We start from the raw sequence: 103,430 nt of genomic DNA, 5'->3' as shown, positions 1-103,430 counted from the left end.
AGTTACAGCGTAACTACTCTCTCTCTCTCTCTCTCTCTCTCTCTCTCTCTCTCTCTCTCTGATGTCCACCCTCAAAGATAACACACGGTTCTCACCCACTCAATGATAACCACTAGTTACAGAGTGGTGAAAAGTATCGAGAATCTCTCTCTTTTGTTGACCTCCATAGGCAACAGACGTACGATAAATTTCTCTGCTGCCTTGTGTCGAAGTGAACGGACTCAAGTCTCTTTGCATTATTTTCTTGAAGGTAACAAATGCTCTCTCTCTCAATTCCTTTCAACCACACCTACAATATAATGTCCACAACTATGAAATTACTTTAATAAATTTCGCATATGTACATGTAATTGTACAAATCTCTGTCAGGATTAATTATAAATCAATAATAAATAACAATATTTCTTTAAGAAGATATGTCATTGCTTTAAATAATATTTTTAGTTCCTCGTCGCATGATTTTATTATTTTATTGGATCAATGGAATGTGTACGTGTAGTCTGTGATAAGTACCTTAAATTTATACAGACTGAAAATGCAAAACAAACTAAGATCCCTAAAACAGTTGCTAAGTAATTTTGATCCTCAATTTATAAGAATATAAAACTATATTTACAAAACTACTGAACAAAAAATCGGCAATATAACAATCAATTACTTGATTTTATTGAATTAAAATCAAAAAACTCATTTTTTGTCTATAAAATGTGTTCTATCTAGTACGTAAGTAAATTGCCGACGTCCGAACATAGTGTAATCACGAAGTAGTTTAAGCCTATGAACCTTTCCGAACAAAGTCATAATAATAACAAGTAACAACCATAAAACGGTCTCTTAACATTCTCTTAACGTGTTTCAAGGTGTACCTATCATTAGAGAGACTTGTGAGAAGACCTAACTACATGTAAACTCAACACCTATCGGCTAGTTGCCAATTATAGTAAAATAATATACCAAACTATGCATTTAGCAACCTCTAATGAAGAAAAATGGAACGAGTGCCAAAAGAGATTAAAGTAAACTATAAACACAATGTTGATCCAGCCATCATCAAGCCTAGCAATGCTAGGAATATTTGTATTCCTACAGTTTATTCACATAAGCTATGCACTAAATGTAAACATTTAGTTGACAACGATGTCGTCATTAGGAACATAGAACTCTTTCGTTCAGTTTTTGAATATTTTTGGATAACAGTTAGTTGTATAATTGCGTATATTATTCATTAATTTAATTTATATGATTATTTTTTCACTACCTGTGTATTCAGTGATTGCAATAATTTATATAATATACAATAAAAACTAATAATCAGAAAAAGAGAAAAAGTAATAAAGTGATTTTAATAATCAACTGTTACTATGGAACGAGCAGATAAATTTTGAACACCTGTAACAACTGAAATCGTTGTTTAAATGCGCTGCATGTCTTATTGAAATTTAGTTTAGATGTTATTACAACTTTGTTTGGAAAGGTTCGTAAGTTGAAAACTTACGTAGTTAAGCCTATTCTTAAGTACTATCTAAACTTGCGGTGGTTCCATCTTGTAGTTCAACCCATATGCCGCAAAAGGCAGCTGCGCAGCAAAACATACCTTAATGTGATTCTCGAGTTCAACCTTCGACCGAAACACCAACCCACAGAGAGTGCAAGCGCTGCCCGGCCTATCGACGTTATGCGTTCTCTCGTGCGTCTTCAAAGGCGTCCTCTGCGCGAAGCCTTTGCCGCACAGCTTACACACGTACGGCTTTTCGCCCGTATGCGTTCGAATGTGCTCGATCAGCTGATCCTTTTTGGAAAAGCTTTTCGGACAGACGTGGCAGGCGTGGGGTTTGTATCCCGTGTGTGTGCGTAAGTGGAACTTGAGTTTTTCTTTGCTAGACAGTCGCTTTCCGCATATTTCGCAGATGACAGAAAGGTCGATTTCTTCTGATTTGTGTTTCTTGATGTTATGCCTTCTTAAGCCGCTTGCTGATTCGTAGTGTTTATTGCACTCAAGACAGTCGAATTTTACTAATGGTTTGCCTAAAACACAATACTATAGTACAAAAGGAAAATGGACAAAAGTACATAATAAAAAAGTAATATAGCTTAATTGAGAAAAGAATTTAAACCAAGAACAATGATGTGCAGAGACAAAGAAGGAGATATAGTAACTCAACAGAGTGAAATACTACAAAGATGGACTGAATTCTTCAAAGAAAAGTTTGAACAAAACGAAAATCCCCTATACGATGGAATTAGACTGGATCAAACGGATACCAGAGAAACAACCCCCCCTTCAGTAGCTGAAATACAAGAAGCATTATCAGACTAAAAAAACAACAAGTCACCTGGATTAGACAATATTAGCGCAGAATTAATAAAAGAAGACGGAGACTCCCTATTGAATGCGATACACGAATTAATAGTGAACATATGGAATAATAAACAACTGCCACAAGACTGGAATACCGGAGTAATTATTCCACTACATAAAAAGGGAGATCAGCTTGAATGTAAAAACTACCCAGCAATAACGCTTCTGACTGTGGAATATAAAATACTGTCAAATATTGTGTATGAGCGATTGAGACCATATGCGGAACAAATAGTTGGGGGATATCAATGTGGTTTCTGCAGGCAGAAGTCCACAATAGATCAGATCTTCGTCTTGAGGCAAATCTTGGAAAAGACTAGTGAGTTTAATATAGACACACATCATCTCTTCATTGATTTTGAGAGTGCCTATGATAGTATCCATCGAGAATTTCTGATCCACGCCCTAAAAGACTTTAATATTCCAACTCAACTCATTGATATAGTAAAAGAAACACTTAAAGTACAAAGCAAAATTCGAATTCAAAACGCACTAACAGATACAATTCATATTAGAACGGGCCTACGACAGGAATATGCACTAACCTGTATTCTATTCAACATCACATTAGAAAAAATAATTAGAGAGTCAAAAGTCAATACCAGAGGAACAATAATAACAAAAAGTGTACAAATATTGGCATTTGCAGATGATGTTGATATCATAGCTAGAAGCAAAAGAGAAATGATAGAAGCATTTAATGCGATAGAAAGAGCGGCACAAAATAGTGGCCTAAATATTAATAAAAACCAAATACATGAAGGCCATCAAATCGACAGGCCAAAGAAACCTACAGAATCTGACAATGGGAGACTATAACATCGAAAGCGTAAAATTTTTTACATATCTAGGTTCACTAGTTACCGCAGATAACAATGTCAGCGAAGAAGTTAAGAGAAGAATACATATTGCTAATAAAACATATAATGGACTAATTAAACATCTAAGATCTAACAACATCACGAGAAAAACCAAATGCAAAATATACAAAACCCTGATAAAACCGGTCCTTATATATGGATCAGAGACATGGACACTGTCGAAAAGCGATGAGAACTTATTAGGTACGTTTGAACAAAAAATCCTTAGACACATATATAAGGGGGTGAAAGAAAATGACGTATGGCGCAGAAGATATAATTTTGAACTATACGCAGCTTACAACGAACCCGACGTCATAACATCCATAAAGATCAGACGTCTACGCTGGATGGGCCATGTTGAACGAATGTTGGAGACCGAAACACCAAAACACATAATGAAGCAAACACCAGTAGGGAGAAGGTCAAAGGGAAGACCCAAACTTAGATACATGGAACAAGTGGAACAAGATCTGAAAACACTTGAGATTACCCACTGGAAGAACAAAGCAAGGAACAGAACAGAATGGCGGAAAATCCTAGAACAAGACAGGACTAAAAAAGGGTTGTCGAGCTACTGATGATGATGATGATGAATATAGCTTAATTTCTACAAAATAATGCAAGCCTAAGGTGCTACTATTTCCAACTTATTTGCAAGATATCTATCTTTCTTTTCCAAAAAAAACTAGTTCGATGAAAACTGTAGGAATGCTTTGGCAAGAAGAAACAGCAAAACTACAAAAAGAAAGAGAAAATACCCAAAATACGATCGAAAACTATGTGGCTAGAAAAAGGGATATTAAAAGGATTTGCAGAAAGAAGAAAAAGAACATCTAGAAAAATCAATTGAAAAACATAGAAGTCTAGGTACATAAACCAAGAGGTAAAATTCTCTGACAAGAATTTAAGACATCTAGATAAACTAAAATGAATAATCTTGGAGAAACAACGAAGGTGTGCACCTAGGAGAAACAGAAAAATGAAAGAAATGGGCAGAATAATTCGAAGATCTCTGGTGGGTCATAACAGAACAAGTGATGTAGTTTAAATATACAGTGAGCACGTAAAGGTTGGAATAAATTCATTTTCTCGAGAATGGACGATTTTGGAAAAAATCCCAAAACAGGTCAATTTTTATTTTAAAATTACGACTTACTGGCATATACATCATACTAGTGACGTCACCCATTTGGGCGTGATGGCGTCATCGATGACTTTTTTAAATAAGAATAGGGGTCGTGTGATAGCTCATTTGAAAGGTAATTCAATTCTTTATTCAATAATAGAAACATTAAAATAATTATTTATACAGGGTGTCCAAAAAATTTTTTTTTAAATTAAATTTATTTACATAAGAAGAAGAATGTGCGTAATTTATTTAAATCAAAATACATTTTATTGCTATCAGAAAACAGGAAAAAATGTTTATTTGGCAAATAAATATTGTTTTTTGCTTAAATTCAATATTAAAGCAGCCACCCACCAGTCTCGTGACAGTTTGAACATTTAATTTAAGCGAAAAGCAATGATTATTTTTCAAATAAACATTTTTTTAGTTTTTTGAGAGTAGTAAAATGTATTTTGAACTAAATAAATTACATACATTCTTCTTTTTATGTCAATAAATTTAATCCAAAAAAATTTCTTTGGGCACCCTGTATAAATAATTATGCTAATGTTAATATTACTGAATAGAGAATTGAATTACCTTTCAAATGAGCTATTACACGACCCCTATTCTCATTTAAAAAAATCATCGATGACGTCATCACGTCCAGATGGGTGACGTCACTAGTATGATATATATGCCAAAAAGTCGTAATTTAAAAATAAAAATTGACCTGTTTCGGGATTTTTTTCCAAAATCATCCATTCTCGAGAAAATGAATTTATTCCAACCTTTACGTGCTCACTGTATAGGCATCACACTACGGAAAGCTCGAGATAGAAGTGGAAGATGATGTAAATAGAGCAAACAGATCGGCAGGTTGCCTGAATGAAACAATATGGAGAAAGAAAATATCTGTAAAGAAATGAAAGACAGAATTTACAAAACAGTCATCAGACTAATAATGACATACGCGGCAGAAACACGACCTGGCACAGAGAGAAGGAAAAGAAAGCTAGAAACAGCAGAGATAATAGAGACAGACATCATTGGAAGTCTCTTCTTCCTGCCCAAAAACATGGAACAAATTCTTTTAATGATGTAGATTGTAAATAAACATAATTACATAAAAAAATATCTATATCAAGTGGACAAGCAAAGATAACTGTGTAAAAATGAAGCTAGAAGTGTATGGAAAAAGTAAAGTAGCCAAGCATTACCTGTTAATATTTCATAATGTGAAGTCCTCCTATGCGAAGCCAGATGCCACGAAAACATAAAATGCTTGCCACATATCTCACACTGGAACGGTTTTTCACCAGTATGAAAGTTTTTATGTTCTAGCGCATGCGTACTGATGGTAAAAGCCTTATCGCAGATCTCGCATTTGTACTTGGTGGTACCCTCATGCGCCCTCACGTGCATCTCCATGTGGTACCTCGAACTATTCCGGTAGTTGCACATGTGGCACGTATATTTACCATCTTCGCTGTGGCATAACGAATGAAATGCATAGTCAACGTTGTTATTATATGAAGAGTTGCAGATATCACACTGGATCGGTTCGGTTAATTCCATTGGAGGCGGATGATGCATTACGATTTTTTTAGGATTCGTGCATTTCCGTCTGGATTTCTCTGGCTTATCTTTGTCTTTGTCGGTTTTAGGAAGGTTCTTGCTACCTTTTTTCCTACCTCTTTTGGCCTTCGTAACGACTGGTTTAACTACTTCAGATTCTGTACAGTCTTCTGAGTTTTCTGCTTTAATGTCTAGCACTTCTTCCTTGATATTTACTGGACTGGAGTCTGTACGTTTTTCCTTTTTAACCCTTGGTTTTCTTTTAGTTTTGATTTTTCTAAAACATACTTTGGTTAGTAAAACGAACATATAGGGCAAGGTCACATGACAAGCATTTAACGTGCGTTTTGATAACGCGTGATTACTACATACATTGTATCCACATGCTAACGCGCGTATTGAATTACTTTTCTCTGATGCAAGGTCATTTAGTCTTACCAACCCTAGGCTAAGTGGGTTTACAATTATGGGGGGGGGGGGGTCATGACCCCGTGACACCTCCCCTGGATCCGCCAGTGATGTGTACAGTCTGAATAAAATATATGTAGTTGCAAACGTGCGTTAAGCGCCTGCCATGTGAACTTGCCCTTAGAATGATATGCGAACCTCTTTCTTTAATTCTTATAAAACCAGTTTACCTTTATCACTGGGCGAAATATGAACATTGGTGTCACATTCTACAACTACCACTATTTTATTCACTTGGGAACACACGAATGTCTAGGACACGAAAAAATATTTTGTAACGCAAACGGAATTGTGCAGCCTGACAGACTGAATTATCTAATATACAAAATATCTGTACCTAACGTAAAGCAATCTTAAACTACTGTTAAATAAATAAACAAACAATATTCAAAATGAAAATATTTTAATTGCACAATGTAATCCAGTTGAAACTATAGCTAATTTATATAAAATAAAACTTTATTTATTTGGATGGACTTTAAAATGATGTAATCGTCAATATGTAATTTATTGGTAAACTTAAGCCAATTTAAAAAAGTCACTGGGGATTAATTTCTCCGATTGATTTGTCGAAATAAAACAAAATACAGAAAGATAATGTTCTGAGAACAAAAATTAATTATTTAGAAATGCCAAAACAAAAAATGTAATAAATAATATGGAAAAACATTTTTTAGTTCAGTCGTCAGGGACCAAAATTCCACCAAACCTCTAAAAATCGTACAGACAAGCTGAATTTTGCTGAAAATGTTAATCTTAGAACCCCAAAGAAGATGCAAAAAAGTTTGCTAGTCTTACCTCCGGGCCTGCCCCTAAAACCACCCCTCAGAGGACTGGTTTAATACGAGAAATGTAGCTGAAATAATTTTGAACAAAAATGTTTATTAATATTTTTTGTGTAGAATGAATCGTTTTCCCAGAAATAACGTTTGAAGCGACTGGCGAATTTGAATGTCAGTTACGCACGAGAAATAATTTTTTTAAATACAACTCGAAGGTAAAAATTCGATATCTTTTGATCAGAGCGACCTATCCACATAAATCAATATGTGATTTAAAGATGATAAGTGCAGTTTCCGTATGCAATTCTTGTTGCGCGATTTTTGTCATTTTTTACGATTCTCATGAGATCAATAAAATGTATCAATTCCATTAACCCTCAGCTGAAATTTCATTGCTAGAGCCTAATCTACAAAACCTATAACATACAACTTCGATTTTGAATTTTGACAAAAATTATGAGGCATTTGAAATATGCCTAAAACTATGAATTTAAAGTTTCATATTACAAACTGCGACTGGTCAGTGAAAATGATACATTTTATTGATTTTATAAGAATGGTAAAGAATTGCAAAATTTAATCAGATTAGATGTATCCGAGATGAAAATAATAAAATACTAATTCACGAAAAGGATGTCAAAAAGAGATGGAGAAAGTATTTTGACAGTTTATTAAATGAAGAACTTGACAGACAGCCTGTGGAGTTAACGGAGACAGTAACAGCAATGGTTACCAGAATAACAAACGAGGAAGTGGCTCAAGCGCTTAAAAAAAAATAAAGAGAGGAAAATCAGGCGGACCAGATGATATTCCTGGGGAAGTATGGAGAGCATTGGGAGATACAGGAATAAGTTGGCTAGCAGGACTATTTCATAGAATTATGGAAGTTGGACAAATCCCAGACGAATGGAGAAGCAGTATATTAGTACCTGTCTACAAAAAAAAAGTTAGACATACAACAATGTACAAACTACAGGGCTATAAAACTACTTAGCCACACCACGAAAATTTGGGATATAGTAATTGATAGACAGATATGTGAAGAAACCGAAATATCCGATAATCAATTTGGCTTTATGCAGGGCAGATCAACGACAGATGCAATTTTCATTGTAAGGCAACTAATGGAAAAATACAGGAATAAAGAGACCAATGCACATATGGTATTCATTAATCTTGAGAAAGCATACGATAGAGTTCCTCGAGAGATTCTGTGGTGGGCACTCAATAAGAAAGGAGTCCCTGGCGAATATGTAAAGATTGTGAGAGATATGTATGAGGGAGTAACGACTAGTGTTAGAACAGGTGTGGGAGAGACTGATACATTTCAGGTGAAAGTAGGATTGCACCAAGGCTCGGTGCTTAGTCCTTATTTGATTCTCATTAGTTTTGGACCAGATAACAGAAACTACATGGTAGCATTGCATGGTGCTTAATGTATGCTGATGATGTAGTGTTAATAGGAAATAGTGAAAGAGACTTAGAACAAAAACTGGAACAGTGGAAACAAGCTCTGGAGAAAAAAGGTTTAAAACTTAGTATTAGAATGTTCATTTAAAGATGGAGTTACTACAAATAAAATGGTATCTTTGGACGGTGAAATGATTGTGAAAAGCAATAGTTTTAAGTACCTAGGATCGGTATTACAGAGTAATGGAGAAATAGATGGAGATGCATGCAGTAGAATTAGGGCTGGATGGATGAAGTGGAAAGAAGCGAGTGGTGTGTTGGGTGACAGAAAAATTCCAATGAAGCTAAAGGGAAAATTCTATAAAACAGCCATAAGACCCGCTATGATGTACGGAACTGAATGTTGGGCAGTGAAAAAGAAAGAGGAACAACGAATGCATGTGGCGGAAATGAGAATGCTTAGATGGATGAGTGGAGTGACAAAGAAGGATAAAATTAGAAATGAGTATATTAGGGGAAGTCTAGGTGTGGCACCAATTGATGCCAAAATGAGAGAGCATAGGATAAGATGGTTTGGCCATGTTCAACATCGAGACGTTAATCACCCAATACGAAGAATAGCTGAAATGAAGATCCCCGGAAGGAATAGGAGAGGAAGACCAAAGAAGACCTGGGGGGAGACGATAAGGTAGGACATGTTGGTAAATGGGATTAACATTGATATGACCCAAGATAGAATTGTGTGGAGAAATGCAATTAAGGAAGCCGACCCCGCATAGGGATAAGGCAAAGAGAATGATGAGTAAAGAATTGCAAAAGTCGCACTACGTTTATTTATTTAACAGCTTTATATAATCTAACTTTATATGCGGCAAATTAAAAAAATTGCATACGAAAGCTGTATTCCTCACTTTTAAAGGCATTTTTATTTTTGAAGATATGATGTTCTGATCAAAAGATATCGAATTTTTACCCTCGAGTTGATACAACTTTTATTTAAAAAATTTATTTCGCGCGAGTAACTTACATTGAAAGTCGCCAGTCGCTTTAAACATTGTGTCTCAGCGAACTGTTCATTCTACACAAAAAGTGCTAATGAACATTTTTATTCAAAATTATCTCACTTACATTTCTTCTTGCAAATGTTTTTTTCTACAGCGTACAGATTCTTGATAAATGGATGTTTCCTTTTTTCCCCCCTACGAGTGGAACTTTTAGGGGGAAGCCATGGGGTAGGAGTGGTAAACTTTTTGAAGTTATACTTCTTTACCGGCGATAGAGGGTGAATTTTTATATGTTAAAACCTAACAGCCCGGCGCATGCGCATTATAACTTTGTTCTGATTGGATGTTCAAATGACATGTCAAAAATTATCCGATATGGCAGCTGTGGTTTGGAGGTAAAGGTAAAGGTAAACAAATGTATAATATATTAGTTTTATTGTTGTGAGGACAGAAACAAAAAAGTTTATAATATTGTAGTGACTTTTAAATAGTTTTTAAAAGCAACAGGTACGTAATAATTGTTAATGTATCATGGGTATAAACCTACCTATTTGATCTGCCAAAATACATAGTATGTAATACTTTTATTTATATAATTTGATTACCATCAAAATTTCTATCAATATTCACCTAATATATTGTTTTGTTACTCTATGTTTTGTTGTATTTTTTCAATTCTAAATCATTTCAATTCAAAATTAAAATAATTTGATCAATTTTCAAAATATCAAAATATCACAAGTTTAATCCGTTTAGCTAGTCGATCTTCGTAAATAATGACACATAGTGTCCGTGGCTACGCGTTGAAGGCGAATGAATTCCAATACCAACCGCGCTTATCAGCGCTGGTTCGAGTCCCAATAGAAACTTTCTTTTTTGTTTTTCTTTTTAATACATTTTATGATTGTAAGTATATTTATTATATAATTGTATTTTCAGAAAATACGTATTTAGTTAAAAAAAATTTCGACAATTAATGTTCAGACATCATTTGTGGCTTGTTTAATGTGTTTGTGTGTGTTTTATTCTTTTATTATTTTAATTTTTGGCACTTTTCTAATAAAAATGTTTGAGAAGTAGTAAGTATAAATTAGTTTAATATTTAAACAAAATATAAATAAAAAGTATATTAATTTCGTTTAAATAATATAATAGAAGTATAACTTCTTACGTGCGTACAAAGTACACACACATTATTTTTTTGCATCTTTTTGGGATCTGAAAATTGATATTCTCAGCAAAATTTAGCTCGTTCGTCCTGTTTTTAGAGTCCCCTGACTACTGTATAGTCCAGGAACTATAGCTTTTCGCCTCGCAATTTTTACAGAATCGATCGATTGGCTTGAAAATTTGAGAATAAGTAGTGGATAGTCCAAGGATCAAAATCTGTATGATGCCGACAGGCGCTTTTAGCATGGGGGTGGTTGCCACCCCATCTCGGGGCTGGAAATTTTTTATTATATTGTGACCGCAAAAGTTGATAAAAACATTCATTCTAAGCAAAAAATGTTCTATACATTTTTTTGGTAAAATTGATAGTTTTCGATTTATTCGCTATCGAAAGTGTTAGTTTTATATCGAAAAAATCAATGTTTTTCGATATACTCATTTACGATTCACACAATTTTTGCCGTAGAAAAATTTTTTTCAAACCAAGTTCTTGGGAATTAGATAACCTACAATTTCATATTTAAACATTTTTTTGTATCTCTAATGCTAATCTTTCTATTTTGATGAAAATGGCATTTTTTTACCTAACTACAAAAATTGGTTATTCGCTTTTAACTCTATTTTTTAAAAAACTAATCATTCTAAGCCAGTCAAACTTCTAGAATCTATTAATAATACATAAAGAATGAATAAGCCAATGACTAAAAGCACCGCTAACTTACATTATTATGCTTCCAATTGGATTTCTCCTTTTTTTTTTTTCAAAAAAATATTTTGATTTCTTAACCGTAACTTTTTATTTTTTTATATTAGAAAGTTTGGTAAAAAAGAATTTTGTAGGTTTTTACAAGATCTATAAGCCTATTAATACTAAATCTTTTTAAAATCCTCAGTCGCAAAAAGAGGTGACTTTGAAAAATTTGGTAAAGGTGGTTTTTGCATGTTATTCCAAGTTTTAATTGTCAATAGCTCACTCAACTGTTGCCGCAGAAAAAATTTTTGCAAACTACGTTCTTGGGAATTAAATAAGCTACAATATCATATTTAAACATTTTTTTCGTATCTCTGATGCTAATCTTTTTATTCTGAAGAAAAGTCTATTATTTTCCAAACTACAAAAATTCGTTATTCGTTTAACTCCATTAAAAAAAAAACTAATTATTCTAAGCCAGCCAAACTTCTAGAACCTATTAATAATACACAAATAAAGAAGACCAAATAAGGTAAATGACTAATTTTAATTAGGGTGATGATTAGAGGGTCGCTTACGAACACTTTTTCGCTGAAAAAATAGGGACTGACATTATTTTCATTATAAATCACTCAATTTTTGAGCTAGAGACTTTCTTATTTCTGGAGATAGATATATTTAAGTACTTTAAATTAGTTTTAACAAGTTATCCTCGAAAAATGAATAGTTTTCCCTTCTTTTGACTTTGAAACTACAATATTTAGCATTTGACGAAGAAGAGCTAACGTATAAAAAAGTATAGCTCGATTATTATTGGTCTCAAAGAAAATTAAAAAAAAACGGTTTTGTTTATTTTTCCAAAAGTTGCATTTTTGTTAAGCAAAGTTGTTTTGATAAAACGAAAACTTTTTGAGTTATGCGCAGAAAACTGATTAAAAACATTGATTTTTTCGATATAAAACTAACACTGTTAATTTTATCATAAAAATGTATAGAATATTTTTTGCGTAGAATGAATGTTTTTACCAACTTTTATGTTCAAAATATAATAAAAAATTTCTACCCACGAGATGGAGTGGCAACCACCCCCATAGTAAAAGCGCCTTTCGGCATAATATATATTTTGATCCTTGGACTATCCACTACTTATTCTCAAATGTTCAAGCAAATCGATCCATTCTGTAAAAATTGCGAGGTTTTGTCCTATTTTAAGCTTCATTACTTGGACTAGTAGTACTTCCAAACGGTTCAGTAACGATTTTATGAAAAAACTGAACATACCAGTATTGAAATATGAGTTAGATTACAATATTTATCACAGACTTTCTTTTTAAGATCTAAGTAACTACCAAAATTTCTTTATTAAGATTTATAGCTATAGCAAAAGTTTACCGAAAATTACAAAAGGTGACAAAACCATAAATAAGATGTATAAATAAAATACCCTACAAATAAAACTATGTATCTACATCTAGTTTAAAATTTCCCTTTCCATGATTTAGAATATACTGAGCGGTAAGATATGAAGATCACACTCTAATTATTCAATTCAAAATTAAAATAGCAAAGATTTCAAATATCACAGGCATCAGTTGCAGTCCCCTAATCAATTTATTGTTCTTGTGTTCTGTTCTGTTGTGTCTGCATCTAAAAATCTCTAGTACCTTTTTCTTCTTCTTCTTATAGACCCATTCTAACGTTATAGACGTCACATGTGTTTGTTATACATATTTCTACAAGTTATTATACATATTTCTCCAATTTCTTTTGATTTTATTTATTTGTTAACTTTCTGTTTTGTTCTATATTTCCAAAAATGGAGATTTCTGTAAATTTCCATTTCTATATTTTATCTAGTAAATATTATTTCTAATCATTATTCTCCAATTTCAATTTTCATTTATTTCGATCCGCAATAGACTCCGTAACTACTTCATAGACATATACAGTGCGTCCATAAAGTAACGCATAAATTCAGTATTTCGTAAACCGTCGACTAAAGAAAAATGCCGAAACAGTTCGATTTTTATTTTTAATTTCCGATTTTTTGGCATATATACCATACTAGTGACGTCATCCATCTGGGAGTGATGACGTAATCGATGATTTTTTTTTTAAATAAGAATAGGGGTCATGTGATAGCTTATTTGAAAGGGTATTCAATTCTCTATTCCATTATATGAACATTAACATAATTATTTATACAAGGTGTTCATAAAACATTTTTTTAATTAAAATAATTGAGACAAAAAGAAGAATGTATGTAATTTATCTAATTTAAAATACGTTTTAATGTTGTCAGAAAACAGGAAAAAATCGTTTATTTGACAAATTCAATGTTAAAGCTGCAACCCACCTGCCTCTTGCCAGTTTGAACATTTCGTTTAAGCGAAAATCAATGTTTATTTGTCAAATAAATTTTTTTTCTGTTTTCTGACAGTAGTAAAACGCATTTTGAATAAAATAAATTACATACATTCTTCTTTTTGTTTCAATTATTTTAATTAAAAAAATGTTTTTTTGAACACCCTGTATAAATAATTATGTTAATGTTTATATTAGTGAATAGAGAATTGAATACCCTTTCAATTGAGCTATCACATGACCCCATTTCCCATTTAAAGAAATCATCGATTACGTCATCACGCCCAGATGGATGACGTCACTAGTATGATATATATGCCAACAAATCGGAAATTAAAAATAAAAATCGACTTGTTTCGGGATTTTTCCTTAAAGTCGCCGGTTTACGAAATAATGAATTTATCCGTTACTTTATGGACGCACTGTATGTAGGTCTAAAATTTCTATGATCTGCTCTAAGTGAATCCAAACTTTGTTTGTCGGTTAATAATTGTGACTTCCATTCTGTCATATCAGTTTCACATATAATGAAAAGGCAATGTTTTTATACAGTGTGTCAATTTTAAAACTTACAATGGCTATATCTCACGAACAAAAGCTGATATCGAAAAATGCTTGAAACCGTTTCTAGGATAGTAAGGGGGAACTAAAATGACATGAAAGAGAACTCACCCCCATCAACCCCCTAGGCCCCACCTATCACAACCAAAAAAGTTTAAATTGCAAACCCCTACTTGTAATACATCATTGAAAAGGTTATAAAAAATGCTATTCAATGGTATAAATAATAATTATACAGGGTGAAGCAATAATTGTGAAACTTTGGCTTAAATGAAAAATTTAATAAGGTTGTGTTGAATTACAAATTTATTAAAAATGTCAATTAAGTAAATATTTATTGTGAATTCCGTTGTTTGGTAAACAATAATACAGCCTATTTTCAAATTCTGCACGAAATTTAGCAAATGCTCTAGTAATAGGTAATCTATTTTCAAATTCTGCACGAAATTTAGCAAATGCTCTAGTAATAGGGCGACATGCTAGAGTAATTCTTTCTCGCAATTCCCCAAGTGAAGCAAGTTGAGTTTTATAAACAACTGATTTAGGGTAACCCCATAGAAAAAGTAATATACTATCCTACTATAAAAAGTACTATCCAATGGTATAAATAATAATTATACAGGGTGTTAATATCAGCTGGCCTACTATGACTTTTTTATTTGGAATACTATCTCCCGGACTATTATTTTAAATGGTAAGTGTCCGCTCGTACTTTTTTTTGTTAATTAAAACTTAATTTGCCATTTTTGCCTTAAATCAGTTGTTTATAAAACCTAACTTGCGTCACTTGGGAAATTGCGAGAAATAATTACTCAAGCATGTCGCCGTATTACTAGAAAAACATTTGTCAAATTTCGTGCAGATTTTGAAAATAGACTGTATTATTGTTTACAAAACAACAGAACCCACTTTTGAACATTTACTTAATTGACATTTTTATCAAATTTGTAGTTCAACAAAACCTCATTAAATTTTTCATTTAAGCCAAAGTTTCGCAGTTATTGCTTCACCCTGTATAATTATTATTTATACCATTGGATAGCATTTTTTATAGCCTTTTTTCAATGATGTATCACAAGTAGGAGTTTGCAATTTAAACTTTTTTCGTTGTGGTGGGTGGGGCCTAGGGGGTTGATGGGGGTGAGTTCTCTTTCATGTCATTTTAGTTCCCCCTTACTGTCCTAGAAACGGTTTCAAGCATTTTTCGTTTTCAGCTTTTGTTAGTGAGATATAGCCATTGTAAGTTTTAAAATTGACACACTGTATATCTCTTTTGTCTATTTAAAGTGGTGTTTTGGTTCGTAATCCCATTTTGTATTCTTCAATATAATCTTAGGTTTTTTATTTGTATTTTTCTGAAGCTATTTTCTTGTGGCACCTTAGGCAATTTACTATTTTAGTTTATTTTATATTTTATTTTTTGATTAGATCTGATAGAGGACTTAAAAGATCAAAAAAATGTTTAGCAATGTGATCTTCATTCATGACAGATGAGTATGTATGTATTATTCCCTTATAATAAAAAATACTGAAAGAGTGCTTGAATGTTGCTGTGCTGTGTTTGTATAATGACAATAATTAATTTTCCCGAAAATAAATAACATCGTAACATTTGAAAATAGCTACAAAGTTTAACAGTATAAGTACAAAATCTCAAACAATAATAAACTAATACAAAGATTACAACACGGGATAAGAGATTACAACACTGACGAGGAAAAATATAGGTCAATTTGGTGTTTTGTTAGTATTCTCTTTTATAGGTTTGTCTTTAAAATATGTAGTTGATTTATTGTATTTTGTAATGTAAAGCCATTAGGGTAAGTACTTGTCTTAAGACAGTGCCCTGCTTCAGTTTTCATTAATATATACAAAGTGCTAATGGATAATAAAAGTTTTCAGCAGAATCTCTATGGTTCATTCTATAATATTGATATTTCTAATTTCTTGGAGTTTATTTTGTATTAAAATCGTAGAAGTGGTCATATTCTGAAAACTTGTTGAGTACTCCAAAAGACGAAATTATAAAAAAAAAAGCTGGAAATAGATTAAGCAAAAGTTAAGAAAATCTGCAGCTACGATCGAGAAGGATGACTTAGATTGAAATCATCCGGGACGAAGAAAAAATAGTCGACTAAGGAAAAAGTGGCACAGAGATCTGTGGATGAGGCTCAGAGATAGAAAAATGCAGCTAAAGGAACTGGCAGAGGAACTCTACACTAATACAGCGCGAGTATCAACGGAAGAATTACGCTCCAGTGAGAGTTAAGAAAGTCAAAGTAAAAAGGTAAATATAACAAAAATATGATTTACATAACAACATTTGTACAACATTTACATAATAACAACAAAAATGATTTCCAACTGACCGAAAATTTTTCCTGTCAGTGTATTTTTTGTGGAGAAAAATTCAAATTGCTTTAAAAATTAAAATCAAGAATTGAACTATATATAATTAATTTTCAGTAGGTAGCTTTGATACCCCCTCATATGTTGAGGGTTTGTGGATTAATTTAAAGCATTTGACTGAGATAATTTGAACTTTACGAAACATATGCTACCTTGGTTAACAAAATAAAATATAAAAGAAGAGAAGGATAGCTGTAAAACTGGACAAAAATAAAAATCAGACCATACAAACCATTTCTTAACAAGACGACATAACAGAAACATGGCAACATGACGAAACTACAACTAAAAAAATTGTAAAAAGACATGGGAAAGAACAAAGCAAATTAACATATCTACTACTACAGTCAAAGAATAATGGAAATGGATTGCCATACTTTGAGGAAAGGCCAAAGCAATATAGCGGAGTAAACACTTGAATATCAACCGGAAGAAAAAGAAAGACAGGACGATCTGACAACAGCTGGGAAAGAACTCCAAGGAGAGAACACAAAACCACTGGAGCAAGATGGGGTGCAGGAATGCAGGACAATTATTCCATATTGCAGAAGATCGAGAAGCCTTCGCAATGGTGATCGCCAACGTCGGATAATTCTGACATTGCACGTGAAGAAGAACATGGGGTGGCGTCAAAAACACAGCCAGAAATAAAAGAGAACGGAAGGAACTACTACACAGTTTATCCAGAGAATAAACAAGAAAGAAGATGCACTGACCCGGCCGCATCTAATCATTCCGTATATATATTTGACACCTAGGAGTTTTCTATTGGTTCTTTACAGCACGCGGTCATATTTAAACCAATACGCGGCGATGTCCCAATCGCATATACGGAATGTTATTCGGTGCGAAATTCATATACGGAATATAATAATATATTATATTCGTAGACGGAAAAAGATAACTTTTTATAAGCCAGTTAAAAGGAGATTGATTTAAGAATACTTGTTAATGTATTATTAAATAAAAATAAAACAATTATAGATTTGGAATGTTATTTGGTGCAAAATTCATATGGGGAATATTAAATATTCGTTGACTAAAAAAGACGAATTTTTATTAAGTCAGTTAAAGAAGACTGATTTTAAACTATTTTGTTAATGTATATTACAGAAAATAAAACAATTATTACTTATACTAGTCTAGCCGTCAAATAGATGTCACCGTGTCCTTTTCAATTCTGATAGACAGACTCAATGGTTTCTTATGGATTGTTATAAATAATTGAATTGTTTATAAATTGTTTGTAAGGCTCTGGCTCATAAACTAAAAGAGATAAAAAAATGTTTTAAAATAAAATTCGTTCCTTAATAAAAAACGAAGAAAAAACGTTTACTAAACTTAAATCCAACAGTTAGAACTCAAGATATTGCAAAATTAATGCACAATAAAAATTGAAAATTGCAAAATAAGTATTTTTCGAAGCTTTATCGATCGTAACTCGACTTTTGCGCATGCAAATGAGCCTTAGAAGGTCTCATATTAAAGGTCTATTAATGGGCTTCCAAACAAAGTTTATTAAATTATTTGATCTTCATTTCTTTTAAAGTTATACCCGTTTGAAGTTATAATTTTCTTAAAAAAATTGTACATTAATTTGTTTATAAGGGTTTCAAGCAAATTTGAGCTATAAACATTTATACTTTAATTAACAATAATGATAGAAGAACTCAAAAGGAACATTTTGTGCTTATGAAAATGTTCGTAACTTTATTTTTAGCCAAGATATCGATACTTTAATAGCGCAAGTTTTGAGGCACAAGATCGACTCACAGCGTAAAGTTGTTCTGAAGCTATTTAGTTGTGGCATTAATTATTCTAAATGGAAAATAAGCCACATTTTAACTAAAAAATTATTTTTTTATTTTATTAACGTTTTGACGTCCAAATCGGACGTCGTTGTCAAAATAAAAAATATTAATAAATTAAACAAAAATGTTGTTGCTTATTAAAAAATTCTTCTAATAATTTAATTTAATCTGACTGAATTCAGCCATATACATTTTAAAGTAGTTTAAAATGATATTGCCAACATTTATAAGTGGTGTTTCCGGGACGACTTTACTGAAAGATAGTTCATTCGATTACTTACATGAAACCAACCCTACCACAAATTTTTCATTAAAGATTTAATGAACTATCTTTCAGTAAAGTCGTCCAAGGAATGCAACACATAAATATTGGCAATATCATTTTAAAGTCTTTTGAGTCAGATTAAATTAAATTATTAGAATAATGTTTTTCTAAGCAACAACATTTTTGTTTAATTTATTAATATTTTGTATTTTGACAACGACGTCTGATTTGGACGTGGAAACGTTAATAAAGTCATTCTTTAGTTAAATTGTGACTTATTTCCCATTTAGAATAATTAATGCCACAAGGAAATAGCTTCAGAACAACTTTACGCTGTGAGCCGATCTTGCGCCTCAGAGCTTGCGCTATTAAAATATCGATATCTTGGCCAAAAATAAAGTTACGAACATTTTCGTAAGCTCAAAATGTTCCTTTTGATTTTTTCTATCATTATTGTTAATTAAAGTATAAATGTTTATGGCTCAAATTTGCTTAAAACCCTTATAAACAAATTAATGTACAATTTTTTTAAGAAAATTATAACTTCAAACGGGTATAACTTTAAAACAAATGAAGATAAAGTAATTTAACAAACTTTGTTTGGAAGCCTATTAATTAAGCTTTAAAATGTGACCTTCTTTGGCTCATTTTTGTGCGTAGAATCCGAGTTACGATTGATAGAGCTTCAAAAAATACTTATTTTGCAAATTTCAATTTGCTACGTGCACTAATTTTACAATATCTTGAGTTATAATTGTTGGATTTAAGATTAATAAACGTTTTTTTCTTCGTTTTTTATTAAGGAACAAATTTTATTTGAAATATTTTTTGTCTGTTTTAGTTTATGAGCCAGAGCCTTATAAACAATTAATAAACAATTAAATTGTTTATAACAATTTTTTGACCACTAGGATCGAAATCCACCCTTGAAATTCGTAATCAGCAGCAAAAAATCCATAAGAAACCGTTGAGTTTTTCCATCAGAATTGAAAAGGACACGGTGACCCCTCTGGCGCCTAGACTATATGGAATGTTATTTGATGCGAAATTTATAAATGGAATGGTATAGATTTGAGAGACATTATTATTTCTTTATTTGACTATTTCGCTATCGCAAAATTTTTAATGACTTGTACACTTGCACGTGTTGTATAATATGTTTAGATTTATGTTTCAGCTATTCAATTCTGTTATTTCTGTTGAAGTTTAGGGCTGTGTGCTACCAGACGAAAATAGTCGTCTTTTTTTATCTACGGACATTTAACATTCCGTATATGAATTTCGCACCAAATAACATTACATATGCTATACTTGTTTTATATTTATTTAATAATACATTAACCAAATATTTTAAAATCAGTCTTGTTTAACTGACTTAATAAATAGTCGTCTTTTTAGTCTACGAATATTTAACATTTCGCATATGAATTTCGCACCAAATAACATTCCAAATACAATAATTGTTTTATTTTTATTTAATAATACATTAACAAGTATTTTAAAATCAATCTCCTTTTAACTGACTAATAAAAAGTTATGTTTTTCCGTCTACGAATATTTAACATTCCGTATATGAATTTCGCACGGAATAAAATTCCGTATATGCGTTTGACACCTCGCCGCGTATTGGTTGAAATATAACCGCGTGCCGCAAGGAACCAATAGACAACTCCTAGGTGCCAAATACATATACGGAATGTTTAGACGCGACCCGGCCAGTCAGCAATATTACACTTAGAGATGACACTATTATATGTATAAGGAGAGATAAAACTAGTGAGAGATAATAATAATAATAATAATAGATTACGTGTAAAGATTAGCTTCTTGTCTGTTTTCTTCCTCTAAGAACTTATATAACTTTATCGATTATAGACAAATTTCCAAACCATTATTCCCTAATATTCGACGATGATATAGTTCTATTCTTGATCTTTACTAAAAATATATATAATATAGATTTAATTTCTTTAAAAAACCTAGTATGTAGAAAACGGTATCAAACAGTTTTTCATATGTGCTTCTAACGACGTCTTAGATATGAACCCACTTCCGCATATCCTACAAATATTTGGCCGTTCCCCTGTATGCGTGCGCACGTGCAAAACCAGTGGCGTACGCTGCGAGAATCCCCTTCCACAATGCGGACAAATATACGGTTTCTCCCCAGTATGTACGCGCATGTGCTCTATCATCTGATGCTTCTTCGAGAAGCATTTGCCGCATACTTCACACGGGTAAGGCTTATCGCCCGTATGCGTGCGCATGTGAAATTTGAGCTTTTCTTTAGTGGATATTGTTTTGCCGCATATCTCGCATATGACTGTAAGGTCCACGTTGTTGTGGATGGTCATTTTGTGCCTGCGCAGACCAAATGCTGATTCATAGTGCTTGTTGCAGATGGTACAGTCATATTTTACTAAAGGACTACCTGTTAGAATCTCGTAATGTGAGGTTCTACGATGTGATGCTAGTTGTCTGGAAAACATAAAATGCTTCCCACATATTTCGCATTGGAAGGGCTTTTCACCAGTGTGGAAGTACTTGTGTTCACTAGCATAGGTACTTATCGTAAACGCTTTCGCACATATTTCACATTTGAACTTTGTTGAACCTTCATGTGCCCTTACGTGCATCTCTATACTATACCTCTTCGCATTTCTGTAATTACTACAAATATGACAACTAAACTTTCCATCTTCACTATGTTTGATAGAATGAAACGCAAAATCAACGTGATTATAATAAGAATCGGAACAATTATCGCAATGGATGGGTTCTTCTAGTTTTATTGGAGGAGGATGGGATACGTTGAGCCTTTTGCTTATTTTGGAAACTAGCTTTTTCGGTGAGGTGTTCTTTCGCCGTGATTTTTTTTCTTCGCCGTCGATTTTTTCCTTTTTTATTCGTACTTTCCGTTTTCTGGGTGGTTTTTCTTCGGTTTTGATTGGAATTGAGTCAAATCTAGAAAAAAGTGTGTTATTATGGTTGAATAATAAGTGAGTACTTCACTGAAACTGTTAATATATCGGAAACAGTACGTCAAATAAGGACTTATGTGAAAAATATAAAAATTGTTACACTAAAATAAAAAACTATTGCATTAGTGCCTCAAATGCTCTTAACCACAGCGCAAAACTATAAAATACCTTCTACTAAAACACTGATAAGAAATTAGCAGAAATATAGATATACCTAAAAATTTGCATATTTCCATGATAATGACTATTTTTTTTTCTATTTGATTTTTTCTGATTTTTTTTTATAATCATCAGTTCGATGATGATTACTACAATTACCATCTGGTCATACATGACCAATGAGTAAAATTAAAAGCTTACCCTATATCCTCTCTTATCTAAACTAACAAGATACAGCACTATTCTAACATTAACACGTGCACAAGTACTACGCTCTGCTTTTCACTATCACTGAAACTAATTCAAAAAGGTTTTGTCCTCTTCAATCTTCTAGTTTGCCCAGTAGATCGAGGAGCTGGATTGGCTTAATATTCTCGTGCCTAAGAAGTCGCTGCTGCTCGTGACTTCCTGTCATCTTCTCTATGATTATATTCACAGTTTCCATTCCAAGGTCTTTATGAAGGTCACTGTTTATCATGTACCAAGGAGCATCTACAACGTTTCTGAGTATTTTATTCTGGAATCATAATATTATTGTTATAATGCTTGGTCTAGGACACACCCATAGTGGGCATCCATAAGTCCAGACCGGTCTCAATATTTGTTTGTAAAGTAATAACTTATTCTCGTCTCTCATAAGTCTCTCATCTTAATTTTCTCGGCCCCTGTATGACTTATAAATTGTAAAAGTCTCAGGAGGTGTAACCAAAGAAAGTATTCCACCTGTTGTCAATCTGGTGGTACGGAGGCGACATTTATTGTCGTTTTCTGCGCTGCTTCGATTGATAACTTAGTTTGTTTTCCGGTAGATGGCCCTAGTTCATCCGTGACATTTCTTTCTTTGCAATTCGGGAAGGCCCTAAGCTATGGTAAATGGTTAAAGCGGAGAGAAGAGGATATGGGTTTACTGATGAGGGGAAAAAGATCTCCGAAACCGGTATAGACTCTTCCTGCACTCTCCGCTTTAACCAGAGTATTATGCAGCTGCTGCATTTTCGTTTTGCAAAGAAATTGAGAATGTTTATACATTTTTAATTCATTTACTCTTTTGAGTATTAAGGAATTTTTCTTGTTGGAGCTTTACCATGCTGAGTAGATGAGTTGTGAATTATTTAAAATTCTCTCATCTTAATTTTCTCGGCCCCTGTATGACTTATAAATTGTAAAAGTCTCAGGAGGTGTAACCAAAGAAAGTATTCCACCTGTTGTCAATCTGGTGGTACGGAGGCGACATTTATTGTCGTTTTCTGCGCTGCTTCGATTGATAACTTAGTTTGTTTTCCGGTAGATGGCCCTAGTTCATCCGTGACATTTCTTTCTTTGCAATTCGGGAAGGCCCTAAGCTATGGTAAATGGTTAAAGCGGAGAGAAGAGGATATGGGTTTACTGATGAGGGGAAAAAGATCTCCGAAACCGGTATAGACTCTTCCTGCACTCTCCGCTTTAACCAGAGTATTATGCAGCTGCTGCATTTTCGTTTTGCAAAGAAATTGAGAATGTTTATACATTTTTAATTCATTTACTCTTTTGAGTATTAAGGAATTTTTCTTGTTGGAGCTTTACCATGCTGAGTAGATGAGTTGTGAATTATTTAAAATTCTCTCATCTTAATTTTCTCGGCCCCTGTATGACTTATAAATTGTAAAAGTCTCAGGAGGTGTAACCAAAGAAAGTATTCCACCTGTTGTCAATCTGGTGGTACGGAGGCGATATTTATTGTCGTTTTCTGCGCTGCTTCGATTGATAACTTAGTTTGTTTTCCGGTAGATGGCCCTAGTTCATCCGTGACATTTCTTTCTTTGCAATTCGGGAAGGCCCTAAGCTATGGTAAATGGTTAAAGCGGAGAGAAGAGGATATGGGTTTACTGATGAGGGGAAAAAGATCTCCGAAACCGGTATAGACTCTTCCTGCACTCTCCGCTTTAACCAGAGTATTATGCAGCTGCTGCATTTTCGTTTTGCAAAGAAATTGAGAATGTTTATACATTTTTAATAACTTATTATGCATCGACGTGGTGAAGTTTTTTCCAACTAGCCAATATATTTTTTGATACCTTATATTTACTTCTTCCCATTTTTCTTGACGTAAGCCTTCAAGCATATTTTTTTTATCTAATGCTATATCTAAATACTTAGTAGTATCTGCATATGGTACTTGGATATTGTTGATTATATCTGGTATATGGTGTATTTTTTTCTTCGTAAAGTAAACAGATATAGCTTCAGTCAACCCGATTCTCTATTTTTGTGTCCATTTATGGATTTGGTTAACTGCTATTTTGACTTTGTTGGTCGCATCTTCACTAGTCGTCCCTACTGCTTGGATATCCGTATCAACAGCAAAGATGACTGTCTTCCAGTACAGCTATATCACACATGTATAGTAGGTATAGGACCGAACCCAACACTCTGCCTTGTGGAACACCTGCTCTAATTTCTGTTAAGTCTGAAAAGCAGTCTTCTTGTTTAATTCTAAAATGCCGTTCATTTATGTAAGACTGTAAAAACTTGTCTGGCTAATTGGCTCTGCCAAAGCCATTTTTCAGAAAAAAAACTTGCGAGTACTGTTTGGACAAAAAGCTTTTAATTTATGTATTAAACCTCCATGCCAGACTTTATCGAAAGTCGGTGAGCATCAACGAAGATTGAGCATCAACAGACTTTCTTTTCTTCTAATGAAGAAAAGTATATTTAAATGAAAAACTATTATTTTATTCATAAATACAGTTTATTATATAAAACAGTTAAAACTGAATAAGCTTGTTAAAGCTCGAACAGTATTACATTTATTGTACTCATTCGTATTAACATACCAAACAGGGTTATTCATGTTTTATACATTTGTCAATGTACCTGCAAAAGCCGATAAAAACAGTTTGAAAATTGCCAGTATCAATAGAACAGTTTTCGTTCTTCTTCTTCTTCTTCTTCAAGTGCCGTCTCCTAATCGGAGGTTGGATATCATCATCACTATCTTTACTCTATCCACCGCTGCTCTAAAGAGTTCTATAGAACTGCATCTAAACCAGTCCCTTAAATTCTTTAACCATGACACTCTCCTTCTTCCTATACTCCTTCCGCCTCTTGTCTTTCCCTGTATTATCAGTCTTAGCATTTCATATCGCGGTCCCCTCATTACGTGTCCCAGATATTGTAACTTTCTTATTTTTATTGTGTTTATTATTTCGCATTCTTTACCCATTTCTCGCAGTACTTCCGTGTTCGTTTTCCTCTGTGTCCATGCTATGCTAAGCATTCTTCTGTAACACCACATTTCAAATGACTGTAGCTTATTTATGTGTTCTTGCTTTAATGTCCAGCTTTCAAGTCCATATTGTAGTATCGAGAACACGTAGCATCTCAAAGCTCTTGCTCTCAGTTCTAAGCTAAGGTCTTTGTTGCAGAGAACTGTTTTCATTTTTACAAACGCATTTCTTGCTATTTCTATCCTGGTCCTTATTTCTGTTGTTTGATCATTTTTCTCTGAAATCCAGGTTCCTAAGTATTTGTATTTATCAACCCTTTCTATCGGTACATTTCCCAAATGTATGCTTGTTTGTATGTTTGTTTTCTTAGTTATTATCATGTATTTGGTCTTTTTTATATTCATTTTTAGTCCATATTCTTTACAGAAATTGTTTGTTTTGTTTAGTAGTAGTTGGAGTTGTTCAGCAGAGCTTGCTATAATCACGGTGTCATCTGCATGTCTTATGTTGTTAATAGATCTTCCGTTCTTACCATTGTATTTAAAAAGGAACTAAGCATGTACAGAATCTTTTACACAAATCTTAGAAGATATTCCTGCGTGAAATACCTCGAGGAAATAAGATTTCTCTAGGAAGTATAGTCGCGGTAACTTATATTGCAGCGTTTTAGTTGGTAAGCAGGGCGTTAATAGAGTGTAGACCGTTGTTTTGCATTCACATTAGAACATTTTGTTCGACCTGATGTACCGGGTGTCCCAATAAGAATGGCTCTCGGCCATATCTCAGGAACCGTTTATGGTAGAGCTTTCAAATAAAAAATTTTATAACAAAAGTTGCCTCAGGAAAAGCCTGGAAATTATTTTCATAATTGTGGGACCACCGCTAGAGGGCGTAATTGAATATCAAAAATTAAAAAATCTAAATTTTACAAAATTTTCCTAATGAAGGAGCACTGGAAATCCAATCGTCGTATTCTTCATAAAATTCTACGTATATTTGATTTCACAAGTTTAGGTCTACCTTTGGTAATAAGAGCTGGGGGTGAGTGGGAACCTTGTTATGAAAAACTGGCTGTGAGTCCGGTTCTGCTTAATCAAATTTTGCAAACTTGGTCTTGTTGAAGACAGATCTTTTTCTTCAATGTAAAAGTTATGATTTCGAACCAACTTACTGAGTAATATGCCAGCTAGAACGCGTTATTTAATTTTTTTAAGAAATCTAGTGTTCCTTGGAAAATATTAAATGCAAACCTGCATTTTTAATACCATATTACAAAATTAAACAAAATTAGCAACAGAATAGCGAAAACCGCATGTTAATACCTTTTTTCTATCTCGAGATATCTTACAAAACGTGTAAATTTAAAAACATAACTGTTACTGTCACCGGTAAACGAAATTCATTAAAAGTAGTGTGCTATGGAAACATTTTCCAGCTGTCAACGTATAATAGGTCTTTTCAACGCTTCTCATTTGTTTCGAGCCTCGTTCATATCTCGTATATTAATATTATACACGGATTATACGGCATATGACAGAGGCTCGAAACAAATGAGAAGCGTTGAAAAGCCCTATTACAAAGAAATAAAAACAACTATTTAGTGATGATATAAACGTTCAAATTTTTGCCCATCATTTTCGTTGCAAACATTTACTCTTTCAAGAGTAGATTGAACAGCAGTCGCAATTTCTGCTCTCGATATGCTTTGAATGGCGTTTAGTATTCTCTGGATAATGTATTCTAGAGTAGTGTATGATGGGCAACAATTTGAATATTTAGGTCGTCACTAAGTAGTTCTTTTTGTTCTGTGTTATATTTAATTTTAATAGTATTGTTTCTCTTTATATTGTTGTTTTAATTAATTATATTTTTATACGTTGACATCTGGAAAATGTTATTTGGTTTTTTCCACAGCACACTACTTTTCATTAACTTAGTTTACCGGTGATAGTAACAGTTATGTATTAAATTTACACGTTTCTCGAGATATCTTGAGATAGAAAAAAGATATCGACATGCGGTTTTCGCTATTCTATTGCTAATTTAATCTAATTTTATAAAGTATGATTAAAAATACATACTTGTATTTAATATTTTCCAAAAAAAACTAGATTTCTGAAAAAAATTAAATAACGCCTCCCATCTGGCTTATTACTTATTAGGATGGTTCAAAATTATCACGCTTACATTGAAGAAAAAGATCTGTCTTCAACAAGACCCAGTTTTCAAAATTTTATTTAGTAGAACCGGACTTACAGCCATTTTTTCATAACAAGGTTCCCACTCACCCCCACCATTTATTTGCAAAGGTAGAGTTAAACTTGTTAAATCAAATATGCGCAGAATTTGATGAAGAATACAATAATCGAATTTCCAGTGCCCCTTCATTAGGAAAATTTTGTAAAATTTAGATTTTTTTATTTTTGATATTCAATTACGCCCTCTAGCGGTGGACCCACAATTATGAAAATAATTTCCAGGCTTTTCCTGAGGCAACTTTTGTTATAAAATTTTTTATTTCAAAGCTCTACTATAAACGGTTCCTGAGATATGGCCGAGAGCCATTCTTATTGGGACACCCGGTACAACATGTTATGTAAACGACCTCACAATTCTGTCCCACATTATATTAATATCAGGCGACTTTAATTCTGTTATTTCCTAAAAAACCACCCAAGTTATTATCAACATCTGTGAATTTTCTTTTCCACTTAATGACCCATATAAGAAACTGTCATTTCCCAAAAATTTCAATAAATAACACATATCTCTAAAATATACCTATACAATAAATAAAAGTAAGTCAATAAAACAACATCACCTTAAGTCAGACAAACAGTTCACATCAATTATTTTCTTAAATTTTGAAAACAATAGTTTTCTTCCCAATCAACTACTCAAGACACATCACCACTTCGTCTATTTCTAATGAAGTTGAAAACCACTAGACAACATCATAGCACAAACGAGCGCTTAGTACGAGTCTATTCTACTATATTCCTTAGGGCCGGTTGTTCGAACGCTAATCAAGAAGTTGATTATAATCAATCAGTTTATTGTAATCAATTTTCTTGATGGGAACCAAATCGAGACATCAAAAATACATGTAAAACACTAATCATTCATTGATTGTAGGTAAAGCAGTAATTAAAATATAGCCGCAGCTGTTAAATGATTAAAAATTGTTTATTATTATTATCGATTTGTAAGTAAAACAAGATATTAACATCAGAAAGAGTTTAATTGTGGTTTATTTTAGATTAAAACCAAAATAATAAAATAAATCAGCCAAAAATATCAACATAACCTCAAAATGTGATATCTGTCAGAAGTACGCTTAATAAAATATAATTGTAATTAAATATTTGATAATGATCATTTTTGATTAGCGTTCGAACAACTGGCCCTTAAACTAGCATCACCTTTAGGAATAATTAATTCGATCGAAAACATCTACCAGAACAACACAATAAAAGTAAAAGTGGACGATGAATTAACTGACCCAATTGAAGCCGGCAATGGGATAAGACAGGGGGATTCCTTGAGTCCTTTATTGTTCAACCTGATCATGGACGAAATAATATAAAAGTAAGAACTAAAAAAGGATACCAAATGGGAGAAAAACAACTTAAAATAATCTGCTATGCGGACGATGCAATACTAATCTCTCAAAGTGAAGATGATTTACAACATTACAAATTCAACATAATCGCCAGAAAATTTAACATGTTAATTTCCTCACAAAAGACAAAATGCATGGTTATAACAGCAGATCCAATAAGATGTAAATTGGAGCTGGAAGGTCAGATAATAGAACAAGTGATGGAGTTTAAATACGTAGGCATCACACTATCTGGCTACGGAAGGCTCGAAACAGAAGTGGAAGATCAAGTGAATAGAGCAAACAGAGCCGCAGGTTTCCTGAATGACACAATATGGAGAAATAAAAATATCGGAAAAGAAATGAAATGCAGAATTTACAAAACAGTCATCAGACCAATAATGACATACGCGGCAGAAACACGACCCGACACAGAGAGGACAAAATTATTGCTCGAAACAACGGAGATGAAAACCCTTCGAAAAATCGATGGTAAGACTCTATGGGACAGAGCTAGAAGTACAGATATACGACGGAGATGCAAGGTGTCTAACATTAATAACTGGGTAAGAAACAGAAGAATAGAATGGAATGACCACATAAGCCGAATGACAACAAATAGGGTAGTCAGGACAGCGAGAGACGGTTCCCAAATAGGAAAACGATCAGTGGGAAGACCACGAAAATGATGGAACGACAACATACTAGAGGCACATTGTGCAACTAGAAGAAGAAGAAGAAGCATCACTTTAAGTGGACCTTTACCGAAGATCTGAAAATGGACAGTAAATTGTAAGTTCCGAAACTGGTCCGGTCGTCCTTTTAACTCAATAAAACAGATTGTGAGTAGCTCTGAATTTTATTTCCATAACCCTTTAATTTTGTTAATGTTTTTTTCACTGAAGAGGAATTGAATAAACTTTCAAGTGAGCTAGCACACTACCTCTATTCTCATTTAAAAAATCATGGTGTTTTGTCATTGACAAATCAAAAAATGTTTGGCGGGTTTTGCAGGCGCAATGACTGTATATTTTTCAACACATCAACATCAAAATAAAGTATTAACACATATACATTCAATATATACAATTGCAAAGCTTGTAGTGAACAAATTTTTATAGGATTAGTTTTTTCGTTGTACATATAAAAAATAAACGAATTTTTCAACGACATATTTTGTATTTAAAATACGCAAAAATAGATTTGTTATTTCAACAATAAACATTTATGAATCACCAAAAATTTTGATTATTGTTATTGCACCAAAATATAGTATCTGTGTTAACTTGGTTAGTACATTGTGTGGGATTTCTAAAATTTAAATGAACCTATGAGAAAATAAAAAGAGACCACAGGTTTCTGACAATACACTTATACAAAAAACTGAAACTTATACAAGAAACTAATATTGCACTGCAAGATACCAGACACATGGAGAAACAGCATAAGGATACCAATGTTCAAGAAAGGAGACAAAGAAGACCCCAACAATAATTATAGAGGTATAAATCTACTGAACACCGCACTTAAGCCAACCACAAAAGTCCTAATCAACAAAATCAATAAACTAACAACTTTATCAGATGAACAACAAGGATTCAGATACGGAAGATTCTGCGTAGACGCCGTATTTGTACTGAGACAAATCACAGAAAAGGCCATTGAGTACAATAAACCAGCATATCTATGTGTTATAGACCTGACAAAGGCTTTCGATCGCATCCAAGTCGAAGACGTCTTACATTTATTGTATAGAAGAAACATACCAATCAATATTATACAAACCATCGAAAACATCTACTTTCATAATCGAATACAGGCAAAGATAAATGGAAAACTAACGCAGTTTATACCAGTACAAAGCGGAGTCAGACAAGGTGACTCATTAAGCCCACTGCTCTTTAATATAATAATGGACGAAATAATACAAGCAGTACGTAAAGGTCATGGTTACAGAATGGGGAACAAAGAAATCCAAATATTATGTTATGCAGACGACGCCGCAATAATCGCCGAGACAAAAGACGATCTCCAAAGATTAACACACATCTTCAATACAACAGCCAAGAAATATAATATGATAATATCAGCAGAAAAAACCAAATATATGACAACATCTAAATACCCACTACCACTACGATGTAAAATCGAAATTGATGGGAAAATAATAAAGCAGGAAGCAAGGTTTAGATATCTGGGAATAGATATAACCAGTTACGGAGATGTTGAAGAGGAAGTACGACAACAAAGCTTAAAAGCAAGTAAAGCGGCGGGATCCCTTAATGACACAATCTGGAAGAACAAACACCTAAGACAAGACACAAAAGCAAGAATCTATAAAGCAGCAATTAGACCTATATTGACATACACGGTGGAGACAAGACCTGACACATCTAAAACGAGACGACTACTAGAAACAACAGAGATGAAAATACTCCGACGAATATCAGGGAAAAGTCTGTTGGATAGGAAGAGAAGCGAAAACATAAGAAGATCATGCAATGTAGAAGACATAAATGGATGGGTGACAAAACGGAAACAGGAGTGAAAAGAACGCATTAGTAGAATGGCAGAGGATATGATAGTACGAATAGCACGAGATAAGTCACCAAATGGACGAAGAAGTATTGGCAGACCAAGAAAAAGATGGTGCGATAACTTATATAATTTAGGAGGCTAATATTGAAGAAGAAACAGGCTTTAAAGCCTACATACAAGACGGAAGAAGAAGAAGGTTTCTGACAATGAAAAACTAGGAATACTGCGAAATAGGATACCAAGCTCATTATATGAGTAAGAATAGAAGTTGCACTGTGAAGTGCAGTGAACAGTGTAGTGTCTGGGAGCTCAGAAGACTGAGACCCCCGAAGCCACGAAGATGACTTCAGAGAGGACGTCGAAAGCTCGGCCCAGTCAATATCGACGTGGAAGCCGAGTGAGCATAATTTTAACATTAAAGAAAGAAGAAACCTGTAAGATAGAGATTGTCAGGATATAAAGCGCTGGGAAGAACAATTGTTTTTAAGCTTTTCCATGACATCCTGGGGATATCACTGAAAGACACACATGCTTATCTGGGTGTCGTAAAGTATCAACATTTTCTGAAAAAATCTGACCCATGATCAGTTTACCGTGAGTATACGTTGCTATAAAATATTACTTTAGCAAATTAAAATAATATGCTACGACACTTTTCGATAGAACTCTTTATTGATTGCTATACGTGTTTACAGATCTAATTTTCGCTCGCTACTGAATACTACTAAAATTACAAAACGGCTCTCGACCAGAAATCCCCTGGTGGTGGAGAAAACAAAAAATGTCTATATCTGTCCTACAAAATTTCACTTTGGAAAACACGTAATTAACTAATCGTCATCACTGTCCTTCTCAGAAGCTGACAATATCGCTTCACTCGCATAACTTTCCAAATACCTACTTTCTAAATGATAAATGTTACCCAGAAATATGGGTAAGAATTAATGTATTTTAATGTTTTAAGAGATTTCTGGAAAATAATTTACCTAAATTTTATTTAAGAATGGCCTGATATGAATTTACATCGTAAAATAAAATCGAGAAAACTAAAATTAACTAAACTATAAGAAGACGGAACAATATCGATAACAAAATGTTTTCTTAAATTTCTTTATTAGGAGTCACACCATAATAATTGAAAAGTTGCCAACCAAGTTAATGCAGAGTATGTAGGTATGTATATGCCTAATTTTACATAAAAAACAAGCTTTAAAATATGTAACAAATGTCAAAATGTAGAATGATCAAAAACTGTCTAAATACGTTATAAAAATACTCCTAAATATTTTACCATTTGGTAGATAAAATCTTGGACATTTTTCTCAAAGTTATTTACAATAGATATACATATGATCTTACATATTTAGGGATTTTTGGTTCTAGATATATCTAACATGTATTAATTTATTCACACAAGTGAATTTTTTTAGACAAAACGTTGAATTAGTCCGTCCTGCGGACAAGATTTGGCACCGACTTACTTTTCTTTTTGCTTCTCAATGCGCAAAGAAACAGAAATATACAAAATGTTTTAAATGTAATTTTGGTCAGAATCTTTTGAATTTTGTTTTAGAATAAGAGACTACAGGGTGTTCCATTTAAGTTAAAATAATAATAACAATAATAAATATTGTAACAATCTCAAAACAAGGTAAAGAAAATTATGAAGTAATATAGAAATATGAGATTCCATATTATCACCAAAAGTAAACTAAATTAACAATGAGAATGAATGGATTCTGTAGAAGAAAGAGCAGGAATATAATAAAAAACTGCATAAAATGAAGAAAAAATTATTATGCATTACGACTACATGTGGAGCATGCTTAATAAAAGATATTCTTCTACAATTTCAAAAATTTGTTATGCCAAGAATCCTGTATATCACTCGTACCCCTGTATCTCCAACCCGACGAAATTTTATTATAATTGATAGATTTTCCTAGAGAGCTTTAATTTGTTGTACAAAATTTGTTTGTATTAAAAAAGTTTTACAGTTTTATTTAAAAAAAGTTATGGATTTTCTGAATAAAATTCTTTAAGATTCTAACATTAATTAAATTATCAGTAGTAATTGCACAAGAGCTCTAAAATTCTATATTAATTTTAGAGATCGAGTGCAATTTGTTGCGATTATTTCATGAATAAAACTGTTCAAAACCAAAATTTTATTGTAATTTATTTATGTAAGTACAAATTAGTACAACTAAACACACAGTTGTTATAAATATTTTACGGTTAAAAGTCATCACTTTTATAATTTTTAAAACATTAATTGCCATTAATGTCACTGAATGTATTTTTTCGTAGCAACGAAGGGCATCTGACGTAATATACTTGACAACGGGCAATTATCAAAAATTATCAATTTAATTTAGATTTCTGTAGCTTCCTATTGGTCAAAATCTCCTATGAATGAAATAATCAGTGTAATATACAGTTGAGGGTAAGGTATTTTCTATAATACTGATTTTTTCTGGTAAATATAAACATATGGTATATCTAGAGAGTATGTGGAACTTTCTTCTTTTTAGCAACAGTTGCTACCCGTGTGCGACCTTTAAAAACCCAAAACAGATTTTTTAGGTCAAATCAAGATTTTTTTGATAGGTTACATGTAATTTGAAGTAACTGATTCCTTTAGGACATAGTTGTACAAAACCCCTTAAAAAATTGTGTTTTTAGGGGTTTTGCGGGTTTAATAATATTTTTTGAGATCGATACAACATGAATCAATGGTTCCATTCAGAAGACGACAAAGTTAGGGAGCAGTTTCCGATGGAGCGGCAGTTATGTTTCATCTTGTGAATGTTCCGCTCCCTAAATTCGTGACAGCCTATCACTTTCTGTTGTATGTGAGGTTATACTTGCCTCTGCATAATAAATTGTTTTTTACTTCATAATCATGGTCAAAGACCATGGATTGTTTACAGTCTGCGCCATTTTCCAATTAATAATCAGTACTTGACGCCATTTTTCAACAAGTCTGTTGACAAATTCACAAAAGTAGCATACGTTGGACGGAGGTAGCAGAATTAAAATAAACTCACAGTTATGGCTACCGGTCCGTAACACGTTCCGCAAGTAGCTTCACATTCAGAGAACGAATTCCCAACAGTTCTGGAACCGCTCCGTCACTTTTTCGTCTCTTGGATGCGACAAATGCATTTCCAATGTGTATTAAAAAAAATATGAAAAAGAATAGTTTCAGGCCTCAAAGGAGCAAACACAATCAATCGCTTATGCAAAAAACAGGTTTTCCTGTTTTTTACCTTTCTACAGCATTAAACAGAATGTTGTCCTTAAAAACCTGGTTTTTCATTTAAACGATGGTCGTATTTGCTTCATTGAGGGCTGAAATTATTATTTTTCATATTTTATGAATACGAATTGGAGGCGCATTGATTCAGCTTGTATCGGTCTCGAAAAATATGAATAACCCCGCAAAAACCCTTAAAACCTTAAAAAACATGGTTTTTGGGTGATTAAAGGCCCTATGTTTGGATGTCATAAAGGAATCAGTTACTTCATATAATATAATTTACAGTTTACTACATATAATCAGTTTACTACATATAATAACCTAAAGAAAACCTTGCTTTGATCTATTTTGATGTCTATAAAAGGGGGAAAGTCCCAAAAAAATCTAAAAACCAATGTTTTGGGTTTCTGTCGGTGCTTCACCTGATGGAAAAATATGTAAAAATTAGAAATACATATTTTGATATTCATACACAAAAAAAAATAGATGCAGCCATCCCCAAAAAGAACCATATATCTAGTCTGCATGCTGCAATCTTAAACTGTTCCCCCAGTGCGATAAAGAAATGTGTTTGTAAACAGGGTATGCGTCTCTTTCTTATCGACGTCATTGGGTTTATCGATCACGTGGCTTTCCCACTGCCGCCGATTAGATAAACCCCGTCGATTAGAAAGAGATGCATATCCTGTTTACAAACACTTTTCTCTGCCGTACTGGAGGAACAGGTTTAGATTACAGCAAGCAGACTAGGTGTTACCTATATGTCTTTAAAAAAAGATATAAGTACGCATTTTTCGACAAGAAATCATTTTTAGGTTATCTACACTCGATCTACGGGTGCTCATAACAATTGAAATAGAACAAGCTAAGCAACAATTTACGTTCCCTTAACTCTTTTGGACATAAACTGACAGTTTTCTCATACTTTCCCGATATACTATCATCAACTTACTTCCTACTAAACATTTCTTTACAAAAATAAAAATCAAAACCTATGATACAGTCTTTCAATTCGATGGCATCTAAAACACTTTACGACGGGAAAGAAAACGTCATCATGTTCTGAAGATGAACACATGTTCCGGATTGTCCGCAAATATTACACATTATCTCCTCAGTTTTAGGAGTTTTAAAAGGAAACCTGGGAATATGAGGACAAAACCCTAGCTCCCCACAAATATGACAAGCTACATCCTCTCGTGGTGGAGTGATCATGCTCATCTTCAAGATGTGATCGCAAATAGACTGAGATCCACAAACAGGACAAGACAAGTTCTCGTCTTTGGTCGTTTTAAGATGCATTCCAGGTAAATGTGGGCAAGGTCCCAACTCACCACAAATTGCGCAAGGCATGATACTTTGTGAAGAAGTAAATGGCTTAGGTAAGTGAGGACATTCTGTTATAGAACCACATATTATACAGGGCAGGGGTTCTTCTTTAATATGAGTTTTCTCGTGCGTTTTTAATGGCGTTCTTTGAGTGAATCCCCGTCCACAATATTTACAAATGTAAGGTTTCTCGCCTGTATGTACCCTAACGTGTTCCACAAGTTGATCTTTCTTGGAAAAACTCTTTGGACATAGATGGCAAGAATGTGGTTTATACCCCGTATGTGTTCTAAGATGAAACTTAAGTTTCTCTCTACTGGAAAGCCTCTTTCCGCAGATGTCACAAAGTACTGATCCATCAATCTTCTTGTGCTTACTCAACTTATGTCTGCTTAAACTAGAAGCGGTAGCATAGTGTTTATTACAGATGGAACAGTCGTACTTCACCAAAGGGTTTCCAGTGAGTATCTCGTAATGTGACGATTTTCTATGCCTCGAAAGAAACCAGGAGTACATAAAATGTTTACCACATATTTCGCATTGGAACGGCTTCTCACCAGTGTGGAAGTACTTGTGTTCAGCAGCATGAGTACTAATAGTAAAGCCTTGATTACAAACCTCGCACTTGTACTTGGTGGTACCTTCGTGGGCTCTAACGTGCATTTCTATTTGGTATTTGGACGCGTTTCGGAAGTTGATACATAAATGACAACTGTATTTTCCGTCTTTGTCGTGAGACTTTGAATGCAATGCAAAATCGATGTTGCTTTCGAACAGTTTTTCGCACTCGTCGCATTTGATTGGTTGGTCCAGCTTTAACGGAGGTGGGTGGTCTTCTGAGGTTCTTTTGTGGCGTGCTTTTAGTTTTCGTTTAAGTTGCTCTTTGATCCTAAAATACAAATATATTAGTGACATTAATTAAAAAAAAAGAATAAATGTAGAAGATTGAGCCGTTAGACGTTAATTCAAAGTTTATATTATTTAAGGAAGCGCAATGTACTTACCAGGAAAGTAGAGCACAAATATTTTGTAGCAGACTCAAGTTGTCAATATTACTCTTCTCACTTCGTGAAGAAGTGGTTCAATAAATAAAAATACTTGTATAAATGAAAATTTGCTGGTTTCCATTATAGTCCTGTCGCCAGTGGGGGTACAACGGCCTCCTTAATTCAGATGGACTTACCCAAGTTTTTTCTATGTATTTTGACCCGTAGAACACGAATTTTTTGGGTAACAGTCGATCCGGATGTCGATAAGATTGTTATAAACAAACAACTTGAGGAATCATATAACAGCGATTTTTCGCAAAACAAAACATTGTTTTGTATTTTTTGGGTCATTCTAAGCAAAAAATGTTTTTACAAGTTTTTTCGTAGGATGCATAGTTTTCGACATAAACGTGGTTAAACTTTCAAAAAATCGAAAAATTGCAATTTTTGAACCCGAATAACTTTTGATTGAAAAATAAAATAGCAATTTTGCTTACCGCATTTGAAAGTTCAAGTCAAATTCTATCGGTTTTAATTACTTTCATTGCTAAAAATTAATTTTTTTATTGTTAAACAAAGCTATAAACACATAGTGATTGAATGATGTTTTCAATGCATTTCCCATTTGAAATCGAACGAGTAGACGCGCATAGAGACAATTTCTACGTATATTACGTACATTAAAATGCATGCATTGGGCCCGGGAAAGAGTATGTCTTTATGGCTTTGTTCAACAAATAAAAACTTAATTTTTAGCAATGCAAATAATCAAAACCGATAGAATTTGAATTGAACTTTCAAATGCAGTAAGCAGAATTGCTATTTTATTTGTTAATCAAAAGTTATTCGGGTTCAAAAATTTCACTTTTTCGATGTTTTGAAAGTTTAACCGCGTTTATCTCTAAAACTATGCATCCTACGAAAAAACTTGTAGGACCATTTTTTGCTGAGAATCACCCAAAAAATACAAAAAAATGTTTTGTTTTGCGAAAAATCGCTGTTATATAATTCCTCAAGTTCTTTGTTTATAACAATCTTATCGACATCCGGATCAACTGTTACCCAAAAAATTCGTATTCTACGGGTCAAAATATATAAAAAAAAACTTGGGTAAGTCCAACTGAATTAAGGAGGCCGTTATACCCCCCCTGGCGACAGGACTAGTAATTATAAGCGACATTCAATATCAGGACGACATTCAGGCATAACTAAGATTTATAATAATATTAAAAGAAAATTGCCTGAAAGACTTTAGTCGATGGCCTTTTGGTACATAGTATCAATAAAGTATAATTATCTCTCTCTTAAAAGAAAACTGCATTGTCTCTATAGAATCGTAATTTCATTGGTAAAACGTTGTGACCACTGATACCTATTTCGAACTTGTTTATTGATGCTTCCTTAGGTTACCATCACACATTTGGGACAATTTTTTGATCAATAGTCGTTTGAATTTAAATATAGACTATAAGCGAAAAAGAACACAAAAGAAAAAGGCCGAATTAAAAGGTAATAACGTTATATATTATCCTTCTGAATAAGCCACAATTTTACTTTAAAATTAAGTTTATTAATTTGACGTTTTTATTTCCACTTCCGAAATCGTTATTGTTCTTCGAGAGGCTCTTCACTGAGTCTCTACGTGTTTAATTGTTATGGTTTACATATTGACAGAGTAGGGTAAGGGAGGGGGCTCATTGGTCAATACTTTTTGCGAATGATGTGTTAGTGGAGAAGAGCAAAGAAATGGTGGAGAAGTTGGATGGTTCGAGAAGGGCTATTGAATAGGGCGAAAATAAAGTTAGCAGGCCGAAAACAGAGTAAATGGGGTTAACAGGAACAGCAATGGTTGTAGACATCGAATTGCTTGGGAAAAACTAAGACGAGTGGCAGAATTTAAATACCTTAGCTACTAGACAACGGATATTGGGACACTAGATCATGAAATTGCCTACAGGATAAGACTGAAAAGAAAGATATACAAGAGTGTGGCGCGGCCTGCGTTAGTGTACGTGGGATGAAGAATGGTTTGTCAAGAAGATTCAGGAAAAGAAGATGGAGGTAGCTGAAAGGGAAATGTTACGGTGGATTGGGTAAGACTGGAATGAACAAAATCCGAAACTACGTGATAAGGGAAGAGTCTTTGTCACTGTAGTTTCAAAAAAGGTTCAATAACAAAGACTGCAATGGTTTGGTCAGATGTAGAAATGAGAATTGTATGGTACAGGTTTCGGAAGAAGTAGCCATATCTAGTAAAGTAAGAGGGACATATCAAGTGATATCAAAGAAATTATTATCAAAGTGAATATACCCTTTCAAGCAACTAAAAGAATCCTACAGTCCAAATTACTATCATAAAGAACAAAAATAAAAATACTGGTTAGACCAATACTGATGTAAGGTTGCTGAAACTACAACAATAGCAAAAAGGGATGGAGAAAGGCTGATAATAGTAGGGCAACTAATGAGAAAAATAATGGTAGCTGTTAGAATAGGACAAAATTAATTTAGAAGTACATCAAATCCAAAAATAATGGATTCCCTTGAAAATATTGATATAAAAATCGAGATAAAGCAGCAAGAATAGCTCTGAATTTAATATCGGCCAGGGAAAAAAGGAGAGTCAGGTCCAAATCCAGATGGATACAGGAAGTTAACAACGACTTATATAGAACACGAACGAATCTTGACGAAAAGATAATAGCACTAGCTGCCTAATAAAAAAAACTTATTTTCAGTATAAAAATTATTTTTATTGAGAATGCGCCACAATGTTACTTTAAAATAAGTTTTTCTACAACCGTGTCAAAAATGCAATTTTTAGCACTCCATACGAGCGTTAAAAATGCTACTTTAAGACATAGTCCATTCTTTCACGGTTTTTGCTTTAAATTTTAAAGAACCGCTTGGATTGACATGAAAATTGGCATACGCATAGCTTACATGTCAAAAAAAAGTGATATTGTGCCGATGTGTGCTTTTGCCCTGGGGGTGATTTTCACCCCCTCGTGGAGGTGAAAAAATATATGTCCAAAATAAGTCCGGAAATGGGTAAACTGACTAATTTTAAGTAACTTTTGTTCTATAGAGCTTTTTCGCCAAGTCAACACTTTTCGAGTTATTTGCGAGTGAATATGTTCATTTTTCAACAAAGTAACCACATTTTTAGACGGTTTTTCGCAAATAACTCAAAAAGTAAGTATTTTGTCGAAAAAAACGTTCTTAGCAAAAATATAGCACATAAAAAAGTAAAAAAAAATGGTGTACGCGTTCATATTCACCAAATTTCAAATAGAATATTTCGACGTGAAATATACAAAAAATGAAGCACTTTTTGGGGAAAACTCAATATAACTTTTTTAAAGTGTTTAAAAAATTTTTATTTTTGTTTTTACAAAAAGTTTCTAGCATTAAATTTAAGCAAGTTACGCTCAAAATAAAGTTAGTCCCTTTTGTTTTTGCAAAAAAAAATCGGGAAGACCACCCCCTAATTAGCAACTTAAATGAAATTAATCGTTACCGCTCCACAAATTATTTTACTTATTTCTGTTTATATTATCTGTAAGTTTCATCGATTCAAAGTGCTTATTTTTGAAAAAATTTGGTTTCAAAATAAAATTTTTAAAAATTTAAATTTTGAAAAATATGTTTTTTTTTTCAAAATAACTTAAAAATGGTTAGAGATGCCAAAAATCTCGAAAAACAAAAAAAAGGCACATTTGCTTTTCTGAATATCATGTATTTTTTTGTTTTTCTGTTAGACAAAAATTGATTAAGATTTGGTGTTTCTAAATTTGCATACATTCGTGATCAGTGACTCGTTCAACCCCTTTTAACTACAGCCCTTTCAATAATAAGGACTTTGAACCGATGAAACTTACAGATCATATAAACAATATATGCTCAAGAAACTTGTGAAGTCGTAACGATTAAGTTCATTTAAGATACTAATTAGGGGGTGATTTTCTCGATTTTTTTACCAAAACCAAAAGGGACTAACTTTATTTTGAGCGTAACTTGTTTAATTTTGATGTTAGAAAATTTTTTTTATAAAACAAAAATGAAGCTTTTTTTAAACACTTTAAATAAGTTCTAATGAATTTTCCCCGAAATGTGCTTAATATTTGGTTATTTCAGTTAAAGTTTGGAAGTCATTTGGAATTTGACGAATATGAACCTATATTTCATTAGCTATAACTCTGCTTCTACTAGGTCTAGAGATGTGATATATACAGCATTTTTTAAAATTTTTTACAGGCTATATTTTTACTACGAATGTTTTTTCGACAAAATACATACTATTTGAGTTATTTACGAAAAACCGTCTAAAAGCGTGGTTATTTTGTTGAAAATATGAACATTTCACTGCCAAATAACTCAAAAAGTATTGACTTAGTGAAAAAACTCTATAGAAGAAAAGTTACTTAAAATTAGCCAGTTTATCCATTTCCTGACTTTCTTTGGACGAATATTTTAAAACCACCCCCAGGGCAAAAGCACATATCGGCACAATATCACTTTTTTTCTTTGACTTGTTAGCTATGTGTATGCCAAATTTCATGTCAATCCAAGCGGTTCTTTAAAATTTAGAGGTTTTGCAATATTTTACCGTTAAAGAACGGACTAACACTATATATAGTTTAGCTCTCCAGGCCTAGAAGGCCCATGGCTTGGTTTACTATTCCTTTCCAATCTCTCCTATTTGCTGCTTTATTTTTCCAATTTGTGATTTTCAGTTCTTCTATGTCTTTTTCAACATCTTTCTTCCATCTGGTTTTCGGTCTACCTTTCTTCTTCTTTCCTCCTATTCCTCCCGTTAGTATTTTTTTGGGAAGTCTCGTGTTTGGCATCCTTTGGATATGTCCCAACCATCTCAGTCTTTGTGATTTTACGATCCCTACTATGTTTGGTTCACCATACATCCTCTCCAATTCCACATTTGGTCTTCTTATCCACATTCCATTCCAACGGACTAACACTAGTGCTTTAAAATATTTTTAAGGCACTGCAGTTCGTATTGACCGTATAGACAATTTTGTTGTAATGTCAAAAAAATATAAAAATAAGGTGGAGGCCAATAAACTGAAGAAGAAGAATATAAAATTCGTTCCGGCTACTCTTTTAATATCATCAACCCATCTCATCTGTGGTCTTCCTCTCGGTCGTTTACTTTGGTAAGGTCTCCAATGTTGTATCGTTGCATTCCAACGTTGGTCTTTTTGTCTAACAGTGTGGCCTGCGAAGCTCCATTTAAGTTTGGCAACTTTTGTTGTTATGTCCTCGACTTTTGTTTTTGATCTTACCCAGTCGTTCCTCTTTTTATCTGACAGTCGTATACCTAACATTGCTCTTTCCATAGCTCTTTCTGTTGTGGCTAGTTTATTCATATTTGCCTTGGTTAGGGTCCAGGTTTGACACCCATATGTCATGATAGGAAGGATGCACTGGTTGAACACTTTGGTTCTCAAATATTGAGGTATTTTGCGGTTCTTAAGTATCCAACCAAGTTTTCCAAATCCTGCCCATGCTAGTCTTGCTCTTCTATTAATTTCCGCACTTTGGTTTTCTTTGTCTAGTTTCAGGATTTGGCCTAGGTAGATATATTCCTGGATTTTTTCTATCTCACTGCCATTTATAGTTATGCGTCTGGGGTCATCTGTGTTTGTCATTATTTTTGTTTTCTTCATGTTCATTTTCAGGCCGACGTATTGGGAGCTGCCTGCGAGTTCCTCCATCATAATTTGCAGTTCCTCGAATGAGCTCGCTATAATCACAATGTCGTCAGCGAATCTGAGGTGGTTTAGCTTCTTGCCATTAACGTTAATGCCATAGGTTGACCAATTTGTCGTTTTGAAGACGTCTTCTAGTGCTAGGTTGAAAAGCTTTGGCGATATTACGTCTCCTTGTCTCACGCCTCTCTTAATACGGATGGGATTTGTATTTTCGTCTAGTTGTACTATCATAGTTGCATTTTCATATATATTATGTATTAGTTGTCTATATCTCGAATCTATTCTACAATTATTAATAGCTTGTTCTATGGCCCACATCTCGATACTATCAAACGCCTTTTCATAGTCTACGAAGGCAAGAAATACGGGTAGTTTGTATTCATTTGCCTTCTCTATCAATGTTCTCATTGTCAGCAGATGGTCTGATGTACTATATCCTTTGCGGAAGCCAGCCTGTTCCACTGGTTGGTAATTGTCCATTTTGTAGGTCAACCGGTTGTTAATAATTCTCATGAATAGTTTGTATACTTGACTGAGCAACGATATCGGTCTATAATTCTGTAGGTCACATTTGTCCCCTTTTTTGTGTAAAAGTATTACTAGACTTTCGTTCCAGTCTTTAGGGATCTTGCTATTATGAAGACATTTATTAAATAGCTCTGTTAGTATAGGGATTGTTACTGTTTTGCTTGTTTTCAAGAGCTCAGCAATTATACCGTCCTGTCCTGGAGCTTTATTATTTTTTAGTTCTTTTAAAGCTCTTTCTATTTCGAATCCCTTTATATTTGGTAGTACTTCTGATCCCACGTTTTTTATTTTTCTTTTGATGTTCACCTTTGTTAATTCATTAGGCTGGCTTTGGGAGCTGTACAAGCTTTTGTAGAAGTCTTCGACTATTTTTGTAATTTTATATTTGTCCTTCTCTTCCTTACTATTGGCGTCTTTAATTTTGATGATTTTTTGAACACCCAGTGCCGGTCTTAGACATTTTAAGCCTCTGTTGTTTTCAATGACTCGCTCTATTAAGTTCTCGTTCCATTTTTGTAAGTCGCGTTTTAGTTCTTTTCTAATTGTTTTATTAAGTTCTATGTATTCTTGAGTATGGCGTTTGTTTTGCGTTAGTAGTTGTCGTCTTTCCGTCATTAGTTGTTTAGTTTCGTTGCTTATTTTGTCTTCTTTAGTACTTGTTTTCTTTGCGACCTTTAGTCCGGCTTCGAGAAGGTTCTTATTGATGTTTTTGTTAATTTCGTCAATTTCATCTTGATTATGTGAAGGATCATATTTGAACTTATCCGCTAAGACCTCTCGGAATTGCTCTTCATTTGTTTTTAATTTAAAGGCATCTATTCGCGTTGTTTTTTTAAATATTCTTTTTCTCTCTTCTTTCATGTTAATATTTATTTTTGCTCTAACTATACGATGGTCACTACCCGTTGTTACGTTGTTGATTGTTGTTACGTCTTCAAATATTCTTTTGTTGTTTGAGAGAAAATAGTCTATTTCATTTTTGGTGGTTCCGTTAGGTGCAACCCATGTCCACTTTCTGTTTGGTTTCTTTTTGTAGAAGGTATTCATAACATACATGTTTTCTTGTTCCAGGAATTCCATAAGTTTTTCTCCCCTGGTGTTTCTTGTGCCGAATCCAAAATTTCCAATCTTGCTTTCAGAGTCTTCAATCTTACTTATTACAACTACCAACATATTATTTCCAAAACAATGTCCAATAAATAGTGGTCTCTTGGACCGATGTAACTGTACATGTTGTCAAAATCCACGCGACTACTAAAAGGTTAAAATTAAATTAGGTCTGGTTTAAAATCAAAACAATCGTTTTTCGTCGTTATTTCCCGTTTTTCCTACGATTTCAACAATGAGAATAAAGAAAGATGAGTGATGACAAGTATTATTTGGTAAATATTCGATATAATTTATTCGTTTGTTTAAAACTACATAACAAATAACAAAATAATATTAAACAGACACTGCAAGTTTACTGTAGCTTAAAATATGGTGACGAGTCAAAAATTTATAGTTGGAAGAATCTATATTTTTCTCTCAGTCGCGTATTTACACCAAATTAGAAAAACACCTAATTGAAGTTCAATTTGAATTCAGGAAGTACTCGGAACAAGCCAAGCAAGAAACGGTAAAGTCAACTGCGATGTGTATGCATGTTTCATTGATTTTCAGAAGGGATTTGACAAAGTCCCATATGGAAAATTAATCTATATCCTAAAACTATCAGAACTCGATGGTAAGGATATAAGACAGTATTGCCGAAAGATAGTCTGCAGGGGCATCAAAGGATGAGGGATAATGTTATAGAAACACATAACAAATATGGCCCAAAACTAAATTGTAAGAAGACTAAAATAATGATTATATTAGTAAGAACACCAAGCGATACATCGTTAGAAAGAGTGCTTAGCTACGAAATAAAAACTCGTATTGAAAAAGTTAGCTGGCATTTTAACGGCCTTTGTAACATTCTTTGTAACTAATCTTTAAGTATCAATATACCCATAAGAATTCTTAGATGTTACGTCTTTATTATCCTCTACGGAGAAGGAAGCTGGAGTCTCACAGATGATGCCATAAACCGATTAGAGGCGTGAAATGTGGTGCGACTGACGTATGTTAAGGGTCTCATATACAGCGAGCACGTAAAGGTTGGAATAAATTCATTTTCTCGAGAACGGACGATTTTGGAAAAAAATCCTGAAACAGGTCAATTTTTATTTTTAAATTACGACTTTTTGACATATATATTATACTAGTGACGTCATCCATCTGGGCATGATGACGTCATCGATGATTTTTTTAAATGAAAATAGGGATCGTGTGATAGCTCATTTGAAAGGTAATTCAATTCTCTATTCAGCAATACAAACATTAACATAATTATTTATACAGGCCGCCCAAAAAAAATTTTTCAATTAAATTTATTAAAATAAAAAGAAGAATGTGTGTAATTTATTTAATTCAAAATTCATTTTACTGCTATCAGAAAACAGGAAAAAATGTTTATTTTTCAGATAAATATTGTTTTTTGCTTAAATTCAATATTAAAGCAGCCACCCACCAGCCTCGTGACAGTTTAAACATTTAATTTAAGCGAAAAGCGAAAAATTTTTCAAATAAACATTTTTTTCTGTTTTCTGAGAACAGTAAAATGTATTTTTCATTAAATAAATTACATACATTCTTCTTTTTATGTCGATAAATTTAATCAAAAAAAATTTTTTTGGACACCCTGTATAAATAATTATGTTATTGTTTATATTACTGAATAGAGAATTGAATTACCTTTCAAATGAGCTATCACACGACCCCTATTCTCGTTTAAAAAAATCATCGATGACGTCATCAAGCGCAGATGGGTGACGTCACTAGTATGATATATATACCAAAAAGTCGTAATTTAAAAATAAAAATTGACCGGTTTTGGGATTTTTTCCAAAATCGTCCATTCTCGAGAAAATGAATTTATTCCAACCTTTACGTGCTCACTGTATACACCATACAACTAACATAACTATTCTCAAAGACTAATAGGTCTGTATCCCACGTATGAAAAAAAAGTTGATTAATAGCAAGCTGAAAATTTGTTAAGAGCTTAAGGGTGTCTAGTCGGAAAAACTTTGATATATGGGAACACTGGAACAGGGGAAGTTTTAATTGTGGAACAGGTTAAAAATTTGGAACGGTCTGACCACGAAAACGGCACATGTATTTTGTCCGACAGAACAGACTTAAACTCTCCGAACAGAGATTAAACTCTCATGCAAAAATCAGACTGCTATTTATCACCAAATGGGCGTTTTAATGAGTGGAACATGTAGAATATGTCAAATGATAGGAATTATGACAGGTGATAAATAGCAGTCTGATTTTTGCATGAGAGTTTAATCTCTGTTCGGAGAGTTTAAGTCTGTTCTGTCGGACAAAATAAATGTGTCGTTTTCGTGGTCTGACCGTTCCAAATTTTTAACCTGTTCCACAAATAAAACTGCCCCTGTTCCAGTGCTCCCATATATCAAAGTTTATCCGACTAGACACCCTTAAGCTATTAACAAATTTTCAGCTTGCTATTAATCAACTTTTTTTTTATACGCGGGATCCAGACCTATAATAAAGAACAGAAAATTGGCTTACTTCGGCCGCATTCCTATGCGTAATAGTAAATACCGACTTCTACAGTTGATTCCAAAAGGCAAGATTGAGGGCAAGAGAGGCCCTGGATATAGACGTATATCCTGGCTGGTCAATCTTAAGAAGTGGACTGGTCTAACATTAACTGATCTATTGCGAGCTGCAGTGAATAGAATACGATGGATCAATGTGATCGTCTACATCGCTAGAAGATAGACACCTTTAGAAGAAGAAGATAAAAAGATACCACTATCAATAAACTTGCACTGTGTTTAATAATAACGTACACTAAGACTAGTAAATTTACAAATATACAAAAATAAGGCAATTTCACATTTAGTTTTATTGGAATTATCACCGAAATGAGAAGATATATATAATAATATTAAATAAATGGAATATGTATCTTGCAGTTCTTCATATGGCTATCCATGGCACTCTTCGATATAAAACCTCTGGTACAAAACGTGCATATATAGGGTGCTTCTCCTGTATGAGACCTCTCATGGATTTTCAAAGGCGACCTTTGGGTGAAACCTTTACCACAGTATTTACAAATATAAGGTTTCTCCCCAGTATGAACCCTGAGATGCTCCTTCTTTTGCTCTTTGGTAGAAAAACACTTCCCGCAGACTTCACAAGCGTGGGGGCGGTACCCTGTGTGAACCCTTCTATGGAACTTGAGTTTTTCATTACTGGAAATCTTCTTTCCACAGATATCACAAAGGACGGAAGTATCTATACCTTCGTAGTTGTGGTTTCTTAAATTGTGTCTCTTCAAACCACTAGACGAAGTATAATGTTTATTGCATAGGGTACAGTCGTACTTGATCAAGGGAGTACCGGTTATGATCTCCCAATGTTGGGTACGTCTGTGCGAGGCCAGAAACCTTGAAAACATAAAATGCTTGCCACATATCTCACATTGGAAAGGTTTTTCCCCTGAATGAAAGTACTTATGCTCGAGCGCGTGGGTACTAACTGTGAAAGCCTTATTGCAAATTTCGCATTTATAACTGGTAGTACCTTCGTGGGCTCTAATGTGCATTTCGATGTGGTACTTGGAAGCGTTTCTGTAGTTACAAATATGACATGCATATTTCCCATCATCGCTGTGCCTGATTGAGTGCAAGCAAAAGGCAACATTATTTTTGTAAGTTTCACTACATACATCACATTGTATCGGTTCATCTAATTCTACAGGTGGAGGATGAGCTACCTCTCCTTTTTTCCTGCGAGTTTTCCTCACTACTCTGTCAGTTTTATTCTTTTTTGGTTTCACTAGATTGCCCTCACTATCGTAGTTTTCTTCTTCTGCTTGATATTCTCCTTCCACTACGTTTTCTTGTTTTAACTTTTTTCTTGGTCCTTTTTTAGTTTTGACGGTGCGTTTGTTAGGTTTTTCAACTTCTAGTTCTTCTTTGAGCTCTTCTTCAATTTTAATTTTGCGTACTATTTCGTCTGTTTCGCTAAGTGATAACCTAGAACAAACATTGTTTAGAATCAGTTAATTATTGAAAGTTCTAGATAAATTTTGGTAAAATTAACGACTGTTCAGTCGTACGTCATCCGCCAAATCATTAAGTTCCGAAAAATATGCATTTTTTAAAATAAATTAGCAAATATGCTTAAGAAATCATAAAAATTCACTGAAGTATGGTTTTATAGAAAATTTATGATATACTCTATTGTAAAAACTGAAAAAAAGCAAATACATTCTGTGTATAAAAAAATATTGCATCGAACAAGTCCACCGAGTTATAAAAAATATATAAATCATTGGAATATCAAGAATACTGCTCTGCTGCCTTTTTAGACATCGCACAAGCTTTCGACAAAGTTTGGGACGATGGACTGTTATACAAAATTAGAAAAAGCTTACCAAACAACATTTTCCTTATCTTCAAATCGTACCTTCAAAATAGACACGCCCAAGTAAGGTATAATACAAAACAACAACTCCCAATACCCAATAAGGTCTGACGTGCCTCAGGGGAGTGTGCTTGGTCCGATCTTCTATATCACTTACACAGCTGATCCTTCCACAAGCAAAAAATATAACCATTGTAGCATATCCAGATGATACCGCTGTTAAAGCATCTTACAAAGATTCTGCAATTGCTTATGAAACCCTGCAGAATCACTTGGATCTTTGCTAAAAATCTGGCGAATTAAAGCAAATGAAATTAAATCTATCCATGTCACCTACACCCTATGAAAAGGTGCCTGTCTAACTATGGCTTTAAATGATCATCTCTTGCAACAAAAGAAGATGCCAAATATTTAGAAATACATCTGGACCGACGATTAACCTGGAGGACATACATACAGGGTGCTTGGTAAAGAAAGGGCCATAGCTTAACCTTAGATTCCTGAGGTTAAAATAGGTCGATTTAAGCTGACTTATCTTAGTACAAAAGTTGATAATAACCGAAATACAGGGTGTCAAAGTTAAACTTTCATTTTATTTATTTTTGAATATTTCCTGACAGGCATGGGACAACAACACGAAGTTTGGTAAGTGGTGCTGGTACTGTACACCCTACGAAATTATGTTAAACAAACGTTTCTGGCTACTACCAGAGGCGTACGACGGGGGAACGTGAATGGTTGACCCTTCCCAAATTCTACGCCCCTGGCGGAATTGCTATTTTAGTGCAATTTTTTGATTCTACAATACTTTCTATGTAAATAACATGCTCTTCATTCGTAACGATAAATTCATTAGTTTCGAGATATTTGAAGCTAAAACGAGGAAGCATAATACATTAATCAAAACATGTGTGCCTTTTCATTTTTAACTTCAAATATCTCGAAAACTAATGACTTTATCGTTACGAATAAAGAGTATATTATTTGCATTGAAAGTATGGCAGTGACTTCTTATAGAAATGTGAGGAACGCATAGAAAATCACCCCATCGCATTGGCTCAACCCCTTATGAGACGGTCCGTCCAGCAAAGCTTAAGAAGGCATCTTCCATGTGATCTGTCTGTCAGATTTTTCGAACCTTAGTACTGTTCTATAGTGTAATTTTGTATAGTAGTTTCCAAACCCAACCTTAGAGAAGTAAAAGACCACTGGACAATTTTCCTAAGTTTTGTTACTGGATTTATCATTTGCCTATTGTAAAGTTTATTAAAAAAAGGGATGATAAAAAACAAATTGCAAATATTTTCGAAACATATTATATATTACTATTTTTCATAACATTTGTACATCACAAGCTGTACACCCTCTTAGCCATTTACTACTAAGATTATGATGATTCCTACGATGGCTCAACAGGCATCTATTGAACATAAATTTGTTACTACAGTCTTTGCACTCAAATGGCTTCTTGTTGTTGTGGTAGTTGATATGATCTTCCGCATCTGTTTTCCGAGTAAAACCTCTTCGACACACTGGACACTGACGAATGGTGCTGTTCAGATGCATCTTGATGTGGTCTATGATCTCTTGATGGGACATTTTGCATTGGAGAGCACACAAGTAGCAGTTAAAATAGCCTTTCTCTGAATGTCTAACCGTGTGCAAGGCGTACTTGATATTATCTTCGAACCTCTCTTTACAAATAAAACAAGTAATTGTTTCATTGGGGTAAATTGGAATTGGCAAATGGTCCTTCGGAGATATGGATGTTGGTATTGATGTCTTCTTAGGCTCCTTCCTGTAAACTTTCATACTAATCTCAGGATGGGCTTCTTTATGGTGAGCTTGAAGACTACAAAGGAACATAAAGCCTTTCGAACACAGGTCACAAAACACTGTACTACTATCCCTAATTCCTGAATGGCAAGATTCGTGTTTGATCGCTGAATATTTGGAATAGAGTCTAGCATCACAAAAGGAACACGTATACTTAGGTATGTTCTGATGGATCCTAATATGGGTTTCTATCTGGTCCAAGGTCATCTTGGCGTTGACGTGGCAAATGAAACAACGGAAGATGCCGTCCAGGGAGTGTTTCAATGAGTGTTTAGCGTATTTTATCGAACATCCGAAATCTTTTTCACAGACGTTACAAAATGGAGGTTGTTTGCGAGATACAGGATGCTTCTGATTATTAGATACTACTATATAAATATTTTCGGCTACTTCATCCTCAAAATCCCTAAAAAATATATAATTAGAACAGTGAATACCATAAAAAATAAGATTAAAATTAAAATTAGTGTACTTTGTTCCATAGACTTAACATAGACTGAGTATACGTTCCACGCTTCCTGACGACAAGATCTCTTGGACTGGTTTGATGCTATCTCTTTCTAGCACATTGGCTCGAGAAACTAACATAAACCTATGTGGGGGTATAGGCAGGTAGGGGACGACAAGGTTATCTTATACTGACCTGACCTTGGGTAGGGGAGGACTAGTCTCGCAGCTTTACTATATGTAAGAGTGAAACAACACTGATCCAAAAAAAAAAGATAGATCTTATGTGTCTATGTTAATACGAGTATATAAGTATATGCTTCGTTCTCAATCGATGATGGAAATAATAATCAGTCGATTGTGATAGCGTGTAAAAAACAATGTATTGGTTACTCAAAATAAGTACAAATTAATGGAAATAAATTAACTAAAGTATTAACTAAGGTACGGAGATTATAAAACTAGGCCTTAAATCGGGGTCGATTTAATCCATGTCTAAAACCAAAAACCCAACACTTTGTGTTAATACATTATCCATTTGAAATAAGAAAGTTCATTAGATTTTTAGAAAAACGGAATATTTGACAACAGTGTAAATGCCACCAATGAAGCTAGGACAAATAATCCCCGGACAAATAATCCCGGACAAAAAATCCCCACAAATTATCCCCGGACAAAAAATCCCCGGACAAAAAATCCCTACAAAAAATCACCGCAAATAATCCCCACAAATAATCCCCGGACAAAAAATCCCCACAAAAAATCCCGGACAAAAAATCCCCACAAATTTTGTTGGACAAAATATCCCCACAAATAATCCCGGACATAAAATCCCCAAGAAAATTTTTTTGCTACCGAATAGTTCTCTAAAAGTTTTTCTGTGAATGCAATCGACGCAAATGTTTTTCAGCCTCAGTGCATGAGGGTTATAGGTAGCAATCGCCATGAGACCGCTTTTCGGCACGAAAATAATTATTAGCAATTAAAATTAAGCATCCATTGTAATTTCGATTACCAAATGTCGAATTCCAATTATGAGTTTTTTCAAAAATCGTGAAAGATATGGGGAATAGGCTAAGGCTTTGGGAATCATGTTGTACTTATTGTCTATTCGTGATGATAACTGCTGATCCTGAAAACGATAATCTTGATCGTAATGCAAAAAATTCTGTTCCTTTTTGTAAATTTAACGTCAAAAATATTTAGTCATCATCATCATCAATGGCGTTATAACTTTTCCACCTTTTTCTAGGCCGTCAGACTGCATCTTTCCACCTTTTTCTAGGCCGCCCTACAGACCTTCTCCCATCTGGCTTCTCCCCGAGCAGCTATGTATGGTTTGATTTATGGATACATTTTTAAAGTTTGTTTATAGATGAACACAGATCTTCAATTACGTTTTTTAAAAACCGGATATCGAAAAGTAATGCCTATAAATTTGTTCCCAAAACCACCAAAAAAGTTAAAATAATCGAAAAGCTTTGTATAACTTTCCTGGCGATGCGTGGAACGGATTGTTTGCATTAGTATAATCAAGTTATCGTTTTCAGTATAGTTATCAGTTATCATCATGAACAGAGATATTTAAAGCAGAGTGAACAAAAGATTTAAGCCAATTAAAACATGATTCCCACAGTTAGCTTATTCCCCATATCTTCCACCATTCACGGGAAAACTTTTAGAGAACTATTCGGCAGCAAAAATTCCTTGGGGATTTTCTGTCCGGGATTTTTTGTGGGGATATTTTGTCCAAAAAAATTTGTGGGGATTTTTTGTCCGGGATTTTTTGTGGGGATTTTTTGTCCGGGGATTATTTGTCCGGGGATTATTTGTGGGGATTATTTGTGGGGATTTTTTGTGGGGATTTTTTGTCCGGGGATTTTTTGTCCAGGGATAATTTGTGGGGATTTTTTGTCCGGGATTATTTGTCCGGACCCCCTATAAATAACTTAATATAACTATAATTTTAATGGACGACTGCATTCTATTACAAAATCACTGCTAAACTAACGACTTAAGAACCACAACATCATTGGCAGTACCTATGTATAACAACACATGGCGATAGGTCCCAGCAGGACCTGTTTGACCACATTCACGAAATCCAATACATTATTATCTATTGCCACATGTCAGACCAATTCTGTATTTTCTACTACGTTGCGATTGTATCATTAAACAAATTATGTTAGCATAAATAACTTTTGGAAATGATCAAATACATCAATGTACCGTGGTTCATTAATAATACTTCATTTTAAGTATTCTAATTTTTTATTAGAACAAAAACAAAGGGACTTACTATAACAAATAAAAAAACTAATACATTTATTGAAATTATAGCCACTCCATGTCAAGCTTGATGGCGATAAAAAAATAGGTTGTAAGTAGAATTTTGCTTTCTAACTTAAGAAGCCTTTAGTTTTTCTGTTCTTTAGATTGCTCGTTCGTACTATTACAAATATTATCTTATTATTACAATTATTACAATTTTTAGATATTAAGGTCGTAGGCGCAAAATTTTGAGCCAGTGTGTTTTACATGCATTCAGTTTCTTCGAATCCTGAGAAAACTAATAAGTATTTTTGAAAAATTAAAACGCAGAATGAAAGATTACATTAATACCGAGAGCCGAAAGTACCTTAGCATAACCAAAAAGTTTCTTTTGAATGAGATATTTGAAATTAAAAATCACACTAAATTTTCTCTTTTTTACCCTCGTAACTTTTAAAATAAACATTATAGAAGTTTTTAGGGACTTTCGGCCCTCGGTAATAATGCAATCTTTCATTCTGGGTTTAAATTTTTCAAATATACTTATTAGTTTTCTCAGGATTAAAAAAAAAGAATGTGTGTGTACTTTGTACGCACTTAAGAAGTTATACTTCTACTACATATTATGTGATTTTTAAGGCAATACCAAAAATTTAAAAAAATAAAAGTATAAAACGCGCACAAACACATTGAAAAATGCCACAAATAAAAAATGATTTCTGAACGATAATAATTGTTGGCAAAAATTTTAAATACGCATTTTCTGAAAAAAAAAAAATTATATAACAAATATACTGACAATCATAAAATGCATAAAAAAATAAAAAAATAAAAACATGCATCGGGAATCGAACCCGTGAATTTCGTGACGCTTTGATTCGTAATCGAAGCCTAGACTCACTCGTCCAATTCCACATTATTTGTCATGTGGAAAAATAGGGTAACTGAACGTTTTACTGTTTGACAGTTGTTTTGAATATAATTAAATTATGTAGTTTAAATTTTGTGGAAGAAAATATTAAAATATAACAAAACAGTAAGAAAACAATATATTAGATGAAGATTGGTAGAACTTTTGTTGGTAATCAAATTAAGTATGTAAATCAAAGCATTACATACCTACTAGATAAATAAATCTACGCCAAAAAATCATAATTTAAAAATAAAAATCGGACCTAATTTGGGATTTCTCTCTAAAATCCCCATTCTTGAGAAAATAAATGTACAGTAGAGCGTCGATTATCCGAACGTCGATCAACCGAACGACCGCTTATTCGAACTATCGACTCCCGCGTCCCGCACTCGAATACCGAGCAAGCGTTAGTAATTGACGCTTAAAATATCTTCAATTTTCTTCAATATTGTATCCAAAAATAATTATGTTGTTGCAATGACTGCACTTTTTTGTTTAGTTGCTAGTTGTCATTATCAAGATATAAATAAATATGTAGGTATATAAATATGGCTTTTATTCACTTGTGGATAAATATGTATGACTATAAATATGTATCAATATATTGTAGTTCGATTATCCGAACAAATCGGTTTTCCGAACACCTATGTTCCCCAATTAGTTCGGATAATCGACGCTCTACTGTATTTCAACCTAATCCAAATGTATAATTACAATATGATTATAATAAAAACTACTTACCAAATTAGAATGAGTTTTCCTTGTCCAAAATAGTCCAAAAGTCCAAAAATATAGGTATATGAAAACTATTTAAAAAGGCAGTATAACTTTTAACTAACTTTTGTTTGTTGTTTCTTTTCACACAAATTTTAAAACGCAACAACCATAAATAATCTAACCACAGCTGTGCCACAGCCGCCATATTGAATAATTTTTGACATGTCATTTGAACATCCAATCAGAACAAAGTTATAATGCGCATGCGCCCGGATCATAGGTTTTAACATATAAAAATTCACCCTCATATCGCCGGTAAAGAAGTATAACTTCAAAAAATAAATGAATTTAAAACACACTAGCGCAAAATTTGGCGCCGACGCCCTTAAAACGAGTTACGACAATTACAATGGAGTGGCCAATTAATATATAAAATTAAAATCAGTCAATTACTCTAGCGATCTTACTTCGGAAGCTAAATTTATTACAGCGCTATCTTAGCCAGAAATATGCAACGTGCTCGTTTTAAAAGGGTTGCATATTTCTACTACATAAAATAATAATATTTGGTTAATATAGAGATCACTTTTTAAATAAACTATTTTGATAGGTCTACTTTACTTCTTTTCCTTTATTAGTGACTGTACACTACGTAATCGTTTATCTATATTTAATATAATATATTATGTTTCCCCTTCAACTAGGAACTCAAATCTTTTTTTTTTTTCGAGATATATAAGATCTGTCTGTAATACCTTATTCTATTCATTTTTACCGTTTCAGCCAAACGTTATAAAGTAAAGCAAATGTGAAGCCGGCCCTGTTACCTGTCCGGCGACATACCATTCTCGAAGAGTGTAGAGCACCCAATGACTTAACGCAACTTGATTAAAACTGAACCAATTTATATAATGGTCCTTCGAGCCGGATGCTAGATAACCTGGTAATTAAAATATATTACAGATATCTATTACAATAAATTAGGGAGTTAAGATTAATGTGAGATTATAAATTAAAGTTTTAATTTGTGATTGAACAATACTACTTAGTCGAAAATAACCAATAAAATAAAAATGATTTGAAGTTTAAACTAAACAATTAAGATAGTACAGCCACTTTTAGAAACGCTTATATATTTAAATAGCTAAATGAACGAAAATTAATTCGTTTCTACAGTTCGTTTTCGAGTCTAGATCTATTACCATGACTAGTTTCAGTTGAACATTCTAAAATACATCTAGATGACATCAATGTCAACAAAATTACAATAAAATAAGTATTGTTAATGCAAGAAAAGAGACACATTTATTTTTACAGTTAAAATCATTAATTTTTTATAATTTATTTTTTAAAAGAAAAGGCTCTCTTCTTTTCTTTTTAAAAGAAACTGCACTTTTGTTTCCTAGATATAGAATATATGGCACAAATACTGCCTTTGATATTTACAAGATTTGGAGGGTTCTTTATTTAACAGTTTTTTACGAAATCAGTGATTTAATATCAGATATGCAGGTGGTACCATCATCATCGCAGAAAATCTCAACAACTTACAAAGAATACTAACCAATTTAGTTAAAACAGTGAAGAATATAACCTAAAATTCCACACTCAACAAAAATATATTTACAATATATCTCAAAAAAAATCACAGTAGGAAATAATAAAGCTCCTAGCTTAGATTGAATCCCAAACATTGCTTTAAAAGCAGCCTTAAAGGAATCACCGGGAATGTTCCTGAAAGTTTACAATACATGCCTTCCTAAGGAGAGCACTTTCCCGCACATATAGAAGCAACAAAGATTACTGCTTCTCCCAAATGGGAAAAAACCACCAGATGAATCATCATCTTATCGTCCGTTCTATATGCTGGATACATATAGAGCTGGCAAGATACTAGAACGAATAAGTCTATCAAAGAATCAAGGAGCAGTTGAGCCGTATCAGTATGGTCACAGTATAAAGAGGGACAGTAAAACCTCTTCTATGTCGGCCCTTTGATCTCAAGAAGTAATACCGGCAGTACGCAATTGGTAATTCGCCAGTGGTGGATACGGGTTTTCCCTGTTAAAACTCGTACGTTTTTATACGACTAGCAATGTGAGAGAGGGACAAAAGCGACTGGGAACATTACGCGGTCGTCATGCGCGACTAAAGATTTTACTTCCAATTTTTCGGAAAGTGGTTCTACTGTCCCTCTTTATACTGTGGTATGGTTTTCGACAAAAGTTAATGCAGGGAAAAATACAGGGAAAACGAAGTATTGGAAGAAGACGCATCTCCTGGCTCAACAATCTGAGAAAGTGATATAATTGCAGTTCCGTTGACTTGTTTAGAGCTGCAATCTCAAAAGTGAAAATAGCTGCTGATTACCAACCTCCTTCGAGGAGACGGTACCTAAAGAAGAAGAAGATGGTTTTCGAAAATTACACTTAACTTTGGATGCGATTAATATTGGCGTTAGCACAACTAAGGTGGCGATCATAAGGTCCAGATGGATGAAGGGTACGAAGAAGTGCTGTCTGGTGACGACATTTGACATCAAAAAGCTTTCAACTCCAGCAACTGGGTTTGAATTATGTGAGCTCTTACCGAAATGAAGGTCCCGGCATATATGTATAAGGAGGATACTGACTAGCTACTTCACTGGAGGAGTACCACATGCCTCTGTACTAGGATCTCTCTTGTAGAATATTACGTATGATGAATTACTAAAGCTAGGATTACCAAGGGATGCTAAGCTCGTGGCATATGCCGATTGCATGGCTGTGATGATCGTAGCAAAACATTTTGGGAAAATAAATCTCACATTTGACATCCTCTTCGACAGAAGATGTGCCAGTGGATGAACACAGTCAATTTAAAACTAGCGTAACACAAAACTCCTGATCTCCTGCGAAGAGTTGAGTACGAAAGCAATAAAGTTGGTCTAAAAATCAATAAAGCTAAGACAAAAATAATGATGGTCGACAGATTTCACACTATTCGACTGACTAACATCTTACAGGAATACCAGATAGTAAACAGCTTTGTCTATCTCGGGTCTAGTATAACTAACGATAGTAACTGTAAAGCAGAAGTTCGGAGACGTATTGGTATGACAAAAAATGCGATGAGTCGCCTAACTAAAGTTTGGAAACACAGATCTATCTCTCAAAATATCAAGATAAGACTGGTGAATACCCTTGTGTTCTCAAAATTTCTATACGGGGCAGAGACTTGGACCCTTCGCGCACGCGAGCGCCAAAAAATTGATTCCTTTGAGATGTGATGCAGAAGAAGAATGCTGCGCATACCTTGTACAGCTCGTAGGACAAACGTTTCCATTCTAAATCAACTCGAGATTAAAAAAAGGCTGTCCACAATATGTCTGCAATTCTTCGGTCACGTGGTTCGCAGAGGTGACGAATTGGAGAGATTAATTGTTTCTGGAAGCGTTCCGGGGAGAAGATCAAGAGGACGATCACCAACTAGATGGTCCGGCCAAATTAAGAATTAAGCAGGAAACTCATTCTGCGATGTTCTTACAGCAGCTGAAGATAGAGAACAATGGAAAAAAATAGTTCCGGTACTTAAGAGTGAAGATTAATGTCAGTTCTCCAGTAAATTATGTACATATGCTATTGAAATACTCGTTAAAGGTACTATTATCGATTCTATTTTCATATTGAATACTAATATATTCTTGCATCAACAATATTACACTATATTCTACACAACGTCTTAAATATCAACACGCCTCCCTCCTGAACAAGTTTTCATATGAGTATCCATCACTCCCTTAGAGATAAACCCTTTCGTACAAATTTTACAAATATAGGGCCGTTCTCCCGTGTGCGTTCTCTCATGGATTCTCAGAGGCGACCTCTGGGTAAAGCCCTTTCCGCAGTACTGACACTTATAAGGCTTCTCACCAGTGTGTACTCTCTCATGCTCTTTCAGCTGCTCCTTCCTGGAAAAACTTTTTGTACAAACATCACACGAATAAGGTTTATAGCCTGTGTGAGTTCTTCTGTGAAACTTCAGTTTCTCCTTGCTGGACAATCGTTTTCCGCAGATGTCACATAGTACCGAAGCATCGACTCCTGAGGCGTTATGCTTGCTGAGGTTATGTCGCTTCAAACCAGTTGAAGACGTGTAATGCTTGTTGCAGAGTGTGCAATCGTACTTGACCAAAGGGCTACCCGTGACCAATTCCCAATGTTGTGTGCGTCTGTGAGAGGTCAAAAACCACGAGAACATAAAATGTTTGCCGCATATATCGCACTCAAATGGTTTCTCTCCTGTGTGGTAGTACTTGTGTTCAATGGCGTGAGTACTCACTGTAAAAGCCTTGTCGCACACCTCGCATTTATATTTGGTAGTACCTTCGTGTGCTCTAATATGCATTTCAACATGGTACTTCGACGCGTTTTTGTAGTCGCATAAATGACAAGTAAACTTGCCATCTTCACTATGCTTGTCCGAATGTAGAGCAAATGCTACATTATTCTTGTACGTGACATCACACACTTCGCAATGGATAGGCTCATCCAATTCAATAATTGGCAGCTTTGGTTTTTCTACAGATTTTGATTTCTTTTTGGACTTTTTCTGTAAACAACTCAAAATGTTATCGGTCATCATTTCTGAGGCGTTTGAGAAATGTTCTTCAGGTTCGGGTTCTGTTTTCGGCAATGTTTGGGAATGGTCTAACCAGTCGTTTGCACCATTTGTGTCACTATAACTATTAATCAAACCATTATGGAGATTCATTTTCGGGTTTTCATAAGCAAAGCCATCATCAGTGATTGTTAATTCCTCAGAAGGTTCCTTTTTGATTGGTGTAATGGTAATCCCTGGTCCATAGAATAATTTATTTAAAATACTCGTGTCGAAGTACCTAAAACATACAGTATATAAGCACAACTTGTCTAAAAAAACTTTAACAGTAGAGTCAGAAAGATTTTTAATCAGAAATAGTGAGAAATTGAGTTTATAGATCTTGGTAAAAAATTTTCTGGACTCACTGTTCTCACACTTACCTTTGTCATGAGTTAAAAAATATGATATCAAAAGTACGTAAAAATCGTACAAGAAGGAAAAATTTCATGGACTGCCTCAGAAACTATTATCACTTGCACTGGAAACAGAAAACTGCAAAAAGAGTTATGTCAAGGTAGATATGGCTAAGCAGAGAACACAGTATGTGCCTAGCAGATCGGGTGCGCCCGACAGTGTTAAGATATACATAAGTTGTCATCTTTTTTTTCTCTGATTCTGACCTTGGTTTAGAACTAGAACCTTTAGCCACGTAATTGGTATAGCAATACAAATCCACATTGAAATCGTATACTTTAAAAAGAAAAACAAATAATAGACTAATTTAAAGCATTTAGGAATAAAAACGACTGTAGCAATTGTAAAATATTTTATTAAAAAAAATAGTGGGGTCTACTGATATTTATACATTCGAAAAGTGTATAAGCAAATTAACAATATTAGACCAAATCGTACTTAATCTAGTCAGTTTTAACTTTAATCGATTTTATAATGTATAAAATATCTCAATGGGATTGTTTTGGATTATATAGGGTGGAACTTACTTATGGAATAAAATTATTTTTGTCTTTGTTTTAAAAAATCATAAAAAATGTCGAAACCCGTCGATTTTTATATGTAAATATGCGCTTCTTTTAACCCGGGAGCAGTCGCGCCGTCAGAAAAAATCTAACATTTTATCCTTTTCCGTGATAACTTGAAAAATTTTGCAACATAACTTTTCATTCGTAAGTGCCTCGAGGAATATTGTAGTAATGCGTGGGATTTTTTTTAATTTTTTTTAATTTTTTTTAATTAGTTTTTTTAATTGTTAGAAATCCATATTTTTAACATAACAAGTAAATCAAAATATAAAATAGAAACTTGTTTTAAATTTGTATTGTTAGATTTTTTCTATACGCGCGACTGCTTACGTGACAGAAGTGAGCGCGACTGCTCCCGGGTTAAACATAAGTTTAAATATACAGGGTGATCCTGTAAGCCTAGCATAGTCCATAAGCTTTATTTTTAATGGAACAGCCTGTATATTTTTATATGTTTAAAAGCTCCTAAAGAACGTGATAACAACGAACTAGATCATTTGGGGTCTATTATGAATATTACTGAGTGAAATTTTGAAAATACAAAATGTGGAAACCACTTATGGAATAAAAAATGTTGTGTCCTTATTTTAAAAAATTATAAAAAAAAACACTGGGACGCGTCAACTTTTAAATTCAAATGTGCGCTTTTTAAATATAAACTTAAATCTACAGGGTGATTCACGCAAGTCTAGCATGGTCCACCAGCTTTAATATTAATGGGACATCCATATAAATTTTAGTTGTTTATATGTCCACTGAATATGTGGAATGTTGGAACATATTTTTGTCTTCGACAGTGCTTCAAATACTGAGACCATTTTCTATTAACTTTCTCAGTACTATAGTTAAAATGTATATTAAAATAAATAGTCGTTAAAAAATAAATCTTGGATAGTTGCTGTGTCTTTAATGAAGGAACTAAAATCAACCTCACTGTTCAATTTTCACATGTCAAAAATATTATTATATTTTTTACTGTGTTTAATGTCTTATTAAAACCCTTAACTTTAAATACATCTCAAGCCAGCCCTGTTCAATAGTACCATTTCATCCCTCCTATTTCTTACCCTCTCTCCTCACCCTTACAGATAGACAATATTTGGACAATTTGCGATTGAGAATTTTTCTCTTGACCTACACCCGTCGAAGGGTGAGCTTTTCTCTCGTACCTATCGCCACGCGTGAAGGTGCAACCTTTTTTCTCTACGACCTTTTTCGAAGGGTCATCTCGGGTACCGCTCATCTCTTGACGGTACAACCTTTCTTCTGGGCTGAAACGAACAATCAAAAGTCGGGCACGAACAGTTAATTCGGGAGTCACGCCATACACGATTTCGCAGCAGTAAAAACGCGAGGCACGTGGAACGAGAGCAGTCAACTCGTGTGTGTGATCGGCTCTAGTGTTCAACAAGGCTTCACAACTTGGTAAGACTCTTATCTACATTTGAATATTGTCTGTGTAAAACCTTTATACTCCCACTTGAACCAGTAAACTAGCAATCCCTCATACAGTCCAATCCTAAGATTGTATTCACAATCTCACCTATGTACAAGTTATCGTACACTCACAGTAATGAACCTAGGGAAATAAAAATTGAAGAAATAAGATGAAATGAAATAGAAATGAAGAGTTGGTCGGAAAATATCCTTGTCTTAAGGAATAGCTGGTATTCCTCAAGCCAATAGAAGGAGCAGCGAGACATCAAAAGATGACAGAAGTATGAAAAAAGTTTTAACCGACCGTTTACAGTTTTTACTGAATAATGAGGGCACCCAACATGCACCAGGAGTGGAATAAATCTTCTTCTTGATGTGCCTATCCATGACTCATGACAAATGTTGGCGATCATCATGGCAATCTTCACCTTATCTGCAGCAACGCGGAAAATTTGCACAGATGTGTTGAACCGGTTTCTGAGGTTCTTTAACCAGGATGCTCTTCTCCTTCCTGGACCTCGCTTTCCGAATATGTTTCCTTGCAAGACAGCTTATCTGGATTCATTTCGCATAATGTGTTCGAAGTATTCCAACTTTCGAAATTTGATGGTGGTCAGTACCTCTCGGTTCTTCTTCTGTCTTCTGAGGACCTCCTTATTTGTAACCTGGTTTGTCCAAGGGATTTTAATTATTCTCCGATATATACTGTCATAAATAAATAAAGGCAGAGAGGAAGAAGAAAAAAATCTAACTAAACTCCTGGACAAAATTAACGCACCACTTTAATTAATCTAAATATTTATAATATGAACACAAAATTAACCTAAGTTACATTGAAATAATAATAAACACCTACAAATAAGTCCAACATGACTTTATTATGACCTTAATTTGCCTTATTGTTTCTTTAAAAATTTGTTATTGCCGGAAATGCGTAAATAAGCTAGCATAACTCCAAATTGCAAAAAGAAAAAAATCAGTAAAGTAACACAATAAAATGCATCTAGGTCAACACTAATACCGTGTAGGTCCTCCTCTACTTCTTATAACTGCATTTATGCGTCGAGGCATGCTTGATATCAAATGTTCAACAAGAGCTTGCGGAATATTCTCCCATTCTTCAATAACGGCCTCAATGAGTTGGTTGTGATTGGCAATAGGGGGTCTACGACTTCGAATCTTTTTTTTGAGATAATCCCATAGATGCTCTATAGGATTAATGTCCGGACTGTTAGGTGGCCACTCTAATAATAGAATATCAACATCATTTAGGTAGCCAATAACCTGTCGAGCCACATGAGGACGAGCGTTGTCTTGCATGAATAAAAAATTAGGTCCAAGAAACGGAGCAAAAGGCATTACATGGTCGACAATAATGTTGTCTAAGTAATAATGGACATTCATAGACCTTGTACGTATAGGGACCAACTCCGTACGAGCTTCAAAACAAATTCCCCCCCCCCCAAAACATTTTAGAGCCACCACCAAAAGGTACTTTAGGAGAGATATTGCAGCTGGCAAACCTTTCTCCTCGCCTTCGCCAGACACGCTCACGACCATCTGGAGCATTTAGGCTTACTCTAGTCTCATCGGAGAAAAGAACTCGTTTCCAATCATCGATGGTCCAATTTTGATGCAATCTTGCAAAATTTAATCTCTGAACCCTGTGTTCTCTGGTAAGCAAGGGTTTTTTGGCCGGTTTCCTGTTGCTCAATTCTGCTTCATGTAAACGTCTTCTAACTGTTCGAGACGATATCGCGACATTTCGAACATCTGCTAGTTCATTTTTTAGCAAATTGCTGGTGACTCTCCTATCTCTGAGAGCACGTTGTCTCAAAAAACGATCATCAGTTTGATTAGTGCAACGTTTTCGCCCTTGCCCTGGTCTTCGATGGTACGACCCTGTATTATATCGCCTCACCTAGCGACTGATGCTGGAATGATGTCTTCCTAACAAACCTGCAATGTATCGCATTGAATATCCTTCATCTAGGAGAGTCGATGCTCGCACTGCCTCATCCATTGACAAATTTCTTTGGCGGTTCATTTTTTTATTTGATTTTTATGCAAATGAACTTCCAAACATGCGTGTGATGAAAAATATCACAATAAAAGCTTGTTTCTCACAAGCACTTTGCTTTAATCGGCACTTTTTATGAAAGGTTTAACTCACTTTTAGTCTAAAACGAAGTTTAATACAAATAATTGTTAAAACAAGACTATTATTAGCTTACATAATAACTGTCACTGTCAAACAAGGTTATGGACCTTATGGAGTAAATTATTAATAAATAAAGATTATTGAGAAAAATATTAGTGGTGCGTTAATTTTGTCCAGGAGTTTATTTAATTGTATAATAATTTGTATGCATAAATTTTGTCAATTTGTATTACGTTAAAATAGTTCATTTTTAAAATATTCAATTTTTTTCATCCACCCTGTAAAATAGGTACCGATTGAAATTATCCAGTATGGTATTGTTAGTTATAAAATTATAAGTTTCTCTTTTAATAATGGTAAAATAATTCTATGATCTTTGGACAAATGTTTACAATTTTATCAGTGCGGGTAGATTTGATAGAAAGTACTTCTATGAACAATTAGCCGGCGAAAGCGTGTATACGAAGGACGTGTTGTTTTCGGAGATATGAGAAATATTTGGAAAAAGTCGAAATTTTAGATTTCCCAGAAAGTGGAAAAAGTACTGACGACTGGGAAATTTGGAGGCGTTGATATATGACGTAGTAAGGACATTTGTTTGGACCAATGGAACTGAAGGGATGTCACTGATGGAAGGGGAATTTGAGCGAAGAGTTTTTTTGGCAATAAAAGAACGAGGCAGTGTGATTTCGGATAGCGGAAAGTAACAGTTTTGTGTTGAGAAAGAAAAAGGGTGTCGGTTTTCGTTAATCAAAGCCTCATAGGCACTCGTAAAAACAAAGTACTAAGTAAAAGTTTTTTTTAAGTTAACAGTAAATTCAGTGACAAATGGTAGCAGCTGTACCACGGTATTCAAATTTATATTTCTCTCCATCAATATTCTCTGTTGCGAGGATTTCGATTTTTTTTGGTTTCATCGACATCTACATAAAGACTCCAGTGTAATTGGACATAAACTTTTACATAAACAATTTCGTAATTTTTAAATTGACTTTTGGTTACCAGTTATAATTCATTTTGTATCTATACTGGGTAACTTTCGATTTCAAAATAATTTGCGGTATTTTTCATATTAGTTTACATTTATTTGCATAATCATTTCATAGATTTTTTGTTATACAGTTTATTGTATTATTAAAATGTGTGTTTAATTTTTTGGTATACGCTATGAGCTCGTAGGTAGAGGGGATAATTAAAAATTCGCGAGCGCCAGTAGTGACAAGTCTGTAAGCTTTTACTGGAAATTTGACATAAATGTCAAAGGGATTAATTTAAGACATTGAAATTAAAAACATTAATAGAAAATAATATTAGTTTGTCAAAGCTGTGGTGTATATTTTCACCTTAAATATACTTAAGTTTTAAATACTGAATTTAAGTTTTTTTAATATTTCGTAATATGTAATTATAAATTAATCTAAGCGCCATCTACACGATAATTGTGAAAGTATCCGAGGTACGAAATTAATATTTCATTAATAGAACGTTAAAATGATTAGCAAAATCTTTAAAAAATCTTTAAAAAATTAAAATTACCGGTGAAAGTTGCATTAGTAATCCGCTAGGAGCGACACCAGCGAAGCTCAGAGCGTATAATCAATTTTTGTCAATATACGGTCATATTTTACTTTTGAATTTTATTTTTCCATGAGTTTTCTCTGAGTATTGGTTTTGTATTTCTGTGATTGGATGACATAAAACCCTGAGATAATTTATTAATTTGAGCTAGCCCAATAAAAGATTTATTAATTACTTAATAATAATATTTAAAAATAATAGTAAGTGTAATTTAAATGCTTACATAATATATAAAAAATAAGTGGAATCAAAACAATACACATTTCAAATGCTTCCAATTTTCTGCACATATTCGTTCAATGTATACGTACACATTGAACGAATTAGACGTAGCATCGCAGCATTCTTACTTTTATCCCAAGAGAGAGGTTGTGACTCTTGAAGAAGGCCCCCATCCACTTGAAGGTAGATCTAGCTGTGCGCCACCCTTTCTATGGGGGTTTGGCTGACATAGAGTTGGCCTCCTGTTATCTTTTTCTTGCTAATTATCATCAGCTTTGTCTTCTTTAAGTTTATATTGACTCTATATTGTTGACTGTAATACGTGATTTGGTTTATAACGACTCGTATCTCTTCTAGGTTACGCAAATACTACGGTGTCATCTGCATACCTGATGTTGCTTTTAGTAGAAAACCTTTATTCAGTTTCGTGCAAAGCTTCGACAACAATCCTTTCAGAGCTGGGCCCAGAGCACGCCAAATAGAATTCTATTTTGCTGACGTCACAAAATAGAATTTCATAATGGGGGAATCGACGGTTGCTAGGCAACGTGACGTCACTCAAATAGAATTCTATTTGGCGTGCTCCCGCACCAGAGGTAGAGAATAAAGATTAGAGCAGACAAAATACAGCCTTGCCTGACTCCACGCATGATTTTCACATATTCGGTGGGTTTTCGGTCTGATGGTGAAACCAGTGAGGTTTCTAATTATTTTCAGATCTTGATCGTTAATTCCTGCTTCTCTTAGCATTTGCATAATCTTGTCGTGCCGTACTCGATAAAATGGAATAAATATGATCACACACGATAAAATTACAACAAAAATAATTCAAACGCGTTTTTCTCTAAATCACATTTTCAAAACTGGGAGACGTTTTTCTCAAAATCTACATTTATGCATATTTTTGAAGACGCACTCTGTAGTGGCGAGAAATAATTAAAAGTATTAAAAAATGTTTTTTGTATACCTCAAAACCTTCTTAAAATGTACATAAAAAAATTATGGAGCACACTAGTTCGCTCCCAAGGTCAAAAAACCCTCTTAAGGAGGGGGTATGGTTTGAAATCAACATATCAAGCACATTTTTGTGAATTTTTTTCGAAACTATGGTAGAATTATTTTATTTTTAAATTAAATAAACACATTAAGTACAATTCAAAGAATATTTAAGAAAAAATTCAATCCAAAATATTGAAAAATAAGCCATTGGCGACAAATTTTGGCAGGCAGCTCAAAAAAAATGGATTTTGCGGTGGACATCAGAACTCATCACTGGATTATACGAAACAAAAAATTCAAAAAGATTTTATTAGCTTATGAGTTTTACGAGGTAACAACGTCGAGTTTTTTTTATTTTTAATGATTTTTGAATTTTTGGTATCACTCAAAAGTCAAAAATACGAAATTTTTAATAAAAATTTTGTGAAAACCAACAGATTTAATATTGTTGAACAAAAAATAAGCACAAAACGAAAAATATCTCGACGTTGTTACCTCACGAAATGTCTAAAGAAAATCTGTGCAAAATATCAGGTAGATCGGCCGAGTAGTTTTTCAGTTACAATGTCCACCGCATTTGAAAAAGCAGTTTTGAGAAAAATGCGTTTAAAGTTTTGACAACTGCATCTTCATCTTCTTATTTGTCTGCCAAATCGTAAAGTGATGAACATTGGAATATGTTTTTTAAATTGGGGAGTAATCTACAAAAGAGAAGGCAAACAGTTGTTTAACGTTTCTCACTACGCTCAAGCGTGCTGGCGCGAAGCCGCGGCAAAGGGAGTCGAAGGTAGGGATATTCAACACCCTGTATCTCTGGTAATTTTACTCCGATTATTTTGAAATTTTCAGAGAGTATTCTTGAAAGTATGCACTTTTATTTGAAATAATAAAAAAATTTAAATATTTCAAACCATACCCCCTCCTTAATTACATACTAGTTCGCTCCGAAAACCATAACCTAGTTCGCTCCTATAGTTAAGCGGATTAAGTAATTATCTATTAAGTTCTAGGAAAATTAATATCGGCAAAATTGGTACTGTGACTTTTGTATTTTATATAGGAATTGTATAAAATATTGGTTGTTACATATTTATATAAATAATGAGACAGTGAATTTAGATTATTTAGATTTAGCCCAATAAATGGCCGATTTGGAGTGTTATTTTCTGCGTTACGACGGATTTGCTTGAAAATTGCGTTTTAGGTTCTACTTACCCTTCACGTCAAAGTTCAAAGCTGGACTTGTGCCATTGGTTGCTTTTACTTGGGGAGTGACATTTGACATTCACCCCTTCTCATGGGTGAGAAAACATACTTTTGAAAGAAGTCCAAAAATGGATAAATTGACTAATTCTAAGCAATTTTTGTTCTAGAGAGTTTTTTTAACAAGTTAATACTTTTCGACTTTAGCGAGTAAAAATGTTTATTTTTCGACAAAAAAAACACGTTTTCGTGCGGTTTTTCTCAAATACCTAACTAAAAAAATGTCTATTTTGTTGAAAAAATAATATGCTTAGCAAAAATACAGCTTGTTTAATTTCGCTGTATATCAATTTCAATGGTTTTGCAACAAATCGTTAATTGCCTTCCGTTTAACACCATTACTTAATTTTTGCCGGTTTAACGCTGTTTTTGATAAACTGTCATGGGTGTGGTTATCACTACTCTAAATGCACAATCAAGATGCAGTAGAAATAAACAAACCAGGACAGGTTAAATGTTACAAGGAGCACTCTCGAATCATAATTTACAAATAAACTTTGTAAATCATAATTTGGCATTAGCAATATACATTATTGTACATACATTGTAAATTATGATTCGGGAGTGCTCCTAGTAACATTTAACGTGTCTTGGTTTGTTTATTTCTACTGCATCTTGATTGCGAATTTAGAGTGTATTTAACTATACTGTTACAAATATTTAAAGTTTTAACAAATGCTTTGCAACTTATTTCAACACACTGCCAACGTTTGATATTATTAGCAAGCATTTTATGGAAGTTGTACTTGTAATTATTGTCAATAAATAACATATACTTCCTATTTCACTAATTTCAGATTTCTCCATCATGAACTGAAGACATTCAAACCGTAACTAAAGTAATAATGATGAGATTTGCACCACCCCTCTATCTTATCATAAAATTTCAGGTGATTACTAATTACCAATCTTTTCAAAGAAATATATCACTTGCAATTTCTTATACGTAAAAATCCAATCAAATATTGAACAAGGGAATATGAGCTCTAACATCATAATACCTACTGACACGATAATACGGTTATAGCCCGGGAGGTAGTGTCAAATTTGACCGGAGCATTTTAGCATGGCTGGTTTCTTTTTATTTAGGTAGGTGTTCCAAAGCTTATTAACAAATGATGTGTCAGCTGGCCCAAAACCGGGGATTTTAGTCAAGAAAAGGTGAAACATGAAAGTTGATGGACCAACGCTACAGCTTAAATGTCAACTATTTATATACGTTACTCAGAACATTTTTAATGGACTTGCTTACTTGGCACCTACCTTTCACTCAGGAGATCGGGGTTCAAATCCTGGCGCGGAAAATTCTTTTTGTTTTTTAAATTGACATTTTATTTTGAAAAATATTTATTTTTATAATACCACGTTTTTATTATTTATACGAGACAATATAAAAAAATCTGTATGTCTTTTATAGAATTATGCATAGAACTTATGAAATAGCATATATACATTTGATCATAAATATTATGATTGACCTTAATAAGCAAAATTGTTGTACATGAACCCCTGAAGCTTCCTGAGTTAGTACGACCAATCTAAGTGAAAAAGGGGGTTGGCCTCCCCACCTCCCTCCCGACATTTTTTTATCTTTTTAGACAAACTGTTTTTTGCATAATTTTATGTGATGTAAAACCAAAAGATACATTCAACCCTAATTTTTCACTTTTCTATCACCAACCCCCATTTTTTTAATAGCAATCTAATTATTTCCCTGTTCTCTATAACATATAACAATGAATTTTTGTCTGTATGTCCCTTATAGAATCGTAAACTATGCATTTAATCATATGATGACCTCAAGCAAAGTTTTTGTACTTACATGAACCCAGGAAGGAGTTAATACTTTATATTATATACTTAATATACTTAATAATTAATAGAGTTAAAAGAGTTAATACTTTTTTATTATTAACTAGCTGACCCGGCAAACTTCGTACCGCCTTAAAACTAAATAATGTTTGAATGTTTAATACCTAAAATTACCAGAAAGCCAAAAAATACTAAAAAATATTGCGTACCTATACTTTTTTCTACCAAATGCATAGTTTACGATTCTATAAGGGACATAGGTACAAACAAACATTCATTTTTATATATTATAGAGTATAGAGAATAGAGAAATATTTAGATTGATATTAAAACATGGGGGTTGGTGATAGAAAAGTGAAAATTTAGGGTTGTATCTTTCGGTTCTACAACATATAAAATTAAGAAAAAACAGTTTGTCCAAAAAAATAACAAATAATATCTCCCTTTTCACTTAGATTGTTGGTCTTACAAACTCAGGAACCTTCAGGGGTTCATGTACAACAAATTTGATTATTAAGATCAATCATAATATTATGATCAAAAATGCATAGTTTGCGATTCTATAAAAGACATACAGATTTTTTATACTGTCTCGTATAAATAATAAAAACGTGGTATTATAAAAATAAATATTTTTCAAAATAAAATGTCAATTTAAAAAAACAAAAAGGATTTTCCGCGCCAGGATTTGAACCCCGATCTCCTGAGTGAAAGGTAGGTGCCAAGTAAGCAAGTCCGTTAAATGTTCTGAGTAACGTATGTTATATATTTGACATTTAAGCTGTAGCGTTGGTCCATCAACTTTCATGTTTCACCTTTTCTTGACTAAAATCCCCGGTTTTGGGCCAGCTGACACATCATTTGTTAATAAGCTTTGGAACACCTACCTAAATAAAAAGAAACCAGTCATGCTAAAATGCTCCGGTCATATTTGACACTACCTCCCTGGCTATTATAATTTTAATATAATTTTAAGTAAGAAGTAGTTTTATATTCAGGTAAATACAAAGTTTGAGAAATATTTATTAAAATTTTTATTAATAAAATGTATTAAAGTACCTGCTTTATGATGGAAACATTGTCTATTGTCTATATACGTGACCCTGGCTATTCATTATTATTCATTGTGTACCCAGTAAAGGCATTTTTAAACTAGCTTTTCTAAGAAATATATGGCCGGAGCGAATTTACCTATGCCCCTTTTCTGTAGGGTATTAAAATCTGGCCGCCGGAGCGAACTAGTATATGCCCAAAAATTATATCCTTAAATATAATAGTTTCTTTTAGTTTAGTTTCATTTGCTACCAGACTTTCACCATGTAATCAAGTCACACCACAGCTCAGATGTTACCTGGGGCATAATATTAAAATAGTTTAAACATCCATGCTTTAATTGGCATATTTGACTGATGCTTCCTTAACGGACCACTTATACAGGGCTTTGACCCACATATTTTTGTTAAACTATATCTTGGTGGTTAGCATGTAAACTCCACGTAAGCACTGATGATGACTGGTATACCAGTCGAAAACTAGTTATGTGATTGTGATGTAGTTTGTTGTGTATGTTTTTAGGGATTTTAAATATACCTTTTATAAAGGATTTACTAATTTTTTTGTATTACATAATATACAGCCAACTACAGGAAAACTATTTCCTTGTGGAGTTTCTTTTATATGTAATAAGTGTTTTTTTTTTATTTAGAAAGTAAAATTTCCCTTAACCCATTCGCTGCCAATCACGCGCCAGCGCGTGGTATGGTTACTTCAAATAGGTGCCGTTCAACAGAATGGCTCCTAGCCGAGCGAATAAGTTAAATTATTTAGATAATCCCCTTTTTGAGATTACTTTTGTTTGTAGACTGCTGAGCTAAATAAATAAATAAATAAACACAAAAATTATACAATGTGTCCGTAAAGTATGGAACAAATTCTTTTTTAGCTAAACAGAGCATTTTAAGAAATAATCCTGAAATACGTCGATTTTTGATTTTAATTTACCGTATTTTAAAATAATATTCTAATATACAGGGTGAATTACTTTCGAGTAATGACGTCACCGTCATTTTTTTTAAATGGAACACCCCCATTTGGTTTCAATTTTCAGATTACTCTAGCTGAGCTGATTCCAAAAATGTATCACATGTTGATTCAAATTGGTACAGGGTGGACAAAAATACAATAGTTTTGTGTGTATTCATAATATTAAATTTTAATTAATTTTTGATATTAAATTAAAATATTAAATTAAACAATATCAAAAATTAATTAAAATCAAAAATTAATTAAAATATCAAAAATAAATAAGTATTTTTGATAATATTGTTAATTTAACTAACGCGTTACTTTATGAACACACACAAAGCTATTGGATTTTTGTCCACCCTGTACCAATTTGAATCAACATGTGATACATTTTTGGAATCAGCTCAGCTAGAGGAATCCGAAAATTGAAACAAAATGGGGGTGTACCATTTAAAAAAAAATGACGGTGACGTCATTACTCGAAAGTAATTCACCCTGTATATTAGTATATTATTTTAAAATACGATAAATTAAAATCAAAAATCGACGTGTTTCAGGATTATTTCTTAAAATGCTCTGTTTAGCTAAAAAAGAATTTGTTCCATACTTTACGGACACAGTGTATATGTGATGTATAGTACGTATAGTACGTTAAGTAAATCTCTCGATAGTGCCTTTAAGTACAATTTAGTCCCATTGCACTAACTTCTACCTAAATAAATTATTCTAAAATAATACCTCGACAACTTCTCATATGAGCGTCTAAGACGCTCTTACAAATACACCCTTTGCCGCATAACCTACACACATAAGGCCTCTCTCCAGTATGTATCCGTTGGTGGATCTTTAGAGGTGCCCTCTGGGAGAACCCTTTCTGGCAAAAGGGACAAATGAAGGGTTTTTCACCTGTGTGAGTCCTTTCGTGTTCCACCAAGAGTCCCTTTTTCCTAAAGCTTTTCCCGCAAGTGGTACAAGTATGTGGTTTCTCTCCAGTGTGAGTGCGTCTATGGAATTTAAGAGTTTCATTGTTTGCAAGACTTTTCCCGCAAATTTCACATAAAGGAGGAACCATTGGGCACTTGTTGTGTTTCCGGAAGTGATGCTTTCTCAGTCCGGATCTAGTACCAAAGGAAATATTACATATGTCACAAACTAAGCTGGCAGGATCTATGATGTTGGGATGGAACAGCCTTCGATGGGTGAACAACAACCAAGAAAACATAAAATGTTTTTCACACACTTCACAACGATATGGTAGTTCCCCGGAATGAAAGTTCTTGTGTTCTATAGCCTGGATACACTCTGGAAAGGTAGCCATGCAAATCTCACACTGGAACTCCTTTCCTATATTACCATGGAACTTCATATGTTTGACGATGCCTTTCACTTTTGAGCTTTTGTGGTTACAGTAGTGGCAATGGAATTTTTTGTCCAGGGAATGCTTGGCTGAATGCATCGCGAAGAAGATGCTGGACGAAATCTTTTCGTCGCACAGTTCGCAAGAGAATTTAAGTACGTTTTCTTCGGATAGTTCTTCTTTGATTTCCTCCTTCACTTTGCTTTTCACTCTGCCGCGTCTTTTCTTGGGTTTCGCTTTGTCCCTAAAAAGTGAGGTATAAGTATTTTTTATAAACATTAATATAATTTGAATAACAAAATCAGTATATATTTAGTTTAAAAAAGATTGATTCATTATTGAGTTATTACTAAAAATCATCTAATCTATAACAATAATACATACGGATGGTACATCATTCTGAGGTGGGTTAAAGAACCCAATGGAAATAAAGGCAACTGCATTGCTAACCAGGTAGCTAGAACTCTTATGATCTGGTGATCTATTTGGCTGGTCAACTTTGGAAATTGCTAAATGTCACCCCCACGCCCTAGCCGTAAAAAGATGGGAAAAAGGACAAGGATGTAGACTCGTCACGTAATACTAAGGAACATTGGGAGGATAGTATAAAAAAATACATACTTAGGAATGACCAGGAAAAACCTACTCTTGACAGTCGGGTTGGTTTTTAACTGGTCATTGTCAATTAAGCAAACGCCCTTCACGCATTGTAGGGCTAGTAGACACACTTCTAGATAGGAAGTGTGAAAGAGATGATGAAACTGTCGAGCATGTCCTATGTGAATGTCCGGAGTTATCGTCAATACAAGAGTACACCTACACACCTGACCAGATAAGAGAGATATCCCCTGGTGACTTGTACATCTTCCTGGAAATGGCAGGATGGATAATGGGCTAAGAACGACAGCTCTCTGGCTGGTTTCACAATGTATTAATTGTAGCCTACATAAGTAATGTGAAACTTGACTCGCCCTTCCTATTCTCCAGGTACAGAGAATAATGCATAATATAATAGAGTACAATAAAAAATTACAGAACTGTTAACCGTAATAATTTCTTTTCGTAATCGTCAACATTGTCACTAAATAGGCACCTATTTTCCTGCATTATTCATCATCATCATCAGCCCATAGTCGTCTACTGCTGAACATAGGCCTCCTCGAATAACTTCCATTCAGATCTATCCTGCGCTGCTGCAATCCAGTTGGTACAAATCCTCTATGTCGTCAGTGCATCTTGAGGATGGTCTTCCCGGGTTTCGTCTATCCGCTCTCGGTCTCCAGTCCAAGATTTTTTGGTCCACCTATCATCTCTCATTCTAGCGACGTGTCCTGCCCACTTCCATTTAATTTTGGTTATGTGGTTTATAATGTCTTCTACACCACTTCTTCTACGAATTTCTTCGTTTCTTACCCTATCTCTTAACGTTATGCCCAACGATGATTTTTCCATTTTACGTTGCGTCACTTGTAGTTTTCGTGCAGATGTCTTTGTTAGAGTAAGTGTCTCTGCGCCATATGTAACAACAGGCAGGACACATTGATTAAAGGCTCTTATTTTTAAGCTGATAGGTATATCATCTTTCTTGCATTATTAATTCTCAGAAATAATAGAATTTATTGTTGAAAATAGAAAATTTATTGTGCTTACGCAAAATATTTTTACAAAATTTGCGATGTTTTACTTTATTATTTAATGTTAATTGATATTGATGATTTATGTTATTATTGTAAGTCGACTGCATTTTGAATAAAATCACTGTATAATATCTCAATTAAAGGAAAAACGAAAAGCTTTAAAACGAAACCTTAAGAGGAAACAGTAGCGATCAAGAGGTAGCCAAAACGCGTTCCAAGATTGTGGCTGTAATTTTGAATATTTTTTCGAGATATTTGGCACACGTATTCGTAATATAATAAAGAATGGCGGTACAGAGCCCAATTTAAAAAAAATTTTAATATGTGGAAATTACTCTGTAATTAAATACAATATTAAAAAAACGAGACTGTACCGCCATTAAGAAAAACAAAAAAATACACTTTCTTCAAATAAACTTTTTTATCCGATGCCTAGATTTTGTGTCATTTTGGAACTACTAATGAAATAAAAAATTTTAGTAGTTCCAAAATGACACAAAATCTAGGCATCGGATAAAAAAGTTTATTTGAAGAAAGTGTATGTTTTTGTTCTTCTTAATGGCGGTACAGGCTCGTTTTTTTAATATTGTATTTAATTACAGAGTAATTTTCACATATTAATATATTTTTCAAATTGGGCTCTGTACCGCCATTCTTATATTACGAATATGTGTGCCAAATATCTCGAAAAAATATTCAAAATTACAGCCACAATCTTGGAACGCGTTTTGGCTACCTGTTGATTGCTACTGTATCACCTTAATTATAATCTGAATATTATAATATAAGGTATTTTAGCTTTTAATTAACTTTTCCGTCGACCGTCCATTTATGATCAATTTTAATACCCTCAAAATCATTGATTAATGACCCCTCTTACTGAATTATTTTCTATTAATGAACGATTTCATTATAGGCAACACAACATACATTGCTCGCATAAATTAATTAAACGCTCTGTGATTGGCAACCTGTGGTGTAGGCAACCAAACATATACCTATTTATATTCCCACTAAAAAATTTAAAATCAAGTAGCCGCTGTTAGTACTACTATCTGTCATTGTATGTCATTATTTACTTTATTGTTTAAAATTCTGTGTATTTGAAAAATCAAAAGGTGGATATTGGTCGACGGTCGACGGAAAAGTTTTTTAACGAACTCGTGAATTAAAATATCGATTAACAATCTCGAACATTAACGCGCTCGCCCGCTCACGCGTTAAAATATCTCAATAACTGTTAATCGCCCTTATTAATACACTTCTTGGTTAAATAACTAATAATAACAACTGTATTAATTACAATACGGCCATGTAATTGGCTTTGATACAATACGTAAATCGTTCAGCTGGACATAGGGAGCATATATGTATTATAGTAGGGGAGGAAAGTATGCTAAATGTGCAGTCACTCGAGCGCTTTGGGGACCTATTGGGTTGTGAAGAGTAGGTCCTAAAACCAAAAAAAGTTAAGTGAAGTTTTCCATTTTAGTGGGAACTTTCCATTTTTAATTTAATTTTCCATTTCCAACTATCGTTTGTTTTTTAGATTATATAGAGCCATCTATCCATAATTCGAAAAAATGTTTTGAATAAAAGTTACTTATTTTTACGTAACGAATCCAAATCTGCAATAAAAAATGGGGGCTCCTATTTAAGATTTTAAAGTAACCCCCCACCGGGATTTTTGGGGAAAATAACCGCTACCCTTCAGCCAGACCGCCTGGTTTGGTTTTAAAGGTAGTAGTTTTTCCTTTAAAACCCTTTCCATGCTGCATTTTTTAGAAGAGATGCCCACGTGAGATCGGGCGCACCGCGCCCGTACCGTGCAGGCTGGCCAATGGCGATGCTGGCTCGGACGCGGTGCGGATATGTGTGTCCCGACCTTTAGCCTGGCACTGATGCGTGCCATGCGCATCGAAAAATTGAGCTACTTTATGAAACTATTTTACTCAAAATTCAGCCGAGTTACAAGTTAAAAATCGACTAAAAGAGGTAATATCTCGGCTCAGCTTCCGGGACCTTGGACTCGGGATGGAACAGTCTGTAATGGGTAAACAGCAACCAGGAGTACATAAAAACTTTGTGACACATGTCACAACGATATGGCATCTCTCCAGAATCAAAGTTTTTATGTTCGAAAGCTTGGATCCACTCTGGAAAAGACTTCTTGCAAACCTTACACCGGATAGGTGGGTCCATACCGCCATGGCTGCTCGTGATGTGCCTGCGGAGTGCATGTACTCTTTGGAAGCTTCTTTTGAAGAGTCTGCCATAACAGTGATGGCAATGGTATTTTTTGTCATGGGAATGCTTGCGCGAATGCAGGGCGAAGTCCATGCTGGTCGAGATCTTCTCGTCGCACAATTCGCAAGCAAATTTACGAACGACATCTTCGCGTGTTTCTTCTTTGTACTCTTTTTCTTCGTTTTCTTCGATTTCCTTCTTCACTTTGGTTTCTTCGGGTAGTTCTTCTTTGGACTCTACTTCCTCGATTTCCTCCTTCACTTTGGTTTCAACTAGTTCTTCTTTGATTTCTACCTTCACTTTGGTTTCGAGTAGTTCTTGTTTGATTTCTACCTTCACTTTATTTTCTTCTGGTAGTTCTTGTTTGGACTCTTCTTCTTTGATTTCCACCTTGACTTTGGTTTCTTCGAGAAGGTTTTCTAAAATTGTCTCCTCCACATTGATTTCTTCCTTCACTTTGCTTTTCACTCTGGCGCGTCTTCGCTTGGGTTTTGCTTTGTCCCTACAAAGTGAGCTGTGAGTAAGTCTTTCATAAATCCACAAGGAAAAGAAAAATCTTCCTGTAGTTGGCTGTACACAATTAATCACAAAAATTGGAAAAAATCCTTTAAAAAAGGTATACAATTTTTATAAAAAATCTCCTTAGGCTACATCACAGATAGTTTTCGATTTTATAAAAAAACATCATCAGTGTTAAAATAGGTTGGATGCCAGATGAGCCACAAAAAAATATTAGGGTAAAAACCCTTTAAATAGTTGCATTCCAAGTAAAGGTGCATACTTAAATAAAACTCCTTAGGATGGATACATATTAAACAGGATAATGCCCTTAATTAAGGTATGGACCTTCCCAACACGTGGGATGTCAATTGAGTTATTTACATTAAAATTATTATTAGTTGCCATTAAATCATTGTAATTTAAACCACTCAACTGACATCCCACATGTTGGGAAGGTCCATATCTTATCTAAGGGCAATATTCTGTTTAATATGTATCCATTCAAATGGGTTTTATTTAAGTATGCACCTTTAATGCAACTATATAATATTTAAAGAGTTTTTAACCTCATATTTATTTGGTGGCTCAGCTGGCATCCAGCCTGTTTTAACATTGATGATGAGTTTTTTATAAAATCGAAAACGTTTTGTGATGTAGCTCTTAAATTGATTTTTAATAAAAATTTTATACCTTTTACAAAGGATTTTTCCAAATTTTATTTCATAAATAATAATATAATTCGACCAGAGTAACAAAACCAGTATATTCTTAACAGAACTACATATTACGTACTTAAAAAAATATGATACCTAAAGAACTTGTTGATGTTATTACTAAAAAGCACTCTTTAAATATAGGAGAGGAAATAAAGCACTAAATTCGCCCAAACATCTAACTCTTTTAAAGTAAGACGGATCTTTATGAAACCTCTTGCATTCGATTCGGTATAGCTTCAGGAAAATTCTTGAATACTTGGCATGACGAACAAATGAAAATTGCATTGTTGTAGGCGGAAAATTCATTTTCCAAAGTGCATCTCGAAGTGTTCAAAAAATAACAATTTACAACTCAGAAAAATCACAGAAATGTGATTTTCACATAAATGTAATCAACTCACCTTCAATTATCATACTCGGAGGGTTTTTGAGGTCGCTGGATAGGAATATAGGGTCGGCGAAGTTGAAAGAGGCACCTAGAGCCCGGTGTCCCGGTATGCAGGTCGTCTCCTGGAGTCTTATGGAAATTCATTATGAAAATCGTTGAATCTTGTTATCCCGATGTTTTTGAGGTCGCTAAACACGAATATTGCTTCGGCAATGTTGTACGAGGTACCTGATCCTGATGCCCGGTATCTATGTTATCTCCTGGAGTTTCATGCAAATTCAGGAGTTTTGTTGTGATTTATACCATTCTTTTCCAATCTAACATTTTATTCAAGTTCCCTATTGTTACAACTTTGTTATAGATAACATTTCGATTATAATTAAGGTTTGGTTTTAAAGGTAGAAGTTTTTTCTTTACATTGAGCTATTTTATGAAATTATTTTACTCAAAATATAGCCGAGTTAGTGAAAAATCTACTAAAAGCCGTAATATCTCGGGTAAACTGCCGGGACCTCGGACTCGGGATGGAACAATCTGTAATGGGTAAACACCAACCAGGAGTACATAAAAGATTTTTGACACACGTCACAACGATACGGCATCTTTCCAGAATCAAAGTTTTTATGTTCGAAAGCTTGGATTGTCTCTGGAAATAGCATGTTGCAAACGTCACACTGGAGAAATAGGTCCATACCATGGACGCACGTCACGTGATTGCGGATTCCATCTACTCTTTTGAAGCTTCTTTTAAAGTCTCTCCCATCGCAGTGGTGGCAATGGTATCTTTTATCCTGGGAATGCTTGCGCGAATGCAGGGCGAAGTCCACGCTGGACGAGATCTTCTCGTCGCACAATTCGCAAGCGAATTTACGAAAGATATCTTCGGGTAGTTCTTCTTTGTACTCTTCTTCTTCTTCTTCTTCTTCTTCGATTTCCCAATTCACCTTGGCTTCTTCGGAAAGTTCTTCTTTGGACTCTACTTCTTCGATTTCCTCCTTCACTTTGGTTTCGAGTAGTTCTTCTTTGATTTCTACCTTCACTTTAGTTTCTTCGGGTAGTTCTTCTTTGGACTCTTCTTCTTTGATTTCCACTTTCACTTTGGTTTCTTCGAGTAGATCTTCTAAAATTTCCTTCTCCACTTTGATTTCTTCCTTCACTTTGCTTTTCACTCGGGTGCGTCTTCGTTTGGTTTTTGCTTTGTCCCTACAAAGTGAGCTGTGAGTAGTCTTTGATAAATAATAATATAATTCGACCCGAGTACCAAAACCAGTATATTTTTAACAGAACTACATATTATGTACTTAAAAAATCTGATCCATTATTGAGTTATTACTAAAAAACACTCTTTAACAATATAGGCGAGGAAATAAAGCACTAAAATCTCCCAAACCTCTAACGTTACTCAAGTAAGACAGATCGTTATGAAAACTTATTGCATTCGATTCGGGAGAGCTTCAGGAAAATTCTTGAAGACTTGGCATGAAAAACAAATAAAAAATACATTGTTGTAGGCTGAAAATGCATTTTCCAAAGTGCATCAAAAGTGTTCAAAAAATAACAATTTACACATCAGAAAATAATCACGGAAATTAGTTCAATTTTCATACTCGGGGGGATTTTGAGGTCGCTGGACAGAAATATTGGGTCGGAGAAGCTGAAAGAGGTACCTGGTGCCCGATGTCCCGGTATGCAAGTCCTCTCTTGGAGTCTTATGGAAATTCATTATGAAAATCATTGAAACTTGTTATCCCGAGGTTTTTGAGGTCTCTGAATATGAACATTGCTTCGGCAATGTTGTACGAGGTACTTGGTGCCAGGTATCTATGCTATCTCCTGTAGTTTCATGAAAACTCAAGAGTTCTGGTACGATTTATACCATTCTTTTCGAATTAAAAATTTTATTCAAGTTCTCTATTGTTACAAATTTGTTATACATAACATTTCGATTATAATTAAGGTTTGGTTTTAAAGGTAGAAGTTTTTTCTTTACATTGAGCTATTTCTCATAAAAAATCTACTAAAAGCCGTAATATCTCGGGTAAGCTGCCGGGACCTCGGACTCGGGATGGAACAATCTGTAATGGGTAAACACCAACCAAGAGTACATAAAAGATTTTTGACACACGTCACAACGATACGGCATCTTTCCAGAATCAAAGTTTTTATGTTCGAAAGCTTGGATTGTCTCTGGAAATAGCATGTTGCAAACGTCACACTGGAGAAATAGGTCCATACCATGGACGCACGTCACGTGATTGCGGATTCCATCTACTCTTTTGAAGCTTCTTTTAAAGTCTCTCCCATCGCAGTGGTGGCAATGGTATCTTTTATCCTGGGAATGCTTGCGCGAATGCAGGGCGAAGTCCACGCTGGACGAGATCTTCTCGTTGCACAATTCGCAAGCGAATTTACGAAAGATATCTTCGGGTAGTTCTTCTTTGTACTCTTCTTCTTCTTCTTCTTCTTCTTCTTCGATTTCCCAATTCACCTTGGCTTCTTCGGAAAGTTCTTCTTTGGACTCTACGTCTTCGATTTCCTCCTTCACTTTGGTTTCGAGTAGTTCTTCTTTGATTTCTACCTTCACTTTAGTTTCTTCGGGTAGTTCTTCTTTGGACTCTTCTTCTTTGATTTCCACCTTCACTTTGGTTTCTTCGAGTAGATCTTCTAAAATTTCCTTCTCCACTTTGATTTCTTCCTTCACTTTGCTTTTCACTCGGGTGCGTCTTCGTTTGGTTTTTGCTTTGTCCCTACAAAGTGAGCTGTGAGTAGTCTTTCATAAATAATAATATAATTCGACCAGAGTACTAAAACCAGTATATTTTTAACAGAACTACAAATTTATTATGTACCTACTTAAAAAAATCTGATTCGTTATTTAGTTACATAATATTACTAAAAAACACAATTTAACAATATACGAGACGAAATAAAGCACTAAAATCTCCTAAACCTCTTTTACTTTTTTTTAAGTAAGACGGATCGTTATGAAACCTTTTGCATTCGACTCGGGAGAGCTTCAGGAAAATTCTTGAATACTTAGCATTAGGAACAAATGAAAATTGCATTGTTATAGGCGGAAAAAGCATTTTCCAAAGTGCATCTCAAAGTGTTCAAAAATAATAATTTACAACTCGGAAAATAGACACGGAAATGAGTTCAATTTTTAAACTCGGGGGGTTTTTTAAGTCGCTGGACAGGAATATCTGGTCGGCGAAGTTAAAAGAGGTACCTAGAGCCCGGTGTCCCAGTATGCACGTCGTCTCTTGGAGTCTTATGGAAATTCATTATGAAAATGTTGAATCTTGTTATCTCGAGGTTTTTGAGGTCACACAAATGTTGCTTCAGCAATGTTGTACAAGGTAGCTGGTGCCCTGTAGTATAGTTAAGACAATCCTTATCAGATGTGGACTATCAAAGTGACATTGACGGCAGGTGAACTGATGAGACGTGTTGTTGTGATTAACAACTAAATATAAAATAGACGAAAAAACATATGAGGAATCAATCATATTGAATTGCGACATGCCTCGGCTGATTTAATATTATTGTTTATAATAAACTTCGAAGACTTATAAATAAAGTAAGTAGTTAGAAGATGAAGTAGTCATTATTTAAATAAGGACTATAAGGGTTAATTGTGTACCAACCCTTCAACATTTCCTTACAGCCCGGTGTCTATGTTATCTCCTGGTGTTTCATGAAAATTGAAGAGCTCTGTTGTGATTTATACCATTTTTTCGAATTAAAAATTTTATTCACGTTTTCTATCGTTACAAATTTGTTATATAGTCGGTTCGCTAAACTCAGACGCAACTGGCTAGATATTTTAGTCGATAATTTTTTTGTGTTTTGCCAATTTTGCAAAAATTGGCAAAATTACTAACTATTTAGTGATTATTAACTATTTAGTAATTATTTTTTGCCAATTTTACTAAAATTGGCAAAATTACCGACTAAAATAACTCGAAAGTTGCGTCTGAGTTTAGCGAACAGACATACATAACATTTCGATTATAATTAAGGTTTGGTTTTAAAGGTAGTAGTTTTTCCTTTAATTTGAGTTATTTTATAAAACTATTTTACCCAAAATACAGCCGAGTTGCATGTGAACACTCGTCTAAGCGTAAAAAAAGACGATCCACTCTACAGCGCGACTCTGTGGCGCCACATAGTAGCTTAGACAGGCGATTTTGTAGCGCCAACGATTTTGTAATGGACGCCACTAGCAGCAAAAATCGTAATCACAGTGGATGGCCATTACAAAATCGTTGGCGCTACAAAATCTCCTGTCTAAGCCACTTCGTGGCGCCACAGAGTAGCGCTGCAGAGTGGTTCGTCTGTTTCTGTCTTAAAATAATCTATAATATTCCGGGCAACATGCCGGGATCTTGGACTCGGGATGGAACAGTCTGTAATGGGTAAACAGCAACCAGGAGTACATAAAAGATTTTTGACACACGTGACAACGATACGGCATCTCTCCAGAATCAAAGTTTTTATGTTCGAAAGCTTGGATCCACTCTGGAAAAAACTTCTTGCAAACGTCACACTGGATAGGTGGGTCCATACCCCCATGGACGCATGTCATGTGATTGCGGAATGCATCTACTCTTTTGAAGCTTCTTTTGAACTCTCTGCCATGGCAGTGGTGGCAATGGTATCTTTTGTCCTGGGAATGCTTGCGTGAATGGAGGGCGAACTCCATGCTGGTCGACATCTTCTCGTCGCACAATTCGCAAGCAAATTTACGAACGATATCTTCGGGTGTTTCTTCTTTGTACTCTTTTTCTTCGAATTCTTCGATTTCCTCCTTCACTTTGGTTTCGAGTAGTTCTTCTTTGATTTCTACCTTCACTTTCGTTTCTTCGGGTAGTTCTTCTTTGATTTCTACCTTCACTTCGGTTTCTTCGGGTAGTTCTTCTTTGATTTCTACCTTCACTTTGGTTTCTTCAAATAGTTCTTTTTTGGACTCTTCTTCTTTGATTTCCACCTTCCCTTTGGTTTCTTTGAGTAGGTCTTCTAAAATTTCCTCCTCTACTTTGATTTCTTCCTTCACTTTGCTTTTCAGGCTAGCGCGTCTTCGCTTGGTTTTTGCTTTGTCCCTACAAAGTGAGCTGTGAGTAAGTCTTTCATAGATAATAATATAATTCGACCAGAGTAACAAAACCAATATATCTTTAACAGAACTACATATTATGAACTTAAAAAAGATCTGATTCTTTATCGAGTTATTACTAAAAAAACACCCTTTAACAATATAGGAGACGAAATAAAGCACTAAATCCTCTAACTTTTTTTTAAGTGAGACGGATCGTTATGAAACCTTTTGCATTCGATTCGGAAGAGCTTCAGGAAAATTCTTGAATACCTAGCATGAAGAACAATTGAAAATTGCATTGTTTTAGGCAGAAAATAAATTTTCCAAAGTGTTCAAAAAATAAGTTTACAACTCTGAAAATAATCACGGAAATGAGTTCAATTTTCATAGTTGGGGGGTTTTTGAGGTCGCTGAACAGGAATATTGCTTCGGCAATGTTGTACGAGGTACCTGGTGCCCGATATCTATGCCATCTCTTGGTGTTTCAAGAAAATTCAGAGGTTTTGGTATGATTTATAGATTTATACCATTCTTTCCGAATTAAAATTTTTATTCAAGTTCCTTATTGTTACAAATTTGTTATACATAACATTACGATTATAATTAAGGTTACGTTCTGAAGGTAGTAATTTTTCCTTTAATTTGAGCTGTTTTATAAAACCATTTTAGTCAAAATACAGCCGCCGAGCTGCAAGTGAGTAATCGACTAAGCGCAAAAACAGACGAACCACTCTGCAGCGCTACTCTGTGGCGCCACTTAGTGGCTTAGACAAGCGATTTTGTAGCGCCCACGATTTTGTAATGGACGCCACTAGCAGCGAGAATCGTAATCACAATGGATGGCCATTACAAAATCGTTGGCGCTACAAAATCACCTGTCTAAGCGAGGCCGCTGACTGCAGCCTTTTTAGTCGGCCGATAGTTTAGTCGGGTTGGGCTGTTCCTATCTCCTAGTGTTAGTTGTCGGCCGAGACTGAATCGGTGTAATGTGCGCACCTGCATACCCCTCTGTACTGATTAAGAACCCTACTAAACTATCGGCCGACTAAAAAGTCTGCAGTCTGCGGCCTCGCTAAGCCACTTCCCGGCGTCACAGAGTAGCACTGCAGAGTGGTTCGTCTGTTTCTGCTTTAAAATAATCTATAATATTCCGGGCAACATGCCGGGATCTTGGCCTCGGGATGGAACAGTCTGTAATGGGTAAACAGCAACCAGGAGTACATAAAAGATTTTTGACACACGTGACAACGGTACGGCATTTCTCCATAATCAAAGTTTTTATGTTCGAAAGCTTGGATCCACTCTGGAAAAAACTTCTTGCAAACCTTACACTGGATAGGTGGGTCATGACCGCCATGGCTGCACGTAATGTGCCTGCGGAATGCATTTACCATTTTGTAGCTTCTTGGGAACTCTCTGCCATGGCAGTGGTGGCAATGGTATCTTTTGTCCTGGGAATGCTTGCGTGAATGCAGGGCGAAGTCCATGCTGGTCGAGATCTTCTCGTCGCACAATTCGCAAGCAAATTTACGAACGATATCTTCTGGTGTTTCTTCTTTGTACTCTTTTTCTTCGTCTTCTTTGATTTCCTCTTTCACTTTGGTTTCGAGTAGTTCTCCTTTGATTTCTACCTTCACTTTGGTTTCTTCGGGTAGTTCTTCTTTGGACTCTTCTTCTTTGATTTCCACCTTCACATTGGTTTCTTCGAGTAGATCTTCTAAAATTTCCTTGTCCACTTTGATTTCTTCCTTTACTTTGCTTTTCACACGGGCACGTCTTCGCTCGGTTTTTGCTTTGTCCCTACAAAGTGAGCTGTGAGTAGTCTTTCATAAATAATAATATAATTCGACCAGAGTACCAAAACCAGTATATTTTTAACAGAACTACATATATTATGAACTTTAAACAAATCTGATTCGTTATTTAGTTACATAATATTACTAAAAATCACAATTTAACAATATACGAGACGAAATAAAGCACTAAAATCTCCTAAACCTCTTTTACTTTTTTTTAAGTAAGACGGATCGTTATGAAACCTTTTGCATTCGACTCGGGAGAGCTTCAGGAAAATTCTTGAATACTTAGCATTAGGAACAAATGAAAATTGCATTGTTATAGGCGGAAAAAGCATTTTCCAAAGTGCATCTCAAAGTGTTCAAAAATAATAATTTACAACTCGGAAAATAAACACGGAAATGAGTTCAATTTTCAAACTCGGGTTTTTTAAGTCGCTGGACAGGAATATCGGGTCGGTGAATAGAAGTTGAAAGAGGTACCTAGAGCCCGGTGTCCCAGTATGCACATCGTCTCTTGGAGTCTTATGGAAATTCATTATGAAAATGTTTGAATCTTGTTTTCCCGAGGTAGCTGGTGCCCTCTAGTATAGTTAGGACAATCTGTATAGAATAATATGTTTTAAGTTAATTTTAAATAACCTTATGGGGGACATGAAAGGAGGCTCCACGTAGATTGTGATCACTTGTGAATACAATCGGGCGTCCCCTGGAAACGAGTAATGTCGGCTAATCCTTTCAACACCGGTGCACCAACAACACAGATGCAATCAAAATCAAAACGGTCTTTATCAAGGCCATTTTTGATGACGACCTCAATTAATATTGAAGGACTATCAGCAGATAAAGAAGACCTATTGTCTAATATGTGCAGAGAATATGGTGTCGATGTTCTACTGGTTCAAGAAACCCATAGAGGTACTGCAAGCCGCAGACCAATGATTCGGGGTATGAAGCTCATACTGGAGAGACCACACGACCAATATGGTAGCGCAGTCTTCGTCAGACCAGATATCGACGTAGCATCCACATCTCTAACAGATCAAAATGACATCGAGATCCTCACAGTGGAGATAAACTCCTGTACAGTAACGTCAATCTACAAACCACCAAACGCTGACTTTGCTTTTGAGGAACCGAATAACCTTCAATCACAGCAAATCAAATTCGTACTGGGTGACTTCAACTGTCACAGTGTCGCGTGGGGTTACAACGAAACAGATTCCAATGGCGAAGAACTAGAAAAATGGGCTGAAAGCATGAACCTAAAACTTATTCACGATCCAAAGCAGCCTGCGTCGTTCAACAGCGGAAGATGGCGCAGAGGTTACAACCCAGACAATATATTTGTCAGCGACAGAATTGGAGACCAGGTGACAAAAATCGTTGGAAGCGCCCTCCCAAAGACACAGCACAGACCAATAATTTGTCTTTCCAACGCGGCAATCAGATACGAAATTGTTCCTTTCAAGAGAAGGTTCAACTTTACTAAAGCAAAATGGGAAAAATTCTCTGAAACATTGGATCAAGAAGTTTCCCAGCTAGAACCTTGCCCTTTCTCGGAAGCGACAATACAGGCTGGGGAGGAAATGTTACATGCGATATCCGCCAACAGAACGGAAAGGTGGTGCAAGCTGGTCACGAGTCTGGACATGAAACAAAACAGCAGACGTGCCTGGAAGCTGATTCAGAATCTTGGCAACGATCCCGCTGCTCCGGCAGTCAACATGACAGAAGTCACACCCGATCAGATAGCCCATCATCTTCTAATGAACGGTAAGACGACATCAAGAAAGAACAAGGTGAGAGCTCAACGGAACATCGACGAAGAAAGAGATGTTCTAGGTACCTCTTTTTGTCTAGAGGAGATGAGAGGCGCGATCCATCAAATGAAAGATAATAAAGCGGCTGGCCTGGACGACATACGAACAGAGCAAATAAAGAACTTTGGACTAAAAACCGTAGAGTGGCTCGTAAAAATGATGAATTGTTGCATCCGTACATTACAAATCCCCAAAATCTGGAGGAAAGCTAGAGTGGTAGCCCTCTTAAAACCAGGGAAGGATCCGGCGGATACAAAGAGTTTTAGACCTGTATCTCTCTTGTGCCACCTTTTCAAGGCCTTTGAAAGAATGATACTGAACCGGATCGCAGAATATGTGGAGACTAAAATTATTCCAGAACAAGCAGGATTCAGGCCCGGAAAGTGCTGCTGCAGTCAAATTCTTAATCTCACCCAACATATTGAAGATGGTTTTGAACGCAAGGAAATAACAGTAGTAGCGTTCATAGACCTAACTGCCGCCTATGATACAGTTAACCATCAACGGCTACTCGCAAAACTCTACGAAACTACAAAGGATTTCCGACTAACAAGGTTAGTGAAATGTCTCCTCCAGAATAGACGCTTCTACGTAACGCTCCAGTCCAAGAACAGTCGGTGGAGGGACCAAAAAAATGGGCTACCACAGGGAAGTGTCCTCGCGCCGATTCTATACAACATATACACCAACGACCAACCCATACACCAACAAACAAGGCAATTTATTTACGCTGATGATACAGCGGTGGCAGCTCAGGGAAGAACCTTCAATGAAGTCGAAATGAAACTGACAGATGCCCTGGGAGACTTAGCTCTATACTATGATAAAAACCATCTGAAACCCAATCCCACAAAAACCCAGGTATGTGCTTTCCACCTGAGAAACAAGCATGCCCGAAGGTCGCTGGAGGTGGAATGGCGTGGTCAGATGCTGGAACACAACAAGACGCCAAAATACCTTGGCGTCCGTCTGGATAGAACTCTGTCTTACCGATACCACTGTCAAGATGTCAAGAAGAAAGTAAGTGCCAGAAATAATATCATCCGCAAGCTAACTAATACAAAATGGGGAGCACAACCACACACTCTCCGCATTTCTGCATTGGCATTATGTTTTTCGGCCGCGGAGTTTGGAGCACCAGTATGGGCAAACTCTGCTCACGCAAAGAACGTCGACGTGGCTCTAAATGAAACGGTCCGTATAATATCGGGTTGCCTGAAACCGACACCTATCGAAGAGGTATACCCCATTGCTGGAATTGCTCCACCACCTATCAGGAGGAAGGTCACGTCAGAGGTAGAACGGAAAAAGCAGGAGACGGACCGAAGACACCCCTTATATGACCACCAAACTCAGCCAAGCAGACTAAGATCTCGGAAAAGCTTCCTGAAAACATCAAGATCCATCCCCGAAGCGCCAGAGACGCGCCGAATACACCTATGGCAAGCGTCAGCTACCGCGACACATTTTCCTCCCTCGGAGGAAATGGCTGCTGGACACAATTTACCGTATCCGACTTGGAAAGCGCTAAACAGACTAAGAACCGGCGTTTCACGTTGTGCTAGTAACCTGAAAAAATGGGGATACCAGGAGGACGATACCTGCGACTGTGGCGCGGTTCAGACCAGCCGGCATCTACTATCATGCACAGAGATGAGAGAGACCTGCACAGAACAAGACTTAATTATAGCAAATGACAGGGCCATCTATGTGGCCAACCATTGGAAATACAGAATTTAAAGTTGTTGGTGTTCCGGACACGGAAAGTAAGTAAGTAAGTAATAACCTTATCAGATGTGGACTATCGGAGTGACATTGACGGCAGGTGAACTGATGAGACGTGTTGTTGTGATTAACAACTAAATATAAAATAGACGAAAAAACCTATGAGGAATCAATCATATTATTGTACGTAGTGCGACATGCCTCGGCTGATTTAATATTATTGTTTATAATAAACTTCGAAGACTTATAAATAAAGTAAGTAGTTAGCAGATGAAGCAGTCATTATTTAAATAAGGACTATAAGGGTTAATTGTGTACCAACCCTTCAACATTTCCTTACAGCCCGGTATCTATGTTATCTCCTGGTGTTTCATGAAAATTGAAGAGCTCTGTTGTGATTTATACCATTCTTTTCGAATTAAAAATTTTATTCAAGTTCTCTATTGTTACAAATTTGTTATACATAACATTTCGATTATAATTAAGGTTTGGTTTTAAAGGTAGTAGTTTTTCCTTGAATTTGAGTTATTTTATAAAACTATTTTACTCAAAATACAGCCGAGTTGCATGTGAACACTCGACTAAGCGTAAAAACAGACGATCCGCTCTACAGCGCGACTCTGTGGCGCCACATAGTAGCTTAGACAGGCGATTTTGTAGCGCCAACGATTTTGTAATGGACACAACTAGCAGCGAGAATCGTAATCATAGTGGAAGGCCATTACAAAATCGTTGGCACTACAAAATCTCCTGTCTAAGCCACTTCGTGGTGCCACAGAGTAGCACTGCAGAGTGGTTCGTCTGTTTCTGCTCTAAAAGAATCTATAATATTCCGGGCAACATGCCGGGATCTTGGACTGGGGATGGAACAGTCTGTAATGAATAAACAGCAACCAGGAGTACATAAAAGATTTTTGACACACGTCACAACGGTACGGCATCACTCCATAATCAAAGTTTTTATGTTCGAAAGCTTGGATCCATTCTGGAAAAAACTTCTTGCAAACGTCACATTGGATAGGTGGGTCATGACCACCATGGCTGCATGTAATGTGCCTGCGGAATGCATTTACCATTTTGTAGCTTCTTGGGAACTCTCTGGCATGGCAGTGGTGGCAATGGTATCTTTTGTCCTGGGAATGCTTGCGTGAATGCAGGGCGAAGTCCATGCTGGTCGAGATCTTCTCGTCGCACAATTCGCAAGCGAATTTACGAACGATATCTTCGGGTGTTTCTTCTTTGTACTCTTTCTCAACTTTGATTTCTACCTTCACTTTGGTTTCTTCGGGTAGTTCTTCTTTGGACTCTTCTTCTTTTATTTCCTCCTTCGTTTTTCTTTCGAGTAGTTCTTCTTTGATTTCTACCTTCACTTTGGTTTCTAAAGGTAGTTCTTTTTTGGACTCTTCTTCTTTGATTTCCACCTTCACTGTGGTCTCTTCAAGTAGGTCTTCTAAAATTTCCTCCTCCACTTTGATTTCTTCCTTCACTTTGCTTTTCACTCGGGCGCGTCTTCGCTTGGTTTTTGCTTTGTCCCTACAAAGTGAGCTGTAAGTAGTCTTTCATAAATAATAATATAATTCGACCAGAGTACCAAAACCAGTATATTTTTAACAGAACTACATATTATGTACTTAAAAAAATCTAATCCCTTATTGAGTTATTACTAAAAAACACTCTTTAACAATATAGGCGAGGAAATAAAGCACTAAAATCTCCTAAACCTCTAACGTTATTAAAGTAAGACAGATCGTTATGCAAACTTATTGCATTAGATTCGGGAGAGCTTCAGGAAAATTCTTGAAGACTTGGCATGAGGAACAAATAAAAATTACATTGTTGTAGGCGGAAAATGCATTTTCCAAAGTGCATCAAATGTGTTCAAAAAATAACAATTTACACATTTTCATTCATTCATTCATTTCGAACGAAAAAATGAAAAACAATTTACACATCTGAAAATAATCACGGAAATTTGTTCAATTTTCATACTCGGGGGGGTTTTTTGAGGTAGCTGGACAGGAATATTGGGTCGGAGAAGCTGAAAGAGGCACCTGGTGCCCGGTGTCGCGGTATGCACGTCGTCTCCTGGAGTCTTATAGTAATTCATTATGAAAATCGTTGAGACTTGTTATCCCGAGGTTTTTGAGGTCCCTGAACATGAATATTGCTTCGGCAATGTTGTACGAGGTACCTGGTGCCAGGTATCTATGCTATCTCCTGTAGTTTCTTTAAAATTCAAGAGTTCTCGTATGATTTATACCATTCTTTTCAAATTAAAAATTTTATTCAAGTTCTCTATTGTTACAAATTTGTTATACATAACATTTCGATTATAATTAAGGTTTGGTTTTACAGGTAATAGTTTTTCCTTTAATTTGAGCTATCATATAAAACTGTTTTACTCAAAATACAGTCGAGTTACAAGTAAATAAACGACTAAGCGCAGAAACAGACGATCCACTCTGCAACGCTACTCTGTGGCGCCACAAAGTGGCTTAGGCAGGCGATTTTTTGCGTCAAATCGTTGGCGCCACAAAATCGCCAGCCTAAGCCACTTCGTGGCGCCACAGTGTAGCACTGCAGAGTGGTTTGTCTCTTTCTGCGCTAAATGCCGTAATATCTCGGTAAAGCTGCCGGGACCTTGGACTTGGGATGGAACAGTCTGTAATGGGTACGCAGCAACCAGGAGAACATAAAATATTTGTCACACTCTTCACAATGATACGGCATCTCTCCAGAATCAAAGTTTTTATGTTCCAGAGCCTGGATCCACTCTGGAAATATCGTCTTGCAAACCTCACACGGCATATATTTGCCCATACCTCCATGGACCCATCTCATGTGATGGTGGATTGCGTTTACTCTTTTGTAGCTTCTGCCATCGCAGTGGTGGCAATGGTGTTTTTGGTCCTGGGAATGTTTGACTGAATGCAGGGCGAAGTCCAAGCTGGACAAGATCTTCTCGTCGCACAATTCGCAAGCAAATTTAAGGACGGCTTCTTCGGGTGGTTCTTCTTTGTACTCGTCTTCTTCCTCTTCTTCGATTTCCTCCTTCACTCTGGTTTCTTCAGGTAATTCTTCTTTGAACTCTTCTTCTTCGATTTCCACCTTCACTTTGATTTCCTCGGGCAGTTCTTCTTTGAACTCTTTTTCTTTGATTTTCACTCTACCGCGTCTTCGCTTTTGTTTTGCTTTGTCCCTAAAAGTGAGTTTGAGTAGTTTTTTTTATAAACGTTAATATCTAATTCGATCACAGTAACAAAATAAATATCTATTTAACAGGACTACACATTACAAATTTTGATTCATCCTTTATAGTCTAAGATTCGAATCTAGGTTGACCTTCACCCATCTGTTTTCGGACGACACATTTTTTTTATTAAATTTCATACATATAGTCCATTGAAATGTTACATTTAGGGTTGCATTTCTTAGAGGAGTCAATTTTTTTTAATGTGTAGGGGGCTTCAGTAGAAGTCTAAGTTCAAGTTGTTGAGGTTGACACCCTTGCTCCCCGGCCGCCATCAAAATGGGTGCAAAGGGCTTTCGCTCTGTATCTCCTAAACTAGCAATCCTACAGAAAATTTTATTACACATAAAATGTAGCAAATTAAATTTTCTACAATTTTATATCTATTACTTTTTATCGTCAAGTGACCAACATAAAAGTTATAAACAAAAATAAGAGAAAATTTTGTAAGAAGTTTCCTTTTGGAGGTTATAACTTTTTTTCCGTTCATTTCACAATAAGATAACATTATAGCGATTTTGTAGAGGATTTTTCAATGAACAATTTTCACTATAAAGTTGTTTAATTTTATTTATTATCTAGGTTTTACAGCGCTCCAAACTTGACCAGATTCTCGAATTGTCATAGGAATACAAAAAAAAATACTTTTCTATCTACATATTATAGGTCTGGATCCCGCGTATGAAAAAAAAGTTGATTAATAGCAAGCTGAAAATTTGTTAATAGCTTAAGGGTGTCTAGTCGGACAAAATTTGATATATGGGAACACTGGAACAGGGGAAGTTTTAATTGTGGAACATGTTAAAAATTTGGAAGGCAGACCACGAAAACGGCACATTTATTTTGTCCGACAGAATAGACTTAAACTCTCCGAACAGAGATTAAACTCTCAAGCAAAAATCAGACTGCTATTTATCACCAAATGGGTGTTTTAATGAGTAAAACATGTAGAATATGTCACATGACAGGAATTATGACAGGTGATAATTAGCAGTCTGATTTTTGCATGAGAGTTTAATCTCTGTTCGGAGAGTTTAAGTCTATTCTGTCGGACGAAATAAATGTGCCGTTTTCGTGGTCTGACCGTTCCAAATTTTTAACCTGTTCTACAATTAAAACTGACCCTGTTCCAGTGTTCCTATATATCATAGTTTATCCGACTAGACACCCTTAAGCTATTAACAAATTTTCAGCTTGCTATTAATCAACTTTTTTTTCATACGCGGGATCCAGACATATTAGGCGAGAGGCATCAACCGTTATGCCTACCACGAAAATGGCAAATTTAAGGTTAATGACCAATTTTGGTCTATTTTTATGTTTTCGAGGTCGCTGAATCCGAATATGAAGTTTATTTTCATCTAGAGTTGGTGGAACATGTTCAAAAATAAATTTTTATACAAAAATGCCAAACATCAATTTTGATGATTTTTCAAATTTAACATGCTGTATCTTAGGCCGCTGTAAATATTTCCTTCTTGAAAATTTTACTGTGTCATCTTTGAAATATGTAAATAACAATTAAATTTGTCCAAAATGTTTAAACACATTAAAAAAGGAGTTGTTAATTTTTACAGATTTTGTCATCATATTTCGTTAGTTTCATGTTTACTTAAAAAAGTTGAGTGACAAACTTTTTAGTTTATAATTTTAACCAACACAACAATAAAACATAATGCATGAAGAAGTTTTTTTGGAAAATTTTAAGTCAAATTATATAACAGGAAAAAAGTTATGTTACCTACTTCATAGACAAGCGGCACACCCCAAAAAACGCTTATATCTCGAGATCCTGACAACGGTGTGGTGAATGGATAATTTTGATCATACTTTAAGATTTTGATATCAAAAATTGTTTTTTTGATCTTCTTAAGAATTTTGCATTTTGCGGTTGCGTCATTCTTCTTCTGAACCAGCGAATTTGTCCTCAAACAACTTCTTGGGCCTTTTCTATAATATATGCTTAGGGTTATAAGTTTTATAGTGGAGAGAAAGGTCAAAAACAGATTAATAATAGCATAGGAATGTCAAAGTCATAATAAATTGTATGAATAAAAAATATATATAGATAGAAAAGTAAGCCTAACTTTTGTTTATATTGTATCCCTATGAGCATTCGAGAATCTGGTCAATTTGGAGCGCTGTAAAGCCTATATAAATAAATAGAATTAAACAACTTTATAGTGGAAATTGTTCGCTGAAAAACCCTCTACAAAATTGCTATATTGTTATTTTATTTTAAAATGAACTGAAAAAAAGTTATAGGAAACTTGTTAAAAAGTTTTTACATATTTTTGTTTATATTCTTTTTTGCTGGTCACTTGAAGATAAAAAGTAATAGAAACAAAATTGTAGAAAATTTAATTTGCTACATTTTATGTTTAATTAGATTTTCCGTAGGGTTGGTAGTTTACGAGATATAGCGCGAAACCCCTTTGCACCCCATTTCCAAGATGGCGGCCGGGGGACAAGGGTGGCGACCCCAAAAACTTCCAATTTAAGCTGCTACTGATCCCTCCTACACATTAAAAGAAATAAAATTGACTCCTCTAACAAATGCAAGGTATGACTTAAAAAATGTAACATTTTAATGGACTAATAGACAAATTGGACTTGCATGGTTTGCCTATCAAAACATGGTCATAGCTATCTTTAGTGGGGGGTGAAGGTGGCGTAGGGTTTGAAATCAATAATTCAAGCACATATTTGTGAATTTTTTTAAAGTAGGAAAGTATTATTTAATTTTTAAATAAAATAAACATATTCACCTGATCTTTACTACAATTCAAAGAATATTAAAAAAAATATTGAAAAATAAGCCAATGATACCTCACAAAAAAATGGATTTTGCGGTGGACTCAGAACTCCATCGTTAGTTCATGTGAAACATGAAATTCAAAAAGATTTTATTAGGTTATGAGTTTCTCGAGGTAACACTGTCGAGTTTTTTAGTTTTAACTATTTTTTTACTTTTTAGTATCACTCAGAAGTCAAAAAAAAAAAACGAAATTTTTTGCCCTATATTTCTAATAATTGGAACCTTAATGAACTATAAGCCTTGTAGTTGGAATCTTATGGAATTATAAGATAAACAGTTCACAGAAAATTTTTAATTTTCTAAAATACTGATAGCGCATTTGGTGAAATTAAACAATCAATGTCAAAATAAAACGAGTATTTATTTTTAAATAGAAAATCATAACACAAAACATTTTTTTCCTAAATTTAGCATAAAAAACAGAACTTTTACCACAAAATTTATTAAAAATTACTGTCACTAGAGCTGTTTCGGTAGAGTGCCTTTCTCAAGTGACGGATTTTTATTATGTGTCTACACTTTAGATTCTCTAATAGGTTGAGGAGTGGGAAGCTGTTTGTCTCAAGTTGGTCATTCAGAATTACATATATCTGTGTTTTTTAATTTATTAATTTCCGTAGATTCTAATAAAGATAGTGTAAAGCCTTTAGTCTGAATATGGAGTATTTTATACTGTTCATTAAAAGAATATTTATGATCTAGAAGATGAAGTGTGTACGTAGAGTCAGTTTTTCTATTGAAAGCCCTTTTGTGTTCTGCTATGCGATTGTCAAATGCTCTTCCAGTTTGACCGATGTAAATTATTGGACAGTCAGCACATGTCAGTTTGTATACACTACTCTACCAGGTGGTGAATTGGAAAACGGGTCATAGGAAACTCAGTGTAAAATTGTAAACTGTTAAATTCCTGCTTCCCTAATTATTCTACATCAAAAGACATGAGAAACTATTTGTACAGGATTGAAGTTTTTATTAAAAACAATTGTTAAAATTGTTCTACGAATTAAACACATTCCAAAATATTGTAAAATATAATAAATTTTATCAAAGTATTTGCCAAATTTAGGTCACACACAGTGCAAGAATGTGTATTAGGTTGCGTTCGGTCACAATGAAATTAATATTTTGAACTGTCAGTATTTTTATTTTATCATTTATTGTTTAAAAAACAATAAAGTTGAAAGGATGTCCTCAGTTGAGGAGAAAGTAGTAATAATAAAGATGTTTTATTTAGTCAATAGTGTGCGTACTGTCAGAAATAGTAACGTGTGGCCCTACTTTTACGCACTTACGTACTATGGCAAATTTATTATATTTTTCAAAATTTTGGAATGTGTTTAAACCGTACAACAATTTTAACTTTTATTTTTAATACAGATTTTAATCCTCATGACAAATAGTTTCTCATGACTTTTGATGTAAAATAATTAGGGAAGCAGGAATTCAACAATTTAGAATTTTACATTGAGTTTCCTATGGCCCGTTTTCTAATTCACCATCCGGTATATGTAGATACCGGGATACGTGATGTCGACATCACGTCGACCACTAAACTCCCTCCAGGGGGTCAGGATTGAATAGAGAGATATGTAGATATACACACACCAAAACTTATATGGAATCATCTGTCATTTCTTACTATTCCGTGCGAATTTAAAAAACAAACGAACACACGAAGTCAAGCAATATTTATTTTAAAGCAATTTAATAACAAATACATAACAATTAAATAAAACAATAAAGTATTTAGCAAACAAATTGAAAGTAGTTGTTTTAAAGTCAATAGCATACAAAGTTTCAATGTAAAACGAATAGTGTTTAACTTGTTCTTATTTATTTTCTTTTTGTATTTTGTGGTAGTCAGTGTTATCACCTCTAGTCCTTATGCAAGCTTCAGTTTGCGTAGACACGCTCCTAATCAAATTATCAACATTTTGTTGTGGTAGGTTGCTCCATCCTTTAAAAGGAGCTTGTACTAGCGGTGCCGTGTTTTGTGGATTATCCCGCCGAGCTCTAATTTTTCTTTTAAGCATATCCCACAAATTCTATAATAGGGTTAAGCTCGGGTAAGCAAGCGGGCCACTCCAAACAAAGGATACTTTCTGCTTCAATGATATCTGTAGTCACTCTAATGGTATGTAGAGGTCCATTATCATGCAATAAAATTAAATTTTCTCCTGTTTCACCTCTCCAGAGCCTGACTACAGGTTATCAACATACCTGTGAGCAGTTAAAGTTGATTGTATGAAAATTAAAGGAGTTTTTTTACGGGTCACAATTCCTCTCCAGAACAATAGATCTGACAGTTTTTGTTCTTGCTTGTCTTCCTCGACCTCTAAGTAAACGATTTCGTGGGTTATCTGATTTTCCATCTGATTACATTAAATCCTGACTGTTTTTGAAAATACATAGCACATTTTGTCAATTTCCAATGTTACAGTTTTGGTGGTGAAGACACCAATTTAGGCGATCATCCTTGTGTTGCCTGGACAACTCGGGAACCCATAACTGTCTCCTGCTGTATACTTCTTGGTACGAACTCTTTTTCTTATCGTTTCAACTGAAACAGTTACACCTGTAGCTTCCAAAAGCTGCCTTTGGAGGTGCAGGTGAGAAATGGTTGGGTGTCTTCCAGTTGATTGGACAATTAAACGATCGTGGAGAGCCGTTATTACTTTTGGCGACTTTCCCTTGCTTTATTTTTGAGCTTTCCTAGTTCCTGTTACCTAGCATATGTTTTGGACAGAACGCCCTGTATTATGCCTAGCTCTGCAGCTATGTCCATCTGAGAACATTACTTTCTCTATACTCTACAAGACTAATAATCTTTCCTCGTTGTAAGTTCTATAACCCCACATGAGGCATATTTTTGTTTTTGGACGCAAAAGTTAGTTTATTTATTTTCGTTCAACTTCTTCTTTACTCCTCTTGATTCCATTTGGAACATAGGGCCTCTACAGTCCCCCTCCATTCATCTCTGTTTCTGGCCAGGGCTTTCACTTCTTTCCATGTTAACCCATTGTCTTCTAGCTCTCTGGTAATATTTCTTTTCCAGGATGTCATTGGTCTGCCTTGTTTTCTTTTTCCAGTTGGTTGGTAATCCAGGGCTTGTTTGGTTATATCATCTTCATTTTTCCTTAATGTATGTCCAATAAACTTCCATTTGCGTCTGTTTATCGTTTTGGCTATCGGCTCTTGATTAGTTTTTCTCCAAAGTTCCTTGTTACTTATCCGATTTGGCCAATATATTTGCAATATTCGTCTAAGGCATCTATTTACAAATGTTTGAACCTTTTGTATAATCTTTTTCTCTATTTTCCAAGTTTCTGCTGCATATAGCAAAATGCTCTTTACATTTGTATTAAATATCCTGATTTTGGTTTTGGTTGTTAATTTATTGGACTCCCATGTTTTCTTCAGCATATAGAACGCATTTTGGGCTTTAGTTATCCTTCCATTAATTTCCTCTTCTATTCCACCGCTAGCGTCAATTATGCTTCCCAGATAGCAAAACTTCTGTACATTTTCTACTTCTTCTCCTTCAATAAATATACCCATTTCTCTTTCCGTATTTATCTTCATAAGTTTGGTTTTTCTTGTGTTAATCTCTAGTCCTATTTTTCTTGCTTCTTTTGTCACCTTTTCTGTTTTTTTCTGCATATGTTGTCTTTTTTCGGACACCAGACATATATCATCTGCAAAGTCTAGATCTTCAAGCTAACCGAAAGCATTCCATCTAATTCCTGTTTTATTTTTCGTTGCCTTCTTCATGACCCAGTCAATTAAGATCAAAAATATGGTTGGAGATAGAATACACCCCTGTCTGACTCCACTGTCTATGTTGATTGGTTCTGTGAGTTTCCCATTGTGCATGATTTGTGCGGTATAGTTTTCATAGAACATTTTGATAATTCTTATATATTTTAATGGAATTCCATATCTCTTTAGTATTTCCCACATTTTTTCTCTGTTAATCCGGTCAAAGGCTTGTCTAAAGTCAATGAAATTTATATAGATTTTGCTCTGCCATTCTATTGTTTGTTCTACAATGTTTCTTAATGTGTTAATATGATCTGTGCATGCTTTATTACTCCTGAAGCCCGCTTGGTTTGGTCTTAACAACTGGTCTATAGTTTCTTTCATTTTTTCTAGTATCATCCTTGTCATGACTTTACTCACTGTAGAAAGTAGTGTTATTGCTCTCCAATTGTTGCAATTCGTTTGATCTCCCTTCTTGGGTGTCTTTACAATTATACCTTTTTTCCAATCATCAGGTATTCTCTCCTCCTGCCATATTCTGTTTATTAGTACATACAGGATTTCTTCCGATGTTTCTCTATCTGCTTTCAGTAGTTCTGTGGTAATGTTATCTATTCCAGCTGCTTTCCCTCTTTTCAGCTGTTGTATTGCTTTACTTACTTCTTTTTTTGTGAATTCCGATTCGGTGCAGCTTAGTTCTTCCTTTATTTCTTCATTTTCTATTTCGTGTTCTATTATTCTGTTGGCATATACTTCTCTAAAATGTTCGATCCATCTCTCAACTATTTCCTTTTCATTCTTCAACATTTTCCCGTTCTTGTCTTTTATATGCTCAACATTCATTTTTCTGCGCGAGCTTAGTTTTTTCGTCGTTTTATATAGAGTTCCCATGTCGTTGTTTTTTGCTGCTGTTTCTGCTTCTATTAACAGTTCTTCGTTATATTGTCTTTTGTCGTTTCTCGCACTTTTTTTAACTTCTTTATCTTTCTCTCTATATTCTCTCTTCATTTGTTCCCTATCTCTTAGATCATTTTGTAGCATTTTACATTTAAGTAGTTTCCTTTCGTTTATTTTTTCCCACGTGCTTCTCGATAGCCATGGTTTATTTCTTATTTTTTGTATTCCTATCGTTTCTTTTGCTGCTTGTGTATATACATACTTGCATTTATCCCACAGCTCTTCTATCGTGGCATTTTCTGTGTTGTAAGTTTTATTATATAATTCTCTTAACTTGGTCTTATATTCTTCAGTACTTTCATTTCCGTCTTTGAGCCACTGAACGTTATATCTTTCTCGTTGTTCCATTGGCGTTTTCTTGCTTCTGGCTAGTTTGAGTTTGATTTTGGCTCTAATCAACATGTGGTCGGACCCTATGTCTGCCCCTCTCATTGCTCTAACATCTAAGAGTGAGTGCCTCCATGTCTTATCTATGGTTATGTGGTCAATCTGATTGTGTGTTTGTCCATCGGGGGATGTCCATGTTACTTTATGTATGCGTTTGTGTTGAAATATACTTCCACCTATGACTAAACTATTTTGGGTGCAGAAATCTATAAACATGTTACCATTCTCATTAATTTGTCCCAATCCTTCTTTCCCCATTACAGTTTCTCTTCCACTATTATTCGTTCCTATTTTGGCATTCATATCTCCGATTATCATCACAATATCTTTTTTATATTTATTTTGTATTTTATCGTATGCCATCTGCAGCTGTTGGTAAAACTCATCTTTTATGTCCTGTTCTTTTTCATTTGTTGGTGCATATACATTAACAATTGTTAGATTTTTATATCTCGCTTTGAATCTAGCCATTATTATTCTATCTGAGATGGCTTCCCATTCTATTAGGGCATTTGTTGCTTCTTTTGAAATCATGAATGCAACACCACTCTCGTGTCGGTCTTTTTCGCCACATTTTCCCGAGTATATAACCGTTTTGGCGTGTTCAATTCTTGTTTTTCCACATCCCTTCCATCTAATTTCAGATAATCCTAATATACTAATGTTATTTTTATCCATTTCTTTTGCCACTTGATGTGTTTTACTTGTTTCAAACATTGTCCGGACATTCCAACATCCTATGTACGTTGTTTTTCTCAAATCCATTTCCGTGGCCATTTTCGTCGTCGCGTTATCCGTCCTATTTCCGAGGCTTGTAGAGGTTTCTTTAGCAATATTATTTTTTTATGTGGTGAGGTCGCTAACCTCACGCACAACTCTCCTCCTTTCTCATCCTGGGCTTGGGACCAGGCAATGGTGGAGTTTTTGTTCAACTTACAACTCAGCAAATAATCTATACCGTACCGGGCCGTACCTTATATATTTGTTTATTTTCAATAAAAACCTTTAATCTTCGCAACAATAACAAGTTTTTTCAAAAGAAATAATGTTATTTTGAAATACATGGTGATTCCATATAAGTTTGGGTGTGTGTACATAGTTTCTGGCCATATATCACAGTACACTTCTTTTCCAACTGCACTATGTAGAGTAGAGTAGAGTAGAGTATTTATTGGTAATAATGTACAAATGTACTTTTACAGGTCAGCAATAATTAAAATTGTCTAAAATTACATTAAAAGTTGACAGTACTTCAGTAAAAAAAACCTATTACTAAAATTTAAAAACTAAACACTAATTAAATTACAGGACAAAACAAAATTTAGATCTGAAGTACTCCTCAAATGAGTAGAAAGCACCCATCAGAAGATAATTTTTAATTTGTCTCTTAAATTGGTTAAAATCAAGACTTTTAATAGATATTGGTATACAGTTATAAAATTTCAATGCTAGGTATCTGGTTCCATTTCTGGTCCTCTCAAGTCGACTGGTACAAGGGCATCATGATTTCTAGTCTGATAAGTATGCTGTTGTGTTTTATACAGATCCACATTTTGATGAACATACAACAGGCACTGCATAATGTACACAGAAGGTAGTGTGAGAATCCTCAGGTTTCTGAAAGACTGCCTACAATCGTCCCGATGTGATATATAGGCCCTGATAATAGGCTTCAACATAGGGGAAAGATTCAATATGCTGCTGTATTCGATTCTTGGCTTCTTTTGAAATTTTATATGTTATATTTTTACCTCTTTGAATAGACTGAGCTGTTCCTGAATCACTTTTCTACTTTATGTGCTGTTAAGTTATAAATGTTCAGCTTTTGCTGATAAAAAAGAATGGATACATCTGGTTTTGGCAAATACATGGTCGAAACATACAACAGCGTAGTTAGGATGTTTGTTCTCCGTCTTTTTCGCGTTCCCCTCGCTTTATTATTTTTCTTGGTATATGGGACTGATCTGATCAGCAATGTGTTTGGGAAAGACCAGACTGTAGAAGATCGGCAGAATGGCCTAGAAAAAGGTGGAAAGATGCAGTCAGAGAAGACCTGAAGAAAATGGAAGTGAAACCATGGGAAATACAGGACATGGATGTGAAACCATCACCCGATCCCGTCAATTGAAGACAGTAGTAAATGTGGCAAAGACTCACGTAGAGTTGTAAAATCCAAAGATGATGGTGATATGGGACTAGTACTGTAAATTCATTTCTTCAATAACACGGTTTTCTTTTTTAACAAGCCTATATTCTTCAGATATCACACTGGTCAGTGTTTGGTTGAAGAAATTTCAAGTTGTGATTGAAATTAAAAATGTGTCTATATAAAGATAATTTTTCGGGAGCAATCTGTTGGTCATTGCACATCTCCACATAATGGTCGTACATTTTTTGAACGTTAAGGGATGGTTCAAGGTAGTTCTCCCGACAATAATAGGCTTCAACATAGGGGAAAGATTCAATATGCTGCTGTATTCGATTCTTGGCTTCTTTTGAAATTTTATATGTTATATTTTTACCTCTTTGAATAGACTGAGCTGTTCCTGAATCACTTTTCTTCGTATGTACGTTATAAACCGGCTTCTGACTGATACACAAAGTGGCCAAAAAGAACGCCTTGCACACACGAACTTTTTCGTTATGTTTCTCAAAATAATATTCAAACGAGAATAACCTAAAATTAGGTTTTTCAGTTCGTTTTCTTTTTACCAGAAGTCTTTTTGTCATGCTCAATAAAAACCCATACTTTCCGTTCTGGTCCAGATTGTAGAAACTATTCTTTAGGTCCATGCGTTCCTCAAGATTGAAATTATATGTGCAAAGATACCTACAACTTTTCAAACAATTTTTGGTTACGTCAATTCTCTTGGCATGGCCACTTAACCCTTTATAATTTACATATTTTTGTCCGTTTTGATAATTTTCTTTCCTCTTAGTTCTTTTCCATGTCTGTGGGTTTCTATTTACTTGTTCTGTAGGAGTCTTGTCACATTCAGAAT

General features: G+C 34.6%; 4 protein-coding genes across 4 annotated transcripts; all 4 read right to left on the bottom strand.

Moving 5' to 3' along the window:
* Nucleotides 1–47,177: 47,177 nt before the first annotated feature.
* Nucleotides 47,178–47,840, bottom strand: LOC126891662 (zinc finger protein 239-like). The gene has a single exon (XM_050660890.1). The coding sequence runs from the start codon at nt 47,838–47,840 to the stop codon at nt 47,178–47,180; it is 663 nt and encodes a 220-aa protein (XP_050516847.1).
* A 2,156-nt stretch (nt 47,841–49,996) lies between these two features.
* Nucleotides 49,997–76,741, bottom strand: LOC114325000 (zinc finger protein 600-like). Its single transcript, XM_050660889.1, has 6 exons — nt 76,671–76,741; nt 72,778–73,570; nt 61,540–61,910; nt 58,763–59,730; nt 55,695–55,791; nt 49,997–50,906 (listed from the first exon to the last, which is right to left on the bottom strand). The coding sequence occupies exons 1-6, from the start codon at nt 76,739–76,741 to the stop codon at nt 49,997–49,999; spliced, it is 3,210 nt and encodes a 1,069-aa protein (XP_050516846.1).
* Nucleotides 76,742–76,949: 208 nt separating this feature from the next.
* LOC126891661 (zinc finger protein 271-like) lies at nt 76,950–82,100 on the bottom strand. Its single transcript, XM_050660888.1, has 4 exons — nt 82,045–82,100; nt 80,912–81,562; nt 79,371–80,018; nt 76,950–77,712 (listed from the first exon to the last, which is right to left on the bottom strand). The coding sequence occupies exons 1-4, from the start codon at nt 82,098–82,100 to the stop codon at nt 76,950–76,952; spliced, it is 2,118 nt and encodes a 705-aa protein (XP_050516845.1).
* Nucleotides 82,101–91,861: 9,761 nt separating this feature from the next.
* LOC126891660 (zinc finger protein 90-like) lies at nt 91,862–103,158 on the bottom strand. The gene is made up of 2 exons (XM_050660886.1): nt 102,818–103,158; nt 91,862–92,456 (listed from the first exon to the last, which is right to left on the bottom strand). Exons 1-2 carry the CDS (start codon nt 103,156–103,158, stop codon nt 91,862–91,864), a joined length of 936 nt encoding a protein of 311 aa, XP_050516843.1.
* Nucleotides 103,159–103,430: the final 272 nt, after the last annotated feature.

The sequence above is a fragment of the Diabrotica virgifera genome, chromosome 9, assembly GCF_917563875.1.
Source record: "Diabrotica virgifera virgifera chromosome 9, PGI_DIABVI_V3a".
Taxonomy (NCBI): Eukaryota; Metazoa; Arthropoda; class Insecta; order Coleoptera; family Chrysomelidae; genus Diabrotica; species Diabrotica virgifera.
This window is presented reverse-complemented; position numbering and strand designations above follow the sequence as displayed.

Bases quoted from the DNA above. Each gene is read 5' to 3' on its own strand.
- LOC126891662 (XM_050660890.1), bottom strand. From the start codon at position 47,840: ATGCACATTAGAGCCCACGAAGGTACTACCAGTTATAAATGCGAAATT.
- LOC126891661 (XM_050660888.1), bottom strand. From the start codon at position 82,100: ATGAATTTCCATAAGACTCCAAGAGACGACGTGCATACTGGGACACCG. The intron at 81,563-82,044 runs GTACCTCTTTTA...CTCACTTTGTAG, and splicing joins ACTGGGACACCGGGCTCTAG to GGACAAAGCAAAAACCAAAC. The intron at 77,713-79,370 runs GTTGGTGTTTAC...CTCACTTTGTAG, and splicing joins AAATCTTTTATGTACTCCTG to GGACAAAGCAAAACCCAAGC.
- LOC114325000 (XM_050660889.1), bottom strand. From the start codon at position 76,741: ATGCAGCATGGAAAGGGTTTTAAAGGAAAAACTACTACCTTTAAAACC. The intron at 73,571-76,670 runs GTAGCGGTTATT...CTCACTTTTTAG, and splicing joins CCAGGCGGTCTGGCTGAAGG to GGACAAAGCGAAACCCAAGA. The intron at 50,907-55,694 runs GTATGTCGCCGG...TATATTTTTTAG, and splicing joins CTCTACACTCTTCGAGAATG to GGATTTTGAGGATGAAGTAG.
- LOC126891660 (XM_050660886.1), bottom strand. From the start codon at position 103,158: ATGACAAAAAGACTTCTGGTAAAAAGAAAACGAACTGAAAAACCTAAT. The intron at 92,457-102,817 runs GTACGACCATTA...ACTCACTTTTAG, and splicing joins TCCCTTAACGTTCAAAAAAT to GGACAAAGCAAAACAAAAGC.